The sequence below is a fragment of the Bacillus rossius genome, chromosome 2 (genome assembly GCF_032445375.1).
Source record: "Bacillus rossius redtenbacheri isolate Brsri chromosome 2, Brsri_v3, whole genome shotgun sequence".
NCBI classification, from domain to species: domain Eukaryota; kingdom Metazoa; phylum Arthropoda; class Insecta; order Phasmatodea; family Bacillidae; genus Bacillus; species Bacillus rossius.
Window position 1 is genome coordinate 76,046,293 of NC_086331.1, and position 144,179 is coordinate 76,190,471.

Consider the following 144,179-nt stretch of genomic DNA (forward strand, 5'->3'; position numbering starts at 1 on the left):
TAATACTTATTTTAATTGTTTAACATTATATCCATTATTATAAATTTCTAATATAACTTTTATGCTAGCTAATGTATATATTGTACATATATTAGAAATAGTGTTTGTAATAATATGCATGTATTTCATAACTTTTGTAACCATGTTGACAAGCCCTATATTCAGAGAGCCACTGCTCATCAACTGAGTCCATTGGGTATTAAGAAAATAAATATAAATAAATAAAGACAGTAGGCCACTGATTCCACGTCAACCTGCTGCACAGCCGACATGCTGCCCCCGAAGATGCCGCCCCTGGCTGTGAAGAATTTCACCGGCGTGTTATGGTGTCACGAATCAACCACTTTTCCAAACACCTTGGTTGGTCATGAGGCTGCCGAGGTAGGGGTGGCCCACACCCACACCAACATTCTGCTCCCGATGCCACCTACCCAACTTCCAAGAAAGCCATCAATGCAATGCAATTTCGCGAACCAGCTGTTTTTCGCACAACCTGTTTAGCCAGCAAGCTGCCGGGGTAGGGATGGCCCACACCTGGAGTAACATGCCACCCTCGATAACGCTGCCCCTATGTCTGCTGGCGCGGCCCACTTGATCATCCTAACTCCGATGTCACTACTCACCTAGGCTGCCCCAAATGCTGCTGGTGTGGTCCACTCGAGCATCTCGACTCCGATGCCACCACCCACCTCGGCTGCCCCATGGCTGTCGATACAGCCTGCTTTTTCAACATCCCTGCTTGGCAAAGCAGGCACAACTCGCCGCCCAGCTGACATTTTTCCCAGGCTTGCCAAGTCAGTTATCCAGCTCAGTGTCAATGACAGGAGCATATATGACAATTAACAAGATCCAGCAAATAAAGGACAAAAGAAAACCAGTATTCTGCCTTTAACTACATTGTAGCCAGCGATGTTTTGCTCTACACAGGGGGTGTCATGGTTCTCGTTTTGACTCCATTTGTTTACAAGGGTAGGATTACACATAGACTCCTTAACTTTCTAAAGTGCCTATTCTTCAAAATACGTGCTATAATTAATGCTCTCTACAGGTGGCACTTAGTATAAATCGTAGAACGTACTTTGTTGGTCGATATGTTATCTGACTTTTCCAGTATCGATAGTTTAACAAACAATTGAAGGCAGTTATTGAAGTGTCCGCATGGTTCAGTATAAAATATTGTTTTGCTGTTAAATGTCGTTGTAAGTCGGTATGGGCCGAGATGAAAGAAAAGCAAGCAAAAACTCCTCTTAAAATTAGCTTACAAAACTTTTTGAACCACGTAGAACACTTAGAGTCACAACGTAATGAAGATACATACGAAAAAGAATTTCAGGTGATAAATCATCTTGTTTGTAAAGATAGTACTGGACTGTTTATTATAAATAATATAGTATGATGATGGAAATATGTATTATATATATTGTAAAATTTATCTTGGCCGTGAAAATTGTAATGGAAAAAATATCTTGGATATCCATATTTGTAGTATGACTGTTCAATCTTGGAATGAATCATACTTTGATAAGACCATAGTGTATATAGAAGGAAATAACGTTACGATTTAATTTTTAGATGGTTGAGATAATTGCATCTTTAGAATGTTTGTGTATAAGAGTTTGTACAATACCCCATTTTATGTGATTATGATGTAAGGATGTAGGGACCCTCGGTGCCTATGATTCCTATAGCTTCACTCTCGTAATAGCGTCGTGAATTTATTCCAATCTCATGGTACCTGTGTAGTTGACAGACACAATAATTTTGAAGATGGCATCAGCTTAAACCTCTGGCCAGTATTTCTGGTGAGGACGGGGAGGGAGTGGAATAGGATTGAGGGAAAGATACTGGATGTGAGAAGAGTTAAGGACTTGAGAAAGAGGCTTCAGAAATTGGTTTGAGTTGGGGGGGGGGGGACTCCTTGCCACCGGGTGGAAGCCCAATCTCAAGTGTGATAATCAATCAGTCTGTGCATGTTTGTACATGGGGTGGCAAACATAAAAGGAAAGGTGGGAGAAAGTGGTAAAAGCGTAGAGTAGAGCGGATAGATAGATGTAATGGTAAATATCTTAAGTCACTGCTTTTCTGCAAAGTAAAAATAAAATTACGAAAATACCATTTTGAGACATTCCTGTATTGTCCTTGAAAACAGCATTAATTCATTCCTACTGTTTTCTGAGAAATTACAGTTTTCATCTTGCATTTCAAAACCAGTGCATTGCTGCCGCTGTCGCCATTAATTGTTTACCCGTGTTGGTTTATGTTTGTTTCTATGAACTCTATTCAAATATTGTGAATGGTCAATTAGGTAGGTAATGTTAGCTACATGAAAAATACTTTTAAATGTTTTGGATAGTGGTTTTGGGTTAGTATAGCTACATTAAAAAAACTATAAAATATATCTTTTAGTTTCTTAGGAATTACCAATTTAAGATGTGGCTATCCTGACCTAACCAACCGTTCACATAATTTCACAGTATTTTCAATGTAGTTATACTAACCCAACCAACTTTCCACAATAATTTAAAGTATTTTTAATGTCGCTAACCTAAAGTAACACAATTTTACAGTATTTTTAATGTCACTATACTAACCCAACCAATCATCTTCAATATTTTTAAGTATTTTTTACATCACTAACATAACCTATGAATTGTTCGTTACTACATGATTCAGAACACTACTTTAAATGAAATTTAAAAAAAATAGGTACTTAAGTGTACTTACTAGCACGTAACCTGGCATATAAAAGGAATTGTCATTGTGTCTATCAAACATAATAACTCCTTTTATATGTCAGGTTACGTGCTATTGCACATAATAAGTTGGCGCTTTGTGCCTCCATAGTGCTAAAAATAATCTCTTGTCAAGGGATGACTGCTTGGGTTTGGATGCACAGTAGTGACTCGCGTAATTTTTTTTTAAGTAATTATTTACGTTACACTGTGTTACAGTATACAAATGTAAAATATATATGTTCTTATGTATGGAATACCACAAAATCTGCAACGCAGTTAAAGCACAACATTGCAGCAGCCGCTTCACTGCATAGGCTATCCAATGTGAACTACAAATGGTGATTTCTCAGAAACCAGTAGGAATTAAGAAATGCTGTTTATAGGGTAAATAGAGGAAGGTCCTTAGTGTTCAAAAAAGGTATTTCCCAAACATTATTTTATTTACGGAAAAGCTGCAAGCAAGAAAATTACCTAGATAAAACCGGGGCGGAGGCATATTAGATGGCAGAGTATTGTAAGTGGGTAGAGATTGATGGACTAGATGATAAATGAATGGTCCTTAGAAGCATAAGTACTGAAGCATATGGTGGAGCATTTTGTGCCTGAGAAAAGATTATAAAAAGGGAGTGATCACTCTTCTATAGAGGAGAGATAAGGGCCAGGAAGCTAAGGGGAGAGGGGCTAAAAGCATAGATGGAGTTGAGGAAGGAACTGGGGAAGAATAAATGGGAAGCGAGGGATGCTTACATGGAAAGGCGAAGGGAAATTTGGGCAGATATCTTATCACTATTGTCAGAAAAATAAAGGGGCCGGAGGGACTACCGGTACTGAGGGGGAGAGAGTGACAGGAGACCTGGAGGACCTGGAGAAGGCACGATTGCTGCAGAAGTAATATTTCAATATTTTTATTTTTCTGGAGGGAGAGGTATAGTTTTGCACGCAGAATGAGAAGACTGGGGCAGAGGGAGGGCTGGTAATAAAAATGGAGGATGTAATTAAGGAAATAAGGGGGCCAAATGGGAGGAAGGTGGCTGGGCCTGATGTTGTAGGAAACAATCACTTAAAGATAAGAGGTAAGGTGGTCTGTAGGTATTTGCAGGTGCTTTAGGTACGAACAGTCATTAGAGGAAGGGCAGCTGCCAAGGCAGTGGAATGAGGTCGTAGTCCCTATTTTCAAGGGAGGTGGAGATAAGGCACAACCTGCAAATTATAGCCCTGTCAGCTTGACGTCGAGTGCAGGGAAAGTGATGGAAAGCATGGTAGTGAGGTATATGGTAGGAAAAATTGAGGAGTTGGATTGGATGGATGAGAAACAGCATGGCTTTAGGAGGGGTTTCTCCTGTGAGAACGCAGATGACTGAGCTGCTGGAGGACATGGTTGAGGCGGTGAACGAGGTTAAGCAAGTAGATGCCATCTTTATAGATTTTGAGAAGGAATTCGATAGGGTGCTGTACAAAAGGGTGATGGAGAAGGTGATAGGTTGATAGGGGACAACAGGGTGATATATTGGACAGGATACTTCCTGAGGAATAGGAATCAGCGGCTGAGGGTGGGAAAGGAATGGTCGAAAGAGGGGGTTGTGACATCTGGAGTACCACAGGGGAGTTGTATGGGGCTCCTGCTGTTCTGAATTATGATTAATGATGTAGGAATTGAACAGTTGACTGTTATTATTTGTAGATGACTGCATGATCAATGTAACTGTGGGGAAGCTGCACACCTGCAGAATGATTTTAAGAAGTTGGAGGGATGGTCGAGGGTGAATGGAATGTGTATTAATATCAACAAAACCAAGGTAATTAGATTCACAAGGAGATGATAGGTATATTGTTGAAAGGGGCAGGAGATTCAGGAGGTAGAAGAGTACAAATACTTGGGAGTAACCCTACAGAGCGACCTGCATTGTAACAGGTGCAGCAGGTAGTAAAGAAGGGGAGGAGGGGCCTGGGGCTGAATATTAAAACACTAAAGGGGACAGCTTAGAGAGGGAAAGAAAAGGTGTACCTATTCCACGTTGGTGAGGCCGATGATGGAATATGCGGCCGCAATCTGGGACCAGTACCTTGAGAAGGAAATTAAAAATCTGGAAAGGGTACAACGTATAGCAGCTAAATGGGTGATGAGTATGTGGAGGAAAAGGGAAAGGGAATTGGGGAAGACACATAGGCTGCTTGTGATGTTGAAAGAGCTGGAGTGGGACAAACTGCAAAGGAGGAGGAAAGTAGAAAGTTTGGTGAAACATTTTAGGTGATTAATGGCGAGGGGGCTGGGGAAAGCTGGGAGATAGGTCGATCAGAGGGGCTATAGAGGAAGGAGGGATCATGAGTGGAAGATCCAGAGGAAGTGGAAACAAACAGAGAGAAGAGCAAGTATTCCTGGTGAAGACGGGGGGGGGGGGGGGGGGAGAATGGGCTTGAGGGGAAGATACTAGTTGTGAGAGGAGGGAAGGACTTAAGGAGAAGACTTCAGGAATTGGGAAAATTAGGTAATTTGGAGGGGGGGAGAACTCCATGTCACTGGGTAGAAGCCCAGTCGCAAGTGTATAAATCAATTAATAAAAATCAATCCCTCGTAGCTAGCCTTTTCTTTACCTCGAGGTGTATTGATAATTATTAAGAATGGGGGTGCATCCATTAAAAAGCAAATAAAAAATCTGATATTATTAGTTCCATCATTTTTTCAATTAATTTTTTTTCCAGTGGCTTGATGATGCTCCAAGTAGTTTACCAGTAGTTTATCATTTGAATAGTTGATGAAGTTAAGCTAGCACCATTTAAAATACTTTAAAATCATAGGAATGCTTGGTTATGTTATCTAAAGTTATCTAAATCTAAATTATGTAAAATAGTGTGTTATGTTGGTTAGGTAAGGTTTGGCTACTTTAAAATAGGTACGCCTAATTAATAACCACTAATTTAACATAGTTACATCTCATCTACATATCACAATTTCTTTTACAAATAATTACCTAATGTTAGTAATTTAAATAATGCATTTTCTGTTAAACGCATTTAAGTAGATATCAAAAATAATTAACTCGTAGTCATGAACTAAAAAAATTTAAAAAAACCTTATGTAGGTTACTCTTAGCTGAGAAGGAAATATTGTTATTAGTGTTAATACATCATTCGTAGATTTTTTTTATATGATAGCTAACTAGGGAAAAAAATTTATTCCTTTTATTAAATTGATAATACATTGAATGATTTGACAAATACTTTGGAGATTATTTAAATAAAATTGTACAGCTGTGTATAAATTATCATTATTTCATTTCAGTCATAGATGTGTGTTAGAAAACATGCATATTTGATCATTTTGTAGTGCTGATTTTGTTTGCCTATATCACACACCATACTTTGTGAAAAGTTAAATCTTGTGTAGGTTTTAATTGACAAGTGATACAATAATTTGATGCCACTATTTGGTATTTCTGTATGCAATAGACAGGGATGAAGGAGAAGACTGATTTTTGCACACTGTTTGTGTATGCCATCTTTAAATTCTACACCACTATTTGAACCACTTTAATGAAAGTAGACTAGGTTTGTTAACATACTTTTGTGTTATCACGAGTTGTATCTTACTTGGTTGAATTTACATCTTGCATAAAGAAAAGGCAGTTACGGTGTGAGCCTGCTTGAAAGGAAAGAGCATGCACATAGTTCTACATACCCTGCCCTTGTTTGACAGCAATTATTTTTTTGATCTGCTATGTTGACTTTCATACAAATTTGGTACAACAGGATTTAATGTGGTAACAGAACCACAGTTTCTTGCAGGAATCAGGTTTAGCAATGTACCTATGTACTGGTAATCAAAACATTTTGAATAAATAATTTCAGCAGTGCTAGTTAAGTTTTATTAAACTGTATGCTGTATACTGTCATATGTATCCCCAAATGTTTCCAAAAATTAAAAAAAAAATTGCTGGAATTTAAATAATTTGATATTGTGAGCAACTTTAAATTGGTCATCAACATAAAAAACAGTTGTCACATCTACCAAATATTGGGTAACTGTTTACTGGCTTCTTTTAAGTAGTGGGCTAAGATTCTAGGGATCACAACTACAGATGTTTCTTCCTAGAATTATTGAATCATACAAAAGGCTTATCCCTGCCTCTAGTAATAAACATTGAAACTGAATATAATACTAACTGCCATTTGTATTTATCATGAAAGGTTTACTTATTAAGAAAGGATCATTTCTTTACAAAAAAAAAACTATAAATTGTAATGTTACTGCAACTACACTGATGAGTTATTTATAAAATGTTTGGTTAAAAGCTCTGTAGGAGATTTGGTTAACTTCTCTTTACCGTGTCTCACATCTTGTGCCTAACCTCACTGTACGTTACTTTGCTGTAGCCTACCTTATTTTATTTTTCTAACTTTGCTGTGTGCGGTTTCAGTTTTCCTAAATTTTTATGCCCAACTTCAATGTACTTTACATTGTTTTTTATTAATGGATGCCTTTGCTGAGCATATTCATGTTTTTAGTAATTAGAAATAACTGCTGATGTTGTACATACAATGCAGAGAAATGAATATGCTAGCTTAATATACAGGTTGTATGTTATATATGAATATTTGTAATGCATTTAGACCTACAATTTGAATGTTTCACATAGGTACCTGGAAGTCCCACAGATTTGTAGTTTAGGGTAAATGCATGTTGCTATACTACAAATTTTAGTAATACAACTGTTTTAATTAGAAACTTTAATTAGTTAGTCATTTTCTTTGTTTCAGTTTTTCTACATTTTGCTAGACATGTTAGTGATTGTCAGATGAAATAAAATTCTAATTACAATACATAAAACAGTTTAAAAGAGCTTGAGCCACATTTAGTTCCATGGATACTACAAACTAAAATACATCTTAAATAACTACTAAATATTTTTGCTAAGTTGGAAAATAATTATTGGAATTTCCATATACAAGTGTAACAGGTTGGTCACTATCGTGGCAGTATTAAATTCCAGGTTTTTTCAAAGTATTTTATTCATCTCATTTAGTGGATAGACTTAACTATTTATAGTTAAATTATTATAAAGTATTTCTCCTAAAAATAATTTGGTAGAATCTACATGGTGCCTTGAACATGAAAACATCAATTAATTGACTAAAATTATTTTCATGAAAGACAATGATAATTACAGAATTATATAATTTGAATTAACTTTATCTCTGACTCAGGTTCACAGTAAAGCATTGCAGGACCCTGGCCTCCAGAGCTTTTATAAGTATTTTTTGAGAGGACTTAATATTATGTTTTTAGTTTTTCAGTTTTCATTTTATCATGAGGTCATTCCACTGGTCAACCAATGGTCAAAACATGTCATCGTCATATCTTTGTGATTTTTATATAAGATAGGTTTAGCTTAGCAGATAAATAATAAAAAGTTGGAATTTTTTTTATTATCTTTGGTTTTTGAGTTAGGCCTATAAATTTTTGACAAATTAAAAAAGGTCTGCAGGAATGTTTTGATATATTTGACATATAACTTAAGTGTATTACATCACTTTGTAAACAAATATTGGAATTTATTAATTTTGATGAAAAAAACATTATTATACCAAACTTCTTTGATAAGTTGTGTACTTTTCATAATGGTATTCAAATGGTATCATATTTAAATGATTTTTTATGTAAATTAATGTGTATGGAAACTCTGTTAATTCATTACTAGTTCGCCTAAATAAAAAGTAATCTTTTAAAAACACTGAATTTTATTTAAATTTAAATATTGTTTTACCCATTTTATTCAAATAAAAAAATTCAACTTACTTTACACTCAAGGAACAGTTTTTTTCTTTCTTTTAATATTTCAAATTAGTAAAGGTGAGTTCTCTTCTTTGCCAAAACTTGTGTTGCTTTGGCCATCTCATCTGCTGGAACTTGGTAGGTTGTACCTGTTGCTGTGTTTGCAGATAATTTGCACAAAATATAGTTTATTGCAGTGGTTAGGTATCTGCTCTCCTAGGATATGTGAATGATGGTAATGGTCCTTTTGGATGAAGAAAGGAAACACTAACTTCTTTTTCAACATCATCTTTTGAGACAACATGCGCCAACCACCACTCCTTATCGTAAGCACAAGCGATAAAACCCTCAATTTCTTCAAGTGGAATGTAATCACCGTAGCTGATCTGTTTCTGAATCATAAGAAAATGAATAAATTTTGGTTTTGACCCTACTTAGATCTAGAGGGATGAAGGCTTGGAACTCCTGGGTCCTAGGGACTGCCACAGCTTTTTCATACCTTGGTTTTAGAAGCTTTTGTTCATTTATATATTCTTCATTGATTACATAAAAAAATTGTAATGGATGAAAAAATTTTCGCACCCCACCGTAAAAGCTAAAAAGGTGTTAGAATTTGGTTTTCTAATGGATGTGATGTAGCATAAAGGTGCCACTCAGCCTCAAGTCCATCAAAGTCATCTTTGTGATAGCAAAGGTTCAGAAAAAATTTTGTACTGTGCAGCTGAACCATCTGAAAAATAGTACAGCTTTTTCAAATTTGGCAAATAATTTCTCAGAAATAGGATTAACTTTTTCTGAAAAGCATGAACAATGATAGTATTGTGTGTTTGGCAGTCTGATGTAGTGAACTAGCTCTTGTTTTCCTGTTTCGTGATTGCTTTCCTTGAAATATACTACAAAAGGGTGCACAGTAGCCATATAATTGTTCCAATGAAACCCTTGAGCCTCATCTTGTAGAACAAACAAATAATTTTAGGCAAAATCTAATGTTACTACTGCTTCACTTTCTTCCAACAAAGATTTTTATTTTTTTTGTAAGGTTACTCAATTTATTTCCAAATTCTTGAACAAACTCATCAAAAGGTTTGGTAAATGTTTCAAAATTGCATTGGTCAACAGTAGGCTAATCCATTGTTTGTAAGTGATGTTGTCGATCATTTCCTCCTCGAAAATCTCAGTTAAAGCCTGATGTTATTGAAAAAGCATACGAACATTTTCCTTAGAGAATATTTATTTCACGACTACATTGCAACACAGTCCTCTCTACATCATGGCTGCCGGAAGACTGCATAGACTACAACAATAAAACAGTGAAGTCAATACTCTTACAGTTTCCTTCTGCTACCAACCTGATGATTACAAATTTACTCTTCAACACCACCCCTTAAATTTGTAGCTCTCGCAAGAAGGCAAAGAGCTGTCTACAAGTCCAAACTTATCTGTACAAAATTTATGTTTTGCCTTTACCAACGGCTTCGTTAACACATCAGCCACCATTTCCTCAGACGACAGGTATTTGATGTTTATTACTTTTGAATCAATATACTGTCTGAGGATATGATGTCTGATGTCTATGTGCTTTGACCGGGCATTGGTCATTACATTTTTAGCAAACTGAATCGAACCCCTGTTGTCACAGAATACGTCAAGTGTCCCTTCTACACTCTTGGGTTCTATTTTTGACATCAGTTGTCTTAGCCATAACAGCTCCTGCACAGTAAATAACACAGCCATGTATTCAGCCTCACAGGTTGACAGTGCGACAGTTTTTTGTCTTTTGCTGTGTCACGATATCAGGCCGCCACTTAGTTTGAAGCATGACTCGGTGACGGAGTGTCTCTGATTGACCTTGTTCCCCCAGTCTGCATCACTGTATCTGCAACCTCCTGTTACCATCCCTGGAAAATTCTAACTTGTAACCCAGCATTCCCCTTATGTATCTGAAGATTATTTTCACACTTACCCAGTGTATCTTCTTATGTAAGTTGTTGTACCTATTCAGTAGATTCACTGCATTGCAAATATCGGGTCTGGTTACTTGCGATAGGTACAGCAAACTGCCTATCGCCTCTTGGTACGGAACATTGACCTCTTCAGAGCAGTCTGCCTCTAGGTCGATTCCAGGGTCCAGGGGCATTGCGACAGGCTTTGCATCAGCCATGCCAAAACGCTGGAGTATCTTCTCTGTATAGGCCTCTTGAGAGATCCATAGTTTTCCTGCTTCATGGTCCCTCGTGATGTTCATCCCTAAACATTGTGTTGCTGGTCCCAAGTCCTTCATGTCAAAATTCTCTTTCAGGAATCTCTTCGTGTTTTGCTTGGCATTCTTGTCATTTGAGAAAATCAATAAATCGTCAACATACACAGCTATGGCAATAAACTTGTCACCGTCATGAAAGTGATAGACACATGGGTCTGACGTAGCACCTCATCAAGTCCCTATTCCAGTTTCGACCAGCTTTTTTCAGTCCGTACACGGCCTTTTTCATCTTCCACACTTTTCTGGTTTTTGTAAACTCTTTTGGGGGTGTGACGTAAATTTATTCATCTAGGTGTCCATACAGGTATGCCGTCGTCACACTCATGTGGTCTACATCCAGGTCTTCCCTCGCTGCAACAGATAAAAGGTATCATACAGATGAATACTTCACAACAGGTGAATATGTTTCCACATAATCCACCCCTTCAACCTGACTGCAACCTTTCACAAGTCTGGCTTTGAAAACTTCTGATTCCTCGTTTATGCTGGGTTTCACTCATAACACCCACTTTGTCTTCAGGACTTTTGCGTCCTTTGGTTCATTGACCTCTTCGAAAGTATCATTTTTAACCAGTGACAAGAATTCTTTTCATGGCTTTCATCCGCTCTACAGAATGTTCACCTTTGAGCGCATCTTCGACATTTATATGTCCATCCAACAGACTTGAACTCTCAGCATAACATATTACATGATCCGGCCATTCCTTTGGTTTTCGGGGCCTGGAAGATCTTTGCGTCTCTTGCTGTTCCCTTCCGACCTGTACCCTTTGTTCTTCCTTTCTAAAATTTTGAAATGACTGTTGCTTTTTCTCCCTGTTTCTCTTGTTCCTCTTGTTCAAAACCTGGAAATGGTTCCTCTTCCCTCTCGTCCTCACTATGTTGCTGTTTTGGAAATTTTTCCGTCTCAAGTTCCTGTGTCAATACAGTCTCAAGTACTTGTGTGGATACTGTACCGAGTAATTGCATTCCCTCTTCACCTTGAGTGTGCTTCTCTTCTTGCTCCATGAACACAACGTCACGACTTATGATTAACTTTCCCGTTTCATCATTTATGAGTCTATACCCTTTCTGATTCTCGCAATAACCCACAAAAATCAATCTTTCCGACTTTGGATCCCACTTCTTTCTGCATGGCTTTGGAATGTGCGCCATAGCCTTGCAACCAAAGACTCTCAGGTGTGACAAGTTAGTTTCACTTTTGTGCCAAACCTTGTAGGGGGTATACTTCTGGAGAGCACTTGATGGAGACTGATTTGTTAAGTAGGCAGCAGTGAGAGTTGCCTCAGCCCAATACTGCTTTGGCAGGTTGGCATCTAGGAGCATTGTGCATGCCTTCTCTACTAGTGTCCTGTTGGCTCTCTCCAAAAAAAGTTTATTAAAAATATCCTAGGTATATTATGTCTTAAAAAGAAGCATCAAAAATAAATATGTACAGTTAAATTAGTTTTGTCGTAATATTTTCCATGCACCAATCGCCTTAAGACACCTTTTTCGCAAGGTAGAGTTTCCCCAGGTTTTGGATCAGGTGTCAATAGCACTCCCTTTCCTTCAAGTTTTATTTGCTTTCCTCACCAAATAGTTACTAATACCAAATTCACATTTCATTCTTGCACAAGACCAGCTGATTGGTAAAATTGTTAAAATCTGAAGTTTTTCACTCTTGTTTGCTGTTGCAAATTTTTCTTTTAGCCGATTAAGAATTTCTGTCTGCCAGTTGTTTTGTGGATTCTTGTTATCCTCTTCTATATTGTTAGCTTGAGAAAAAGTTTCATTAAATTTTAATTTAATTTTGTCAAGTTTTTCTTTGCAGTATTTCTTATTTGATTAAATTTTATTCTCCTATTGATGTCAGGGAGGCATTTAAAATCTGTATACTTGATTCTATATCCACATACTCAGGATCATCTTTGCTGCAGCCAGGTTTTGTATTTACATTTTGAGCCAATGGTTCATCATGAATGTTTGTATCATTTTCAGAACTTGAGTATGATTTTTTCTTACTTACTAACTCTAAGCGGCAAAAAGTGCAAATTTTAATTTCATCTTCAATAATATCATTTAACTTTGTCATCCATGGTGTGACATTCCTTAGGTTTTTAGTTACCCAATGCCTGTCTTTATTAAAAGGATTGCAACAATATTTACCCCATGGTTTATCCATTTGTATCTTATGAACTTGCACAGAGCACTTGTTCACTCAGAGACAACTCACAACACAATGACTGAAGGCAAGAGCCCAAGAAGGAGGAAGCTGACTAAGAGTTGCAAGTTAAGACAGGAAAGTAACATGTCACTGCTTGAGTAACTCCTGTTAGGTCCAGTTGTTATATTTACCAGAGAAACTATTATCACCCTATTTAGACCAAAATTTTCTGAAGTAAATTTTTATGGTATATGGAGAATCACTTATTTAGAAAAGTTTAAATAAAAAAGTTAGATCAATTTTTTTATGATGTAACAAGTCATGAATTAGCAGAATATTCACACACTTCAATTTTCATAAAAAATCATTTGAGTATGATACCATTGGAATACCATCATGAAACTTTGTGCACAACTTACTAAAGAGGTTTTGTATAAAATATCTTATTTTCAACAAAATTAAAAATTCCCTATTTTGTTTTTATAAAAAACTTTTATTGAATGTTTTAAAAAATATATAAATTGATGTGATGCACTCAAGTTATATGTCAAATAAAAACCCTTGTCATTCTAAAGAGAATGGTACAAATTTGAGCTTTCAAGGACCAACGGTTTTAGAGTTCCATGCCTTTAAATATTTTAAAATGTTCCTACAAACTATCATTTTTAAATTTTCAAAATATATAAAAAATGAAAAGTCAAAAAATTTGTAAACTTTGTATTTTTGGTCATACTAATGGGTAGGACACAATCACCAAACATGATACACTTTGAAAACCTCAAGGTTTAAAATAATTATTTAATTAGTTGATTTGATATGGAATGCCCCCATGTTTTTGCATCAGCAAAATCAGGAAGAACTTATTAATTGTATTTTTATTCCCGGCAAAAATGCCTCTATGCAAGTACAATTATTTTGTGTCTTGTTGTGTCCTTGTATGGGAGAGGTGCATTGTGATTGGTCGGTGAGGTCACACAGATCCTACCGATGTAGCTGAAAGCAGTTGCGTCATCTCACTAGTTCTCTGCTCGATGTGGACTTAATGGGTCGCATTGGCAGTGGGTCGTGCCGAAAAATAATTATGTACTAAACCGTTCTGGGTCCATGCTGGAGCTCAGCTTGAGAATAGTATTTTAATACAATGAACAGCACTCGAGCCTTAATTGAGCAGACGTTTTCATGGACTGATGTGCTTGGCCAAGCAGAAAACGAACTTCAATTATCACGCATTCCTTTCATAGTCATCGTAGTTCTATCGGTTACCGGTAAGTGCCACTTTTTTACATGTGAAGTGACTTCAGTTGTGCTGCATTGTGCCAGGGGAATTACCGGTTTTTTTTTGCTGCTGTGGAAATGACGAAAAGATCACGCAAGAGTGACAAATTTTATGAACAGAAAGAATTTTATGATAACTTTTATGACTAGGTTAGGCTAGGATAGGATAGGCTAGGTTAAGTTAGGTTAGGTTAGGTTTGGTTTGATTGTGGTATTTCGGCGTTAAGGTACATTTAAGAAACACACACAAATTCATTCAGTTATTTCGGCGTTGTGGTACACAGCAGTTTTCTAGCTGTCTGCGTTGTGGTCAATTTTGACATTCGGCATTGTGGTAGAGTCAGCGTTGTGGTCAATTTTGACATTCAGCGTTATGGTATTTCGGCGTTGTGGTAACGACCCGTAATCACATCTCCAAAGTCAACTGTAATTATCTAGAATTTTTCTACCTCCTAAGGTCCCAACTGGTTGCATGCTCCTTCCATACCACCACACAAAACTTTTCCTCTACTTTTAGTTTTTTCTTATGCTACTTCGACTTTAGGCTCAAATAAGAAACTTAACTGACGATGCGTACAATCTATTGTAGCTTGAATTTCCCTTAAACAATCAATGCCCAAAATGAAGTCTTGAATGGTGTTGGGAATTACCCAAAAATCACAATCCCAAAAATATGTATATTTTTTCAAATGTAAACAAACCTCCAAACGTACCTTATGGGTTTTCCTATCAGCAATTTTCGGTTTATAATCTACACTTAACTTACTTTTATTATTTAACCAACATGCTCAAAAAACTTTGACCTACAAAACTCCTGCTTGCTCTGGTATCTACCAAGGCTTTATCCTAATATACATCTCCACACCAATATAAAAATTCTTGCGCATAACCATTAACTGGTGTTTATTTCCAAACGTAGCCTTCGTAACTCACATTTTGTTCTCAACATTTATGCCCTACGTGGTCTAATTTCTCACAATGCCTGAAATTTACTTTTTCTCTATTCCTCGCCTTACATTCTAACCTTATGAGACTTGTTTTTCTACAACTATAGCAAACTTTATTTGTATTTCCAGTGTCCTTAGCAATAAGGGTGATTACAGGTGGTTCTATTGAAATTTTACAACTTACAAAAAAATGCTTGCAAATGACCTTTTTCTCACAAAAGTTATAAACGTAAGGCTCTTTACCCATTTATGTACAATTAGCATTAAAATGCCACAAAGTTCCCACATCAAAAACAATTTTTACCACTCCTAGAAGGACTTACACCTTTCCTCATTTTTATTTCACATCTTTGTACCTGTTACGTGGATTATAACTACCCAATCTCTTTTAAGTCACTGACTGCAACAGGTTTACCAACAAATAAACATTCCTTTCTAATTTCAAAGTCCATATTTTCATTATCATACACACTATCTGTCCTTCATTCAAATCCAAACCAAAAACCCTAACATAACCAAAATATCCTGAGCAAATTCCATGGTACTTTCCTCTTGTCTTTGAAACCTGGAGAATTTATTTACTGATCAACCTTTTTTTTTTACCTGGCAGGAGCATAAGTTTTACGAAATAATTTATTTTACTTTTTCACAAGTTATTTATCTGTAAACAGAGGCAGTAAAAGTACGGGCTATTCCTACACATGTTCCCAGCACACTTCAAAAATCCGTCTTCATTTTTCAATAATTTACAATCCCTTGTTCCAATCAACCTCCATACAAAATTTAATTATATTATTTGGGTCACCATCCACAAACTTAAGTATATTGCTTAAATTTTCAACCATCATTTTACTCTCCGATTGGGCAACTAAATAATTTTTATTTCTTGCCTGCTCCTGTACCAGAAATACTTTCATCATAATTTCCTTTTATGTGGGTAGTAATTTTCTTATGCAAACCATCTACATCTTCTTTATCATCAAATAACTGACACTCCTGCTGTCTTCAAGATTATTAATAGTTCATCCTTGTGTAGCTTATAAAGCCAACTCACGGACATGATTTTAAAAAAAAATTACTACTTACCCAATATTATTACTGCAAGCAGTTACTTTGTGGAAACTACTCTCTTCGCAAATCAATATCCACTACTTCAACATTCCACTGGGAGTAGCAGTTACGTGTTTCAAAACCAAATTTAACTTTACAAAATTAAATTACTCTAAACCACATACATAATATTTATCATCTTTTCCCAACAAAGGGATATTCAAAAGATAAAAATGTTAAAGCAAATATATAGTTAACAAGTCATAAATAAGGGTTAGCAGCAAATTTTTCTAAATATTTATTTATGCTTACTAAGCAAACTTTTTACAAATCTTTTTATTAATAAACTAGGCAGTGAGATAACTTTATAACCTTGGAAGCTATAATGATCTAAAAATCCTACAAACCATGCCATAAAACTAAAGCTGTACATATACCTTTAACCTGTGACCATTAACATGCACACACTAGCGCTGCACCTCTGTCAAACCAGTCTGACGTAAATATATAATTGAAACCAAAGGAACTTATCTTCTCAATGCTAATACATTTAAAGAAATAAGAAAAAATGTATGATCTTTAAAACTTGTACAAAATTAAGAACCAGTATGCACTGATGACCAGGGTCCTAGGTTGTACAACTTTGTTCCATTAAACATTACCCATATGTTTAGTGTTCCGTGTTAAATACTTTCTCTATTGTTTGTCACAAACTGGTTTTGTTCCACAGCTCTCATTTTATTTCTGATTCTTAAAAAGGAAAAAGCCGTGGTCAATTTTTTTTCACCTGTTTTAAAAAAACCAACTGGTTTTCATCCCCTAACAGTTCCATGGCATTTAATGGGCAGCTGACATTACAATAAGTTGACTTAGGTTTGCTGCAGGACTGATAAAGGTGCTGAGTAGAAGGAGCTTCAAAATATAGCATGGAAAGCATATTGAACTCAGCAACATTGCATTACATATTCCTCTTTTTTTTTTTTTTTTCCTGTTCTTTCCTGTGACTGGCACACTTCAATTCCTATTCAGAATTGGTGCATTTAGCATACTGTACTTATTGGCATGTTCCACCTGGTTGGGTGTTACAAGTGACCAGCTAAAGGGAAGAAAAGTGATTTCCAAAAATCCTGTTATATTTATTCACACAACATTAATAAAATATATTGGATGAAAATTTTTTCCAAATTGAGTTTTTATTGTTATACAGTAAGTCCTCGGTTTACGTCGGGGTTACGTTCCTGAAAACCGCGACGTAAATAGAAACGACGCAAAATGAGCCATGTTTCATGCCACCGGCCGACCACGGCCCAAGGTCGGCCGGAAGCGCTGGCATACAGACGTGACAACGGGCAATTTTATCAGCAAATTACAACCGACAGCGTGGGAAACAAGTCCAACTAGTACTTCTCAGCTTTATAGAATGGTTATTTAACCAGCTGCTTTATTACCTTTATTTATTGAAATATAAAAACAGATATATAGTCGTTTGGAAGACATCTTATGAAGAAAAAATCATAAATTGCAGTGAGCTGATACTGTAGGCCTACTATAAACGCATTTAATCACGATAAAGTTAACAACGGCACGTTTAAAACTCCGGCCAACTCAATGATATCATAGCGACTGAAGTGTAGAGCTGTAGCAAACCGTATGTATTCATTACTGAGTAACGGGTGCGTCATCTAGTAACGAGTAACGAAACGTTACACACGAATGCATTTTGTTACTCGCATTTTTCGTATGTTTTACGCATGCGCGCGCTTATTCGTTACAAAGAACGATGTTTGTTTATTAAGAAAAGTATAATTTGGAAATTCGTCGTCCAAGTTTTTTACTGTTTATTAAAGGTATTGTGTGTGTAGACAAAGTTTGAGATTGGAACAGAAACAACGTGAGAAAGTATTTTTTACAAATTATAAATATGTATGTTTTTGTTTTTTATTATCGTGTATTTTCACGTTTTTTGTTCTTATCTTAAAAGAGATATTATAATAAAGCTGCTCTAATGAGATTTTATTGTTTCTTGGTTAACAAAAGCTGTTAATTGTCAAATACTTTTAATTGTTTATATTCAATTTATTATTATTTACGCGACGTCATACTGTACGCGTACGAAATACGACTCGATTCGTTGCTGTTACATAACATAGCATGTTATGCGGTATCAGAAGTAACGAGTAACGATACAAAAGTAACGAGTACTAATTGTTATAGTAACGAATACATACGGGTACACTTTTTTTAGTTACTTTTACACCTCTACTGAAGTGCCAAGGAGTTGGACGAAAAGGGGTAGGAGAAAATGCTGTGTCGTTGCGGGAAGTAGATATTAAATATTATGACTTTTCCTTGCCTGTACATTTTTCATACTATACTTTATACAATGCGTAACTCCACAGTAATATCAAATAGTAATATACACAGTTATCAAACTAGAAATAGATGTGATTTACATTTAATCACACATAGAACTGAGGGCGTAAGGTGTTGTAGTGAAAATTATCGGTGAAAATTAGTGGGCAAGTGGACCCGGCTGGAGACCCTAACCCAGGGCGTTACGTGGCCCATGTGTGGCGAGATATTAGCCCTCTAGATGTTACACGCAGCTCTCGACCCTACCTAAGCCCGCTCTCAGCGTCGGGCACGCTTCTAATCCGCAGTGGGATCTCAGGGCGTCCCACACGCCGCCGGTCAGGTTGGGATCCCACGTGGCCCCCCGAACACAAAAACACGTAACACAGTTAATTGGTTTATTCTACTCACGATATACGTCCTTACACGCTCCTTCACTGATACAACTGAGAAAACGCCCGAGGCACGAATCAGATTAGGTGAGGAGGCGAACCACGCACGTGGCCGCCCCAAGTCGTTACGTATTACACTCGTGATATAAAAACTCCGAGGAGTGAATATTTAATACTTATACAGTCTCTCCGACCGAGAGAGACCCCGAGGATGAAAAGAAAGTGATTTGAATAAATTAAGCTATAGAATTACTACTCAGTGAATCAACGGTGATGTCCTCGGGGTGTCGGCAGAGACGTCCGCTCTCGGCCGGCTGTAGAAGGAGACTGGGATGAGCTCATGGTTTGCAGGTGGCAACATGGCGCCCTTCGCGCCGAACACAATTACCGTTACAGTTTAGCTGTGGCGTGCCCCGGGTTACTATTAGAAAATACATAACTAATTTTACAATAATTATTAAATTACTTCCATGTCCAAACCGTCTGTAATAATTGCTTATAACATAAAACAAGGTTCAATTGAGTTTCCTGCTAGTTCCTCCGTCGCCCGCTAGGGAGCGTCCGTGTTCGTGCTTGGACTTATAAAATACTAAAAAATCATGAGTTATTAATTAAAAACACATACATGCATAAACATTGTTACACTGTTTTGGGGCGGAAAGAAAAAGGTTACAATGTTAATTAATATATTTAGGGGTGCGGCGCACTGCAGCTAAGCGCCCTCTTGCGGTAGTTCGTGGCGCGCAGTTTGAATCGCACACGGCTACGTACGTTACCACACAAATGCCGGGTAGGAAAGGTGGTGGGAAAGGAAACGGAGGATGGTCAGGCTCGTGGGGCGAAGCCCCGGCTGACGTCAGAACAAAACTATTTTCACAAGGACCCTACTACAGTAGTATCAAACTAATTAATAAATTACCAATTGAAATTAAGGAAATTTTCCATTTAAATAGGTTTAAACAAGAACTAAAGAAATATTTGGTAAAAAAATCCTTTTTATCAATTATCAATTTAAAGCTATCCATCCCCCAAGGTTTTGGTTTTACTAGTACTTACGGGCCCACCCAACAGATAGCGCCACTTGACGCGCAAACATGTTTTCAGTTTCCAACATATCAGTCGCACTTCTATATCTCCCTCCTTGTTCTGTGGTCCGTCGGAAGCTCTCGAATGACGCCGTCGTCGGATGTTTCTATGTAGGTTTGAATTAGCTTTCGACGCAAGACAGTTTGGCGTCTTCACCAGTGCTTTGGCTGTGACGTATAGTTTGTTGTTTCAAGTAGATGAGTTAGAAGCGAATTATCTTCTCAAAGGTATGTATGTACATATATAATAATTATAATAAAACTGAAGTAACTATTATATTTATACATATTATACATATTTTTTTAAAATAAGTTACCTAACTCCTTTTTTGAAGTCAGTAAGAAGGGTCAAAAAAGAAACAAAGTACACTTTTTGATATTACCGCGAAAGTGTTTTTATTAAAATAGTAAATAATTGAAAAACTTGTCATATGATGTTTTGGATACCTAAATAATAATTTTAAAAATTCTTTATTACAGCTTCGCCACAAGCATGGCATCTACAAAAAAAAAAAGAGAAGAACTGAAGAAGAGCATCGAGAATTCAATCGGGATTGAACGGAGTCGTTCGCTTTCATGTGCAACTCAGATGGCATTCTGACCTGTCTCATTTGCCACGAAAAACTCGCACACAATAAGAAATCAAATTTAGAGAGACACTTCACTACAAAACATACTCAGTTTGCTAGTAAATACCCAGCCGGTGAAGAACGAAAGAAAGCTGTCGACGAGCTCCAAAAAATTAAACAGCAATCAAGTTCCATGTTAAGTAACTGGACGTAATCTACAAGTAATGTTAATCTGGCAAGCTTCGCGGTATCACTAGAAATCGCAAAAAGGCAAACCATTCACAGATGGTGAGTATATCAAAGATTGCTTCATACGTGCATCTGAAGAAGTTTCGTGATTTCAAAAACAAACCGGAAATCTTGAAAAAAAAGCAAAGATTTGCCACTATCCGCTAAAACAGTACAAGACAGAATAGCAAAAATGTTTTCAAATGTAACATATTTGCAGGTGGAAGACATTCGACTGGCTTCTGCATTATCACTTGCTATATATGAGTCTTGCTACATAAAAGACACGGTACAAATTGCCCTTTTCGATAGGTATATGTCTTCCCAAGGTCCAAAAGAAGAACTTCTAGGTTTGCTACCAGTCTCGGGACAAACTAGAGGGGAAGATATAGCGAATGCCGTGCAAAAATGCCTCGAATATAATAAGATCGATTTAAATAAAATCGTTTCAATAGCAACTGATGGAGCCAGAAGTATGACAGGGAAAAATAAAGGGACAACAACGATTCTTCAGAGCAAAATAAACCACGAAATTCTTACGTTTCACTGCATAATACACCAAGAAGCACTTTGTGCCCAAACATTTCCGGTCAAAATAGTTAAGGTCATGAATTTGGTAATCGATTGTTAACAGAATCTTGTCAAAAGCACTCTACCATCGTCAGTTTAAAGAATTCTTAAACAAAATGAAGACTCAGTATTCCGACCTCCTTCTTCACAATAAAGTGCGATGGCTTTCCAGAGGTAAGGTGTTGAAACGTTTTGCTTTGTGCTTGAATGAAATAAATACATTCCTCAATGAAAAAGGCATTATTAATCACCCTGAATTACACTGAGAATAAGGTTTGTTTGAATCAAACAAATATTTTTTTTATATATGGCGAAACAAATATATACTTGGTGGAACAAAATATTTTGTTAGCTTAACCAAACTCGGTAAGAAAAAAAATTATTTGTTACATCTAACCAAATATACATTGGAGTTGACAACATCTTTTTGTTGGGTCGACAGAATCTTTCCTACTACAAAATATTTGTTTGAATTAACAAAATATATTTATTTCGCCACATACAAACACATATTTTGTTGAGGCAAACAAACCTTTCTCTCAGAGTAGAGGACGGCAAATGGTTGCAAAAATTTTACTTTATGGTGGATATCACAGCGAAATTAAATGAGCTGAATCTAAAACTGCAAGGAAAGGGAAACCCAGCCTATGTTTTGGTATAAGAATTGGTTAGTTTCGAAGAAAAATTAATTTTTTTTTTGCAGAAGATATTCAGAGCGGTAAATTACTTCATTTTCAATTTCTAAAGAAATATCGTGATAAAACCAGTGCAACTGTTGACACGAAATACTTCAGCACAGTTATAAAAAAATTAAAGATGAATTTTCTGACAGATTTCAACAATTCAAAACCAACAAAATCACTCTAGCATTAATAGTAAATCCTCTCAACACAAATGGTAACGAAATCCACAATGAGTCATTTGGAATATATTCTGGATCTCTAGAAATGCAATTGATCGATTTAAAAAGTAAAGCTTTGTGGAGTGGAAAATTTACAGAGTTGAAAATCAAGTTGGAAGAGTTGGAGGTCCAGAAATGTATGTACGTAACGCAACAAAAGTGGACAGCTTTAAAAGAAATGCCGTGAGTTGAGGCACTTATATTCGACGCATGAAATAGTCTTCCTGATTGCTACAGTGAGGTGAAGAAGTTGGCATTTGGAGTGCTGACTATCTTCGGATCGACATATTCGTGCGAGCAAGCGTTCTCTTGCATGAATATAATTAAAAGTAAAGTAAGAAGCCAACTAACAAATGAAAGTTTAGAGTCGTATTTAAAACTTATAACAAGTCATAAGCCAAATTTATCCAAACTTTCTAAAACCATGCAAAGCCAATGCTCTTATTGAACGTGTTTGCGCAATTAATTGTTATTGAAGTACAAGTTAGTGCTGTAAGTAAGTGTTTAATTGTTTTAATTTTTTACTAATATAATAAGTGATTATCTAATAAGACCATATATATTATCTAATTTGTTGTGAAAAAACACTACTTATATATAATTAAATTTTTCTTATGAATAAATAGGTTAGTTTTTTTTTTATCAAAAAAACTTTATTTATGCAAGTACTATTTATTGTTGGCAAGAAAAAATTTTGTGGCTCTTTAAAAACTTTGAAATTTTGTAAATTGTAATTTTTGGCTCTTCCGACTCAAAAGGTTGCCGACCCCTGCCTTAGGGTATAAGCATATTAATATGTTGGTTTTTGTATTTCAGCAAGTATGGTGGTTAGGATGTATCAGCAACCTAAATAATATTGCCAAGACAAAGATTGTAGTATCCAGGAGTGTGGTTATGTTTTGTATTTAAGATTTGTGTTTGTCTATATGTTTTAATTTTTTGTTTGTATTTTGTATATTGACAACTGCCTTCTAGTATGTACTGGAGAAAACAGGAGGCAACCAAATAAATAAAAAAAAAAATAAATAACACTTCTACGTGCGAGATACGTGGGTGGCCAAGCGGGCGGGCTGGTAGTATTGCATCACCGCGCGGAGAGCAGGAAGCGTCCCTCATGATGTATGATAAGATAAAGCGGTGAACGTGTAGCTTACGCTACATTGCATAAATTAACTACCGAAGGTAACAAAGAATTATAAACGAATTATGTACGGTTTTTTGGTTAAAATAAAGATTTACGGTCATTGTAAACGACGTTATTGTGAATCGGCGACAACTTAAATTGAAACATGAGTACTCAAACATTAGCGACGTTAATCCGAAACGACGTAAATAGAGGACTTACTGTAATGCTAAAATTGTGAGCCGCCTTAACATGCATTTGTTTTTTTAGGAACTTAAAAACTTCAGTGAAAAATTGAAGACACTCAAAGGATATAGCTGTTCCGTAGGAGAAAATGAAGTTAACAGGAAAAAAAATCGTTACAAAGATATTCTCCCCTGTAAGTATGATTTTCATTTACATGAAATTAGTGTGGTTTTGTGTGTTGTATATGGAATGTAAATATGAGTTTTTATGTCTCTTTACCTTTTATACATATGGGTCAGGCCACAGTATTTTTTTTTTTGTCACAGAAGGACGGCATGTTAACAATTCAGTCATATAAGTATATAGTATTCTAAATATTAGTTAGGAAAATGTTTTGCAAGAACATTTAATTTGATAAAATGGTTTGACGGGAATGGTTGGCTTTTTAAAATATGTAGAATTAATTTATAAAAATAATAATATGTAACATCACTGAGACTCAGAAAAAAGACATACTGTAATCTATTCAATGTAAAATTGCAATTTTTTACCTCTAAATAGAACACTAACTTAACAAGGGTGTACACTAAATATTTCAGGTATGTACACTATTTTACATTCAACAATAAATTTTTATAGTTTTAATTACTTACACATTTCAATTATGAAAACACTTCAGGTACGGTCATGGAAGGACGTCGCTGAAAAAATTTTTGTCCCACTATTGATTAAAAATTCAAGGTCTTACTAAATTGTTAATATTACATAACAAAATGAACAAACACATGTTACAAGCAAATTCAGCTTCATTTACACCAATAGATTTAAACTGGTAAATAACCCTATCACTACAAATTTGACATTCCATTAGTGGATCAGGGAGTAAAATGAACACATCACTTCTTGAAACTGTAAACACATCACTTCTTGAAACTGTAAACATATCACTTTCATTAGCCTTAAAATATATTCCTATGTTGTCTATTGCCTTCAACCCCATTACTCGAAAATCACTTGGAGACAATAATTTTTGAATTATAAACACAAACGAAACACAGTGTCCTTCTCAGAAATTACTTTGCATGTAGCACAGCTTTTCCATGACATAGTTTAGAGCTTTCAACTTCCAAATTAATACTTTGTTGTGACTATGTCTCTGGAGAGTTTTCATTGTTTCCTGGTAGTATAGTGTTAACATTTTAAATAATTTCACAACATACACCATTACTTTACCATCCAGAAAACACTGGATTTATTAACAGCAAAGTATTGTTGCCATTTTCAGCTGGCACTACATAGTGATATTTACGGAGTCCAAGCACTGGGAGAAAACTTTGCCAACGATGCCGTAGCTTGCATGCAATATCTGGTATTTTAGTTTCAGGAACATACAATATAATAATAGATTTTACTAATTTGGCAGGAGGATTTGTAAAATCTTGAGCTCCATTTACTACATTTTTTTTTTTGAAGCTCAGATCTAATATCACTCTCTTTACTTCTCCGCCAACACCATGAAGCACTTTTCCGATGTTTCAAAGTAACTGTGGTCAGCTGGAAAGACAAAGTCTTCTTCATGGAAAAGAAGATCACATACTTTATATCTGCTTTTGAATTGGCTATCTGCACGATCAGAAAAGTAGTGAAAAGAATCAAAATGAAACAGGAGCCTTGTCTTCAAATCATTGAAAATTGTTTCATTGAATGCATACACACTGTCTTTATTATGGTTCAATTAATCTAATATTATTGCATAGCAAATATGTTGTAATTGACCTTCATATTTATAGTATACTACTGCAGTGAAAATTGTAACACTGGGTGAACTCTGGGCCTGCATGATTTCAGACTGATAATTTTCTTCAAAGTCTTCGAAAATAATTACAGTAGAACCCCTTTTTTACACTATTGAAGAGGGTGTCTGAAAATGTTGTAAAATGCTGGAAAGTGTAAAATAATGGAAATTATGAAAAATCTGTTTTTTGCTCAGAGAACTGTGATACTATATGACCTAAACATATCGTACTCTGAAATACACATAATTATTCATTATGAGTGTTTGAAGCATATCTAAAAAGAATTATACATTTAAGTCCCATATTTACATTCTGTAGAATGTATAAGTAAGCATACAGTCTATGAACATACATTCAAACTTAAATTAGCAATTCATAACAACATGAAATTTACAGGTTACAAATATTACCAAAAATTTCACAAAACATAAGGAAAGTGTACTAAAGCAAAAGTTATATTTTTCAAAAAAAAAAATAATACAGCAAGTTTTCTCAAAAAAGTTAAAAAACCATATTCAGTCTATATACTCATATATACATACTAGGTTAAGTCACTACTACATACTATGTTAAATTACCATTTTTCAATTACTACAATACAGGTTGTGAAAAAGAGGTAAAATTAATTTCATTAATAGCAAATAAGTTTAAGTACATAAAGCAACTTACAATTGACTGCATGAAAAAATCTGCAATTTTGGTTTGCTTTAATTGCTGGCTGCTCAGTTCCTTTATTTTTTTATCTATATGATTCAACTGGTCAGACAAACTGTCTGGATAGTTGAACCCATGAAAGTAATCCCTCAAAACAGAAACTGCTTCTAGAGCTTCATGCTTGTGAGGCATAGGGATTTCTTCATCTTCATAACCATCACCATCATCTCCATCAGTTTGCTTTTCCTTCATGTTCGAACTGACAATATCATCAAGAGATTGTTCTTCTGTAATTTGCACATGACTGTCAATGGTGACAAAATCGCTGAACAAACTTTCTGACTGAATTTTCTTCCAGTCTTCTTCCACTATGCTGTCACCTGGTTCACTGTCCTCATTTGTACACACTGTTCCTGAACTTGAAAAACCTGCCTTTCTGAAACAATTTGAAATTGTTGATGATGTAACTTGTTTCCATGCTTAGGCGATTTCATGCACTGCATCCAGAACATTGATTTTTTTACTTGTGGATTTTTGCCAGCATCCAAAAGATACAAAAATTTTTGGACAATCCTTTTCCTGTACTTCAACCAAAGGCATGTATGATACCTAAGTCCAAAGGCTGAAGCTCACTGGTGCAGTTGGCAGGGAAAAAAACAAGCTTTACATTCCTTAAATTTAAATCCTGAGGGTGAGCTGGGCACCGGTCAAGAAACAACAAAAATTTTTCTACTTTTAACACCCACTGTTGTATCAAGAGCACGCAGATGCTGTTAAGGATTTTTGACATCATCCAGGCCTTTTGATTTGCCAAATATTTTGTTGGCAAAGTTTTTATGTTTTTAAAACACCTTTGATTCTGTGCCTTCCCTTCACCAATAGTTGAAGTTTCTCACTGCCATCTGAATTGCTCACTAGCAAAACTGTGAGCCTTTGTTTACTAAGTTTACCACCATGATTGCTCCCCTTTTAAACACAGTGTTTTGTCTGGGAGAAGAGAATAAACAGGTCTGTTTCATCTGCATTAAAAATGTCCTTCGGGTCATATCCTTGTATGTATTTGTGCAACTGCTCTTGTTTCCACACTTCTACTGTCCTAGAGTCTACACTTCTACTTTCTCCACATACTGCTTTGTATACAAGGTTATGTCGTTGTTTGAAACTGTCAATCCAGCGACTGGATGCACAAAATTCATTCATTCCTCCATGTAGCTATAAATTGCACCTTTTCTCGCCACAAAACACAGTTTATGGGTATATTCAAGGCGCTTGCATCCACAAATCATTCCTTTAAAAGTACTTCAAGTTCTTCATATTTTGATGCACGAATGTATTTTCTCTTCTTAGAAAAACCACCATACTGAGATGCATTTTCTTCAATTATATCACGATTTTTCACAATTGTGTTCAGAGTTGAAATCTGCACGCTTAACCTCTCAGTGAGTGAAACATGAGTACCTTTGTGCTCGTCCGCACACTTTAAAAAGTTGAGTTATTCAACAATCGAAAATCTTTTCCATTTTTTAATGTTGCCATCTTGTTAAAATACATACAGATAAAAACACAGTCAGTTACAGTAAAAAAAAATTTAAAAATTTTTCTCTTATCCACGATATTATTTGTTACTGGCCACGTTATTCTTAACAGATGTTGACAAATATTTAATACCTGAAATGTATACAGTACGTAATCCTGAATGTATAAGTTAGTAATTAACAGTAGGAATTTCTATAAACTGTAGTGCCAGCTTCGCGTGCTAACATTTTCTCAAAGTCTGCCTTTACTAGGCCAGTGTTGGCAGCCTGTCAGTACCGTTTTTAATGAAAAAGCAAATCCAAAAAATTCACAAGCTACAGCGCTAGTGTTCCCTACAGCATTTTTGATTTGGTACTTCACACGATAGTGATATCTTCATAGGTAAGATGTCCATGACAAAAATTGGAATAACAAATTTATGTAAGTATAGCATATACAAACAGCATAAATTGCGGGAAGCTGATTATAGGCACATTGCATTAAATGAGGTTAAAACGGGCCTGAAATAAACTGGTGTGAATAACAGGAAAACATAAAATGCTGCGATGTAAAATCGGAGCTCAACTGTATTTTGTTTTCTGGGAATGTTTCTTTAAAAAAATCAGTGTTCAGTATGTTGTCTTTCATCATTATAACTGTTCCAGGAAAGATATTGTAACTTTTTGTAATGCTCAAATTTCACTGCTTCAATGTCTGTATGATTTATTGCTTTACAACTCTGCCATTTTCTGTTCCCCACTTATAATAGGAAATATTTCCATTGAACTCAGTGTCATTAAAATAAATGTCTAAATTTGAGGTTCCACAGTGATTGCATTCTCTGTTTAAACAACAAATATTTATGTCACATAATGTTTGTGAAAGCACTTTGCTTACAGAATTAGGGAAGTTTTGAAGGTACTTCCTCAATGAGCCTAAATGTAGTTCATAATTTCCATGACAACTACATACACATACATCATGCATGATCTGTAAGATACATAGTAACTACTTGTTCAGGGCATAATGATTTGAATTTGGAATACCCGAATGAAACATCACTGGATTCTTTCTTGATAATACTGAATGCTTCACTTAACTTCACAAGCAACAAAGGTTTCTGACACTGCAATTTGCCATTTGCAGTTAATCACAAAGTCTCTCTGTACATTGCCAGCTTATATCATCTCTTAAAAAAATTTATTTTACTGTTCTCAAAGTTTCATCTGTAAAGGCATTGTTTGTTCGTTTCCTTTGAACTATCACTTTTTTATTATTGCTAAGCCCTGCTACATCAAAAAATTTACTCAATTTGTTTGGTGACAATGTCTTTAACAAGTTTTCCAAGAACCTCAACACTTTTCCTTGGCGAATGAGGTAATGCCTTTTTCACTCTTAGTTGCTTTACCTAGAGCGCTTGGAGAAAGAAATGTGTGATATGTGGAGTTTTGTTGATTATTTTCTTTCTTGCATCTTTTTTTTCCTTTCTCATTCATATTTTCTTAGTTAAAATATACCTATATTTTTATTAGTTCTACACTCATTAATTTTTTCCTTCTTCTTTTCCTGAAAGTATCTTCTGCCTCTCTTTGCATTCCCGCATCCGTTGAGCACATGTCTTTCCCATTGTTTACCTACAAACATAATACAGCACTTGTAAAGTTATAGAAAATTAAGTTAAAGCCACTTACCCATTGTTAAAAGAATCTTGAACTGTACATTATCATACAGAATTGTAAGCATATGATGTCAAATGGGGCTTTGCCCCATGAGCCTGCTACAACTAAAATTCCTTTTCCCCCACCCACCTTCAACCTTTCCTTCCCAGCAACGCACCGCTGCCTTACAAGTGCATGAGTTGTGCGCAAGTTTCTGAACAATGCTCCACAAACCACCACAAGAGGGCGCAGTAACCTCAGTATAATGTCCCCGGGATTCCATAATAAAACGTATCGTAAATTTATTTTCTTTTGGCCCCAGAGTATATGTTTTCAGCAAACTGACAGAACATCTGATTTTTATATATTTTTAGTAATCCATATAACTTGAACAAAGAGGTTGTCGAATGCTCCCGAAGCAGACCAGAGAGTGGCCAAAGCCAGGACAATTGAATATTGAAATTTAGTTTATGGTTTTTATTTAAGTAAGTAGGGTGTGGAGAGACATACCTATTTTTTGTACAAGGGTTTTATGTTTTCCTTTCAAACAACCTGTGGCACGATTTAAAACAAATATAATGGTTTCACTTGTTCGGCGTGGAGGTGGCATGATACCTCGGAGAGCTCGCTCTTCTGGTCAGTCTCTCTCTATTACCGGCAGAGGTAAGATGTTTCTACACCCTGGAGACCATCCTATTGCATCACTGATAATTACTTCTGTTTTCTCATCTTAACTATTCCAAATCGCTTTCTACATGTCTGCAGCAGGGCTTCCCTTGGTCAGCAGACTGTTTAATTAATTATTGTTTTTTCCTTCACGGAACTTTAAACCAACCTACAACAGTCTCTCATGTAGCCATACGGGTGGACTGCTTGTCACTTATACCGGTATGTGGGTAAATATTTACTTGGGCTGTATTTCCAAAAAAAAATGTTAAAAATACGAAAATACCTTTATTTTATGCTCTTCAACTTCCTTTTTTCAATAAAATCGGCGGAGATTAGAAATTCCAAATACTTTAGGAGATATCGAATTTTTAAATTTCTTCATATGTAGTTGAGCTGTATTTGCGGAAAAAAAATGTTAAAAATCCGAAAATACCTTTATTATATGCTCTTCAAATTCCTCTTTTCATTAAAAGCGGCGGAGATTAGAAATTCCAAATACTTTAGGAGATATCGAATTTTTAAATTTCAGCACAAAACCAGCGCATTCCTGTGGCGTGCGTGCACCATTGTTTCTTGTTTACGTACGAGTATCTATTTTTTTATTGGATAATGATGTCACGTGATTGTTCGTGATAGGCCAGAATTCAAATGAACTAATACGTGATTATTTAGTTCAATTATTGTTTAAAACGGTGTTTAAATATCCGCCTCCAACTTAGGTGAGTTTTTAACGTTTCTAATTTTAAAGTCTTATTTGTTATTTTGATATTGTTGCGCAAGTAATAAGTAACAAAAAAATTTACGTGAGTTGTTACTGTACATTCTTTGTTACGGGTTTGTTTATGTAAGGTCAGTTACATTATAAATAATTTAAAACTAAAGAATAATTAAAATTAATTCACATTATTTTTAATATCACCTTAGTTTGAAAGTATTTATAATGTAACTGACCTGACCTAATCGACCATTTTAGTTTACTGTTCACCCTCTGTCCGGGTTTGTTTGGTCAGGTCAGTTACATTATAAATATTTTAAAACTAAACAGCCATTAAAATTAATTCACAAAATAATTTTTAATGTCGGCTTAGTTTGAAAGTATTAATAATGTAACTGACCTGACCTAATCAACCATTTTATTAATTACGCATTCACGTATTCACGAACACACGGCAAAATAACAAAAATGGCGCCGCTCGAATGGTTCCACAGGTCTTGTATTGCAAAATTAAAAAATTCGATATCTCCTAAAGTATTTGGAATTTCTTATCTGCGCCGCTTTTAATGAAAAGAGGAAGTTGAAGAGCATATGATAAAGGTATTTTCGGATTTTTAACATTTATTTTCGCAAATACCGCTCAACTACATATGATGAAATTTAAAAATTCGATATCTCCTAAAGTATTTGGAATTTCTTACCTCCACCACTTTTAATGAAAAGAGGAAGTTGAAGAGCATAAAATAAAGGTATTTTCGGATTTTTAACATTTTTTCTCGGAAATACCGCCCAAGTAAATATTTACCGGTATGTGCCACAGGGTGTTTTTAGCAGTTAAACTTGGTAAGTGTACGAGGGCATCTAGTAACCAACTGGAAATAAATATGTTCTTGGAAAACTGTGTTACTCTCTGACCACGTGTTGTCGATCAGTAATAGCCCAGGCATTTTAGGGGGAAAATCGAGCAAACCTAAAAAAAAAATAATGTAGTTTTGAAATTTGGCACAAACATTCCTTTGGGTGTTAAAAATTGATCCTAAAAAGTCCCCATCTCTCAGATGCCGGCTTCATACTTTTTTAAGGCAATAAGGGCGTAAGTGCCGAAATATGCATATCACGACTGTTGCGCGAAAAATATTCATTCTAATATATCAAAATTTGGTCAAAATTTTAAAGTTAAGGGTCCTTAGTCCTTAATCATTCGTTTTTATTACTTTATACACAGCAAAAATTATCTTATAACCTAATTTATACTCAACTAATGGAAGTAAAATGTATCACTGCTCTATACAATCACCAGTTACATCAAATCCACCACTGATAGGCAAAAATATACCTTTATAAAAGTTTTCCGTTATTTTATTAGCTTTAAATTGGTGGGTCAAACATGTGTATGCGATAATAATTGTGACATGTTAAGGATTACAAGGTACTACTGCACAACAATGGGTTTTTAGCAATTTAAGTTAATATTGACTATAGCATTTTACCATTAAAAAAAAACATGTAGGTTTTAAATTTGACACGGACGTTCCTTTGGGTGTTAAAAATTGATCCTAAAAAGTCCCCATCTCTCAGATGCCGGCTTCATATTTTTTTTAAGGCAATAAGGGCGTAAGTGCCGAAATATGCATATCACGACTGTTGCGTGAAAAATATTCATTCTAATATATCAAAATTTGGTCAAAAATTTTAAAATTAAGGGCCCTTAGTCCTTAATAATTCGTTTTTATTACTTTATATATGACAGAGATGTTAAAAAATTTATAGACTGGTTCAGTGCTCATCCACCTTTCCAGACATCAGAGGCTCTTCAGTCCATTTGCAGATGAGAACATTAATTGTGACCAGGCTACTGTCATCGGAACAAAAGCCATCAACCACATGGTAGGAGGTAACTTCAGTGATGTATCTACAAGGTAAAACCCATCGCCACTATGTCAAGGGCTTTGAAAGTGAGAGAAGATGTAATCCCAGTGAACCCGCAGCAACTTTTCATGCGTATCATTTGTGTAATGAAGAATGAGAGTGACTTCACGAAATATTTCAAATATGAGTTGGCTCGAAAACCACCAGCTCTATTTGACGAAATACCAATGAGGCAAACAGCAAAATCATCGCTTGCAAAGATCTTAAAATCGTGTGAGGTAACCAATGAGAGCATTAGTGTAGACTGCAAAGTAGTTATCGATGGAGGATACCTCTTGCATGTGCTTGTGTGGCCAAGACCTGCTACATTTGGTCAAATATGTGAGGCTTATGTTACATTCGTCCAAAAACATTTTTCTGTGACAGCAACTGTAGTGTTCTTGGTTATGACAAGTTGGCCACTAAAGAGGAAGAGCGAAGGCGGCGTTCTGCAGAGAGGTCTTCCACCGATATTTCAATAGCTGCTAACAATGTTGTTACATCGACGCAAATGGACTTCCTGAGGAATGGCCATAACAAAAATGGGCTCATAAAATTATTAGTAACTTATTTTCGAGCTTCAGGTCATCACGCCATTCAGTGCTCAGGAGATGCTGATATCACTATAGAAGCTATTGCTCTTCAGTATTTAACAAGCTGTTGTGTAAAAGTAATAGCTACTGATACAGACATCCTGCGATGTTGACTGCGAGGTCAGAAGAAGATGCACACATTGAAATTTTCCATCCACCCTCAAGCAAGACAACAGGAAAGATTTACAGTATATCAGCTATTCAGCTATTCAGCAGGACATTGGTAAAATGAAAAACTATATTTTGTTTTGTCATGCTATGACCAAATCAGATACAACCAGTGCTTTCTTCGGTAAGGGAAATAAGCAAGCATGGAACATCATCAAGAACGATGTTTCCATTCGGAGAACAGTACATGTTTTTACATGTCCACATGCGGACAAGAAGATCGTTATTGCAGCTGGAGAAAAGTTTGTAATTGCAATGTATCAGGGACATGATAAATATTCCACTTTGGATGAAATTAGAGTATATATGTATACCTGCAAGATAGCAAAGATGCCTGTTAGTGCTTCTTTCCAGCTAGCCTCTCTTCCACCAACCAGTGCCGCATGTGAACAGCATTCTCTTCGGGTTTACCTACAGGTGCAAGAGTGGCTGGGCCATTCATTAGATCCTGTTGAGTGGGGATGGAAAAGTGTGAGTGGCACACTTGTTCCTATAACAACATCCCTTCCTCCAGCTCCAGAACAGCTCCTGAATTTGATATCAGGTAGCTCTAAAAGTGAATGCAGCTACAAATGCGAGTGTGTGCAGGCTGGACTGCAGTGTGGTATTATGTGTGCCAAATGTCGTGGAGCAACATGCACTAATGTTGTTATCAATGATGGTTCTGATGAAGAGGACCTTTAAAAGACTGGTTAATTTTTTTATTGTGTACTTGATTTTAGATCAGGTTTAATTTTTTTGCTATGTATTATGCAACAAAAATGGATGTTAAATAACTAAGTGCCTTTTACTTCACATCTTATACAAGTTACGATACAACTGAATGAATATTTTTCGCGCAACAGTCGTGATATGCATATTTCGGCACTTACGCCTTAAAAAAGTATGCAGCCGGCATCTGAGAGATAGGGACTTTTTAGGATCAATTTTTAACACCCAAAGGAACAGCTGTGTAAAATTTAAAACCTACATTATTTTTATTTATGGTAAAATGCTATATATAGTCAATATTTACCTAAATTGCTAAAAACCCATTGTTGTGCAGTAGTTCCTTGTAATCCCTAATATGTCAGTCAATTATTATCACATACACATGTTTGACCCACCAATTTAAAGCTAATAAAATAACGGAAACCTTTTATAAAGGTATATTTTTGCCTATCGGTTGCGGATTTGCTGTAACTGGTGATTGTATAGAGCAGTTATACATTTTACTTCCATTAGTTGAGTATAAATTAGGTTATAAGATAATTTTTGCTGTGTATAAAGTAATAAAAACGAACGATTAAGGACTAAGGACCCTTAACTTTAAAATTTTGATCAAATTTTGATATATTAGAATGAATATTTTTCGCGTAACAGTCGTGATATGCATATTTCGGCACTTACGCCCTTATTGCCTTAAAAAAGTATGAAGCCGGCATCTGAGAGATGGGGACTTTCAAGGATCAATTTTTAACACCCAAAGAAACGTCTGAGCCAAATTTCAAAACTACATTATTTTTTTTCAGGTAAAACACTAAAATTCCTGGGCTATAAGTCTCACGCATGTGGAATGCCTGCAGAGCCCTCATTGCCAACCATCTGTGCAGGCGTGCCCGATGCTGAGAGCAAGCCAGATTTGTGTAATTTCTGGTTGGCAAGGAGGTTCTAATCTCGTATCCACACGGGCGACGTCACGCCCTGGGAGGAATCTCAGCCGGGTCCGTGTGGCCTTCTCATACGGTGGCTCTCTCTTAATGTCTTAACATCCTAATCGTACCCTCCGAGCTTACAACTCATATAATATAACCTCATTTTTTAAACATAGGTAAAAGGATTATAAATACAATTGTACTAATTTTTATTTTCACATGAATAGTATATTCTTTAAAATGTGTATTTCAGTGAAATAAACTTAACCACATTTAACAAATTTGCTTTACTAAAAGTATCTTCTTCGACTTAGTATTCAACCTTCAGCTTTCAATAATGAAAATGGAAGTAAAATATCACGTGCTATAAAATAGGGGGATCAGGAAACAGGGTATGTGGGGAAATTCGTTTGGACCTTTCTTTCTATGACAAAAAAATGTCCTTCCGTGACAATTTGTAAAAAAAAAAAAAATTTTTTTCCCCCAATAAAAAGTCACAAAATATGTTTTTGGTTAGTTAGATAAATTTTAATTATACTTATGAAAATGTGAGGTTACAATTTCATACCTTGATCATTATTAGTATTTTCCTTTAAAAAAATGCCTTGAAATTGTCATGGTAGGTTATTTTTATTTTTTGAGGGGGTCTACCTAATCTTGTGTCATATATTTAGACTCATGTGTTTCTTTTTCTTGTTTATTAATACAAAGCATCATAGGTCTATGATAAAATACTTGATGAATAGTAAATTGGAAGGTAATAAATTATAAAAGACTGTTTTTCTTCCGTGACCAAATATTTTATGAATTTTAAGTTTGAGCATGTGTGTGAAACTAACTTCTTCGTTAAGCCCTTAATGCAAGTGGTCTACAATAAGTTAAAGCCTTATAAATCAATTTTATATATTTTTTCTCATCTAATATTAATTAAGACATGCAACTATGTTCCTCTTTATTGTGGCCTGAACCAGATGCATTGAAAGAATATTTTGATGGCCGTGGCACTTGTTTTCAGTCGACAGCAGTCGTGTGAAGTTGACAGAATATGTGGGAGTGCCAGGCAGTAACTACATCAATGCCAATTTCATCAGAGGCGCAAGTGGCTCTCCTGCGTACATTGCCAGTCAGGGACCGCTTCCTCACACCGTCAACGATTTTTGGAGAATGGTTGTGGAGTGGGATGTGCATGTTATTGTCATGGCTTGTAGTGTTGAAGAAGCGGGAAAGGTACGTTCATAGTAGAACTTCTTATGGTCCAAATAAATGTAACTTTCTCTTATTTTAGCTTTTGTCATTGGAATGACCTATACACCACCAACAAAAGAAATATTTTTTTCATTACTAGGCACATTTTTAGTAATAAGTCATAAATACCATTTTTATAAATTCTAATTTATTTGTCACTAAAGACTGACAAAAATGGCCCCACATAGATAAGACACCCATAGATGGTGACACAATCTGAAACACAATAACTACAAATAAAACTGCTAGGTTTAACATTTTTCCTTTTTTTAGATTATATATTGATTTATTAGAAAGAGACATAATATACTTGCATATAAGCTTTAAAAATGGTACAATTTAACCTCAACAATGTATTGTATCTTGCTTATGCATCTAGTTTTTTTGAAGAGACTTAAAAGAAAAATATCTACGGAAAATGTTATATTTGTTTAGCCGGTTTTAAAAAGACATATGTTTCTAAGGAAAAAATATTTGGCTATAGTCCTGTGATGCTGATGGATCTGCCAAAGCTAATTTAAAATGTGTAATATTTTTGTGGTTTAAAAAGCAAAGTTTTGAAATGATGAGCACGTTTTATTAGCAAATTAGAGTTGATCACTCAGATGTTTTCTTGCAGTGCAACTAAATCAGCTGAACAGGTCACCAACTACTCAGCTGCATGATGGGATAACGTGCTTTTTCTTATCTGATAAGATTACAAAATGTGCTTGTTCAACCCAACAGTTATTTTTAATTCTACATAAGTGTTGCTTATTAAGGGGTGTAGAGCTTGTAAGTCATAAGAATTAATTACAACTTCGTTAGCGATCCCCACTCAAGATGACTCTCTCCTCCTTTACTTTCCAAAGATTCAAGATTTACAGATTTTTCCTGCAAATTCTATACTGTACGTATCTTCATGAAACCTGTTGCTTCAACTCAAGTGTGGCCATGCACATCTAATTTTGATGTTCAAATGTTTTGAACCTGCCCCCCCTTTTTTTTATTATAATAAATTCTTTAGTTGTTGGACTACAACACAACATTTTCTTGAAAAGTGTAATGTTGGTTTAAAAATCACATTTGTGAAAATCTTTGATGTTCATATCTTTCGTAATAGGTAGTTAAATTAGTGAGTTTGAATATTTTTGTATTGATATGAATATAAAATCAAATTTCATTTGGTTTTTCCATCATCATGGACAAATGTCACAATATTAACTAGTGGTTAACCTTCAATGGTTTTTTTTTTATAAAAGAATTGATTTGTCAGTAAGTTACTGTGTAGTTTTAGAACTCTACATTTTGCATCATTCCATAGCATGATCTCTTGGTGGATTTAAACAAGTTCTTCTGATGTTAAGATTTTGTTCTTTAGTCATTTATGGTGAAGGGGAAAGATGAAACAAATTGTTGCAAAAAGGATTAAGAAACACAGTTCATTCATTTATTTATCTATCATTCATATATGTATCTGCATGCTATATAATTTGACAAAGTGAGGAAGAAATGAAAATAAAAATATATAAATAAGAATTTTTCTCTAAATATGTAATCACCATAAAATTACCAGTTCTTACTATAAAAGCTATTTCTGTTGCTTAAAGAATCTAATAAATAAGGCATAAAATAATAATTAATTTATTGTAACATCTTATGTTAATTATTTTGCCTTCTGAGAGACTGAAGGAGGTTTTGTAATTTTTATTTTTTTTATATATAAATAAATTTACAATGTGTTTAAATATTTAATTGTATATTTATGGATGTTAAAAGTGATAAGCTATACTTTAACTCTTTAAGTAAAATTTTCACAGTAAAACATTTTTGAATAATAGTTCAAAAATCACAGGGACTGGAAGTAACGCGCTACTAGTAACGACGTTATTTGTTACAGTTACTTTTTATGGTAACGATCGTGGTAACGCAATATATTAAGTTTTCAGTAACTGTAACTGTAACTGAATTACATTTTTCTGCCTTAAAGTAACGATAATTGGCGTTACTTCTTGCGTTACATTTTTTTAATGTATTTCTTATTGAACGAACAACGATTTGTTGATTTTATCAATCCCAGAACAAAAATCCCGACAAGCATATTATTTGCGATGGTATTGCTTGTACTTGTAAAACTGCTGTTGGCTAGCCTGCGCTCGTATTTTGTTTTGATTGTCATTTATTTAATATTTGCGACATGCGGGTTTACTGCTGTGCTATTTAATTAATTAACCTACCTGTGCACATGCGCGAAAGCAATGACAGAATTTAATGAAGCGAGAAGCCGAGAAAGCAGTCCAGAATTTTCGTTGCCGTGGCCTTCATATTCTAATTTTTTCGAAGTTCGGTCGAGTGATAAAAATAACCTTATTGTTAAGTGCTTGTTGTGTGGTTCTGCGAACAATTTTGTAGTGTGAACTAATTACTCAATGTAATTTAAGAGCTATTTAAAATTTTTCAGTTTAAATAAACATATATATTTACTAAACACAATATGTTTTATTAGCATTTAATTATAACAATATTACGTATAACATTTTTAGTTTTTCACAAAGTAGGTAACTGTTAAAGTAACTTACAGTTACTTTTCTCAGAACTCTAACTGTAACAGGTTCATTTTCAGTAGCGTAACTTGTAGTTGTAACAGGGTTACATTTTCAATGGAGTATTTGTAACTGTAACTGAGTTACTTTTTAAAGGTAACTTTCCGGTCCCTGGTTCAGTATCAACACTGACCACTGAGCATGCCAGCTATCAGTATACAAAATTTACCTGCAATTTAGTACAGTTAATTGAAGAATATTTTGAATTTTACTGTTTCATTTTTTTTTTTTAACATGAATTGGCTATCAGTGAATCAGTTTAGTTAATGAAGCATGGAAAATTTTCTCTTAAAGATAGATAATGATCAAGTAGGTACTTAAGAATTAACAGTGAGAATATGTCTTGTCCTTAAAATATGATATTGTCCTTAAAATATGACTGTGTATACGATTGTTATAGCTTTTGATTGTCCTTTATAACAATCATCAACCAGTACACTTGTACAGAGTCATATTTTAAGGACAGTACTAATTCTTACTGTTAATTCTTAAGCACTCATTCATAAAATAACCTTTCTTCCATCAAAATATAGTTTATTATAATAATTTTATTAAACCTGTATGATACATTTTTGGCTTGTTGATAGGTTCCTCTGTGGAATGACATTGATTGTGAAGCTTTGGGAAAATGCTTATATAATTCTTAACATTGAAATGCCTTTTTGTGATGACACAAATAAGGTGCATTTTTTTCTTCCTGTTAATGTGTAACTGCTTAAACATTTGGTTGATATATTTTCTGGTGATTCAAACAAATTGTGTCATTAAAAATTCACCAATATTTGAACATGGCAGAGGGATGTAGGTGGTGTAAATATTAATAGAAATTCTTAAATATTCAATAATAAGGTAAAATCTATAATGAGTTTTCTTCCTTTCAGTTTATCTTAAATGTTCTAAACCTTTTCCTACCCGGATCTTGAAAGTCTAAGTTAAGCACCCAGTACAGGATGTCTGGTGAAATATTAGATTAATTGGAGTAACTTTAAAATGAATAATATTAAGTCTCAAAAAACTTAACTTTTATTTAAAACTAGCTGCCCGACCCGGCTTCGCATGGCTATACTAATGGAAAAAAATTAAGCCACATCTCCCATTTACGGTAATGGTAAATAAAAAAAATTCAGTAAAAATTTATTACACTGCTGTATAATGTATCGGAGAGAAAATGAATAGCACCGATGGTTTCCCGACTCGTGCACTCAACGTACAACTGATGTACCCGTACTTCGCTACGGCAGTCTACAGGCAGATCACTCTTGCGCCGCTCATTATACATGCCCCTCCTTGTGGGTACGCCACTGCCGCGCGATGCCCGTTGCCATGGAAACGCAGAAGGCATGAACAATTCAAAATCCTGTTCTCATGCAGACAAAGTACCCACTGTTGCCTTGTTTTAACCGCCAATGGGATCTAATTTTCGGAAAATGTCATCCTGCGTAACATAAGGAACATTACTGTGAAGTTTCAAGTCTGTAAAATATATATACTTGAAAAAAAGGGCAATAAAAAACAAATTAAACACAGAGAGAGGGAAAAAAACAATAGTTTAGGTTTACAATTTAAAGTGATAAAAAGTATTTAAATACTAATTGAACTCTTATGAGGGTACTGATTGCTTCGTTGTTAATATCGCACGGGTGTTTTTTACTTGTATGGGAAAATTAAGAATGATAAGGCATCTAGTACGTGGCAACAATGTTAATAGGCAATAAGAAATAAACTTATAGCGCCTGCGGCATTGTCAACACACTTCGTACGTGTACTGCATGTTGTATCTAACCCCCTCCAACGCATTTGATTCTAAATTGGACTTTTAGTAAGGATCCCTAATGTTATTGATAATATAATATAGCCTATAGCCTTCCTCGATAAATGTACTATCCAACACTGAAAGAATTTTTCAAATCGGACCAGTGGTTCCTGAGATTAGCGTGTTCAAACAAACAAACAAACTCTTCAGCTTTATAATATTAGTATAGATAACAAAAACGTTTATAAGATTCTACACGTCAGTCTTTTTGTTATATTTACATTGAGTAGCTGAAAGTATGGGACCATGTATTGCGTACTTGTGAAACGACATATCTTTGTGACCAACTTAAAAAAAGAGGGTATCAAAATCTTTCTAATACTTAATTGTAACTACAGTAGAGCACCCCTCAACTGTAATTCCAACAAACGGAACTCCCAATATCCGGAACTAATTTTCCAAAAAATATTAAAACATTACAAAACATCTCCAAAACATTTCCGCACTGGAACGAGGCTTTTTTGCTTTTGCCTGACTGTACATGTATTGTAGGCGCGCGTGCGCGCGCACGTCTGTCAGAGAGCTAATTATAGCCAGTCTTTCCCGCGCATTGCGTAAATACACCGCTGGTTTTCGCTTCGGACGTGAATTACTATAAATATGTTTATGCTATAAGTAGTTTTATTGTTTCACTACGTCAAGTAAACGGAAAATTCCGGCCGGCCCGAGAGTATGTACACCGACTCCACTACACACGCTGACACACGTGATAGCGAGTAACATTTATTTCCAACGTGTGTTGCTTTCAGTTTGTAGACAATAATTTAGTGTACAAATATGTATTATTTACATATTTATACGTTAATATATGGTTAAACAGTCTACATTTACCTGTATTTCTCTATCTCTGTGTTTTTTTACGAGATGCTTGAAGTGTTATTCTTGTGTATGTGAAATGTAAACTGTGCGTGGCAGTGACTATACACTCTCCGGAAGTGTGACTCACTAGCACGTCAACACAGAAGTAACACAACACTGCAGCTGTAGTCCTACTACCTCCCCCGAACCCTCTTCTTGTCCTCTTCGCTCACGCACGCACCCACCCACAGAGATAAGAAACACCTGCCAGCTTGCTTGAATGAAGGTCATTCAACCGGCCCGGAGGCCGGCCCTACCGCAACTCCCCTTACCCGGAATTTTCCCATAACCAAAATAGACCTCCCCCCAATGATTCCGGTTGAGGGGTGCTCTACTGTAGTTAAATTATGTCATAACCTCAGCATAGAAGGGCTTACTTAAAATCTAGTGATCCATGGCATCTCTGACTCCTGGCCACTCCTGCTGAACGAACCGACTTCTAACATTGCCAAAAGTTGCGAACTCGTTGCCCTGGGCCAGAACCAGAGAGTGCCTAAATGAAGTTGCATCTAATTTTGGACTAACATCTGAAATCGTGAATGCGTTACCATGGGTCTCGATGACCCAAGTGAGCCTCGAGCTCACACTAACTCTCGTTTAAAAACTCTGCAATTCACCCTTTCAGAAGGCTTCGGCCCACTCCCCGAGGGAGCTGTACAGCCATGTTTCATCACGGAGTGGTCTGGAAATGTGAGCGCATGATCACACCGGGTGTGCGGGTGGGCTCCCGCCACACATCGGAATGTGCAGTGTTTGCACAACAATCACCCGAGCCTACCACATGCCCTTGTCACCAAGTTGCGCTATCGTGCAGCTGTGGCAACCCACACACAGCCCGCACAAAGAAAGACAGAAATTTAAAGTCGTCTACACCGAAAAATTCTGGATCGTGACCATATAATTTTTTATCATAGCAGTCGTAATCTTTTACAGTCAAACATGTTAATATTTATGTTTGCATTATTCATATTAGTTTAGCATAAGGCTACTTTGTGACTATTATTAATTGGTGTTATTCATCTTAACTGATTTCCATCATAGGGGTTTGTGTAAAACTGTACACACCATATTAATGCAAATTTTCAAGATTTATGGTGTATTTGTGTTTCCTTCTTTGTGTAAAAATTAGAAACTTGCTCAAATTTTCTGTACAGTACTCTTTTTTAATTGTATGGCATAGGTTTTTTTTGTATGCTAAGATTACAGTTTGATGAGACGTTTGGTTTTGGATTTTTTTTGTACTAATGAAATTGGTTTGTCTGTAGAGTTTATTACAAGAATTAACCTAGTCAGTTGATGGTGCATTATAATTATTTGTGACTGATTCTGCATTTTTCAGCACAAGTGTGAAAAGTATTGGGTTGAAAATGAAGAAGAAAAACAGTTTGGCAATGTCTCAGTCCAGCTGGTTAATGCATGTATTGTATGTCCTGATTATTTAGTGAGGACATTGCTAATCAAGTATCCAACTTCTGATAGTGATCCATCAATAGGTAGGTTGTACAAATGTTTGCATATGTTCATTACTTTGTGATTTAATCTTCGCTTGAAGACAGTATGCATAAAAATAATAATTTTAGGTATTCTTGATTTGCTTATTATTGATATAATTATCTATATAACCAGTTCTAGGTATTGGTTTTTTCAGTTGAACGGAAAGTATGCCAATATCACTATGTGGCATGGCCCGATCATGGCGTTCCTTCAAAAGTACGACCACTGGTGGATATGGTTCGGAAAGTTCGAGAAACCCAGGTTTCTGAAACATTGCCTGTTTTAGTTCATTGTTCGGCTGGTTGTGGAAGGACCGGGACAATCTGTGCAATTGATTACGTGTGGGGACTTCTTCGATCTGGGGTAAGAAAAATTCAGATCTCAAGTTGTGCAGTTTCATGTTCAATTGATTTTATGCTGTGTTTATTTTAAAAAATTTGTGTTTGTTTTAGAGATTAACAAAAGACTTTAGCTTGTTCAATCTTGTGCGAAGAATGCGCAAACAGCGAATTGCTATGGTACAGACGAAAGAACAATACATTTTAGTACATCAAGCAGTTCGTGAGTTGTTTTGTGATCAGCTTCGTGTAATAGATTCTCATCCATATGAAAATATTGATGTAAATGGACTGCCATTGGTGAAAGATGAAGAAGAGCCTACCTATGATGCTGTGGGTGGTGAAAACACTGATGAAGGTTTGTTATTATGCATACTTTAAAAACTTTAATGTTGTTTATATTCATAAAGTTAATTTCCATATTATTATTGATTAAGTGTGAGAAGACCAACAAATTAAATGCTGGGAAAGAAGTGTTGAAAATTATTTAAATAAATTAAAGGAATTTTATTGTTTTCTAAAGGAAAATGTATGTAACACAATATTCAAGATGGTGTATCCTCCTAGAGGCAAAGTAAGTGGCCACTCAAGAAGGCATGGGTACATGCATGGTCCCAAGAAAAATCCCAAGGTTGGTCCCACTATTCCTCTTAATGAGCTTAACTTGCCTAATTCTTTATTTTAACTGTTGTGTCGAAGCTACACTTTTCTATTTCAGGTGTGAACATATTTGGCACACTCATTTGCTGCTCTTTATGTAGCAACATGTTAACATTACAAATTTTCCAAATATGCTTCCACTGTCCATTATCCATCATTGGCCCGTTTAGATTTCCATACTCATTCTGAGACAGTTGGTCAACAACATGGCTAGTATTGGCAAAACGGACAATTGTTTTAAAGCATATTTGATGAGGTTTAAAAATAAATTGTCGATGGCATAATTTCCTATTGTGAATATATCCTCTCTTGGGACCCAGGGGAGACAACTTTCTGCATAACCTTATGATTAATTTGCCTTTATAATTTTTAGTTACTAAATTAATCAAAAATATCACTATGGTATATCACCTCAAAATTTCAATATATTTATGAATTATTTAACTTAGGTTCTAAATAATTCCACTGGTATATTATTTGCAGATGATTTAATAATCAATTGAAAAATTAATTCTTTACGTGATTGATACGTACTCCAATCTGACATTGTTGGAATTTCTAAATGGTGTAATCAAATTTTAATTGTCATTAACAAAGAAAAAACATCAATTATAACTGTTATAAGAAAGCTCTATCCTGTTAGGTTCATTTATAATTTAGGTAACTTATAGATTTCCAAGACTGTTTCATTAAATATCTGTGTATAATATTAGACCCTAAATTGTGTTATCATCTACACGTTAACTATTTAATACCCTGTTCCGTCATAACACTAGCTCTAATTAAATATATCATCTTCAGTGCTTCGAATATTGATTCCATCTTTACTCTTTACATACCTAGCTTTAGTTCTATCAAAATTAAAATTTTGATCACTGATTTGAAATAACATTAATAAATATGATTATGATAAAATATAAAACTTTCAAAGCAAATTTATAAAAATTACTACCATAAAATACCTTCCTCAATGGATTTTTAGTTTTTCTCTCTGAACATATAGTCCATTTAGATTATCTCTTTGTTTGTAATTGCTATAGTTCTAAGCCTAACTGTAAGTACTTACTTGAAAATGCTGGGCTCGCAAGGGGAGAGCACGACTTGGGATATTCACTTCCGAATGAGACTTTGTATATTAGTAGTGTGTGTACCTTTAGGGTGTTCACCCCTTAAAATAATTTTATGCACTGACCAGCGAATTCCGATAAAAATCCTGAAACCTGCCATGGGCTACCACAAAACCTAACAACCTTCAAACCACACTTTACGATCGCTTATCCAAGCGATGACCGCAGGCAGCAAGCTGTGTGGGTGTACGAGTGACAACTGAAATAAGTTACCTTAATGAAAACAATTATTCTTTAGTTTAAAGCATTGCAACTTTATCATGACTTCAAAATAAATTGATTAGCAACAAACATGAAATCATAACACAATAATTTTTAACACCAGTTCCTTTAAAAAAATATAAATAGTTGAGGGATTTATCCCTTTAACATGTGTACAGCTTGTGAAAGACCTAAACCAAATAAGTGAACACATAATATAAATGTCTGTTCCCTTCTACAATGTGGTAATAAATACACAAAAATTACATTAAGGCTAGATAACAATTTAAGAGCTTTGTAAATTAAATTTTGCATACATGTAAAGGAATATTATGTCACTCAAAACATATGGTCTTGTGACGAAAGATGAAACACGTGAATATGTCAAAATATGGATTAACATTACTTATAATTAAGCATAAATATGCCCACAACTAAGTGGATCAGGGAAAAACTGTGTCGAAAATTCTGTTAAAGCACTATGCAAGTGCTTGCAATCAAACGCCAGAATAAAATCGTAAAGCCAAGTTACACTGGGTGAACACTCCAGTCGCACAATTCATTAGCTCAGGCAAGGCTATCAAACAATAAATTGCTTATGTGGAATAAAAAATCCTATATGAAATAGGAATATTAATTGAAAAGAAAAATTAACATGACACATCTGACGCTGACGCAGGCTACACGACGGAATGCAAGTACAGAGAGTAAAATCTCTACAGCCATCAAATTATAATCCAAACATAATTTCAATAATTTCGACTTAGCAGATTGAAAACGAATTTAACAAATTCGACTTCAACAAAGTTACATAATGGGCACTGCCACAACGTACCAAACCCTATACTCTCGCTGTACTTTCATTGCTGCCGTGCCGATGTCCGGGCATGTGCGCTGCAGAGAAATTTACGATGGCAGCCCGGAGGACATGTAAAAGCTGAATTTAAGTAACATGACATAAGTAAGAAATGAAGTCTAAGCCAACTCAAAGTGAAGTAGAAGGGCTTATGGCCAGATACAAGCTCTTGTAAACCTTGTGGAGGTGCCAGTGTGCCTGTAAATGAAGTGCACAACATGTTACCACAAAGAGAAAAGGGGGGGAGCAAGAGATAAGAGAAGAATTGTCGCATATTTAAAATCTTCGGACTAGCGCTTTACCACAACTTGACCACTAGAAATTCCCTCACTCTATAATATCTCTGCGGGGGGGGTGGGAGGGGGGGGGGGGCGTAGTGTATGACAAAAGCGTTGATCATTTAAACCAGAAAGTTAGTCTATTTACGTAGAGTAGTTCTTTTAAATATCTTTGTCGCTGAAGAGGAAAAAAAAACATTATTACATTACAATGTTAAAACCAGAAGCGTAGCAGTTAGACCTCAGGAACACCAGTACAGCACGGACAGGTCAGCCAGAGTTCAAGAGATGCTGAATTACGAGCTGGTAGTGTTCCAAACAGTGTGACAGCGGGCTCTCTGAAGTGATCAGCCGCCCAGGAGTGGGTGTGGCAAGAGACATGTAAGTTTGCCTGCAGCATATGCAGCCCGCACAGCAGCCTTACTCTGCAGAGGGCATAAAATGTGAAAGTCGGGCCGCCAATCCATTCAGGTGGTGTTCAGATGACACACTAAACGGCGCTCAGCGGGTGAGTTGCATTAGGGTGGGCCCATGGTCTCTATGTAGTATTATGGTCAGCGAGCAGGCAAACGGTGATGAATTCACTCAGGTCCTTGAGAGTTTGGTCACACAGGAATGTCACGATCATGACAACCGCTGGAAAACTCCAGGGTGTCACTTGCCCCAGAGTTGGCAGCAACCAACGCAGAGCGCGGTTAAGCAAGACAGCTGTTTTCAAGGCTGGAACAGGCCTTCACAACGCACTTACCCACGGCAGCTGATCCGCAGGATAGGTTTTGTAGTTGTCACGTCATCAGTCTCTTGTACGATGATGGACTTGTTCTTGAAGCTCTCGGCCGCAGAGCTTCTTTGCTTCTATGTGCCATGCTACATGGAGAGGAGTGGGGGCAGGGGGGAACCCCAACTGCAACAAAGAGGGGAAAAACACAGCAGCCGAACAACAACAAAAACATGCAAGTTACCAAATTATTTGGTAACAACATTTTTCAAGTGTGTCATGTGGGTACTTGCCTTTGTTTTTTTTAAATTCTGTAACAAAGCCATATTATTCCCGAGGAAACATACTAAGCGGAAGTTTGCTTGATAGGGTGGTAAAAGCTGGATGTTGAGTTTATTGGCCTACGACAGCAAAAAAAAAAATCGCACTTACAAAGTCACCCACATGAAAATCATGATCACTTTGAGACTTATTATAAGCCTGTGCCATGGCCTCCCACGCATGTTTCAGGTTGCATGCGACATTACTTATAACCATTTCCAGATAATCCTGATCCAAAGCGAGTCCAGCAACGGCATTCCCCACTGATTTAACAAAGGGAGTGAATGTTTCCTGCTAAGGAATAGGACAGACGGGAGTATATCCATTGGCGAAGTGTATAGTGGAATTTAATCCCACATTAATGAAATCTAGATCACTGTCCCACAAGGTCTGATCTTCACGGTAAAAGGAGTTAAGGACCCCTCCAATGACCTTATTGACTTGTTCAAACTTATTTCCCTGGTTAGTAGCTCACTTAAAGAACATACTCCTATATGAAGTGGATTGAAAATACCGGGCATTGTCCATGACCAAGATGGATGGGGTTATGAAAAAATTCCAAACGCAGTCCCTCAGGGCCTTAACAATTGATTCAGATTTCATATTGTGTAACAGTAATAAGGTGACAAATTTGGAAACAATATCCTACACCACCAATATACAATTATTCCTTTTTCGTGACTGTGTAAGCAGGCAGAATATGTCCATATGCAATACATGCCATGGGGCAACCGGTGGATCGTTGACATAAAGCCCTACTTTGGCATTGTGTGGGGGCTTGAAAATCTGGCAGTCCATACAAGAATGTATGACACTACGTACGTCAGTACGCAGCTCTGGCCAAGCCAAATGCACTGAAATTCGGCAGAAATTTTTCTCCACTCTCAATTGTCTTCCGATCATAGGACGAAGGGAGGCGGGAACTTACACTTTATGAGCGTAACCAGATTTTCCCATAAGAAAATAAGGTCGTTCTCTTCAACATACAGCACAGCTTTCTTTGCCTGTAAATTCTTCCTAATGTTGACACACAAGGCATCCTCACGTAGCGCATCATGAATGTTTACATAACTCTCTGGGAATATTCTCCTCACACGAACTCTCGGGTATTTCAAACTCCTCGGGCGTAAACATACACAATATTGCATTAGCAACTAAGTACTCCCTTCCTTTCAAATGATGCAATTTAAATCTAAACCTGTGACGCCGTCCCCGCTGCCTGTCCTGAAATTATGCTAATTAAAATGTTAGAAAGGAAATTTAGTCTCAAGGGCGGGGTTCTTTGCCTCGTGGCTGCAGGCAGGGACGCATCGACAAAGGGCCTCCCGGGCTGTTATGGCCTCCCAGGATGCCGTATTAGTAAAATACACACGTGAACTTGATTATTTTATTACGGAAACACACGTTACAGACTTCTAGTCATACACTGCACTTTCACGCGACTGGCCGTATCGTCTTCAACCTTCACTCCGCCCACGGCCCTCATATGGCGGCACTGATTAACGTCTCACGGTGTTCCGAAGACTACCCCAGCGAGGGGTGCAGGCTAACCTGAGTTACGGTGACGGCGGGTCGTGAGCGGCAAGACTGGTGCCTGACACATAATAGTCCGTAATACACTTGAGATGTGGATCCGCTAATGTTTACGCGGGTTTACAAATAACACTAAATTATGCACGGATGACTGATGACGGTACACACTAATCTTAACATGGCAATTAACACTAAATAATTATGAGCGCATCCCGGGCTCGGAATGGATTCAGCTCCTAGACTTCTGATGGTCACGTGACGCGAGACTGGTTCTCGCAGTGGCGTGTGCCACGTTTAAACTGGGAACGGGCGCGACGGGACCCGGCGTGGTCTCTCGTTCACGTCCGTTGCACGTCCCAGGGATTGAGGCGTTCGTAAATTCAGTTACGCGTTTGGCGCAATGCCGCCCTGCGTGAGCTAAGTCCTAACTCCCCGTGGGGAGATCTTAAGGCGTGAGGCGCAGGCACCACGGCGGGCTGCCTTGAAACACAATAATTACGTAGTACGTTAAAAGACCCGTATTCGGGTCGCACACTTTAACTAAGGACCGCACGACAATTCGTACGGCCGGTTAGGGCCGACCGGGGAGCTGTAGAAAGATGATTCGGAGATAATTACCTATTGATGCTAAACGTGGATATTGGCGCGAAAGTTGGATGCTCCCCGTGCGCGGGGCTGCCGGCCCTGGCGAGTGCTGGATGGCGACTGACGATTCTCCCTGGCAACCGGGCCAGGGAGGGAAGGAAAACCCGCGGGAAAACGACGGAGCGCGGGAAGGCGATGCCAGCCAGTTTTGTGAGCGGAAATATTTGACACAACCATTAATTAATTAAAGACAAATTTTATACTTATTAAAAGTTTTAGTTTCTTTTCAATAATTGATTTACATGTTCACTAGATACCTGATTCGCTTTTAGAGGGAGTACCGATGGCGGCGTCACCTGGAAAGGCAGAATCGAAAGTTCCAGTTTCCCTAGTTGGTGAGGATGGTTAAATAACCAGCTAAGAGCCTGGTTGTAGGTGTAAAATTAAAATTCACGACAGTCAAAATAAGATTCAAATTTTTTTGACACCAAACAGACAAGCCAAGGCTATTTATCAGTAAAAGAAATAAACTTTGCATGTTTGCTTTTTGAGATTTAAGTTAATAAACACTTGTAGTTTGAGCGCAAAAATATTTTTTTATTTAATAAACCATAAGCAGTTAAGATGAGAATCTTCCCTAGCATCTAAATAATAATGGTTTCCTCCTCAAAAAATTTTAAAATATGTTAATTTAGATGCTGTCATGTTATATATTTATGGTTTCACCAAACAATTATAACTACAAATCATGAGATTTTAAATATTTTTATCTTTTTTGAAATGACCTTAAAGGTATGAAATGAATATCATAAAATGAGTTTTACTAAAATCACTCCAGGCAAATGCTGGCATGGTCCTTACTGTTGGGAGTGGCTGATTTCTTCCTCAATATTCCTGGCCGTTTTGCGTGTGGTGGACCAAGTGATAGACATGAGTCTAAATTTCACTAAATATTTATGCTGTCAGGAGATAATGTCTGCTACACAAAAATTATTTGGTTACCTTATCATTTTCTTCATTTAAAGCCAATACATTTTAGTTCTCTGTTGAGGGACTTCCTTGCCCATGGAAATTTAATGTTACTTTAGTTTTGTGGTTACAGGTACCTTTTTCTTCCTTACGTAATATTCACGGACATTGATATGGATGGCACATTGATCAAAGTTATGTATTGAAACTACAGTATGATTTGGCCTTTTAATGCATTATATCCTGGAGTAGATAACAATTCTTGGTGCCTGAGTTAGTTTTCCTTGTGAGTTTTTTTTTTATATATAAAACTATAGTACAGAATGCTGCATACAGCATGTTTGACAAAAATAATTTGCTGCTTCATCAATATTTTGGTTCTGTAACATGACTGATAATATCAAAAATACTATTTTTCGACCACTCCCTCCGAAATCTTCGGAACCTTTCGGTCCAGAAGCCAAAGCCTCCCCCCTTTCTTTTGTTTGACGTCGTCTTTTAATTACGAATCGCTGCCGCCCCATACTGACTTCGCGCTGCGACAGCAGACTGACCACACCGCATCGCCGGCAAGCAGCACATCAAGACTTCACTCCGGTCGTCGTCTATAGATGTAATCAGCTAGACAAGGGAGGTAATCCCTACTACTTGAGTAATTAGTAATTATTCAGTCTGCGTACCTTGTAGAAGTAGTCATGCTTCAGTAATAATACTTTATAATATTCTCTTTTTTTTAATTATGGAAACATCCGCGACCACCGCGTGTTTTCGAGCTCCGCACCCTGGCTGACGATGGAAGCCTTCTCCCTGTATGGTGAGTTTCAACAAACCTTATTTCCCCCAATCATCTTTGTTAGTAGGCATTTACTGCCTATTTTGCTAACTGTCTGTGAACCAGTTCTGAACATGTTTGTTTCGGACTTTTTCACAGACACGGTCCAAGGGCCGGATGAGGTACCAAGGGCCGGATGCCGACCTAAGAACACCGCCCTTGAGTCCTTCCTCCAGCAATCAGGACTACTAAAACATCCTGATGCCTCGTTAGCAGCTCAACTTCGGCCAGCAATCGTCAAACCTACAGTCCTTCAGTTTTTTTTATATCTACAGAATAACATTAAATCACGACGTTGAAAGGATCGGAACTTTAATCACTCTAAGTGTGCTGGGATTGTTAATAATTAACCTGTTTAATGTTGCTGATTTTATTTTAATTGTATCTAATGATTAAGGGTAATTTTCTAATTAGGGCCGGCCCATTCTTTAGATAATGTAATTTTAAATCCATGTTAATACATTTGTCAATCAATTTATCAAATATTATTTTAATGTGAAAGTAATTAAAAGTAAAATAAACATAGAGGTACTTACATCGAGACAGAATCATTATTTTGCCTTTTTGAAACTAAAAGATCCACCAGTTACACAAGCCATCAAGAGAGAGTGAAGTGTGACAAAATGATAACAGAGCTTAGGTTTACTCTGTTATTACTGATGTGTAACAGTTTCTATAAAATAAAATTACTTCATACATGAGTGAACAACTGTTTTCACCATAAATACTACACAATGTCTGGTTTTCAACAACAATTTGAGAGTCTAACGTATCCTCCCATTCTTTAACCCTTCTTTCTCATTCCTTCCCAGCATCATCCCAGTTTCACACCCACTACCATGGGCTAAAGCATTAGTCCCTCACAGTAATGTTAATACAGTAGAGTCTCGCTAATCCGGACCCCGCTAGTCCGGACATCCGGTTAATCCGGGCGGATCTAAAAAAAATAAATGATGAAAAAGAATGTTTTGACAAAGGAAAATAAGAAAATACATTTCTAAGAGAGGGTCCTCTTGCCCTCGGTTGTCGGGAGTCTTACCGCTAGTTTTCCGCTCATTGTTTGTTTTCCAAGAAGTGACTCTCTCTATACCTGCGAGTTGTTTTGTTTTGTTCCCTTCAGTCGATGGTTACTCGTGCTGGTGATAAGTGCTCGTGACAGTTATTTTTATTCAGTTTGAGTGTTGTATTGTGTGCACTTATTAAGAGCAACGTAATGGCTACTAAACGTAAGAAAGTGACTGTAACAATGGAGCAAAAACACCAAGCCTTATTTCGTATTGATGCGGGTGAATCATTAACTAGAATCGCGCAAGATTTAGGAGTGGCAAAACAAACTGTTTCTGATTGGGAAAAAAATCGGAAAGAAATTGAAGATTTTTGTGCCAAAATGGTAAGGACAATCTGGGTAAAAGAATCACTTTTAAAAAAATGAAACTTTAGACGAGGCTTTGTACATTTGGTTTTGCCAACAATGTGAACAAGGCGTTCCACTGTCGGGCGTAACATTACAAGCGTTCGCGCTCAAACTCAACGAAAAATTAAATGATAATTAATTGTAAATGGAATGTATTGTTTTATTTATAAGTTACCAATACATACATGTACATAGTTTCTTAAGTACTTTTTAAAAAAACAGTTGATTTTTAAGAATAAAGATTTTTCTTTAGCCTATAAAACTTGTTTTTGATACATTTTAAAGTTGATTACGGTTAATCGGACTTTCGGTGATTCGGACAGGGTCCGGTCCGGACAAGTCCGAATTAGCGAGACTCTACTGTACATGTAATCTGTAATGTGTATATTTTTTTTTGTTTATTAATAATAAATGTTGGCTGTAAATTTTAATGATAAAGTTTAGGTTTTCATCAATTTATTTTATTTATTTTTAATTTTTTGTTTTGCTTTCAGAAAAACAGGATGAGAAAGAAAAAGACACTGCCAGTGAACCGAGTAACCAGTTACCATCTTCTGTGACCAAGAAGCGGGGATCTGCAGCATTTTCAAAGCAAGAGAAGGAGGTTGAGAATCTTACAGAAAAACAACGTTCTGCTGTGGAGCATTCATTTGAAAGTGATGGTTCAACCCTTAGTGTTAGTTTGTGCAATAAGCCAAAAGTGGAAAGACTAAAAGCTTTATTTGAACTGAATTCAGCTACCAAAGAACATAGGAGTTCTCAATGTAAACATAAAAATCATCAGCAAGTTACAAGAAGTCATTCTTTAGGTGCCATATGTAAATTTGAAAAGTTGAAATGTACCGAATCAATACCAGTTTGTGATGGTGAAAAGTCGAGACCAATACCAAGCCAAGGAACTTTGCACATTCCTAAATTGCGTACATTTCATGCCAAACATGCATTTTTGAATGCAAAACAATCTTCACCAGTGAAACGTAGTAAATCTCTCAAAGTTCTGAACAGTGACTCATGTAATTTGTCTGTGGTTCCTGTACCTAATGACGCTTCACATTCTAGATGTTTTTCTGGGGTTGGTAGCCAGGAAAATACTTCTAACACTCGAAAAATTAGTAGTAGTAGTAGTAGTAGCTCAACTCACTCAAAAGTAATTCACTCTGCAAGACCTCTGTCTTTGCAAGTTGTGTGTTCAGGGCAAATAGAGGAAAATTCCAATCTTGGCTTAGAAAGTTCTCCAAATAAATCATTACTGCTGCAAAGTGTTAATGATGGAGTTCTTGTTGATACAGCAAGCTGCAGCTATGTTGAAAACATTTTTTCTCCAAATAGAAGGCGAAGTCTAGATTCTATTACCAATGCATTTACTAGTTCTTCTTCAGAGACAACATTCACAGTGTCACGTGACCATAAGTGTGAAAAGTCTGAGCCTGAAGAAACTATGGCAGTTTTAAGTAAAAAGGAAGTGTCTGTAGTTAATCCTGTTTACGTATCTGCATCAACGTTCGGTGTATCTCTTAAACCGTTAAAAGTTGCAGAGGTTAAAACTAAAGATACCAAAAGAGGAATCGAGGCAACTAAGAAAATTCTGTCCTCTATGAAAAGTGATGCATGTAGACATCCGGTTGTTGATTCACAAAATAATGTTAGTAGCATAGCAGCAGGGCTGGCTGTACGTGAACGGAGAAACAGTTTTCACCAAGCAGTGAATACAAGCTATGAAACTACTGCAAAAATGAAAGACTATGAACCTGTATGGCTTCTTAGTACTAGGCAAAACATTGCACCTAAAAGTGAAATGCCTTGCAGAGCTGATTTTGTTGGAGTAACTCAACATTTGAAAGAGAAGCAAGTTGTTAATAGTGGTGAATTAAAAGCTAGGATTCATAAAGATCAAAGACATTTTCCATCAGGCAGTGTTAAGGTACATGAAACTAAAGAAATAGTACCATTAGATCATTGTAAAACATTTTCAACGTCTACAAATGCTTCAATAGATAAATCATCAGAGTGGAAACACATGCAGTATTATGTTCATAATCCAGGAGGAACTAATTCAAATAGAGGGCATAGAAACATACCATTAGGAATGTCAGAACCAGTAGTCAATTACAACCGTGTTGATATACGTTCTAGGGAGGCTGGAGTGTCACAAAATTATCAAGCACCACAGCATAAAGTTCCATTGAACCATGTAAGGGGCAGAGTTGGTACTCAAGACTCAGTAGTGTTACAGAATAAAATTGATTCTTTAAAAGATGGTGCATTTTGTCAGGACTTGAAAAATAGCCATAATGCTGCCAAAATGGATATAAAACAAGATGTGTTTAAGAAAGAGAGTGGTGCAAGAAGATATCATTTTCCAAATGAAAAAAGTGTTCAAAGAAAAGAATGTGTTCAGGTACATAATTCAGTTCAGTTTCCTTCACAGCTAACTAGAGTCGGTGACCATCAAATAAAGAAAGAAAGTCATCTTAGAACTGATGGTCCAGAGGACTACCGGAAGGATGGTTTGAAGAGTGCGTCTGTGGAGTGTAAATCAACCAGTGATAACATCTCTGTAAACATGTGCAAGGACCCATTGCGTCAGCAAAAATCAGAGTTAGAATATACTGCAAATGTTAGACATAGGCATCCATGTAAATGTTGCTCTGTTGGGAAAACAGCAGCAGCACTTTCTCAAGGACACCATACAGCTGATCCTGATGTGGTGAGCTATGGTATGTATATTTTCTGAAAACATAGTTTTTTTAAATACTTTATATATAAATGAGCATATGTTTGCCTCATTATCACATCATTAAACCAGTACTGTATTAATTATTGTCTTTGAACTCAAAATATTTTTCATCGACCTTGGTCACTATCCACAAGCACATTATTATTTGTAATGACATGACACTACTCATTCCTTATTCATTAAACAAATTTTACACATTATCTTAGATCATATTTAATAGTAAATGTATTCAGCAACTGACTTACTTTCCTTTGACAAACAAAAAATCATTATATATTTTGCTGGTAATGACTGTGTAAAACCATCATTGTGATGATATGAAATGTCTGGGAAATCAGATTAAAAAGAAGAAAACTTCCAGAATAGTTGCCATTCTATTCTAAGATTTTATTTTAGTTAATTAAATTTATTAATAATGATCTCTCTTGAAACACTCTTAGAGCTTCTCTGTATTGCTATAAGATAATTTAAGTTAAATGGCTTTATGGAGTGTTGCAGCACAATTTTTCAAGTACGTAGTTATTTATTTACTTACTTCATTTTATGCCAGTGTTCCACTTTTTTTTTTGTGGTAAGCTACCAAAATTAAGGGTTACTCAACTTAGTACATCAGAAAGTTTATTTAAATAAATAATTATATAGCAATATAGAATAAATTTTTTTGCAGCTGACTTTCAAAACCAAGCAGTTGTTGGACTACCGTAAACTGGGGATACTTTGAACACTTTTTGACTTTTTTATTAAATAGAATTTATATTTACAATGTATTAATTAATATTTTTTCACCAAAACAGGGGGACCATGAAGCCAATATTATACCATAGTTTAGTTGGTCAGATAAAAAAAAATTACTATTAAAATTAAATAAAAATGCAGTGTTCAATGTTTCCCTGCAATTGGGGTAACATTGAACAACCATTATTTTATACTGGCATTCAAACTAATATTGCTAACAATCAACTTTGAACACCTGCTAGGTTTCACAAACTAAATAAATTAATAAATTATGTTTTTATAATGTCATAACATTAAATTTAAAGCACAACAACACACAAATTTTGTTTGTAAATTTTTAGAAACTACTTATTTTTATATCAATTATCTTAGTCCAGAAATTTCAACTTTGCAGAGCTTTTGAAACCACATAACTGCATCTACTGAAGTGTTTTTAGATACAAATCTAGCTCATTCTTACTGAAAATTAGAAATCCTCGTCTATCAACCCTTGGAGCACTCAGTGACCTCACTATGTCTTCCTTGCAAACTGTTCCCTCATCAACTACATTGGGCCAATAAAACTTCAGTGCCATTTTATGACTGTGCCGAAGAAACTTTACATTACATGTTGATCCAACATTATCTTGAGGCACATTTATAATCTTACCAACATAATGTTTTACGGATTTCCTCACTTGAAACTTGACCAAACAAAAAGCCTCTTCTACTGAACCATTCAAAATTTCCATCCCATACTCATGCTCATCATCTTCATGTTCACTATGATTGTTTTCACTATTTTCTTGTAATGCACACACATCTTGATCGCTGCTTGTACCATTGTCATCTTCCTCTACAATACTCTTCTGGCTTTGTTGCTGTTGGGTAGAACTATTGATAATAATAGGTTATATTTAGAGATACTTTTTCCTGGCACAACATTAATTCTTCTTTTCCTCTGTCTTCTCACTGGCTCATCAACTCCTCTCATTTCCTTGAGCATGCTGACGACTGCTATAGTTTCTCATACAGTTTGGTAAGTAATCGTGGAAACTGATTTTTACTGAGTGTTTGGGATTTCTTTTTTGATGATGACTTCCAAAAGTCCAGCACATTTCTCCAGTACCGCTTCAATGGGCCATAAAATGAAACATCGAGAGGTTGCAGCAGGTGAGTACCATTTGCTGGTAGACAGGTGAAGGCGATGTCATTTTCTTGTGCCAGCTTCAGAACACGTTCGCTGAAATGGCTGCTCAGGTTGTCACCTATTAAGACTTTTTTCCCTGGAATGTTCTTCACATGTGGAACGAACACTGTCTCAAACCAGTCACTGAAAGTAACAATATCGAACCAGCCACTCTTGCTGCGATTATATCGAGTGTTTGGTGGACCACCTTCTGTCCAAGTGCACCATATGTGCTCTGCCTTATAGACAACATATGCAGGCAACATAGAACCACATGCTGAACCACAGAACATAATGGATATTGAGCTTTTGGTACTGCTTCGAACTCGATCTGTATATTTGACCCCTCTCTTAAAAATGCATTTCTTTTGGCCAGGGTCATCAGACAAATTAGTCTCGTCATAATTGAATATGTTTGTTGGCGAGACTTCAGTACCATCATCATTTAATAGTGTAGCAGTTAGATTGTCAAAGTACTGCTTTACTGTTTCAGCAGACAAGGAAGCCCTACTTATGCTGATGTTTCGACCCATACGTCTGGATATTTTGGCTCTGTGCCTGTTCAGAAAGGCTAAGGCCCAATCAGTACTCGGAATGTTATTCTTAAAACAGGGTACTGTGCGGCCTTTAATGTTTAAATATACACTAGCCATCATTCTTAGGTATAATGTGTTAAACGGAAATCCCCATTCAGCAACCTTTATCAAGTGGTCAACAAAACTATTTTCTTCATCGGCAGAAAATACTAATGGTCGTCCTATGCTATTCGTGTGTTTATTTCTTAACTTAGGCTTAGGGTTCCCAATGGAATAGAAAATCGCTTACTAGCTTTTCTTAATGTCATTTTCCCTTGCAACACATTCTTCAGAGCTTGATCCAGATTTTGTGTGGAATAATTCTGGTATGCACGTGCATCTATCCTACGAAAATGTTTTCTTGGCATTATCTGTCAAACAAAACAAATACAGACTCATATAACACAACACAAATAACATTTTAACAACAAAGTACCATAGCTGAATAGTAAAAAGCATAAACAGCGAAGAGGGAATAAATGAAATAATTTATTCGGCTTGGGGGAACTTTGAACAATGTTCAAAGTTACCCCATTTTAGGTTAGAAAATTTCAAATTTGTAGTTATTGAACATAACCTGCAAATATTCCAAATCAATGCACTGCTCATGAGTAAAATATATTACAAACATCTTTTTAAACTAGAAAACCAATAAATAATGTGGTTAACTTATAAACTAACCTTTTTAGAGATTAAAGTTGTCCCAGATATTAATTTTAGTGAAAATAAGCAACCATTTTGAATATCCACCAAAGAGATGAGTACAAAACTCTGTACGCCAGTTGCATCAAAACACATAAATATAGTTCAAAAACATACCCACATAACATTTATCTGTGAATTAGACAGGAAAACTTTTTATATATGTCAATATCAATTTCTGAAAAAGTGTTCAAAGTTTCCCCCCATGTTCAAAGTATCCCCAGTTTACGGTACATAACTTACACCAACATTATTGGTAATTTGTGATACATCTGGTGTTAGCAAATGAATTCAAGCTATAATTAGTCACATTTAAAAGAAGTATAAATTATGTAGATATCAAAACTGCCCTCAAAATTTTTTCAGATAATTATGTTAGTAAATTATTTCAATACTTAGATTAAATTTGAATTATACTTTAGTTACCGTGGATAAGTCGCAAAGTGGATAATTTTCTCCCTTAGGACTTAGAGGTGCCTTTTTAGCTATGGCTAAATGTCCGGCTATAAACAGGGTGCACAACTTTAGAAACTTTACATTTTGTAACCGTACAATAAGAAATATGTGAATTCAATTAAACAAAAAAGATACAAGTTCATAAATTAATGTAATCTAAAAAATTTCGATTAAAAAATGTATGTGTATGAGCTTGTAGACTTGGTATGGTTCTCTGGTTTCAGGCTTAGTGGCTGGTGTCAAGTTCCGACAAGGCTCCCAGGATGACATGGTGCTGTGTGCATGCATGCCTGCAACTTCTCCCAGAGTCCGCAGGCATGCAAGTATAGTACTGCTGCGACACAGTCTCATCGAGACCAGTGAGGGTGCAGTAGCCCCTTTGTCAGTCTGGAAAAACCATAAAGGTTTTCTTATTTTGATACTTAGATGTACTTTTGTGAATTGCTAATAACTTGCCAGTGAACTCTTGGTATATTATGCATTAAATCAGGTGCCCAAACTTTGGTAGAAAAAATTTGTTCCTATTTCTTTATTGCAAATGAACATGTTATTCTGCATACAAATTAATTTAATGTAAACTTCTTTGGCTTCTACCTCATGGGTCAATATCATTTGTTTGTAAATGGCACAGCTGTCAATCCTTAATCCACAGGGGACAGTATCAGCATGTCCATTAGGAGTGTCAGCTTAGCTTGCACTAGTAAGTGGATATTGTCAGATTTTGCTGTTTTCTTGGAAATTATTTATAGTAAATTCTCTACTTAAGGTAGCCTACCTAACCTTTGTGTATTAGTGCTTCTTATGTGTTTGTGTTTAACCTCATCAGTGGTATCAACCATTTTTAGATGAAAACTAATTATTTTAGTATATCTATAATTATGAAAAAAAAAAAAAAGTTTTATTTTGAGTTAGTAGTCGTTATGCGTGATTTTGGCACTTGCATATTGCAATCAGGGATTTGGAATTATAATTTAGTGCCTTTTAGGTTTTAACACTTTTTTAATGAAACTCAAACTTTTAAGGGGAATTACATTAATGTATTTTTTTGTAAATATAAAAAACATAAACAATTAATTAAAATTATATTACACATGCACAACTTACCTATACATCTGTACAGTTACAATAAATAAAGCTGAAACAAAGATATTTTGTGCAACACTTGGATATACCATTGGAAAATATAAGCATGGCAATAATTAGCAAATTTGTATGTAACACATGAGAATCACTTGAAAAACATTAAAACTTAAATTGTGACCTTAATGACTGAAAAATTCACAATAGTAAATAAAATCTAAACTGTTATCAACTCTTTGCTTAATGAAAATTCAATAATACATGTAAATTGATTAAAACTAAACTTATTATTCCTAACAACCCTTTGCTAACTACCCTTTTTCCACTTATAAATGTGACGACTACAAAAGCTCCAAGTCGCAAATTCTCATCAGTCATCTCTTCCAACTCTACACATTCTTCTTCTTCATGTTCCCCACTCCATTCAACGAAAGATTCCATAGGAACAATTTATTCTTCCTCCGATGAAGCTGATGAATTTTCAACCACTTTCCTCTGTTTGGCTTTCTGTTTTTCTTTCTCCACCTTCGTTCTCAATCTTTCAGCCACCCATTTTTCCTTTTGCTTTTGCAAATCCATTTTTGCCTTCTCTTTCTTGGAAAAGTAATCTTGCCAAGCATTCTGAAATAGCAACAGAAGAAATTTTCTTTGTCAGTGCTTTTTTTTTTTTTTTTTTTTTTTTTTTTTTTTTTCTTTTTTTTTTTTTTTTTTTACTTGGACTTCTGAGAAGACCAAAAAACAATGCTTGCTTGAAAGGATAGGGAATTAACTATTCTGTGGAAACAACAGTAAGACCTTTTGATGTTGATGTAATGTGCTCCAGAAGCAATTGATGAAAACAAGGTCCTCAATGACTGTGTGTACTTCTTCAACAGCAGTTGGAAGCGTAGATGATTTTTCAGGTATTGTTTTTTGAATTTGGAAGTGAAGTTCTTCACATTGGCCAATTGAGCTGATTTTGACCTTTTCCTAAAATTTAATATGTCTCCAATATTCAAACATTGTCATGTCCCCAAAAATCTCAGAACTACCAACATTACTTTCTGTAGTCTAGGGTGTAGGTGAGGGAAGTGCTAGAGCTGGTGTGCATAGGTCACTGGTGGACCTAGACATAAACTTGTCCTCATCTACTGCCCAAGAATTCTATTGGAAAATTTAACTTTTTTTAAATGATTGCTGCAAAATTCTGGGGTTACAACTTTGTCGATTGCAGTATCCAGCAGTTTGGCAAAATCTTTCTTCTTTAGTGTGGGCTCTTCATTGTTTGCCACATTCTGCAGTCGCCACTCATGAATTGCATTTTTTCATCCACTTCTAAGTGACTTGAAAACCCCGCCATCGGTTGCAGTATATGGGCAGTATTTGGTTATAATGCCACTAAAACTATCCCATGTTCTGTGCTGAATGTGCTGCTGTTCAATGTGAGGTGTGACGAATGGTCAACTATGATGAGAATTCTCCTTCACCAACCTGGGTGAAATATGTTGGTCAAAAATTCATAAAAGCTTCACTGGTCATCCAACCATTTGGTGACCTTCCAGTTCCCACCTCGAAAGGTATTCCTGCTACAATATCTTGTGGAAGTATTTCATATTTTAAGCACAGCAATGATGGGCAAAGTTCACCAGCTGCATTCCCAGTCAATAAGACTGTTGCACATTCTTTCTCATCAGATTTAACTTGTTGGAAAATTTCTTTTTGTTTATTTTTTTTTTTGGCCGGAACGTTGTTCCCCTAAGGGTTGAGGAAAAAAAGCAGACTCATCTTCATTAAAAATTCTTCTTGGATCAGATAGGACTTCTCCAGCTGGTTTCCATCCTAATACTTTCTTTGTACACTTCCCCAAACCATGCTGAGATCTGTCCCTGCGATACAGCTGCCCGACTGGAAGTCAAATCCTGTGCATTTCTCAAGGTTAAAGCTGGATTCCTTTTAAGGAAAGATGTGCACTATTTCGTACCTGGCCACCCATCTTTAAAAGGAAAAGGCCCCTCTTCAACTGTTTAGTTAGCTGCTGCACATGATTCTGCAAATCTTCCATAGTAATCGGGAATCCTGCTTTGCAGAGAGAAAGGGCCCACTTCACTAGCATGCTCTCCTCCTTCTTGAGCCATGATTCAGGTCCCATTTTTCTTCCTACAGGCATTTTTCCTTTTACTTTTTTGGAAAAAAGGGTTTCTTGGAACACCGTGTCTTTCCGAGGCCTGTTTGATGAACACCCCATCCTTCACTGCCTGCAAAACCTCTTCCATCTGGTGGGACTCACATTTCAATATGCCTCCTCTTAGCATGCCACTGCAACACCAAGTTTTATGTGTTAATATACAGAATTTATATCCAATACATAATTACTTTAAAACAATACTTAAATCATTTTTAAACAAATTGGTTGTCGGTAAAGTCGGTTTACGGACGATAGTTTAACGTGACAACGTCATAACAAAACATTGATGAAATGATTGCATACCTTTTATGAATAAAATAAAATTATTTTTATTGAATTATCACTATTTTGTATGGATACAAAGAAGGAGTGAAATGAAATCCACCATCTAATTGATAAATTTACTTTTATTTGCACTCATTAATTTAAATATGTTTATTACTTTAACGAAAAGATTATTTTAACTATAACCTTTATACATGTTTGCTATTTAACTTCTTCCAATCTGTGTTATTCTGTTAAGGATGGGACGATGATAGGAAAAGTAGGAAACGAATGGGAGTGTTTCAAGGATGATGTGAAGGAAAATGGCTTACCCAACACCAAGATGCAGTCAAAAATAATATATTTGCGCCACGGACTCTGCATCAATGCTAGGAGGAACGGGTTAGCAAAGAGCAATGAAAATGTTACATTGTAATGTATAAAAACAGAACTATGCCACTGACTCTGTCGCAATGCTAGGAGGTTCAGGTTAGCAAGGAGCAATATAAAATGAGCGTAACGGCACACATCGAAACGGGACAATGTGCGTAACGGGACACTTTTTCGTGCGTGCAGCCGGCGTTCATCGATTTATTAGACATTGTCACGTCAAAAAAATTGTAATTCTTCTTGTGAAATGAAAATAATTCAACACTATTACTGAACCAAAATTATATAATATAACATTGGGGAGGCAAAATTAACTCATGAGGTTAAGTTTCCAAATAATTCTAATTTCAGTAATTTAATGATTTATAGTAAAATACGTGTTTCATCTAATGTTCTAATATTCGTCATGGCTCTGTACCAGTGGTAGTCACCTATGATGACTACTGGTCCTGATTACTGGTTGGAAGTTTTACAGACACAGGTAACTCATCATAATGTAATACACCTATCCCTCACGTAGCACGTCTTCAAATTGCGCGGATTCATTTAGCGCGATGTGAGTTTTACTGCCCCAGTCTTGAATAGCACATCTGTAAATTTCAACTGGCACGACGCCACAAAGTCTGTTTCAACTTCTGTAAACAACAGATGTGCCATGGGATACAGTTAGCCAAACAAGGAGGGAAGAGATGCACGAGCAGGTCTGTCTGCGGTATCGGCTTTTGTACAAACATCAGCTATGGCAAGTTAAATATGCGGCTATGGAGTGTAAATAAGGACCAAATGTTTTTACCACCACGCGTATGCCGCCGTGCCGTACCGTTGTCGCCTGGCCACAAACCAAGCCGTGAACTCAGTCTAGCCAGTGGCAGGGAATTCACTCAAACAAAAGCAACGTCTGCCCATTCAGCTGCCGGTAACTGTATGTGCTTGATCACTCATAATGCATCCTGTTCAAGTATTTGAGACAAAACTAGAATTATTACGGCGCACAAATTGTCATGAAGGCCACAATTATGTTTGTCGCACTTTAGTTTTAAGCAAGTCAACTGTGCGCACAATCGTACGAAATAAGGACTCTTACCAAAAGTTTATATAAGACTGATGCTGTTGGTTGTACTACCGGGAATATATTTGACATTAGATACTGGAACAGAAATGATTAGATGATTCATGTGGAAAAGGTTGTTAAATGAATGTTGCAATGAAAATAATAATCATTGGCCTGACAGGATTGGTGTGAACCAGGTGGTGATACGCGAATAAGCACTTTAATTTTTTAAAAAATTAAAATGTAATTATCCGGACAGTAATATCGGTTTCACTGTCAGTAAAGGATGGTTTGGAAAGGTACGCGACGTGATTTGAAGGTCATGCCCGGGCGGGCAAGTCAGCCAGCTGACATAACCACGTATCTCCCGTTACGCAGTGACATATTTATAGTTAAGTGTTATTCAACACATTTATATTACGTAAAGTATATTTTCCTACACAATTTTGAAACACTGTAAATAAATTAGCCTTGCTATTTATAGAAACTTATGCTTCAGAATACGCGATTTTGAATAACACAACCATTTTAAGGAACAAATTAGTTTTGCTAATTGAGGGATATGTGTATAAATTTTAGCAATTGCTGATTTTCCATTTATAAAATAACTGACATGTCCCAGTGTTCGTCAGGCATGACAAAAACTGGTGATTTATGGTATTAAGTGACCAAGTGCTTGTCACATCCCTCCCCCTATTTTTTTTGTATTTTGCATATTATCGTTAGACTTCATGGGCTAGATATCATGCTTAACACCTCTCAGAAGCATACAAACATAATCATTGCCGTAAAAGAAACTTGAATACAATTAATAAAAACATTAATTACTAACCTTCTTAACACAAACCAGCAGCAGTATAATTCACATCTTAGAATATGGTACACTACATTCTTAGATGTGGGAATCCCCTTCTGTAATCATGTACGTTCCAAAGATCTTTATGTTGATAAACCAAACAACTTTTGCTCTGAATTATAATAGGTTTCACTCACGAGAATTTGCATTTTTGCACTTAATATACATTTTTTCCATAAGTGACGACTTCTGATGCGATGACGACTAACGATACACTTACCTCAAATAGAGGTTAATTTTTTCAAAATTGTAAACTATTTAGAACCTCAAACATATAAAATGCATTAAAGATGCTTATTTTATGGATAAGGTTATGAGGAGTCATATTTATATCTGCAGTAAAAATGAGCCATTTAATTAATGAACATGTTCCAAACAAAATGATACTCATTTATTGAAACATAACGATTCATAAGCCCAAATTCTCTTAACTTTGAGCTGTAATATTTTGCTGTTTTTTCACTGCTAACATAAAACTGAAATGATGGTTTGTAATGAAACAGTTATATTAAACTATTGTTGGTACTGATATGATGATTATTGAAGAACTGCAGAAATAAGACATAAACCTGAATATTCAAAAAAATTTGCTTCAGCTTTACGTTTCATCAATGAGGTCATTAGAAAACTAACGCGCAGTAAAAAATCAGGTTTATTGAGAATGGCATATACTATGGCCTGTAGTAAGAAATGATCATATGTTTTTTCTGGAGTGAGTTTAGGAAACCATGGAAAACTGAAATCAGGATGGCCAGATTGAGAATTGAACATAGAACTTCCAGAATACGAGTTTAAATATGTTGCCGCTGCACCACCTAGCTCCATGTGAATCAGAATAACATGTATCATCATGTGACAAGATATTGTTTTCCAGTTTTCTAGAAAATGTGATATTTATTAATACAGTAAAACCTTCTTAAGAATATATCCTGCGTAAAAAGTTTAACAAAAATAGCACTAGACCTATAAATCTATACAGTTTTACTGTTAAAATAAAATTTCCCTGTTAATAAGTCTAAATTTCTATGGACCTTGAGAATTTTCTTAACAAGGATTTACTGTATTCAACAGGCAGGCATGTTAATAACAAGATCCAAGATCGCCAGTAAAATTAATGATCATCAAAATAATTTTAAAACCAAACTGTTGTACACCCACTTATACATAGTTGGCCTATGTTAATGGTATTTCTCTGATTAAAATGTTATCCAAGAATTCACATATTAATATTTATGAATGTAAACATCGTTAAAAAACAAAACCATTCCTGGTAAATTATATTTTCTTTGTTGATTTTTCAGTAGAACTACTACTTTCATATTTTTTAATTTAATGATAATATTTAAAGAATTAGATATCATTTTTCAATTGTACACCATACACTCACAAATTATGCAAAATATTTTGAATAATCAAAGCAATCTCACATTAATTAGGTCTGTTTTGAAACACCTGTAACTAATAAATTAGTCAGTACCTCATGGATACATTAATTTAATTATTTTAATTCAACCCAAATGCATGTTGTGACTAAAATGTGATATTTCCTCAAACTCCCACTGGCCCTTAACTCCATTTCTGGGTAGGCAATGCATCTTTAGCTTTCTAAATTCTTACAGAAGGGCATTCATAAATTTCAGTGCATTTTAGTCAGTTTTGTCGCTGAAGGACAGTGATTTGTATAATCCAGGCACCGGGAAACCTTATTAAGACATTTATTTTTGTTTCTCTGGAAATTTACTTTTAAATAAAAGTAACTAAGCAAATAGACACAATAATAACCAGACCGCTGATAGGCTAGGTGCAGACAATTGCTTCAGCATAGCAGTAAATTGGTTATGTAACTGCAGTTAAATGTTTGTTACATAGTCTGGTGTTTCTTTTTCTGCTAAGTGCAGTGTCAAACGACTTTCTGAGCTAACAATAAATGACCTTAAGAAGGTTTAAGAAGGGGAAGGAAAAGTTTATTGTATTAGGTTTTAAGGTCTTGTTTACAGGTAGTTCACTAGAAATGATATCACAACCAAACAAAACAGGCCTAATGGGAAGGAATTGTCCATCCCAGAATTGGCTGGGAGTGATTTTGAGAAACCATGGAAAACTGAAATGACGGTCAGATCAGGATCTAAACCAGAGTTCTTTTGAATCAAGTCCAAAATGAAGAGGACTGAAGTGTTTTGATGTTCAGAGTAACAAGACAATCGAGAGAAGGGATGTTAACAGGATTCATTTGGAGCCAAGAGTAAGGCATGGTAATGAACTACCTCCTAGCTGACCAGCGGCAATATCATGCAGTAGCCAACCTTGTTCTTCCATAGTTCAACTACATTGCCACAACTATGTATCAGTTTGTTATGTACTATGTTTTTGCTATATCGTAGAAAAATCATAGCTGAAGATAGCTTCTCCTCTCATTTATTAGTGCTGAACTAAATATTTAATATGTATGCTTTTTCAGATGATGCTGATGTAAGAAGAGCACACAACCACTATGCTGAAAGGAAAGAGGTATTAAATTATCATGTTAAAAAACAACATTTTATGTAATATAATTAACTTTATTCAAATAAACTACATACAGTGATGTGAAAACCTTTTAAGGTTTTGTGTCTTTTCAAACTGTACTAGTAGTATACTATCTAAAATGCTGGTAAACATTTGAACACTAACTGCAATTTAAATCATGTGCTGTGATCATTTGGTTGGAAATATTCATAAATGATTTTTTATTGACTTTTTAGATTTCAGGACTTTTTGCTTGCTACCTATTTCATCTCGACATTTGTTTAGACTATTTTCTGAAGAAAAATTGGCTTATGTTACTGCTTTTTTTGCTGTGTAGTCAGTATGAGTATCAGTGTGTCTGTGGTGGGTTTTTTTTAATTTTTTTTTAATTTTTTTTTATTTTAGCTTTGACTTGCTTATATTTAGTAGAGCTGGGCAGAGTAGGGAATTTTGTTTCTGGTAATTTTTGTGGGAGAAAAATATATTCCTTTGGGAAGCAGAATGGAATCTGGCAAATTTGAGGCTTACAAATTCCAAAACATTTCCATATTACAAATTAAAAAATACTTTAAATTTTATTACATCAGATCTAATTTAGTGATGGCATGAGGAGTAAGTAAAATTACACTTCTTAGCCTAGTTATACATTAAAACAAGTTTAAGACAACACAGCTTAAGACGTTTTCCAGCCTAAAACATCTGAATAATACAGCACCAAAAGTTTCCTACGCTGTTTACCTTAGCATCCTTTTTTTTATTACATTTTGGGTTTACTTTATTTTCCCATTTAATGAGCACCAAATAAACACAAAATCACACAAAAAAATTAATTTTCTGTCACAAATCCTTGCCTAATACTTGAGCGAATGTATCCTAACCATTGTAACAACACTTGTGTTGTAGTGAAAGAACCATAACACAGCAGCACCATCTTTTATTTCCCGAACTGTGGTCTTAAATACAGCACAATGGCTTAAAAGCATTCATAAGCACTATCAAAAATTAACTATTCTCAGCATTTGAACACACAGAATTAAGTGTGAAAACAAAGACATATTTTAACAATGGTTAATGCACTAAACAACGTAGGTAAGGTTCATTGAGAGGTCAGATTATGTATTTTTATTGCAATTTATCTTAGGTAATGTTTTTAGTTTAGTTGGCTTAAACAGTTAACCAAAATCTACTTTAAATAAACCTTTAAACTATGGTTTTATTATTAATTGACTTTCAAAACTATGACAGTATTACAAATTTTTTTGTAGAATTCAGATGCAAGTTCACTGTAAACTGAAATATTAGTATTCATCTTTAACATATTTCATTTAGCCTCTTAATGTATCTAATATTGCAATATGAATTAATATAGATGTTTACTTGTATTATTTGGTGATCTGACATCAACTTTGGAATAATTTTAAACATATTCCAGTATTTTAGGTGGAAACAAAAAACAAATATTTGCAGTTAATTTAATGATTTGTTACAATAGTATTTTGACAGCATTACCAAAAATTGGCCAAACTTAAATTCTTATGGGTTTATATTCATGCTTCAGAATAGGTTCGGCTTTGCTGTTTGGTTAGTTATTTTAGTAATTTATATAGTAGGTGCTCTTCTGAAAAAATAAAAATAAAATACATTTAATAGTATTTTCCAGTTCTTCACAATGTATTTGCTGATTCTTTAAACCTGCACTATGATATTTATATTAGTTTACTAGTATTTTATTGTGTAAGTGGTTGGTTAGGTTATGTTACCTACATTTAAAATACTGTTAAGTTGTGTAAATGGTTGGTTAGGTTATTTATTATTTATTACAATTGTGACATGCACACCAACATTGTAAAGAGGTTGCAAGGGTGTGCACGAGAATACAAAAACAATAACTAGGGACATGAACTTTTCGGTAAATAAAATTTTTCAAAAGTCGTAAAACAAAAACTAAAAAGTGTTAAAAAAACATGAAAAGCTGTGAAAAAATATTATGCTCTCACGTCACTAAAAGCCGACTATTTACAATAAAACACTTATCTTTCAGCACAGATCCATATTTAAGCAGTGTTTGAATTCTGTACACATTATTTTGCCACTAATAAGTCACTTAAACACTAATATTTTACACCCTTAACAAACTGACACAACACAACATGCATGTACACATCAAACTGATATGAATCTTAATCAATGATGAGCTTGAATAAAAAATTTTTGTTGAATCTTTTTTTTTGCTTGCAAAAAGTTTGGAAATGTCACTAAGACTGGTCAAAAGAAAACATAGTCATTATCTCTGTTTTTTCCTCCTGTAAGTTGTCCCGCCTATCTGTCACAACTGTACCATAGGAAGAAAAACACCTCTCGCTGTCAACGTTCGAACATGGCAGCCAAACAGCTCTCAGTGCAGCACAAACAAAAGCAGGAAACTCATGCTTCGTGGAAAGAAGCACTTCTACAACATCAGGCTGTTTCTTTTCTGCCTCTACTTTGATTTCCTTAAATCGTGTGTAACCACAAGCAATGTCGGATGGTGTCAAGACAGTAAATTTAATGCCAGGAAGGTTTTGAAATGATATGACCAAGCTGCTGTTCACGTCATTGAGGACAACACTAGAAGGGTTGAACAGCTTTCCCACCACTTCAAATGTCTTCCTGCAAGGATCTCTTGACATTTGCTCTTGTAGCTTATCCATGGAATCTGATGCAGTACGCTGGAGGGTCTGCTTTACTTCGGCCTGTAGAACTTTGCTTCCTAAATCTTCTAGTAAAGTAGCAGTTTCTGATTCAAAAATCCCATTTGCTGCTACTGAAAAACCATCTTTCAGTTTCGAAAGTTTACCACAAAGAATATGGCTGGTTAGATATGAAGACCCCTCCAGACAGTCTATAAGTTCCATCAACTGTGCAGCATGTTCTCGAACAAACACGGCTTGGATGTGTACTTTCTGAATATCTGACTTCGGAATAGCATTGAAAAACTCTACTCCCGCATTTGGTGATTTTTGCATTTCGTTTGACTGAAAAACTCAACTATGTCAGTCAGATACTCAGAAACATACAACACTGACGTGAACCAGCTGTTCCAGCGAGTGAGGACTGGAACAGGAAACTGACAAATTTTCTTGTCAGTGCCTGAATATTTCTCGGTCAGAAACTGTGTGTAAAGATGTTTGCGTTTCCTAGTATTCTGAAACGCTGCCTTTCACTTAACAACTGCATTGTTGAGTTCAGTACAAACTTTAGGCCAGATATTGCCTACAATGCAGGGCTTATGAGCTCAGCACTGCACATGCAATACTTCGTCACCCAGAATGACTTTGAGACAGTCACTACACTTGGACATGTAATGAGCCTCATCACTGACGAAAGCAACTACTGAATCGTAGCTAACATCATACTTTTTCAAAGAATCTAGCACAGCTCTGGAACAATGGGTAGAATTGGCAGCTTCTAGGAAATTAACACCAGCAAGAAAAACTTTCTGAGACGCATTTGGTTCCATGAGGCAGAAAAGTACTTCAAAGATGCACTTCCCTCTCTTGTCTGTGGTCTCATCAGCCAAAACCGCTAGATATTTTCCAGCAATTTCAGCTTTAATGGTGGCAAATCTTTCCTCAGCTACTATTGGTACATACTTTTCTCTCAATGTTCTGACTGTTGGCAAATCTCCAGCCCCTGAAAAATAATCCCTAATAAATGTAGATATTTTAATACTATTATTACTGAAAGAGATAAAAAATGATGCTAGTATTTGTTGGCTTGTAACAATTTGTAAATGTCAAACCCAATTTGCAATAATTAGTAAATACATACGGCCTGATCTGTAGAGGCTGTAGAAGAATTTTCGACAAAAAACATATTTACAACTAACCTTCAACAAATTCATGCATCCAGTCTCTGATACTAGGTTCCTGTAGTTTCTCAAGAGGAATATTTGCCTTCATAAATGCTATTGTAGTCTTGAGTTCAAAATTATCCGCTGCATTTTTTCTTTTGTTAACAACCTGCAAACTGCTACCAATCGTTTGCTGAAGGATGGCCTTTTTTGCACTTGAAATTCTTTTATTATTGATATGCTTTTCACTTTTTATATGTTTTACTATAGTGTCTCTTCTTTCCCAACTCACACATGCGTTACAGAACTTACAAAACAAAATCTTTCTGTCACTGGAATGAAAGCCTTCAGCAGGGAACTCATTTGCTCGAGTCAAGGCAGACTACAACTTTCGGCATTTCTGCAAATTTCTACCATACACAAAATCGCAATCACAACTTGTAACAAAAAAAGTAATTATATGTGACTCGCCTAGTAACACCAACCTTTCACACAAACGTTAAGGGAATTCAAAAAATTAAAAAGGCGAAAACATGTTTGTAAACATTGCATGCAGCCCTAAAAATACAGCATCCATAGGGATCAGTAAACGGTAACTACCTACCGCTGATTAGTTAACAGGTTATTCACGAAAGCACCAGGCTTTCAGAGATAATGGGAACTGAAATGGTACCATATAATAGATTAGATGAAACATGGTAAGTTTTGGTTGGGGACACATAGACACTTAGAAAGTACTTGGCAAATACATTTGAAAGATTGACTGGATTACTAGATACACTTCTGTTCACCTCTAAAGAGAGTGGTTCATGATAACCATTTTTCATTATGTTTACATAGCATCAGAACTTGCTGGGATTGATTTTGATATTATTTTTAATCATTCTAGTCCAACTGATTTTATTTCTTTTGGTAAGAAATCTGACCCGTTTCCGGAAATATAAAAATTTACAGTAGCAGTATGTATTTTTGTTTTGTCTGAAAAGTTTATGAAAATGATTTTTGATTTTAAAGCTTGAATTAGATCTTTTGAAAACCAAGAAGGCTAACTAGAAACTTTTTTTAAAATCCGGGATGAAATAATGAATATTATTACAAAAACCAGTATTTAATTCATCAATGAGGTAATTGACATCATGATATTTGTAAAAAAATAGCCCAATCGTGATTTCTAATACCTATGTAAAGACCAAGAAACTCACCATTTTTATAGGACTTATAAAACAGAAGAATTTTATCAATTTAGGGAGACTATTGAAAGTTAACAGGATATTTAAGGCAGGATGATACATATCTTCTTTGACTAGTGCTGCATCGGCCTTGGTCATAAGACATTGAGAAATATTGGTAAAAAAGGAGTCTAAATAATTCTAGAAGATAAAAATTAGATTGTACTGTAATAAACCAAGACTGGAGATAAAAATTAATGAAATGTTGTGCTTTAGATGTAAATTTGTAGATTTGTAAATTGTTGATGGCTTGATGGTCAGTCCATTCAACACCAGGAACATTAAAGTCACAGAGGATTATTGTATCATCGTGCTGAGAGGCGAGTTTTTCTTCTAACACCTTGAAGTCGGAAATAAAGATATTAGAAGATGATTGAGGAGATAAACAATATTGCCGAGAATAAAAAATTTATTTAGGGACAGATTAAATTTTTAAACAAACACCTTCAATACCAGGATAATCAAGAGAGTATATAGGTTGAACAGACAAAAATTAGATATTTTTTTTGACAGGTGGTAGAACACCGCCACTTTTTTCTTTCAAAATAAGTAGAGGTGAATTGCAGAGTATCAACCTGCTACTTTGTAACTGATACACGCCTGTATCAAGTACTGCAAATGAGTACACTATTAAAGTATCAAGTACTTTAGTATCAGTTTAGAATTCGCCTGGAACAACACCACGGCCAATGTGCGCAGAACCTGATCGCAGATGACGGTCACTTGGGTGGAGCTTGTGAAAGGGGAGGGAGCGGCACGACGAATAAGGGATAAAAAAGGGAAAGAATGTAGGGGTGGAAGCGAGGGGAGGCATTGAAGGAGGGGAAACCTAAGATGTACATCAAGTTCTGTCCCTGCCCGAACACGCCCGAATATTCTCCTTTGGCCAACCTCGGGTTTATTTATATTTATATTTCTCTGTTTATTTTAATGTAGCTATACTAACCTAACTAACCATCCATAGTGTTTTAAAGTGCTTAAATGTAGCTAACCTAACCGACCACTTTTAATATTTGAATTCATTTTTCCTGCACAAAAATAAAACAAATCCCGAGGTTGGCCGAAGGTGAATATTTGGGCGTGTTCGGGCGTGTTCGGGCAGGGACAGAACTTGATGTGCATCTTAGGCTTCTCATCACAGTACACTCAGTGCTCAGTGCGTGCTCCTTGGAAAGATTGAAGACTCCGATTATGAAAGGCGTGGAAAGAGAACACCGATACCTTTTTCGACTACGAAGAATGTAGAATGAGAAAACTGATACCTTTTTATGACTACGAAGAATGTAGAATGAGAAAACTGATACCTTTTTACGAAGAACGTGGAAACAGAAAACTGATACCTTTTTACGCTGGTGATGACGGCACGGAGGATGTGTAACATGTAACGAGAATGCTGATACCTTGTTGCTTCCTGGGACCGCTACTGCTTTGCTGATACAGATGTATCAGCTACTTGTAACCAGTACATTACTGTATCAGTAACAGGTTGGAACAGATACCGAAAATTGCTGTAACAACCCACCTCTAAGTAATGCATTTCTAACGTTTCTAAAAATGCTATATTGATGAGTAAAGTAGTGCGAATTTATGCTAAATTCATTGAACCAGGTTTCAGTAAGGCAAATTATATCATGATGGGAATTGACAATATTTTCAAAGAACTCGATAGATTTTGTTCTAAGGCCTCTTGACATTTTGATGAAATAATTCCCACTCGGGATCAGCAATCACAGAGGTAAATACAATGCTCCTCCAGGCACCTGGAAAGAATTCGAAACAGATTTACAGGCTGGTACTGGCTGTACCCGAATCACCAAGACTACCAGACGTTAAGTCATTACCAGCAATTTGTTAGGGTTGTAATTTCCTGTAAATCGGGCTAATTAAGCTCCCGCTAGGCCAAAATATTAAATGTGAAAGGAAGCATAGGAATTGAATTTTGTTCGTATTTTGGCTACTTTTAACATGGGATAAGTTTAGCTCACTAGAAATTTAATCAATAAAATCATAATCCTTGACTGACGGATTGAAACGAGTAACTAGTAACCTGTAACGAGAATGCTGATACCTTGTCGCTTCCTGAGACCGCTACTGATCTGATACAAAAGTATCAGATACTTGTAACTAGGTACATTACTGTATCAGTATCAAGTTGGAACAGATACCGATAATTGCTGTAACAACCAACCTCTAGTAAATGGTCTACAGTCAAACCTCTATCTATCGAACTCGCATGTATCGATTGTCCGTGTTTATCATATACTTTCTACGGTCCCGGCAAAATTGCCATACAACTAAGGTTAAAAAAGTCCGCTTGTACCGATGTTCGAATTATCGTTTTGTCCGCATTGATCGTACAAAATATGTGGTCCCATCACTATAAATTATAATAGATGATCGTTTAACCATAAAGATTTTGCAGAAATAACCATTTCTTAGAAAGAAACCATCATAAAAACAGTAACGATACAGCAACGATAGTACAGTAGTAAAAATCAACTTAAATCTGCAGCCAAGTAATGGAACACGTAAATATGAAGAAAAGACAAATGAACAACAACTTACGAAGAAATTGGATGATGTACCATAACTACAGTACAAACCCAATTGTTATCCTAAGATATTTACCATAAAAAGAACTAAAGATTCTTTGTCGATACCATAATTACTACAGAAGCACGATAGCTACCACATTTGCACTACAGTTACCGTAACAACCGAGATGTATATTTACTGTGACGGTAATGTATTTGTTTATGACATATTAAAAATAAAGAACATTATTGAAAAATAGGATGTTAAATTTTTATATGTACGTTTGGCACATGTTGTGAAGAAATAATGCGATCTGAAAAAATGCAGTACTATTACGAAAAGCGAAAAGGGTAATCGTGGATTTTTAGGTTATGGCAGTCTCTCTCGTTTTTCAGTAATATCGACCGAAAATTAACAAGCGTATCGGAAGTCGGCAGAAATGCCGATTCAACTAAATATTGGCAAAATCTGCTTCTTCAGTACAGCTCTACATTTGATGACATGAGTAAACATATTTCAGACTTCAGGATATTGAAAAAGACTTTAATTTCCATGTAGATTTATTGTGCGTATGTTTTTTTTTTGCAAGTATAAATTGAATTAAGTAAAACACTTCCATTTTTATTTATTTTTCAACTGATTTAACTTTAATGACAAGTAACTGATATATTTCTGACACTAATTTTGAGGTTGAAATATTTTTTAAAAATTCTTAGAGTAAAGTCCACTTCAGCATTAATTGTCTTGGAAAATGTTCTGGCTGCTAGTGATGTAGACACTGATGTCTTGTCTTCCTTCGACAAACTATGCAGTGCAGTAAAGGACATTTATGCAACTAAAAAAGTGCAGAAAAAAATCAATGAATTTTTCAAGCCTCTTTAATTCTCTATTTGACTAATTTTTGAGTAAAAAATCAATACTTGATTTTGTCGATTATTATTAATGTGAGCACATGCACCTGTTAATACAAACCTCGTTAATACAAACTGCAAAATTTTAGGTCCCTTCAGGTTTGTATTAAAGAGGTTTCACTGTATTTATGTGGGAAAATCAACTAAAAGAAAAACACCAAAACTTTGATTTATTCGTTTCCTTATACTTACACTGAATTTTTACACATTATTTATGTTCATTGGTTTGTTGTAAGATAGTGATATGCCTGTGATAGTGTCATTTTTGATTATGGTGTGTCCTCTAGTAGAGTAAGATGGGGCAAAGCTCCGCACTTAAGGTTTAAATTGATATTCTGACTGTCCAAATAGCAGGATGATGTTTTTCTCTTCATTTCCGGAATACGCACACATTAATGTTATTCAGTTATATTCACAACTGTAGGAAAACAAGTGCATTATTTCATAAGTTACAAGTATCGATAGATGTGCAAATCCGGATATTTACCCCACTAGTGGGGCAAAGATCCGAATTGAGTGGGGCAAATACCCGCACCTTTCAACATCTAAACCCACAGCGATCAACACTTATTATCTACAGGAAAACATTATATTTATGCTTATTGTAAAATATCACCACATTGGAAGTTGTAAACAGGAAATTACAAAATCACACAGAGTCCAAAAATCTAAACAGACAAAATAATTCATAAATTTGAAAATATTGCTTATATATATATATATAAATAATGTCAATTTTAAAAATAAAATTCTAACTTTCTTAAAATATATATTTAAATAGAAAATTAAAAATATTCTAGCTCTACAAAATTTGAAATTAAATAAACCAATGAAAAGTTAAAGAAACCCAATGGTAATAGACTAACGATAGTAGACATAGTAGAAAGTAGATAACTTCAACTTACACAATGTATACAAAATATCATTTTTTCTCATTTATGCCTTGGCATAAAATAAAATAAAAAATTGAACAGATGCAGTAACAGCATTGACATAATGAAGGGACAAATACAACATTTATGTAGTAGTTTACAGACAGGTTCAATGCTGGAGCTTCTTTGACACAAATCACACACAAAGTTTAGTGTGTCCTCATATGCACTACAGTTTTCGTGCCACCATGCCTCACATGAAGTACACTGGATCCAGTCCTCGTTAGGTGGGTCTTCATACAATGCCTCACAGCCTGGGCACTGTATTTTGTCTAACTGAATGGCTGATTTTACTTGTTTAACACCTCCTTTCTTCACTCCAAATCGTTTTTTTTCCTTCACTCGCCTTTTATCAGCCATTTTTTTCTCCTTTTCTTTCAGATGTTCAAGCAATTTCTTGTATGGTGAACTGGATATTATTTCAGAATGTTTGCTTCTTTTATTCCGTTTTGTTTGCTCAGACCTTTTTGGCATTGGAAGGATTTCTTTTAGTGAAACTGGAGTTCTAGCTTTAGCTCCTGAGCAACCTGGCTTGTTTATGTTTAAGACTATTGATGGTTCACATGTGTAGGGAGGAGTCACAGGATTAGGATCGTCCACATTAGGAACTGACCTACGAATATCTTGAGTTTGACACGTTGACTGTTCTGAGTCAACTTCTTTGTCCACTTGAGAATATTCTGCTCTGTTATCTCCACGTTCTTCACTACAATGTTCACTATTTTGTGCGAAATCAGTGACACTAGAAGGAAGAAAGTCTTCGTCCGTGAATACATCAGAATTGATAGGCCAGATCCCACATGCTCTAAAAGCATTTCCTGCTTTCTCTAATGTTGTACACATTTCATAAGCTTTACCGAACAATTCACAAAACTGGTAGGGAGTTATGTTTCTTCCAGGATGTGTCACTAACAATTTGTTGCATTCATCAGCATAGAAAGCTTTCAGTGGTCCGAAAAAGCTTCTGTCAAGTGGTTGCATTTTTTGGCTACTGTGGGGTGGAAGTGTCAGCAAATGTATGCTATGGTCACGGCAGAAGTTAATTGCTTCTAGCGACAAATGTCACGAATGATTATCCAGCAGAAGCAATACAGAATGATCAATGTCAGATCGCACCTTTTCCTGAAAGTGACGAAGCCATTGCATAAAAAGGCTACAATTTACAAAACCCGAGTCAGAAATCATTGCAATAGTTAGTAAAGTTAAATATGTGGATATTGCAATGAAAAAGAAAGGAATGCAATGACCATTTACATTGCCAAAACATTTTCCTCCAAGAGCCTAAACCCACAGCAAAATATTGAGCATTAGAGAGGCTGAGACTTCAAATTAAAACATTATTTTAAACAGTTTAACTCATGTAGGCCTATGTTAAGCATACACGGGCGAGGGGCAAAGATCCGCATGAAACATGTAGTGCGGATCTTTACCCCGTCATTAGTTGCGGATGTTTGCCCCAGAGCGCAGTCTGGCCTGTGCGCGACTCCTGCTGCTACCTGTGTTTGACAATCTCTACTAATACCAATGCACAGTAACCACAAAGAAGCACACTTTCTAACTGTGGTTTCATAAATCCTTCCCGATCGTTGTTCCCGGCGACATACATTGTTTTGTATTGCTGCAAAATTACATCAGATTATAGTAAATTAGTTCTTACCTCATTATGTTCGCTAGGTTTTATACACTGGCACGACACACATGGCAATAAACGACCACAATGGCGACACTTTTCTTGACTGTGTTAATGTTTCCAACAGTTTTCATTTATACGAAATATTCCAAGATAGGACCTTTGCCCCATCTGACTCTATGTAGTGCAGGAGATGTTTGTGGCAGTATTATGTAACGCCCCTCCCTCGTGTCTTGTTAAAGTTATTTAAGTTCCTTATCAAAATTAGGAAACACTTTGAAATAGAAATCTGAATTACATGAAATTGCTGGAAACGTACTGGTCAAAAATAATACCAGAGGTGCATGAGAGAGAGAGAGTATACAAGAAATTTCATGCAGCCCCTGAATGGCTTACAAGGAGCTGGAGGATCGTTTGGTTATGAGCTTAAATAAAAAGTCAAGATTTGGGTTACTAGGATTCTTTTTGATTTATTAAATTAAATCATTCAAATTCTTTTCTTTTCTTTTAGTTTGCTGGTTGAATAGTAATAAACAACATTATTTCTTAAACAACAACAACAAAAGTTAAGTTGGCCCGGGCCCTACACAGAATTATACCAGTTATACATTAAAGTTAAATCCTTTCTTTAAAAAAATATAAAATACATTTGTAAAGACAAAAACAAACTTAAATTTAAACTGTCTCCCAGCTGGCACTAGTTTATTTTATTTGGGGCATGTTGCCAGCGGAAGGTGGGAAATTCTCTCCCCAGTTGCCCGGGATGAAGTTAAGACCAGAATGGTGGTATTCCAGTTGATGACCGGCTAATGGGGCTGAATAATGGAGGCTTGGCCTGCACTCCTGGAGTCGTCAGGTTGGTGGAATCTTGGCGGTACTGTTGAACCCGCCTACAGACCAAACCAATCGAAGAAATTGGGCCTGATCTGTAGGTGATCAAGGGAGGGGCGTAATTCGTCCTCGTGAAGGGGTGGAATCAAAAAGGAGCAGTGGTGAACACTTATCGAAGCAGCGAGAACTCAGCCGTCTCGGTACCGGGTTGATGCCCGTCGCGCAAGGCACAGCCGTTCGCAGAAGCCATGTTCTTGAAGCTTAATGAAATACAAAAGAATTGGCAAATTTTTCTAACTGCCCTGGGCAGACTACCGAAGATAAATGTAAGACTAAAGTAATTAGGCCAGGGTGCCTTTAATGTAGGTAACTACATTCCGCAGGCGGATGACGGAATTCGGCGAAATGCTTGTGAGGTGCGGATCAGCGGAGAAACCAGCCCGTCTGCTCTGTTGAAAAGCTGCCCAGAGAATCCTCCTTGATCAAGAGGACTTCCTAATTAAAAGCAGGGGCTCTGCCCTTTGGGTCCAGGTGGAGGGGGACTCTTCAATCTCTCGAACCCTCAAGCGCATGGTCGACTCCTGCGAGTTGCCTTGCAAAAGGGGGTTTGACAGTGCAGCGCTCTGGCGGCGGTCCGGGGGAAGGACACATGGTTAGTTGGTGTAGCTCTCTGTAGATGGGGCAAGCTGTCACTTCTGGCGCACCCAGAAGTTTTTTTGAAAGGCCTCCCCAAGATGGCGGCCCTGTGGGGGGGGGGGGAGCCTTGAGCAAGAACTGTGACTGAATATGACCGCCCGGGGTCACCTCAGGCAGGGTTCTTGGCGCGGGGAGAGGGGAAATTTCCGCTTGGGCAATGGAAATTCGTGGCGAACGAACACCGCTACGTGTCTGCTCTGGCTTTAAGACTGCTGATGGCCATACTTCCACGAAGTCCGTTGGGAGCGACGCCAGTGCTCACCACAGCTCGCCACAGCTTTTCTAGTCACGAAATCGTGTAGGGTTTTGAGACGCCTGGCCTGACTGGAGCCGGTAATAATAGGAGATGACTGCTTAACGCAGCTTCGGCGAGCATGAGAGCTGAAGGTGTAAAGGGGGGAGGGGTGGAGAGGAAAGAAAACGCTACAAAAAGAATTGACCCGGCCGTACACTGGGCTGAAAAAGGCCGTAGGCCAATAAATTTAAGTTTAATTTTTTTTTTAAATTAAAAAAGCTAAATTATTATTAAATTAAAAAAGGTGCCTATAATGCACATGATTGGCACAATTATAGTGGTGGGTTGTATATAGCTATTGCATTTGCTTTTGAAAAGTAGATGTTCGTATAATTTGTCTACTTTCTGGTCGCTTATTTTTCCTTTATCAGTATCCATACACATCACTGCTAATACAGCTTTTCACCCGTGTGTATGTATGTAAACATAGGTCATCTACAGTTTGTTGACTTTTTAAGATATGTAAAACTTTGCTTTACAAACAGATTTAAAATCTAATAATTCATTCCCATCATTAACAGAATTTAACATTGTAAATATCTTTAAATATATATGTAACAGTTCTATTTTACTTTTTGTACGTAGCATGTGCAAGCTGAGCATTGAAAAACGTACAGGTAAACCCTAAGAACTTTCTCAAAGTACTTAAAAATGTAAACTTATAATCAGGCAAAAACTTTAAAATTGTATGTAGTTAATGGTCAAGTGCTAAATTTTTTAATTTTACTCTACAGGATACTTTTTAGGTGGGATTTTCTCAAGAGGAATTTACTGTAGTGCAAAGTTACTTTAATACTTATTTTTTTGCTGACACCATTTGATATTTGGCTATTAAAGTATAAAACATGGAATGTGTGTGTGTTTATAATATGTTATGATAAAAATTAAACAAAAATTGTGTAAATAGTTTGGTTATACATTTTACAGGATGACATGGTGTATACCAAAGTGTCCTCGAGATGCAATGGAAAATCACATTCAGCAGGAAATGCACAGCAAAGAGGTATTTTTTTTCTTTAAGCAAAGTGTATTATTTTCATTTTGTATTATTTTATGTGAAATAAATTTGAAGCATCTTCAAAATAATTGTCTATAAAACTATAATATTTGCTTATTTTATGTTTTTTTTTTAATTTCACGTGATTTTGAATTAGGTTTTGTTAGTCAAACATTTTGTTATTTTATTTTCTGTTAACATACAGTACACTCTTTTTGCTTAGGTCTCTTTTTTTTCCCCCCAATTCCATACTCTGTAGTATGTAGTTTATTTCCACCAAGATCATTTATCACTAATTGAAAATATTCTGTATTTCTGTAATGTGGCAACACTGAATGGCATTTCTGTACTACTCAAACCAGGCCACACTGTTGCTCATAATAAATTCAAATACTGGTAGTGCCAGCCAATAATTTTACAAGCTGTAGTAAAGGTTGATGTTGGCACAGGCCACGGGAGAGAAGGGAATCATTGTTACTGCTCATGCAGTTGTTCCATCCCACCATATCATCACTTCTACCACCATGAACTTCTCACATTTTTTTGTTTTTGATATATACAGCTTAGACAAGTGGCTAGTAAACATACACTTCATTATGCATTAAAGAAAGAAAAAATTTAAAAATCAGGTTTAGAAGGAAAAGTAGGTTTATGACCAGAACTCATGTGACAAATGCTATCAGTATTTCTGACAATACAGTAGAGCATCCTGTATCCGTAATTCTACTTACCGGAATTTCTACTATCCGGATGTTTTCCGAGAGTTAAAAAAAATTTACAAAATTTAAAAAAATGTATATATTTTTAAATGAATTATAATATATATTATTCCCGCGGAAGTAAATACCGATTGTTTGCGCAGTTCACGCCCCGTCTAGTCAGTCAGGGTGCACTTGATTTTATAAACACTCAGCGAGTTATGATGGAAGCCAAGGCTTCCGGTCTCGCGACTGCAGTGCACGGGCGTCGAGCGCATATCAGGAATTGGCGGCAGCGGCCCCGCCTACACGTGAGCGCGCCGTGATAACGCGTTGTGGGGAGTGGTGTATTGTGTGCGTTCAATGTCAGTCTTGCTTGTGGTGCGCGATCGCTAGTATGTACGTTCCTGCAGACACGTGATGTTTTCAAAACATAAACTTCCTGGTGATGAGGAAAAGAGTAGTAAACGAAGGAAAAAAGTTCTTACCATTAAAGAAAAGGTTGAGATTCTCAAGAAACTAGATGCTGGGACTTCTGTTAAAAATCTCAGCCAATCGTATGATGTCGGCATTTCGACGATTTACGACATAAAGAAACAAAAGAATGAACTGTGTAAATTTTATTCGGACAGTGATACGAAGAGAGGAATTGAAAACAGAAAAACAATGCAGGGTAGTAAATGTAGCGACCTTGATAATGCTCTTTATCAATGGTTTCGTTTGCGGCGAAGTGAAGGTGTTAGCATTTCTGGACAGATGCTGATAGAACAGGCAAAAATGTTTCATGCCGAACTGAATCTAACATACGATTGTGACTATTCGTTAGGGTGGCTTCATAAATTCAAAAAACGCCATGGAATTTCTTTTTTCAAAGTTAGCGGTGAAAAGCTTTCTGCAGATACAGCGGCGGCGGAAAAGTTTGTTGTTGAGTTCGCAGAATATGTGTTGGACAACAACTTAACAGCAGACCAAGTTTACAATGCGGACGAGACTGCTTTGTACTGGCGTTGTATGCCTCGAAGCACGCTGTGCACTGCAGATAATCCTCACAGCGGGATGAAAGATTCTAAAGACAGATTGACCGTGCTTGGTTGTTCAAATGCTGCCGGTACCCACAAGCTGAAGCTACTCGTAATTGGCAAAAGCTTGCGCCCAAGGGCGCTAAAAGGTGTTAAAGTGTTACCCGTTGAATACCGAGCTACAAAAACCGCGTGGATAACATCTGCAATAACCACAGAATGGTTTGACAGTTTTGTGCGCCAGAGCCGGCAACACTGTAACAAGATAGGCTTAGACCCGCACTGCAAGATTGTCCTTGTGCTAGACAACTGCTCCGCGCATCCTGCAGCTGAAACACTAGACAGGGATAATGTTTCTGTCATGTATCTGCCCCCTAACTGCACTGCACTAATCCAACCGCAAGATCAGGGAATATTACGCTCCCTAAAATGTCGTTATCGCACGGAGTTCATGAAGCACTTTTTATCTTATCTGAATGGCGGCAAAACTATCTCAGAAATTAAAAAGGAATACACCATAAAGGATGTCATATGGTCACTAGCTCGTGCATGGGAAGGTATGCCTGTGTCAACATTTCACAAGGCATGGTTTAAATTGTGGCCGACTTTGGTTTATCGTGACGAGGTTCATGACAAGGGAAATGAAGCCGACTTCAAAGGTTTTGAACAAAAAAACGTGAACGAACTGCTGGAGTATGCCAAGAACATAACAAATCCAGAACTAGAAGACTTACAATTGCAAGAACAAAACATTGTGGAATGGTTTTGTGTTGATGATAATGTTCCCGTTGTGCATCACTTTTCGGATAAGGAGATATTAGACTCTGTTAAGTGTAACAAAGACGACGGAAACAATGAAAGCAGTAGCGATGAAGATGAACCACAGGAGAAAATCTCGCAAGATGAGTGCCTTCACCACATTGAACGATTAATAGCTGGCCTAGAGCAACGAAGTTATATCAACGACCAGCAAATTATGCATTTGTATATGCTTCAAAAACAGCTGACTGAAGAGAAGCACAAACGTGTGCGGCAACAACGCATTAGTGACATGTTCAAAAAAGCTCCTGTTTCCACACCTGCTTCAACTACGAGTGAGAACATTGACGATCCAACACCTGGCACCAGTGGCACAAACGTAAACAGTTACGTTCAGAGTGACAGTGACAGTGATTAACTTTAACTTCTCCTGTCTTTCACAATGTGTGACGATTTAGGTAATTTGTTGTTTAGCTTTTTAAATTTAAATTAATGCGACTGTTAAACAATGTTTCTTACACACAGACAAGTGGGGCCGTATACAGTGATTATTTCAATGCAGTTTATCTAAGTTCTAGGACATTATTTTTTATTCGCGGGACATGTGTAGCCTACAGTGAGTCATGGTAAGTGTTTTTTTATTTGTAATGTACCGTACCTAACTGTACCATGTGTTATTATTTTATATTTTATTTATGCAACATGTGGATACACCAAATCACTGTACAAACTGTGTAAATTACGTAATTGTAACACAATTCATTGAATGTCAAACGTCTCGCCTACGTCTGCTTTCTTCGCGCGGACATCATGGTACAGTCACGTAGCTGTAGCGTGCTTCTAGGCAAGGTCTGATAAGCGTGCCCGTGGCAAGGTCACACCACCGGATGTAGCTGTCATCACCCTACCCCCACCCCCCTTGCCGTCCTCATCTACAGCTACAGTATGTTCACAAACTTCGGGAGCAATTTTTTTTTTTCAATTAGGGGGCCTTATAGTCAATTTCTACTTTCCGGAATTTTCTACTATCCGGAATAGTCTAAGTCCCGACCATTCCGGATACAGGGTGCTCTACTGTACTTTCAAAGTAATTCAGATATTATAATCACAAAGGAAATTAGCTGGCTAGGTTTAGTTATTAGTATGTAGATTTTTTCTATTGGCAGAACTTAAAAATTAATTCTGTCCTCTTACACAGCCAGCAGCCTCTGTTTCAGGAGGGGTTGGGGAGTCTGGTATTATCTTATCCCATGAACAAGTGCACTTTTTGAAATTCTGTGTATCATTTAAGCTTTCCTATGCAATTCTATTAAATGTAAAAATTTTTTTTTTTAAAGAACTAGGCTAGCCAATAATTTATCAGTATGTTTCCTAGAAATAATAAAATAGTGTTCAGCTGTCAAACTAAAACCATTGATAACATTACCTGTGGGTGCATTGGTTTGAGGGATACATATTATACCTCATGTCCAGTATCTGGATAATCATCTCTGATGTTTTTACAATGGCTGGCTGTGAAAATTGAACCATGCTATGTAAAAATATCTAGCAATACTTGAGTGTCACTATTTCTAATTTTATTGTGTCTAAACATAGCTTTTAAAGGGCCAGTTTTATTTATGAAGATGGCTGACAAAATTCCTTGACTTGTTAAACATGTCAGGCTCAATTCATTAATCAATTTTAAATCAATTTATGAGTTCTTCTAGCAGAAATGCTGCTAACTGCCTCTTCTTTTTTTCTTACCATAGCGCATAGTTCCCAAAATTTCAGGTTTGAAGTCCTGAAAATATCCTCAGCTTTTAACTTCAATCTTAATGCCTCGCTGCCAAACATTATGATTGTACGGATTGTTAATACATCACACACTCACTATTATTTCACAGTTTAATTACTACAGGCATTTGTTTGTTTCACAGTTGACTGCAACGAGATGCTAGTTCAAAATGATTGCATAAGTAAACTGCATCTGTTTTGTCTTAGGAAGCCTACTGTGTTAGTCTGTGCTGTTGTCCAGATTATCGTTTTAGTATCATCATTGGGGTCATCTGTTTATCGCTGTTTTGTACAAGGTTTTTGTTTGTATTTAATGCTCTTGTTGCAACTCTCTCATCATCTCACTGTGTTTGTCTCTGTGCTGTGATATTTTTCTGACTTATTCCATTCACTGACTTCTCTGTGCTGTCTATGCATTTAACATTTGACATCAGCAGATTTAGGCTTCTTTTCTCTGTGTGTGTGTGTGTGTGTGTCATTCCGTCCGTCCGTCCGTCCGTCCGTCCGTCCGTCCGTCCGTCCGTCCCCGTCCGTCCCCGTCCGTCCGTCCCCGTCCGTCCGTCCGTCCCCGTCCGTCCGTCTCTCTCTCTCTCTGTCCGTCTCTCTCTCTCTGTCCGTCTCTCTCTCTCTCTGTCCGTCTCTCTCTCTCTGTCCGTCTCTCTCTCTCTCTGTCCGTCTCTGTGTCTCTCTGTCTCTCTCTGTCTCTCTCTCTCTCTATATATATATATATATATATATATATATATATATATATATATATATATATATATATATAAAGCTATTTTTAGTCCATTTTTGAGTTTTCTCTGTAATATAATTTGTATTTAAAAAATTGGGGGGAAATTTTAAACCTTAGGGTTAAAAAAGAGTAATTCATATATTTGTTTAAATAGCCACTTAAGGAATTTTCACTTTTTCTTCTTTTGTAATGGTTCAGCATACATAGACAGGTGGTGACCCAACTGGTAATATCAGGAAACCTGTAGTAAACTGTGCATTTTTTTCTGCCTGGAAAGTGGGAAGAAATCTAAGAATTTTTGAATGTGAAAAATGTCTGAGTCTCAATTTTAAACAGGACCTTACAGTATCTTGAACTTATTCATAGAATCTTGTGACATATATTTTGACCTAAAGGCATCCATCTGCTATAGCTTCCCACATAACCTCAATGTGTGGCATTGGAAGTTACCCAAGGACACTATAACATGAAAGTTTCAGATATGTCGGATCATTTACATTTACTGTACTATTTTATTATGTATTAACCAAAGGATTAGTATAAATTACTATAGAGACATGAGAACGTATTGCCCTTTATAACCAAACATAATATGTTAAAAGGAATTAAGACATATTGAAATAAACCACTGGAAACAAATACACAAATATCAGATTGGTGCTGGTTGTAATTATAGGCCTTTGTAAAAACAACAATGTAAAACAAACATTGACAAAACAATTAACATATTAACAAATGTTATTAAGTATTATATATTAAGTAACGAGCTCGTGAACAACTAGGTACGTACCAAGTATTTATATTAGATTTAAGTAAAAACAGGTTAAGTTAATCAACAAATATTATTAACAAAATTAATTCATCAAACAAATATTAAATTATTGAAGTCTTCTTATAATTCTTTCTTCAGAATAAAAATTAATTGCCGGAAATGTTCCAAAGTGTAGAAATCAATATGATTTCGTTGATTCAAGTTCAATAGTAGAAACTTGCATGATGATCACGTAGAAATTTAAAACAGTTACATAACCTTAAAATAATAATAATGAAATTTCTGGCCTTTGTTTTGAAGAGGTCAATTCCCAAAAATGAATTTAGATTCCTGGAACACCAAAGCCAGGATGAGGCCAATGACTCGAACCGCTATGGAATGAAACCACAAAAATATTAACCTCCAAACATAAAAATAATTATCATGGGATACACTTTTCCCACAGACGAAACATTTACTCACCCAAAACGGCGGTAACAGATAGGTTATTACATTTTGTGGTTGTTTTTACATCCGCACCAAAAAATTACATGCCAAATGGCCGAAAAGAAATTGAAAAAGGCAAGGTAAGTCTTTTTCGTTTGGCACGACAGAAATCATAGAATTTACAATAAGTAGAGGGTATACAAACAAAACAAAAATATTCATAGAACCAGTATTGTAGTAGTGTTTCCCTTACACTTTTGATTATAATAGAAACAAACACATTTAAGACATTATTAATTAAATAACCACACAAAACTTTAACATTAAAATAATGAAAATATGTAAAGATAAATAAATATTAAATACAATCTTTGCATAAAATATATTTTAAAATTTATTTGACATGAAAGATAAAAAAAAAGAAATGTGAATAAATTAATTACTCTTAAAATCACGAGTGCCATACTTAGAAACGGCACTATCTTTAAAGTCTATTATTATTGGATGTTTTTATGCTGGTAAATGGTAACATTTGGTACAGAATATTCAGGCAGGTTTGATATGCTGACAATTGACATAATTGGTGACTCTTATTTCCAGATGATCACTTGGTCCAGACAAGGGATGATGTCCAGTTTGCGAGGTCGCAGTGGCTCCCTCCTGGTGATGCAGAGAGATCTGCGAGAAATGTACACAATGTGAAACAAGGCATTCACTTAAAAAGACAGCAATATATATGACAAGCAAGAACTTGTTTCAAGTACATAACCTATTCTTCGAATCAAATAATGACATTTGCACTTAAAGAATCTCATTTGTAGAAAATTTGTGCCCAACATTTATATGTAACTTAAACTGATATTTTGCTCACGTGATGTGAACTAGCTGTTTTATGACACTCATTTGTGTTAATGTTGATGTAACTTAACTGATATTGTGTTTTGTATGCTTAAGACTTAAAGTTACTTAATTTGTATATTTTGGTTCTTCTGAATCTTCCTTGTTCAGCATTTTCAACTATATTGTTAAGCCTTAAGTCATTTAAGGAGCAGTGCACTCAAAAATCACATTTTTTTTTAGTGCTTTGTGAATTAAAATAGAAAATGAAAACAATTGTAGTGTTGGTCGTACGGTGATCAGATAACTTATACTCAAGATATAGCAGCAGGAAGAAAATCTAGTGACTTCTTAGTAGTAAACTCATCTGCCAGCATTACTCTGTAGGTGTCTGATGCTGTATAACTATCATGTACTGCGAAATTAAGGAAAAGGTCAAATTATAAATTGCGCTGAAAATTTTTACCTGAAGGGACCTCTTTTTATCACTTGTAATAACAAGTTTTGTATTAACCTAACTATTGGTAATTCTTACGACAAAAAAATTTATTACCTTCTAATTCCTATGATTACAACCATAGGGAATATTCTGTACACTGAATTATATAAATTATTGTAGCCAACCACTGTTGAACTGTAATTCCGAAATCCCTAACCTCAGTGCTGAGTAATCAGCCTTCTTTTGCATCATAGGTGCAGAAATTGACAAATATGCTGCATACATTTTTTGATACATCTGCAACAATGTAGCTTCCATTTCTTCATGTTTTGGACCTCACATTATTTTTTACTAGTTGATGACCCACAAGAAGTTGCAAAATCAGATTAAATCTCTTCTCCCCCCCCCTCCCCCACCCCTTTTTTTTTTAATGGGGACAGTTGTGAGATGTTAAATTATCTAGCGGTTTCAGTTTTTGTTTTTCCTCCAGTCAACTTTTTTGATAATCTTAGTTTTAACCTGCAATGTAAGATTATTACTTATACATTTTGCAGTCATTTTACACCATAACACAGACTCAGAATTTAGTTTATGGCACACGTGCTACCAAAAGAAAATACCCAAACTTATTACCATAGATTATCTAAACTTCTATGTACACTTCCAGCAACTAATATAAATACGGTATAGATAGGGACACCTGTATTTCGCAAATACATTTTGTGTCAAGGTATTTCACAAAATACTGTAGCTTTTCTCCTGTTGTTATTGGCTGAGGTCGGGGAGAGGTGTCGTCCCGCTCTTGACGGGGCCAATGAGAATGTGGTCACCGTACTGCTGCACCCTCACAATTTGCCATGACTCTTAGAAAAATCTACAGTGTTTTGTGAAATACCTTGACACGAAATGTATTGGCGAAATACAGGTGTCCCTAGGTATAGAGTACCTTTCTTTTAGATTGAGTTTACAAAATGGCATCTTACTATTTTAGTTACTAACGTCGCCACTAGCTACAATTTTTATTTTATTTTTCACCCATTTTGCACTGTAGGATACAGACATCTTTGGAGAAACGTTTGTTTACTTATGGTTATGTTAACGTGATTATTTATATTAAACTTCGGCAGTGAAATTTGTATTAACCGTTTACATATGCATGTAAACACAAACTTGAGAGTTCAAAACAACTTTGTAATTCATATTATCCGTATTTTGTATTAAAAGTATTGAATAACGTAGAAAATCATTCTTCATTTTCTGGGACTATGAAAGTACTTTCCATAAACAGGAGTTTCGTACTAAGTGGATTTGTACTAATGAGGTTTGACAGTATTGAGTATTAATTATTATTTTCATTATAACTGGAATATATAACAGTGACAATAAAGTTATAAAAGTACGACAGCTGCAAAACTGGTGACGTGTTGTACATAATTCCGAGCATAACCTAGCTCCTGTTGCTTTAGAGTATGGATTAAAAGTTGACTGCACCCTTTGTGAAGTTATTCTATTCCTCTAGCAAGCTATTTCCAATCCCGTGTCTGGTTGCCTTTTGAAACCAGTCTAGTTGCGGTCAGGTTCCGGAAAATAATTTTTAATCTTGAAAACTATGTAGAATGAGAACTCTACTTGGTTCTTTGTCCATTAGTTGTTCAAGCATGTACCAATTGCATAAACTGTTACAAATATAACATTCTGCCATGTCTTGGAACAAGTTTTTTTTAAATTTATTTATTTATTTATGTTTTTCTCCTATCATTCATTTCATTGCTGTTGAATGGCTAAGGATTTGCAACACTTTCAGATTCAGTACTAAACTAGCAAAATAATTGTGTAATGTTAGGTACGTGTTTTGGCCTGTTTAATATTACATGTCCAGACTTGCCAACTTGTACGATTTTCCCGTACAATGTACGGAAAACGACTTACTTGTACGGTGTACGGGGACGTCTGGAAATCTTCCGGATTTTTTGCATTTTGTAGTGTAGGTATGTTGGTGAAAAGTGAAACGTTAGTTGCTCGCGCTCATGTGTCATGTTTAGGCTTACTGGCAATTATTTTTTATTGTGATTTACTGTTAGTCACGCCATACCCTTTTCGCCGCCAACCAATACAAATATTTTCACAAATAGAAAATATACTGGTAAGTTTTGGATAATTAACGTACTTCGAATACGTTTGTGTGGCCTTCTTTTGTTTAGATAGCTGTATTCAGCTTGCAGCGACAGTTGCGCGCGCACAGGTCAGTGTAAACAACATGGCGTCTCGCAGCGCGTGCCTTTGTTGATCGTTAAGGTTTTATATGCATATATTCTTTGCCAACTCACGTAGAAAGTTATTTTGTGCAGTGGATCTAAATCTGGTTTACATTTTTGTGCTCACACTTTCGCTCTCCGCCCGCGAGTATTTAATTTCCTTCATGTAATAATAATATTATTGATAGTTGACGACGCTTCAGGTGGAAAATGCCTCCAAAGTTGATAAAACAGTATATGCAAGTTTTCCTTGACGTTTACGCGAAAGATTTTCCGTGTATGATTAAATCTGGAAAAGGAATAAACTTCGCGTTTTGTTCGATTTGTAGGTGTGACATAAATATCGGACATGGTGGCAGAAGTGATATAAATGCTCACTTAAAATGTGCAAAACATGTTTCGAATATTATGAGTAAGGAGACGAGTTGAAAATTTCTTGACTACTTTGCTAGGAATGAAAAATCTGACAGTGCTGTGATAAATGCTGAATGTCTTTTCACAAGTTTTCTTGTGGAACATAACATTTCGTTAAGTGTTTCTGACCATGCCGGCCCACTCTTTAGGAAAATGTTCCCAAATTCTGAGACCGCCAAGAGATACGGTTGTGGTAGAACTAAGTCAACAGCTATTATGCAAGAAATGGCTGCATCTGCCACCGAGGATATTATTTCTTTGTTGCAGTCTGTACCATTTTCGATAGCAACAGACGGCAGTAATGATTCAAATTCTAAATTATATCCTTTGGTAATTACATTTTACGATGAACATTTGAAGTCTGTAGTGTCCAAATTGCTTTCGTTGCCAGTTTTAAAGGGGGATGCCACTGGCCGAAATATTGGCAACCTAGTAATTTCAGAATTGGAACATTTGAATGTCCCTTTAACACACTTGCATTTTCTGCAGATAATGCTCCAGTTATGCTGGGAAGCAAAAATGGTGCAGCTTCTGTGTTAAGGGAAAAACAAGAAGCGCTTATTGTAGTTGGGTGTCCCTGTCATCTGATTAATTTGGCAGCGGAGAAGGCAGCTGCTGGCCTTCCTTGTAATGTCCATGACATTTTGATAGATGTCTACTACTATCTTGAAAAAAGTTCAAAAAGAAAAAAAACTGCAGAAAAGTTTTGATAACATCTCTATAAGGACATCAGTTTTTACAGATACTTGTTCCAAAACTCCCGCGAGCATTTTACGCACTTTTTAAACATTTTTGCTTATTGTACTATTTGAGAATTTTAAAATTTGGCAAGTCTGCATGTCATGTTGGCCCAGCCAGATACTACTGAACCGTGTAATAATTTTTAACGAATACTGCTGATAGGAGACACTGGTTTAAAATTTTTAGGTTAGTTTTTTTGCATTCAAAAGTTAATTTAAGATGTTGATTAAATAGAAAATTCTCAACTGTGTTTTGATTAATTCTACGTTGAAATTATATACAAAATTCAGTTCCAGATTTTCTTCTATAAGCTTCATCGCTAAATCAAACCAGATAATAAAATTTGGTAAATATGTAGTGTACGGATTAGCGCCAAAAAAAATCGTACAAATCTTAAATAACTTTCATTATATGCTCTTTTACGTCCTCTTTTCATAACCGTCTGCGGAGATAAGAAATTCCAATTACTTTTGGAGATATTGCCGTTCTTATTTTGCAATACAAGACCTATGTAATCATTCGGCCGATGCCATTTTATATTTTGCCGTGCGCGCGTGAATGCCTAAATAACAAAAATTTTCCATTAGGTAAGGTTAGTTACATTATAAATACTTTAAATTAAACGGAAATTAAAAATAATATCAATTAATTTTACTTGTTGTATAGTTTTAAGTATTTATAATGTAACTGACCTGAACTAACAAAACGGGACAAAGGTAGGTTAGGTCAGGTCAGCTACATTATAAATACTTTGAAACTGAACGGACATTAAAAATAATAAAATTAATTTTAATGATTGTTTAGTTTTAAAGTATTTATAATGTAGCTGACCTAACCTAACAAACGGGAACAAAGGATTAACAGTAGGAACGAACGTAATTTTTTAAGCATAAAAATTTGAAACGTTAAAAACTCACCTGAGTTGGAGGCGGCCTATTGGTTCATTTGAATATTGGCCTATCACGAACTATCACGTGACAACATTATCCAATAAAAAAAACAATTGATACTCGTAAACAAAAAACAATGATGGAAGCCGTGTGAATGTGCAGGTATAGTGATTAAAATTTAAAAATTCGATATCTCCTAAAGTAATTGGAATTTCTTATCTCCGCAGGCTGTAATGAAAAGAGGACGTAAAAGAGCATATAATGAAAGTTATTTCAAATTTGTACGATTTTTTTTGGCGCTAATCCGTACACTACATATTTACCTAAAATTTCACAGTTAAATCTTTTATCTTAAATACACTAAACTAAGACACTTTTGTCTTGTGGCGACTGCTGTCGCACCAGGCCTTTGCTTATTTATGCCTGGGGTAGAATTTCTAGTTGTAAAGAGCCAAGAAAAATAAAGAGAGATTCAAATAACCATTATGGTATGATGATCAAGCAACATCTTAATGAAAAACATGATGACTTCTGCTTACAAAAGGTGGTCACGTAGCCCAACTGACCAATCACAACACAACAGGCATTGTTCATCCTGATGGCTACAAAAATAACTTCCCGGCGAGCATTTTACTAATTCCTACGCAGTCAAACATATACTTGCGGGTTTTCCTAATTCGACTGCAGTGCCAGAAATATATTCCAAATTGTTTGTTCCAGAAGCAAAGTGAGGAACTAATACTGACAAGCAAAGAATTAGAGAAGAATAAAATGCCTTAATGTACATTAAAACTTATTTTTACTTATCCAACACTTAAATGAATAATTATCAACTTTTTTTTAGTAAACTACCTACTTTAAATGATATATTAAATGAAAAAAGATTTTCAAAATTAATTATACCATTCAATAGGATACCTGCTCTAGCAGCCTAATATACATGCCCAGCTAAAGTAGGTCATCTTGGGGGTAGATGTTATACAACATTACAAGATGTGCTTCATTTAATTATTCCCAGCAACTTCACTCCACTTCTTAATTCATATCAAAACAACAGGGACAGATACATAATAGATAATTCTGCAATCTTCCATTACAAATCTCATCATTATTGATAAAATTTCTATTGTCATTGATTTCAGTGTCATTGTGGTTACTAATTTGGAGCTCAAAATGGTAACACTTGTCTCATAAATATCCATGATTAAGAAACCTTTATACTGTGGTATTTAAATGTTCAGGAAAACAATATTATTGCCAGCTAGGACAGAGTTAATTCTCCGAAGCCGCTTGCGATGGCTTTGGAACGGGTGTGATATTTCTTGAAACATTTGGTTCTAAAAATCAGATACATGATGACCACACTTGCTTTTTAAGAATATATGCTTAAGGACCTACCTTCCTGGGCACTTATACATTGTGCAGAGCTTCAGAAAAATCCACATGATTTAAAAACTGCTCAAAATATCCAAGTGGGGTCTGTTAACAAAAAGCATTTATGAATATGCGAAGGGCGGATAGTTTTGTTTCTATAACTTGTTTTTGAACTGTAAATATAGAAAGTGAAATTGGCTAAAACGTTTTTTTTCAGAATCATTTTTAGGCATGAAATATCCAGTACAGATTCTTAAAAGTACTCAAGGGACTTGCATTACACCTTTATTTTATTTTCTCTACCATTTAATGTTCTGTTTACTTCTCAAATCTCACAGTTGCCCTATGCAGGAGAAGAATGAATGCCAGTTCAGAGCCTTGCCTTAAAAACAATACCACACTAGAAGAGCATCACACCTATCATCCCGCCTCACTAATACCACAAGTTCACGCATGACTAGGCAGGCCCCCTAAAGTTCAAATCTCCAATAATGATTTTTTTTTTTATCTTTTGCTTTGTGATTTTTGAGTTTTGGAATCTCAAACCCAAGGTAGCCCTATTAACATTTGCATTTTGATCCTAATAACTGAAAGGTTTTTTCTCTGGTAAAAATAACGTATCATCGAAGAAGTATTCTAGTTTGCTCATCTTTAGGTTGGCAATAAACTGTTTATCATTGCATTGTATTCTTATTTTTCACATTTCATGAAGTTTCTACAGTCCCATGGTTTGTTAAAAATATTATTAACTAAAGTAAATCTTTCATCAATTTTCTCAATATGGCCTCTGCATGTTTCTGCATAGCACTTAAAATATTTACTACCCTATTTTTCCATTGTAATAGTCAACTTTAGCCATTAGAGAAGGTTTCATTTACTTTTTGATTAACTTTCAGCTAGTGCCGAAGTCAGACTGATGGATAATTTTTTGTGTAATTTGTTTTGATAAGTTTACTTATTCATTTGTGATCGCATAGGAGCAATTGTTTGTGCAATTTTTTTAGAACCATTTCACAAGCTGATTTTTATAATTTACCATTGATATCCTCTATAGTACAGCAGTACAGTGAAATATATGGTTTTATCAATGGAAGGGTCTATATTGCTGTAGGTAACAAACTTAGCTGTTTCTAATTACTTCAAAAAGGTTTTTACACAATTCATAAAGTGTGAACTCTATAGTTGGCTATACAAACGAATGCACTAAATTATAGAAAGTAATTTTTCTTAAAGTAGCACTAGTGTACCTGAAACAGCAGTAATTATTTCATAGTTAGTACCACATAAATATATATATTTTATGTAAGGACTGTAATTCAACTGTTTGAGGTGCTGTCCTTTCCGACATCATTAGTAACGTTCTCTGTGCTCGTACTTTTTCTTTGAAAGTTTTGTGATTGAAGATTTACATATGTTGCAGAATTTGAACAGTTATTTTAATCTCTCTCAAACATTAAAAAAATATTAGCATAATTGCTCTGGAATTTGATATCTATATCACTCTCAGGAAATTTTTCCTGAAACTTAAAGACGTGCTGTACATGTATGTATGATACTTTTTCATTAGTTTTGGTTATTTTTAGTCTTAGGATTTTTAGTGTCTCATTAAAATTTATTTTTTTAGTCACAAAATCTTGCCTGTCCTGTTTTCCTTTGAATCTCATAAATGGGCGTGGATTCTCACCAAACAAAGAACACGTTAGCTTAAGCTTTACTTCCGTGTGAAAGAATGTTAATTTTTGTGTGTTTTGCTCCTTTAACGTTAGTACACTTTAGTGTTGCTTAGCTTAAATCTCTTCAGTATACTTTGTTTTGTAAGTTTTGTATATTTTTTGTGGATACCTTCTTCTTTAAAGCATTTTTTATGAAAAATGTAACCATAAGAAATTGTTCAAAATGTGAAGTGAGTTATATTTTCTTAGCTATTAGAAAAAGAGAAATACAGTAGAACCCCGATTATCCGCGACTCGATCATCCGATTCGCTGATTAACCGCGATTTATGTCCATCAAGTCCAATTTTTTAGTTACATATAACCAATGATTCAAAATGTATGTAAATGTTAAAATACTTTGCAAAATGTATGTAAATGTTAAAATACTTTGCAAAATGTATGTTGGTCAAAGTACTTTGACTCAGTTATGTTTATATACACAGAAAGTTTTAAAAAGATACTAGTACATAAATACGTATGTACATAATATTTTTGTGTTCCATGTTACGTGAATAGATTATACACTGGTGCGCGATTCCACGTCCGCATGACCGGACTGTACACTCCCGCGCGCAGCATGGCGCCGTGCCTCAGAGATTACCTGGCGCATGGAGACAGTCCATTCCATTAGTGTACGTTGTTGAAGCGTGAAGGTGGTGATAATTTTATGTATTGTAACAGTGATCTGCATTCCGACGGATTATACCGTTGTGTTGTGTGGAAGTGTTGAGCGCAACATTTCATCATGTCATCAAATGAACAGAAAAGAAAGCGAGTGGTACTGTCCATCGACAGCAAAACAAAAATTATAGAAAGATTTCAGAGTGGAGAAACGATTGCAAATTTGCGACTGAGTTAAATGTCGGTAACACAACAGTGTGCGACATCATAAAAAATCACGAAAAAATCCTTCAGTTTGCTTCACAGGCTGACACTTCAAGTGGATTAAATAAACGCAAGACGATGAAAGAATCCACATTTAGCAGCTTGGACACTTGTTTGTTTGAATGGTTTCAACAGAAAAGGTCGGAGGGTGTACCATTAAGTGGCGTAATTTTATCACAGCAGATGTAAATTTTTTAAAAAAAACTAGGCATGACAAAAGAACCATTTTCCTGTTATATTACTTCTCCGTTATTTTATGAGCACCGACTGTACGGAAGTGTGTGTGTGGCAACTAGTGCTTGGCACGCAAGATAAATTCAGCCTATCACTTGCTGACGCGGCGCAGTGATACGACGGTGTTTGTTTATTTAAAAACTCAGCTAAGAGTGAACGGAGAATAGATATAACGACCCCTCACGGTTCCCGAGATTAGGGTCGTTATAGAGAGGTGGACGTTATAAGATTTCCGACTAATCTGCAACACTAAGTCATAATAGGCCGTTTTTGCACTACTTCCACGTTCAGCATGCTAAAAATAAAAAATCTAATATTTAAAATTCATATAAATAAAGGGGGATAGAAACACCGTGAATTATACGAGACAGAGACACCGTTTCAAAACCATCAAATCAAGTCTCAATGCACTGGTATGAAAAATCTTTATCTCGAAAAGAATTTTGAAGGCAGTCGTTCTGTAAAACAATAACCAGCCCGATGGTGTTACGGACAACAGAGCAATGAGCTAAGTGTGGCAGCGTCGCTTACGGGCGATGAAAAGAATGCGTGACCTTGGCAGCTATCAGCTGTCTTGGGCCCTCGGACTGGCGGGTGGCTAGTCACACACCTCGGTGCAACAACGACTCGCGTGCCCACGTCTCCGCACACGAAAGACTTAAAAACCACTGCTGCCCAGCACTAAGCAGTCCGCTTCTATGTCAACAACGCACACGAACACAAAGCATGTGTATATATATGTAATCTCAGAATGTCCACATATGGCTGTCTGTGGGCTAATGACCTTTGAGGCAAGCATGACTCGGCTAACCGCGATTTTCGATTATCCGACTCACTCGTCCCCTTCATTAACACGGATAATCGGGGTTCTACTGTAAAACAGAAAGTTGTCTATTATCTATTGCTTAAAATAGTAACCATATATCAGTTACCAAGTGTAATTCAGTAATGTAATCTGTTAATAATTTTTATGTATGCCTTTCTTTATATCTTCATAGTAAAACTCTGTTAAGAAGTTTCACAAGGAACTTAAATTTTAAGCAAATTAACTATGAAAATTTCTTAAAAGGATTTAGTTACAGTGTGTACGTGATAACCAAAAAAGTATATTAGGCAGGAAAACTTAATAAGTTGGAACTTCTTAAAAGTGTTTCACTATTTAATGTTTATGTACTTAACAGTTGTACAATATACATTCAAACTTCTTTAATTTGAATCTGAAGAGTCATAATGTTGATACTTTTTAATGAGGTTTTTACTATCCTAGAGCCAAGCAGCTCAAATATTTTGTTATTGTCAATGCCAATCTGGTCAATTTTGTGGGTTAATTATAACCTCTTTTTAATTTGTACAGTGATGGTATTATTTTGTGTGGTTATTATTTGACTTTATGTTTTTTACTTTTTGACATAATCTGTTTCACTCACATTCAAGAAGTTATTTATGATTTAAAAATGGTCTTAAAATTTAGATGATAGAAACACACTTAATGCACATTTTGCTGCATGTGTATTTATTTAAACTATTTCATTTATTTTCACCAATGAAAAGATTTAGGACAGCAATGGTGAGTCATTAACACATAGTTACGGACATGTGTATCACAGCGATACTGGCATCTTTGCTTCATATCTCTTATCAATTACGTTACATGATTTTGAAGCAGCTTGGTAGATAAGGCTAGTTTCCACTATCCCAGTTTACTTCAAACCATCACCATATGACAAATACTACCATAATGCCTGCAAGATACAGTGTAGAAATAAGAAAAATATGCCCTTTTTTATTTAATCCTGGCTGTCATACTGCAAAATTATTAGCTGGTGAAATACTCCAGTCTTTAAAGAAAATATGGATATATTAAGAAAAACTGTTGATAGGTTCATATTTTACATATAAAATCATATTGCTTGTATGGTAGTATTCCATCCATAGGTGTTACTGTATTAAAGGCTTTGTAATATTCAACCACATTGTAACCGATGGGTTTAAAATTTTCAATTCTGATTCTTAATTGAAGAATAAGTGTAATGGAAGAATCTCAATCCATTGCCTGTTCTGACATTTAGTTTTGGCAAAATAAATTAGGTGTTTACTTTTTAAAAATAAGGTTAAAGTACTGACGTGATGCAATATATAATAGTGATACCCATACTTTATTACACTTCACTTAATGAAATAAAAAGATTTTCTTTCTTTTCATTTGAGAGTTTTTTTATAGTCCGAAAGACAAAACAACAGAATCCAATCACTTTCAATATTTTTCTCACGCGTTCAGCTCATCCATCCAATTGTCGATAATTGCTTTTTGCTCGGCCGATGAAAATTAAGCAGAAAAAAAAACAAGAGTAGATAAAGTCCTTCAGTAAAAAGTTACTTGAAGTACACAACTAGTGAGGCCCCAAACCTGGCCACACCTGGCGAAACACAGTAGCCACTAGCCAAAATGCCAACGAAGATGGTCACAATTTCTAATTAAATGGCCGAATGAAAATAATAATGTTAGGTTAACTTAAAACTCGGCATGGCTCTGGCCACCAACGTTAAATTTAATATTCCACAATTCTCCTACATATTTGGCGAGAAGCCACCAAACGCGCCCTCGTTGTGCAGCGATCGACAGACGACTGACGAGATCATGGCACTGGTTCCTCCACGCAGGAAGGGCAGTCACATGACCGCACCGACCAATCACATACACTCTTCATTCACACTAACAATTACAAGCCAATCAGAACCCAGAAAATATACACTGAAAACCATTTTCACACATAGAAACAGGGGATTCACTTTCTCCTTCGCTCTCCAACACCGTGGGAGAGTAGTTCTCATCCAGTTCCCACGCAGTGACGAGATATCGTTACAGTCTCTCTCTCTTACTGGGGAATCACCGTTTCGTTCTCACTCGCACTTACAGGCCTCTTATGCCTCTCTCTTTCTACACATCACCCCAGACACAGTCCCTTGCTCTAGAACCATTATGCAACATCTGCATTCTTATAAAAACGTAATATATAATTATAATACAATATTCAAATTTAAATAAATAATAGAAAAAAACTCATTACACATGATATTAGGTAAATATAACTATCAAAAGAAAGTTGAAAGGATGACAGAAGAAACATGATTATTAAATAATTATAAATTCAGAATAAAATATACTGGCAACCTAACCCGTTCTTAGTAACAATTTTATTAGTAGAAAAGGCATGTATACTGCAATGCTACAACTTTTGATAAAAAGTAGGGTGTGTGAAGCTTCAGAAAGTCATATCAAATACTAATATTTTTCAACTTGGTCATCAGGAAAACTAAAAAAAACTTTAAAATATCCAAAGATTTTTACTAAGAGAGAATACATTAAAATTATGATTTAACCCCTTTGTTAACATCTGCAGTGTCAGCTAGCAATTTTTACTTGGAGAGAACCAGTCAATCAGTTCAAAATGGCAGCATGTTTTTTCAGGTGGATAACATCAGCAGACGGACCACGATCACTGGATGCACGGCCCCCTCAAACACATTCTTCACAGTAGGGTACTAACTGCCACCTCCGGCCCTGTTTATGTGATATTTTGAAGGGAAATGGTGAGGGTAGCCAGTTCACAGACATTTTACAATGTTTGAAGATGGGTGGATAAATATGAACACCGCTGGAGATGAGGTTTGATTTAATTGCTGTCTCTTTTGCTCCCTAGGAGTTTTAAGAGTTAGGAGCATATGATCCTATGTCAGAGAAAGTTTTGAAAAATTCAATTTCGAATTAAGATTCGTCTGAAGGTGAAACAGCCTTGGTTCGTATGTTAGGTTGTACCTGTGTGTTTAAATTTAAGAGTGTAAATATAGATAAACTTCACATAACCTGTAGTAATTAAATAAATATTTTTGAGCAAAAAACTTAATTCAAAAAAATTATATTTCAGTATACAAATATATGCTTATCATTGTTATGTGATAAATAAGTTATTCATTGTCCTAAAAATTGCAATACATTGAATATTATGAACAACATAAAGTAGATGATGGCACCAAAACACACAGCAGACAATTTGCCCTCAACTCTTCCTCAAGAGGAGGAGCATCAAGGGCATGACCTGGCCCACCTGAAAGCATCTTGCCCTTACGAGTAGAACGACCACCCATCATACTGTTTCTGGCAAGTAAAACGCGCAAGGGCGCACTGAGAGTTAAAAGGTCAAAAACAGACTGTGAGTAAAACAAACCTAACATCACAAATACACACAAAAATTCTTGCGTGTTCATTTTATATTTTCCTGGTTTCTCCTCCAGCTGAACTTCAGTACAACAGTCAGCCAGTCGCGCTGGCGAAGAGGCAGACATAACATAATTGTACTTAATACACTGTGCTGAGATATTTGAATAAAACAATTTATATTTACTAGTGAAGTCAAATTTACTACCAATACAAGCTAGTTTTTAATGCACATATTCAAGCCTATAGTGCAATATTAAAATTTTAATAGTATTTTTTACTCTGGTACTAGTCGGGGCTCACAAATTTGGCTTAGACTGTGAGTATAAGGTGCCCCTTTCAACGTCCTAAAATGTCTAACCTGAGGGGTCCTAAGGAAGCAAGAAACATATCTTTAAAGTTTTTTAGTAAGGTTTGAGGGATATTTTTTGTGAATCGTCGAATTAGCGGTATTGTATAATGGTCAAACGCATTGTCTGGCAATCCGCCTGCTTGAGATTGATACCCACTATTACCGTTTTTTATTTTTTTTATTTCTGCCAGCTTTTGCACTTCTCCTTTGTTGAATAAGGATAGAGTTCTAGTACAAGACAGAATATTTTACAATTTGTTTCAATTTTTGTAATTTTTTTATTTTTTTAATTTCTATGATTTGCTCATATGGATTAAGGAAACGTGCGTTAGTTTTTTCAGTGTGCTCCTGATTATTTCTGCCAATATATTGTCGGTTTTCTCCATGTGATCCTGAATATTCCTGGCTAGACATATGTTGATGTTCTCTAAGTGCTTCTGGTTATTTGTGAGAATTTGATCTCTGCATGAAATATTTTTTTACTTAATGAGACATGCAATTTTATTCAGATTTACATTTAATTAATGAATTTCTGCTACTAAATCAGCACTTAAAATATTTTAATCAGGAGTAATTCAAACAAAAATACCATTACTCAGTTCAATAATATGTGATACGATGGCTGAGAAACACAACAATGCAAGACAAACTTCCTTCTCCTCGATGTCGAGGGAAGCCCTCCTCTTGCGATCGAGAGAGAGCATCCCGCATCTCACATAAAAAAGAATGTTTGCCACTACGGAACGCGTGGCACCATCTGTTGTAAAGCAGAACTACTTGCGCCAACTTTCACTTTTACCGCCGCCGCCACTACCACCCCCCCCCCCCCCCCCCCCCTCCGGTCTTTCTGCAAGCATGCCTGTTCGCGCACCACCCCCACCCCCTCCCCAGCAACCAAACCACCTCTCCCCTCACATTCACGCACATCTAGCCGCGCGCCAGCTTCCCCCCCCCCCCCCCCCCCCTCCTCCGGCCAACACCCTTACCGGGAATGGAGGTCGTCAACAGAGCCACGTGCGCGCGCAGTGTAAACATTGGCACCAAAGCCCCGCACAACGCGATGGCGGACAGGCTCAAAACAAACACCTGTGGAGTCTGCTACTGGCCACGGGGCAAAGACCTGCTGACGGGAAAGGCGAATCCATTGCAGATGTGCAAATGTGCACCGGACAGCAACTCACCAGGGATCAAGACTGAGGTGCTCCTGGAACCGTGGCACAACAGCACAGAGTCGCAGGCACAGGCGAGAACACCACCAGTGCACAACACCCCCTTGCTGGTCCCCACCACACCGGCGATCACCGCCCCTCCCACCACCCACGCCAGCGACTGGAGCTCGCACTCCGACCATGCGGCGCATGCACCGGGGACGACAAGGCCAAATGCATGTGGCCCGCCCTGGAGTACCTGGCACAAGCTCTGCCACCCATCAGAGTGACTCTGCCGGAGTTCGCTGGAGCCCCACATGAGGACCCGAGGGAGTTCCTGAGGCTGTGCGAGGTGCGCCTCATCGGGTGCAGGACGCACCAGGCCGAATGGACGGAGCAGTTGAGCGAACAGCTGCGGGGGACCGCGCGGAGCTGGTGGAGCATGTGGGACAGATTCGCGATGCCGTGGAGCGAATTCGCCGCAATGTTCAACCACCGATTCGACACCGGGATGCCCCTGGTCGAGTGTTCCGCCCACTATGGGACCCGGCAGAAAGAGGCCGAAGCAATCGAGGCTTTCATAGCCAGGAAACTTCAGCTGTTCCGCCGCATCTCACCCGGCACTGACCTGTCCGGGGCGCTGCCCGTCATCACGGTCTTAGTGAGGGACGAGCTGCAGCCCTTCCTGTGCCGCTGCCATGCCAGTTGTGTTGCGGATTACGTGCAAGAGGCGCGCGAAACAGCGCAATTTTCAGCGGGCCTGCAGGTGCGGCCCAGCCGCGAATGCCCGGGGGAATGACAGCCCACCGTAAGCCCGGTGGAACATGGCACAACGGGACACGCCCCCATACCAACCAAGGGGACCACAAGCCATTGAGGCGCCGCCATCTTGGTGGGTGGAGCGACCGCCGTGGGATGCCGGGGCACGGGAACAATTGTCGCTTGGGGTGCCCGCACGGCGAACGCCACTGGCACAGCGAGTGCCCGCGGGGATTCCGGACAGCGCTACCAGCCACGCCATCGCACCAGGAAGCGCAACGAGACCACCTCCGCCGCAATGCACCAACTCACCGGCGCCGGGAAACGGCTCCCGGGGGACCGTGATTAGGGCGCCCCCCGCACAGGCCCACAGCCCCGCGCCCGGAGAGGAACATGCCTTCCCGACCTTGGGACAGCTGGACAACTTGTTCCGCATCCCCGTGGAGGTCAATGGATGGCCAGCCTCCGCGCTCGTCGACACCGGAGCGAGCGACGTATTAGTGCGCCCCTCGTTCGTGCCCGCTGTTCGAGCAGCGGCGAGCTACGCCTGGCCACCACCACACATGCCGGGCGGATCCTGGGACACGCCGGGCGGATGCTGGGACACGCCGAGATCGTGGTGAGTACCCAGGAACTGAACGGTTGTGTGTCAGCAGTAGTAGTGCAGCATTTGTGGGAGGAGGTGGTGCTGGGACTCCCCTGGCTAGTCCAGCAAGACGCGGTCTTGGAGCTGGGACCTCCCCGCTTCAACCTGGGATGGGTGGAGAGATATGTGGTGTACCCCCTAGGACAGACGCCCCTCCAACAGGACACAAACCCTAGCGGACATGCACCACGATGTCCCACCCCCCGCATACCAGGCTGAGGTAAACTAGGTCCTCGCCGCCCGACCCGAAGTGTTTGCTGTAAACGGCCCCTTAAGGCGGACCACCGTCGCCGAACACCGTATCCCCACTCTGACATATGGCCCAGTGTTTGACCCACCTCGCAGCTACAGTTTCCGCGAGCAGCGTACCATCCGAGAGCAGGTGGACGAGAAGCTGCACAGCGGAGTCATCGAGCCGTCCCACAGCCGGTACAACGCGTGCATTGTACTGGCCACCAAAAAAGGTGGGACCAACCAGTTCTGTGTGGACTTCCGTCCGTTAAATGCAGTGACTGTCAGCGCCCTGCCCCAAAAATTAGCGTCGAGGCAGCCGTAGCCAACTTAGGAAGGGCCCAGGTCTTCAGCAATCTGGACCTGAAGTCCGGCTACTGGCATGTGCCCATACGGCGCGGGGACCGAGAGAAGACGGCGTTCACGGTGCCAAACAGGCGGCGGTTAGAGTTCCGCGCCATGCCGTTCAGCCTGAAGTGCGCCCCTTCCACTTTCTAGTGCATGATGACACGAGTGCTAGAGGGCTACATCGGGCAGTTTACCCTAGCATACCTGGACGACGTCATTGTGTACTCGGAGAGTTGGGAGGACCACTGCCACCATCTGGCCTTGAAATGGAGCGGTTGGCCATGAACCATCTGACGGCCAACCCGGCCAAATGCCACCTCGGAGCCACTGAGGTCGACTTCCTGGGCCACATGGTCAATGCGGAGGGGAACCGACCCCACAGGGGCGTAGCCAGGGGGGGGTTTTAGGGGTTCAAACCCCCCCCCTTAGCACCAAATCTTTAATTAATTTCTTATTCGTCACTGAAACAAATTTCATATTAAAATTAATAAAATTTTTACCATTACAATATTTTAATTTAAGTACCGAAAACTGCTAAAATAGCACTATTTTACACCTTAAAATCCAAATTTTCCCGGGGGAGGACCCCCGGACCCCCCGCTTTAATACGGGGGGGGGGCCATGCTTCTTAACACCCCCCATACACAAATCCTGGCTACGCCACTGCGACCCCAACTAGGTCATCTCCAACAGATCGTGATGGCAGAAGTCCCACGCACCTGGAAGCAGCTGCAGCGCTTCATCGGGTTGCTTAATATGGCTCCAAAACTACATCCCAAACTTTTCCCAGGTCATCGCACCCCTAACAGACCTGCTGTCACCCCTAGTCCGCTACTGCTGGGGAACGGCCGCTGAGGCGGCGTTTGAGGCTGTCAAGGACGCATTCGCGCAGTGCCACACTCTGGCCCGCATTGACCCTTAGCGCCCTGGGCACCGGAGCCCTGCTGTACCAGGTGGACGAACGCGGTGAGCGGTAGGTGGTGGACTACGCCAGCGCGAAGTTCGGCACGGCGGAGAAGCGGTACAACAGCAACAAACAGGAGTGCTTAGCGGTGGTGTGGGCCGTGAATAAATACCGTCCACACCTGGAGGACAGGCATTTCACCCTTTGCACCGACAACCGCTGCCTCACCTGGTTCCACACCATGCAGGGGAGGAAGGGGAAGCTGATCCGTTGGGCGCTGCTCCTGCAGTCATTTGACTTCGCAGTAGAGCACGTGCCAGGCGCGGAAAACCAGCTCCTTGACCTGCTCTCGCGCAAACCAGACGGCAGTCGGGAGGTGCTGGACGAGGAAGAGTGGGACGAGATCCTGCCCCCCACCCATGCCAGCACAACTGCCTAAGGGCTCCATACCTGTACCCACCTCATGATCGACGTGGAGAGAGCCGAAAAACTGCCTAACACCGAGCCCGACCTAGAGCGGTGTGTTCTCGCAGCCCAGCGCCGATCGCCGGACACCGACAGACGCCACGAGCTAGCGCTCGGAGAAGGCCACCCCTCCTGGCAGCTGCAGGACGACCGGGTCCTGAACTGGTTACCGGGGGAGACGGACGGGTGGAAGATCTACGTCCCGCCAGAGGCACGCGAGGCAGCACTACGTTTCTACCACGACCATGACTAAAGCTGGATACCCGGGCTCGGACCAGACCCGGAGAGCCATCTGCCAGTACTACCACTGGCCGGGGGTGTACCGGGATGTCCGGGTCCACGTCCGTGAGTGCGAGACCTGCCAGAGCCGCAAGGCCCATCGAGGCGACGGCACCCAGCAGCAGCCTCGCCTACCGTCCGCGCCATTCCAGACACTCGCGCTGTACGTAATGGGACCGTACCCCACTCGCCGTGGGGTAAGCGCATCCTGGTGGTGGTGATTGACATGTTCACCCGCTGGTCCAAAGCCTACCCCTGCGGCAATGTACGAGCAGCCACCATCATCGACGTCCTGACGCGCGAGTTCCTGACTCGGTTCGGCTACCCGGAGTCCGTCCTGACAGACAATGGAAGCCAGTTCCTGGGGTCCGGTGGAGAGGGTGGTGTCAAGAGGCACACATCATCCACCACACCACACCCTCCTACCACCCCAGGGCCAACCCGACCGAGCACAGGAACCAAGCCCTGAAGGACCAACTGCGGCTGTGCCTGGGGGAGGACCACTCACAGTGGGACCGCCACGTCGCCGACGCACTGTTCTGCGTCCGGCGGCGCGTGAATGTGGCCACTGGGATGACTCCCGCGGAAATGACCCAGGGGCGCAACCTCTGCTACCCGGCGAGTTGCAACCCACAGCATTCCGCACCCAGGAGAGCACCAGGAGGAGCGCGACCAATGACGCACCCACGAACACGATGCGGCCCGAGCGCGACAAACACACTACAGCCAAGACATAACACCACATACTGCACGACCACCAGCACAACTGCAGGCTGGCAACTGTGTGTATGCCCGGGCGTACCCCCTGTCGGCAGCACCGCGCAACTACTGTGCCGGACTCGCCCCCCACTATGAGGTCCCCTACACCGTGACACGGCGCCTAGGGACATCGTCATACATGGTGAACTTAGGCGACCGCAGTGTACAGAAGATCCACCGGGACCACCTGCAAGTGGCGGCGACTCCCGGGAACCACTCCCGACCGAACCCGACCAAGGGGACCCGGATGACAGGCCAGGCACTCCCCCCGACACACGCCCACCCAGAGGACTCGCAACCGCAAGACACAGTCGAGGACCCCACTCCGGAAGAGCAGGAACACCTCGCCGACGGAGGACCGGAAACGGAAACCCCACATGACCCAAGCGAGGCCCCCTGCTCCACAGCAGCCACGACACGGAGGGCCCGAGAGCGAGCCCCCCAAGGCAAGAGTTGGCCCGCGGGGACATACACCATGCCACGCCGGCAGTGACGTAACCGGCCCCGCCCTGCCCGGTGCCGGGTAATGGAGGTCACGGGAGAGGACTCCGAGGACCCTGCTGGAGTGCTCCCTAGTCCGGAGCCCATCATCTCCGACCCGGATGAGGCCGAGGCGGAGCCGCCCCCAAGCCCGACGAGAGGCGGTTGGGGACACGCAGCCTCCCTCGCAAAGGCCACTTTCCGCATCACCGTCACGCACCAGCGCAAGGAACGGACAGGCCGTCCGCGACAGACGCGGCGCAGACCAGTGAGGTTGCGGGAGTTCGTACTTGACACCACCCCGGGGTGGAGCTCGCCCAGCCTAGCGCTGATGCCCAAGCGAGAACGCCAGCCCAAGTTTTCGACCTCGGCAGACGACTGAGTGATTATCAAAAATTTTAATAACCTCGAAATTTTCTATCTTTTTTCCGGTTTTGTCAATTTTCACCCAGAAGGACTAGGTTTTGGGCAATGGCAGTTCTATTAATGTTTGAAGAAGATTAAATTTTCAACAATATTAGACTAAAACAGTTATTGAAGGACCAATAGTTTTAAAGATACAGCTTTGAAATATATGGTTAATTTTTCATTTGACATGATTTTTAGCAAAATTTCATAGTTTTTAGTAACATTTGACATCGTACCGACCATGGCCTCTAAGCCCGTGCTCCGCACCATTAGTACCCGATCCCATTTTCGGAGGGCACCCCCAGGCCAGCGGGAATGAGTCAGGCGAGCGCCTCAGGCGTGACCCCAATATACGTAATGAAACTTAAGGGCACGGAACCCCGGGGGCTCGAACCCATAATTCAATTAAGGGAAAAGACATTAGTACGAAATTACTAATTACCCGACATGTAATAAGTGCGTCGTAGCCACTCTGGGCGAGTACCGCATACACGGAGCAGACAACAAACCTTATTAAGAGGATGCGGATTTGTGTCGAAAAGAATAGTGACTATTCCGTCTAAACAATGGCAAAAAACGGATTTGTGTCGAATCGGAATAGTCACTATTCCATACAAGATTTAAATCTCACATGTTGGCACGGACTTGTGCCGACCCGGTATAGTCACTATTCTGGTTCGACACATTTCCGTGTAGTGAAGATTCCGGGTATGGTTGAAGTCGGTTTAGTTGTATGCGGAAAAGTGTCGAATTTTTTTCGATGGAATTCATATAGTTTGGTCAAACATGGTCCGATCCGGATTTTATTCGAATATGAATTTTTCAAGTAGTACCTACATAACGACGTTAGAGTGCAGTGTTCGCGTGGTTTAGCAACGCCATCTGTTATGTTACTCATAACTAATTATTGAAGCTCATTGCGAATTATCACTGAGCAGGGTGCGCCAGTATACCTTTTTCCATTTATAATTTTATAATTTATTTTGTATCTCTGTTTCTATTTGCACACATGATTTATTTTATGCCTGTACTTTTTAAGTGCATAAGTTGTCAATTCATACACTGACTATGTTGGTTTCTTTATTTTCTGTGCAATACAGAATAAATTTTAACTTTTAAATATAAAAAATAAATGTCTCTGAAACATCAAAACTGCCAATCTCCTGTTCCACAATACCAGACCAAAAATTTGAATCATAATCGGTTGACACAGCTCGACAGGAGTTCTAGATCACGTACGGCATGTATTATGTTGTATAATAATATGTTGCACTGACGTCGTCTGGCCGACGACCACCCCAGAGCCCGACCTGCACCCGCCAGTATACGCTCCCGCTAACGGAACACACCCCTGGCCATGGCCCACCCGAGTCAGGCGAGCCGAACAGCAATTAAAGGCAAAACCGCGGAAACCTGAGTAGACAAGAGAAGAACCGTACCCATTCCTCCTGAAACATTAAATTAGGATTTTAGCGACAATAAAATCTCTTCCAGACACACCCGTTTGGAGTCTAGCGTAATGAGGTCACGCCTGGCGCGAGAGAGGCCGAGCCTCCCTCGGACGCCATGCCAGTTCGGCAGTTCAGCGCAGCTCATGGACCGGGGCGGACCTACGTCCTACGGAGAGGCAACATCCTTTGTCTACATTGAAAGTAACGTCCGGTAAATATAGTCACTAATTAACCAAACCCCTTTTATTACTTAACCTCTCCGTGAGTACCCGGTCCCTTTTTTCGGTCCAGGACCTAATCCGGCCGCATCAACTTAAGGACACCCCGCACCACACTTGGTCAGCGGGGCTGCTCTTCAGCATACGGCACGGGCCGTCTCCCGCAACGTACAGAACTTTATTTAAGGTCACGCGCACGGCGCTGACCACAAACCCGCAAGGGAACTTGGACAAACTTAATTGCGGTGCGTGTTTCACCACAGTGGGCACAACACCCGCGCCGAGACATTTGCATACGGGATTGGCCGTCTCCAATCGCCCGCCCCCTTAATTCAGTGTATTTTTGTATCCCGTATTTTGTACTGCCAACTTACGTTACCCGAGTAACGAGTGCCACGTAACTTGTGCGCGCCCCCTTAATCCAGTGTATTTTTGTATCCCGTGTTTTGTATTGCTAACTTACGTTACCCGAGTAACGAGTGCCACGTAACTTGTGCGCACCCCCTTAATTCAGTGTATTTTTGTATCCCGTATTTTGTATTGCTAACTTACGTTACCCGAGTAACGAGTGCCACGTAACCTGTACGCGCCCCCTTAATTCAGTGTATTTTGTGTCCCGCCTTTGTGTTACGAAATTACGTTACCTGCGTACCCAGTGAGACGTCTGAGACATAACAGCATCTGAGGCCACGTAACGCGGAACACAAACAATACGGCGCCACGGAATAACAAGTAAAAACCCCCCGGGGACCTCTGTAGAGTGTTGTATTGTGTACGACTCGCTCCTCTGAATAAAAGGTACGACACCACCACCTCAACTCCACGTCTCTTATTTAAAATCATCTCACGCAACACCGCCGCCGGCCCTAGTGGGCCACGCAGGGGCACATACATCCACGACCCCAAATTCACGACTAGAAACGAGCTAGTCTGGCGCCCACCCAGACAACACAGATCAAGAACCGCCTTTTCCCACTAGGAGCCACACCGGGACTCGAGCCCGAGACCCCGGACGACGGCATTTGGCGCCTGCTGCGTGGGGCAGAAAATAACGTGAAAAATTTTTTTTTTCACTTCTGGACATTTTCGAAATAAATTCACCAACAGGCGACAGCGGAGACACGAAACGGCCATTTTGGACACAGGAAGGGTCGAAGGCCAGACAGACCGGCGCGACGAGGCGAGCGGACAAAGGACACTCCAACCACCCCCACCCCCGCACGTCATCACGGCGAGGCGAGCAACGGAGCGACGTCACCACCCCCACTCCGCACGGGCCGTTTTCGCCTCCTCTTTGTGCGGCTGTCCGGGCACCCACCCCCACCTCGTCACCCCGCTTCACGCTCTCCGCTTCGGGCAACCATCCTGATACCCCCACTCCGCGCGGACCGTTTTCGCCTCCTCTTTGTGCGGCTGTCCGGGCACCTGCCCGCCGCCGATCTCAAACCCGCGCGCTACAACACGCGCCCAGACTACAAACAGCCCGTCACAGACAGCGAACTTGAACGTACAACATACAGCTCAACATGCAGGCACCACCTACAGACCTCGTGTGCACGCGTTGCCTATTACCAAGGGAAATAGACCTATTGACGGGATCACTGCCGTGGTACAGGACATGCCAATGCGCGAACACCAGGGACAACGTCACCGAACAGACCTGGGGCAAGCCCTGGAGCGAGACGTTACTCGGCGAGCCGCACACCCAATTACCGTGGTCATGGGCACCGCTTAAGATGGAGGCACAAGCTAACGTCACACTGGGAGGCATACTACCGACTATGGGCCTCACGAGTGCGCGGACCAATCCGGCACCCAAATACATCCCACCACCAAGCGCAATCACCGGACCAAACACGGGGATGCATACACGCAACCCGTGCTACACAGGGAAGTTAGCACTACCCGAGTTCAGCGGAATAGGGCACGAAGTACCCAGAGACTTCCTAACACACTGCGAGGTCAGACTGGCACGGTCCGGAATACCGACCGATGAGTGGTCGGGGCGAGCGAGCGAACAGCTGAAGGGGACCACTTGCCAATGGTGGAACATCTGGGTATGCTTCGGCATGCCCTGGGAGGAGTTTGCCATGTCGTTCAACCGCCGATTTGACACGGAACACGCACTGGTCCAATGCACGACACAGTTCTATGGCGAACGCCAACGCGACAGCGAACCCGTCGAGCAGTTTCTGGCCAAGAAAATGCAACTGTTCAATCGAGTAGCACCCGGCGCCACGCCAGCCACCGCGCTCGCAACCATTACCACCCTCCTACACAATGAACTGCAACCGTTCATGCGGTGTTACCGCGCAGAGGAAGTCGAGGATTACGTCCGACAAGCCATAGACACGGAACGGAACATCCGGGGACTGCGACACTACGACCCCCCGAACACCGACCGGGACCTGGCCTGACGCCCAATGGGTCAGAGAATCGCCAGCGTCCAGAACCGGGAAGCAGGGGGCTACCCACCCGACCGCCCGCGACGAGCCATCGAGGACGCACCACCACCTGGTAGGCCCGATGGGTCATCGACACAGCAGGAACCCCCACTACCGCGATGCCAGTTGGGCTGCCCCGCAGGTACCCGCCACTGGCATGTCGACTGCCCACGCCGGCAAACACCACCCGTCACCAACACGTCGGGAAACGCCCACCCGGGGGCACGGCGGTAAAACCCGCGCCTCCGAGCAAACCGAGCCAACCCACACCCGCAGCGGAAATAGCCACACCGCAGCTAAACCAGCTAGTCCGTCCCCGCGACGGCCTACTCCGCATCCCCGTGGAAGTCAACGGGCGACCCACGGCGGCCCTGGTAGACACGGGCGCGAGCCACGTGTTCGTGGCCCCCCACCTGGTACCCCCGGCGCGCTGCAACCCCACCAAGCCGAGTTACGGTTAGCAACCAGCACGCAACCGGGAAGGACAGTGGGGCAAGCCGAACTCGAGGTACGCATTCGGGACGACGTCACCACGGTAACCGCCCTAGTGGTAGAGGACTTACACGAAGGGATAGTACTAGGCCAACCATGGTTAGCGAGACAAGATGCGGTGATCGAAATGAAACCCAGACGAGTTTACATTGGCACCCGCGAGCGGCTCACGGTGTACGCCATAGGCACTACCCCCGAGAGTCAGGGGGAGAAAGTAACCTTAGACCAGTTCCGCCACAACGTCCCCCACGAGTACCGAGCAGCAGTGGAACGCGTGTTGGCAGAAAGGCAGGACGTCTTCGCGGTAGCCGACCCATTGAAGCGCACCACCATCACCGAACACCACATCCCGACCACCCACAACAACCCAGTACACGAGGCCCCGAGAGGCTACGGGTTCCGGGAGCAGAGGGCCATCCGAGAGCAAGTGGCGGACATGCTTCGCGACGGGGTAGTCGAACCGTCCAACAGTCATTACAATGCTTGCGTCGTATTAGCCCCAAAGAAAGACGGTTCGCTACGCTTCTGCGTCGATTTTCGGCCGCTAAACGCGATCACGATTAGCTCACCCCCACCTCAAATCAGCGTCGACGCCGCTGTAGCCGGACTCGGCCGCGCGAAAGTCTTCAGTACGCTTGACCTGAAGGCTGGGTATTGGCAAGTGCCCATACGGGCGGAAGACAGGGGGAAAACCGCGTTCACGATACCAGACGGGCGGAAGTTTCAATTTCGCGCCATGCCTTTTGGGCTAAAGTGCGCACCGGCCACGTTCCAGGGAATGATGACCCGAGTGTTGGAGGGGTACCTGGGCCGGTTTGCGATCGCGTACCTCGACGACGTGATCGTCTTCTCCGAGACGTGGGAGGACCACGCCAGACACCTGGCGCTGGTCCTAGAACGCTTGGCCACACACCATCTCACGGCCGCACACCACAAGTGTCATATCGGGACCCAGGAGGTCGAATTCCTGGGCCACCTAGTAAGCGCGGCTGGCAACCGACCCCAACCCGTTCACTTGCGCAAGATCGCTGAAGCGGCACCACCGCGGACGAGGAAGCAACTCCAACGGTTTATCGGCCTGGTGAACTGGCTCAGGGGGTACATCCCCGACTTCTCCCGTACCATCGCACCACTGACCGACCTCCTGTCACCACGGGCACGGTACCATTGGGGCGAACCCGCGCAACGCGCCTTCGAAGAAATAAAAGCCGCCTTCACTCGCTGTCACACCCTCACACGAGTAGACCCCGGACGCCGCCTCTACCTTCAGACCGACGCCAGCGCACTCGGTGTGGGCGCGGTGCTTTTCCACACGGACCCGAACGGGGTCCGCGAGGTCATCGACTACGCTAGCGCGAAGCTCGGACCGGCCGAACGCCGGTATCACAACAACGAGCAAGAGTGCCTAGCCGTAGTCTGGGCCATGAAAAAGTACCGGCCCCACCTGGAGGGGAAGTGCTTTACACTGAGGACGGACAACAGCTGCCTCACCTGGCTGCGTACGATGCAGGGGCGGAAAGGCAAACTCATATGATGGGCGCTATTCCTCCAGTCGTTCGACTTCGACGTCGAGCACGTTCCCGGCACGGAGAACCAGCTCCCCGACTTACTGTCGCGGGAACCCGACGACCGAACAGAGCTGACGGACGAGGACGACTGGGAGGAGATTCTACCCCCGGACACACCACACGGACACGCATCGCACGACTCGGCATGCGCGCGCATCACGGCCGACGCGGACGGGGACAAAGACCCACCCAACACCGTGGCCGACGTCCAGGACCGGGTACGTCGAGCACAGGAAACGTCAATAGACGCGGCAAGACGCCGCCAGCAAGCGACCGCCGTACACGAGGTGTGGCGCGTGCAAGACGGCCTGATTCAGACTCACACACCCGGACACCAGGAAGACTGGAGGACCTACGTCCCTACGGAAGCCCGAGAAGCGGTCCTTCGGTTCTTCCACGACCACGACCTCGCTGGACACCCGGGGACCGATCAGACACGACGAGAAGTCACCCGGCACTACCACTGGCCCCGCGTCATGTACGACGTACGTACGTACGTGCGCGAATGCGAGGTCTGTCAGGCGAGGAAAGCGAGGCGGCGTGACGGCGAGGAGCAACAACGACCCAGGGAACCCACCACCGCCTTCCAAACGATAGCCTTAGACGTAATGGGCCCCTACCCCCGCACGCCGCGAGGCAAACGCTTCCTCCTCGTCGTGACGGACCTCTTTACGCGGTGGACGGAGGCGTATCCATGCGGGAACGTGCGCACACCTACCGTCATCAGCCTGCTGACCAGGGAGTTCCTGTCACGTTGGGGATACCCCCAGTCGGTGTTAACGGACAACGCCAGTCAGTTCCTGGGGCGACATTGGAAGGGCTGGTGCGACGAACACCAGATCGAGCACCACACGACGCCCGCCTACCACCCGAGAGCGAACCCGACAGAGCGCCGGAACCAGGAACTGAAGGCACAGCTCCGGATCCGGCTGGGGGCGGACCACACGCAGTAGGACCTGCACGTGGCTGACGCCCTCTTCTGTGTACGACGCCGCACCAACGCCGCAACCGGCCGCACACCGGCCGAAATGATACAGGGCCACAACCTGCCCTTACCGGGAGAATGGGCCACACACGGCACTCCACACCCCGACGAGACAACGGAGGAACGTGACCAACGACGGGTGACTCTGCACGACGAGGCAAGACGTAGGCAGGAGAGGTACGCCAACCGGATCACCCCAACCACAGATCATCCTCCACCCGCCATGCAGGTCGGCGATCAGGTGTTCGCGCGACTACACCCACTTTCAGCCGCACCCCGCAACTATTGCGCGGGACTGGCCCCGCGCTGGGGCGGGCCATACACGGTACGGCGACGACTAGGCAGGACGACGTACTTAGTCCGCACGGAGGGACGGCGCCTGAAGAAGGTGCACAGGGACGACATCCGGCTCACCGCCCTACCTGGGGAGAGGAACCCAGACGGAGACGCAGGACCCCCCAACCTGGACGAAAACGGACGCCGTACGCCGGAGAGCGACGCCGTCCAAGAAGAGGACGACTCGCCAGAAGCGACCCCCGCTAGGAGCCGACCCGAACCGCGCCCATACCGCACCCTGGTGTTCACGAACACCACGTCCAACAGGCCCCGCGACGAACCCGCGGACACGCCCGGGACATCACCCGGAGAGGCCGTGTCAGACGACGAGGCGAGGCCACAACCACGGCGGTGGCGGCGCCCGCCCACGTACCTCGACGATTACGCACTTAGCACGGCCACGGGGGACACCGGGGGCGACCCAGCCCACGACGTGCCAGACGAGCCGGAAGAGGTCCACGAGGACGCACCGGAGACGGCAGTGGTACCCTGGGAGGGGAGCGGGGTGTACGAGAGCCCCCCACCGCAATACTACCCACGGGGCGATGACGAAGAGGCCGTGGAGATCGCCGAGCTGTCGCACAGCATAGGTCAATCCGATGCATGCAACGACGACGGGCCAACGCCGATCGTCACGCAACCCAGAGAGACCGACCCGGAGATCGCCGCCTCAGCATCAGCCGCCATACCCAAACAGGAACAGACCCCGTACCAGTCCACGAACTGTCAACCGCCGCCGAAGGAGGACCTCCGCGGACCGGGACATCGACTGGGGACAAGCGAACCCGCCAGCGAGCCCGCGGAACGACCCCGATGGGCCCACAGACCTCCAGTTCGCCTGGCCGACTACGACCTGGGAACAGGGCGCAAAGCCTGTCAGCCGCAAGGCCACCTCGACGAGTCGACCCCCGGATGTTCGGCGTGGGACGACCCGGGACAGGTGCTCGGGCCCTACCAACTGCGGCCACCGCGAGCACCACCCGGGTGGAGCTGTTGCCGGAGCTAGGAGGCGCCACGACGCCGCCCCCGGCACGCCTGCCACGACGGCAACCGGGGCGGCGCGCACGTTGGCCCAGTCGGCCACGTTCACCAGGTCCAGTGCGCTGGCCCTACCAGCCGCTGACCCCGCACAGGCGCCACGACGCCGCCCCCGGCACGCCTACCACGACGGCAACCGGGGCGGCGCGCACGCTGGCCCAGTCGGCCATGATCACCAGGTCCAGTGCGCTGGCCCTACCAGCCGCTGACCCCGCACCGGCACCACGACGCCGCCCCCGGCACGCCTGCGATGACGGCAACCGGGGCGGCGCGCACGTTGGCCCAGTCGGCCACGATCACCAGGTCCAGTGCGCTGACCCTATCAGCCGCTGACCCCGCCCAGGCGCCACGACGCCGCCCCCGGCACACCTGCCACGACGGCAACCGGGGTGGCGCGCACGTTGGCCCAGTCGGCCACGATCACCAGGTCCAGTGCGCTGACCCTATCAGCCGCTGACCCCGCCCAGGCGCCACGACGCCGCCCCCGGCACGCCTGCCACGACGGCAACCGAGGCGGCACACACGTTGGCCCAGTCGACCACGATCACCAGGTCCAGTGCGCTGACCCTATCAGCCGCTGACCCCGCCCAGGCGCCACGACGCCGCCCCCGGCACGCCTGCCACGACGGCAACAGGGGCGGCGCGCACGTTGGCCCAGTCGGCCACGTTCACCAGGTCCAGTGCGCTGACCCTATCAGCCGCTGACCCCGCACAGGCGCCGCGACGCCGCCCCCGGCACGCCTGCCACGACGGCAACCGGGGCGGCGCGCACGCTGGCCCAGTCGGCCACGATCACCAGGTCCAGTGCGCTGACCCTATCAGCCGCTGACCCCGCCCAGGCGCCACGACGCCGCCCCCGGCACGCCTGCCACGACGGCAACCGGGGCGGCGCGCACGTTGGCCCAGTTGGCCACGTTCACCAGGTCCAGTGCGCTGACCCTATCAGCCGCTGACCCCGCACAGGCGCCGCGACGCCGCCCCCGGCACGCCTGCCACGACGGCAACCGGGGCGGCGCGCACGCTGGCCCAGTCGGCCACGATCACCAGGTCCAGTGCGCTGACCCTATCAGCCGCTGACCCCGCCCAGGCGCCACGACGCCGCCCCCGGCACGCCTGCCACGACGGCAACCGGGGCGGCGCTCACGTTGGCCCAGTCGGCCACGTTCACCAGGTCCAGTGCGCTGACCCTATCAGCCGCGGACCCCGCACAGGCGCCGCGACGCCGCCCCCGGCATGCCTGCCACGACGGCAACCGGGGCGGCGCGCACGCTAGCCCAGTCGGCTACGATCACCAGGTCCAGTACGCGGAGCCAACCAGCTGCTGAGCCGCGAACCACGCCGGGATGGAGCGGCCGGAGCTAGGGGTGGCCCCATGTTAGCGGGACCATAAGCGGCGCAAGGTCGGGCTTCACAGGGGGGGGGGGGGGGCGTTTGACGTCGTCTGGCCGACGACCACTTCAGAGCCCGACCTGCACCCGCCAGTATACGCTCCCGCTAACGGAACACACCCCTGGCCATGGCCCACCCGAGTCAGGCGAGCCGAACAGCAATTAAAGGCAAAACCGCGGAAACCTGAGTAGACAAGAGAAGAACCGTACCCATTCCTCCTGAAACATTAAATTAGGATTTTAGCGACAATAAAATCTCTTCCAGACACACCCGTTTGGAGTCTAGCGTAATGAGGTCACGCCTGGCGCGAGAGAGGCCGAGCCTCCCTCGGACGCCATGCCAGTTCGGCAGTTCAGCGCAGCTCATGGACCGGGGCGGACCTACGTCCCACGGAGAGGCAACATCCTTTGTCTACATTGAAAGTAACGTCCGGTAAATATAGTCACTAATTAACCAAACCCCTTTTATTACTTAACCTCTCCGTGAGTACCCGGTCCCTTTTTTCGGTCCAGGACCTAATCCGGCCGCATCAACTTAAGGACACCCCGCACCACACTTGGTCAGCGGGGCTGCTCTTCAGCATACGGCACGGGTCGTCTCCCGCAACGTACAGAACTTTATTTAAGGTCACGCGCACGGCGCTGACCACAAACCCGCAAGGGAACTTGGACAAACTTAATTGCGGTGCGTGTTTCACCACAGTGGGCACAACACCCGCGCCGAGACATTTGCATACGGGATTGGCCGTCTCCAATCGCCCGCCCCCTTAATTCAGTGTATTTTTGTATCCCGTATTTTGTACTGCCAACTTACGTTACCCGAGTAACGAGTGCCACGTAACTTGTGCGCGCCCCCTTAATCCAGTGTATTTTTGTATCCCGTGTTTTGTATTGCTAACTTACGTTACCCGAGTAACGAGTGCCACGTAACTTGTGCGCACCCCCTTAATTCAGTGTATTTTTGTATCCCGTATTTTGTATTGCTAACTTACGTTACCCGAGTAACGAGTGCCACGTAACCTGTACGCGCCCCCTTAATTCAGTGTATTTTGTGTCCCGCCTTTGTGTTACGAAATTACGTTACCTGCGTACCCAGTGAGACGTTTGAGACATAACAGCATCGGAGGCCATGTAACGCGGAACACAAACAATACGGCGCCACGGAATAACAAGTAAAAACCCCCCGGGGACCTCTGTAGAGTGTTGTATTGTGTACGACTCGCTCCTCTGAATAAAAGGTACGACACCACCACCTCAACTCCACGTCTCTTATTTAAAATCATCTCACGCAACACCGCCGCCGGCCCTAGTGGGCCACGCAGGGGCACATACATCCACGACCCCAAATTCACGACTAGAAACGAGCTAGTCTGGCGCCCACCCGGACAACACAGATCAAGAACCGCCTTTTCCCACTAGGAGCCACACCGGGACTCGAGCCCGAGACCCCGGACGACGGCAGCACATATTTGTAGTGTCCCGCACATGGTGATGTGATAATTATAAAACTGACTTAGTGGTAGACGCGCGAGCCCTGTTTCATTTAAGATATTGTATTATATTTACTAACAAGATGAGTAGAATTCATACGGTAACGCTATTATTGTAACATTAATCCGATTGCAGGTTCAGCTTTTTTGAATTCTGCAAAAAAAATTATAAAACGTGTTATCACATCATTACCTACTGATATTTTAATGAATTCAAAAGTTAGCTAACTTATGTGAAATTTATGTTGATAGATTTACATTTAAAATTTAAATTAATTTGCCGATTCTCTTGCATCTTACATAGCATAAATATTTTATAATTCAACTTCTTTTTAAACAATTTTAAGAAAGATATTTAAATGTATGCAATTTTGATGTTGCCACACATTTATTTAATTAATTTTTTAAGTACGATTTTAAAATAATTGTGTAATTTTGAAGTTGCCAAGATATACTTTTTGGTTGAAAAATGCAGATTTTAAAACTAATTTGGAAGAGTAGGCAGCAAGTTTTGTTCATCTTTTTCGTTCGTTTCTTGGTGTTTTAATGAGTTGAAAATAAGGCGGAAAGTCGGCTTTTTAGGAGAAATTTTTATTGTTATTTGTTTGATGCTTACTTAATTACTATAAATTCAAAACATTTTTGCGATACGATAAAATTATAGTTAGGTATAAGCAGGGACGCAACAACAAGGGGGGGGGGGCAAGGGTATTTTGCCCCCCCCCCCCCCTTTTCTGAAACCTTGAAGTGGGGGCAAACGGGGGCAAAGAAAGTGCTGTGTAATCAATTTTTAGATAATAAAAGTGCTTAAATAGCACCATTTTCCACCTTGAAATACAAATTTTCCCGGGGAAGGACCCCCGGACCACCCGCTTCAATAGGGGGGATCGATGATTCTTTATAAAAAGGTATATTGCCCCCCCCCCCCCTTGGAAATTTAGTTGTTGCGCCCCTGGGTATATGTGTGTTTATACTTATTTATTTTCTGTCTAATATATAAAGCGAGTTTTTTTTTTTTTTTACAAAGACCATCGTTGGAAAAATAGATTTTCTCAATTTTGGGAAACTCGAAAATAGTACAAACAAATAGCCTACTATGTTAATATGATGTAAACATTTGTTTCAGTTGCAGTGTTTAACATTCAGGTTTCTCCTGATGTATAGGCCTATTTGATGGTTTTGTGTGGGGTAGGCTCAATGTGTGTTAACTGCCTTTATCTAAAGTTATTTGCAAAAAAAAAATTCTTAAAAAACTCTAATAATTTCGTAAATTCTTAAGCTACAACAAATACAAATACACCATCTCAGAAAAAAAATTGGTTGTCTGTAAAGTCGGTTTACGGACGATAGTTTAACGTCACAACGTCATAACAAAACATTGATGAAATGATTGCATACTTTTATTAATAAAATTGAATCATTTTTATTGAATTATCGCTATTTTGTATGGATACAAAGAAGGATTGAAATTATATCTACAATTTAATTGATAAATTTACTTGTATTTGCACTCATTAATTCAAATATGTTTATTACTTTAGCGAAGAGATTATTTTAACTATAACTTTTATACATGTTTGCTATTTAACTTCTTCCAATCTGTGTTATTCTGTTAAGGATAGGACTGTGATAGGAAAAGTAGGAAACGAATGGGAGTGTTTCAAGTTTAATGTGCCTCGAAAAAGTCAAATCGATGGTTGTTCCAATCGAGTGGAAGCGTATAATGAGCGTAACGGGACACAGCGTAACGGGACAACGTGCGTTACGGGACACTTTTGACGTGACAACGTCTAATAAATCGATGAACGCCGGCTGCACGCACAGATTGGAAGAAGTTAAATAGCAAACGTGTATAAAAGTTATAGTTAAAATAATCTCTTCGTTAAAGTAATAAATATATTTGAATTAATGAGTGCAAATAAAAGTAAATTTATCAATTAAATTGTAGATTTCATTTCACTTCTTCTTTTTATCCATACAAAATAGCGATAATTCAATAAAAATTATTCAATTTTATTCATAAAAGTATGCAATCCTTTCATCAATGTTTTGTTATGACGTCACGTTAAACTATCGTCCGTAAACCGACTTTACAGACAACCAATTTTTTGGAAAAATATTTTGTTTTAAATTTTGGATATTGATTATTTTTATGTGTTTCTGATTAAGTTCGCTTGTCTTTCATGCTTTCATAAATATAATTATATACAATTTTAACTGTAAAGCCATTTTATGATGGCCTGGATTATATGATATTATTTCAAAACAAGTTTATCTTTTTTATTTAAGTTAAATATCTTCGTTTCTGATTTGAGTACGAACTATAGGTTACAGTTCCTTAAGTGCTTTCAAGAATCTGTACTGGTTGTTTTACACCTAAAAATTACTCTGAAAACATGCGTTTTAGCCATTTTAACTCTTCTAAAAATACAGTTTAAAAACGTAATCCAAAATCAAAAGTACTTTTCCGCCCTCAGCGAACTCTTAAATGCTTTTCGTAAGCAGACCCCACTCGGATATCTTGGGTAGTTTTGAAATCGCGTTGTTTTTCCTGAAGCTCTGCACACCGTATGTGTGCCCGGGCAGGACTTATCCCAAACGTCTGGTATCTCAAATACGTGCATATATATTTCACCAAGAATAAAAATTTTTATTTCAAATTATCTGTCTACAGCGATTCCAATTCGAAATGCACTTCAAACTGCAGATGATGCTTACGAATTCAAAAATTCAGCTTAAACCTCTGCTAAAGCTAGGCTATGGCTTCCGGGACGAAGCGCAACACCCCGTGGCCCTTCCATAAATAAAAATAAATCAGTTCACATTCGTAAAAAAAACCTACTTAAGAGTTTGTTTCTTAATATTATATTGTTCTTGTAAATATTGATTAGTTGGGGTCACACTTCCAGTGCGCTGCCTCTATTAATGTGGCAGAGTTCTAGCTGACTTTTTCTTGTGAAGCAGTGCGCAATAACGTGGTTTGAAAATAGCGATGGCCGTGGTCTGCCAAAGGTTATTTCATGTAAGCAATAAGAAAATGGTTGTAGTACTTAATTAAATTATATTTATGGCTCCACATGCGAACGTAAGTAAATTTTGGGCAAATGTCTCAGAAAAATAAGATGACAATAACTTGTTAATTTAATAAATGAGTTTTCTGTTTTCTGTGAGACATTTTATTGCACTACATTTAAAATAGAACTTTTAAGATCGATTGAAAGCTGTTTGAAAATTCTGGTCTTTAGTTACATAATTATATAGTTATTTTGATTTTTAATAACTATAAAATATTATATTACCCTTGAGGCTGATATGAGTAAGCAAATTCAGACAGCAGAATTTTTTAAATAACATAATTTAAGTCGTTATGATTTTGAATATAAATATATAGGTAGCTGAAATGCTGTATATTTTTATTGATATAACTTTATACATAATAATCCCGTGTCACGATGTTCGTCCACGCTAATCTCCGAAACTACTTAACCGATTTTAATGAAATTTTGCACATATACGTAACTTAGTCCAACTTGAGGGGTAGGATAGTTTTTATCACAATAAATGACCTAAATATTTGTTTTTTCAAATGAAAAGGTTTTTTTATAGGACAAAGGCTCATAGACATACAAACAGCAATTGTGTGTTATTTCAATATGTCCACCACACTCTCATATAGTGCTATACATTTCGTTTTAAGGGCAAGCTTCAAGGTCGCGGTTGTGAATCATGGTCACCAGGTAGTGCTGGGGTGGAGATGAGAGCGAGAGATCGCAGACAGAGAATTGACCGTGGCAGCTTTGAATATATATACTGTATAGAAGTCGCCAGCCCAGGTTAAAATTTCTAATACGGTTTGAGGTAGTTGGTTAATTCACCGCCGCAATCGCCACCATCTCTAGGGCATCGACTTGTGGTGGTCCCTAGCGGACAAGTGTCGAACTCTTCAAACACCCCTACCCCACCCTCCCTCAAACACGCGTTGTCTTCCACCCACCCTCTACCCCTCCTCTCAACCCTACAGTTTTGTGACGCACAAACTCCCGTTGAACGACCTTGAGCTGCAGTGAATGTTTCGCCAGGGCGAGCATTTCACAGTTCCTTCCTCAGATTTTGGTTTCGGGTGCGATGCGGTTGAGTGTAATCGTTCTTAGTTTTCGAGGAACGATGGCAAATTTCAGAATGGGCAAGAAAAGTGATTATACTCGTTGTTTTAATACGAGAAACAGTACCACGGGTATATCTATGTTCAGTTTCCCAATGAAAGACAAGGACGTAAATTTTTTTAATTACTAGGCTATTTCAGAAGTGTAGTTCAAGGACCAAGAGGTTGTGATTATGAAAGTAAAATAGGTTCGCTCAACGATTAAAATGGTTTGTTTTTACTACGACACACGTGCTTCCGTGAGGTTATAGTCTAAGCATATGCAAAAATTTCTTTGGTTTTAGTTTCATCGTCAAGTAGGAAAGGAAAAAAAAGAAAAATGGGGGGGGGGGGGGGAGTTTGGCTATTATTATTATTATATCTTTAGATTTATGGTAACCAAACAGAGAAAATAACCCGCGGATTAATTGTAGTTCTGAGGTTAAGTTTACATAAACATTGTTTCAATTTAAAATAAGAGTCGTAAGTGTTTTGAAACTCTAATTATCACTGAGATGTGATTGTTGTTGAACAGTTTATATTTTCCCCCTCATTAACTGGGTTTGTGATTCGTAGCCCTATATTATTCTTAAAAGTTAATAGCTATGACGTCCGTTATTGAAATATGTAGTTGTCAGTATAATGAGTGCCTGGTTCAGACTTTATCCTTTATTATTGATTTTATATTTTATTCATTCACATTTCATTTCCCGGTCCTTTTAACAGAGCTAACTGAGGTGATCGCCTATTTGTCTCATGCATGATATTTTTGCCGGTGCAGTGTGTATTTTGCATAACTTTCTTACACATCGAAATATTGTGTGTATATGACAAACAACAGGGTGGTTATTAAATCGATGCGTTTATAAGCTAATAACAATACCTACTATATGGTTAGTTACTGTTAACTTTAAATAGAATAATGCCCTAAAAGTTTAAAGACTATTTTTTTCGAAAGTACCTAGATTACTATATTCCTTTCCTATCATTCGAAATAATTTCACATGATTAAAAAAAAAATCTAAATATTAGTTTCATTGCTTAGCGTAAAACACTAGCTTGAAAAGTTGGTAATAAATAACTTTAACGGTTTATTAAAATTCCGAAGAATAACAATGGAGGTTGCTTTTAGCTTATAATTCACTGCCAAGATTATGATAGGTGAAAATATCAATCCCTGCATGCTGACGCTACAGTTAAATGCTTAAATTGGTAGATAGAATTTTTTTTTTCTCTTTGAAAAAGGAAAGCCCTCAAGAAATTTAGCCTTTGAAACCGTTAAAACTTTATGGTTTACTAAACTTCATAGGGATATAATGTGAAAACGGATTTACTCGAGCAATAATTTATTAGAGAAAAGTTATACTTTCTGTGATTTCACAAGACAATTATTAACATATTTTATTCTCGTTCACCTCCACGTGAAGTGTGTTATTATATTGAGGAAATTAAATTCTTGCAAAACAAAACAAAACGACTCTTGTAGACACAACTGTTATGAGTTGCGCATGATGACCCTGCCGTATGGTGTATGTAAATTTTTACAATGTAATTTACGTCAAATAGCGCATATTAAATAATTTGTGACGCTGAAATTCACGATTAGGTATAAAGTTGAAACAATAAATTTCTACCTTCAACCGTACACATGTAAGAAACACAAAGGTTTATGCGACACTCAAGTTTAACGAACACTTAAGTGTGTGCCCTATCCAACATGAAAATATAAAATATTGTTCGGCGTTTTTCCCATTACGTTGACATACCTTCAAATTTACCAATACACAAAAACACTTAACAGTCATGATAATTACGTTAGGACCGTAGTAAAAATGGAAAATGATTGTGCTAATGTTGCATTTTAGGATTTTTATAATAATAAATTGTTAGTGTAAATGAAATGAGAACAATGGCGTGGTTCAAATATCAACACAAATAGGTTTTTTCTCCCCTTATTTCGTTTGGCGCATCAATATATGTGTTTTTCAACGCCAAAATCTTGCAAACGTGTAAATGTGTAATTATTTTCGTTTTAATAATATGTGGTTATTTTTGTTTTAATAATATGTGATTATTTTCATAACCTACTGAAAGAATTTCATCACAACCTAGTAATACACTACGCATAAGTAATATTTAATCTTGAATGTTGAGACAGAATAATATTTTTAGCAGTAATTTACTTCAATGTACGCATATTTTAATGTACGTATTACTTGATAAGGTTATTTTAATAATGACATAGTAGGTACACTGTGGTTACTGATATTGATTGATAAAAACAGGTTCTAATGACATTTTTTTTAAGATGTCTTGAATGGATTTTGAAAAGTGGTAACGACAAACTTCTGGAACTATCAGACAACAAACTTAGAAACCGTGTGATATGCGCTGTTCATTTTGAAGTGAACCAATTAAAAAATGAACTTAAGAAGTCATGAAATTATTTTGTCGTTCCTCGAATGTTCACACCATGCAAATCCCCTCTACTAACTGAACAAAGCTTCAACACAGAGGAGACTGCTTCCAGTCCTTGTTCTTTGACACTCCATTATGAACATATTTCAGAAGCTGACCCACAAATAAATCAGACACATGATAAATCTCAGACAAATGTGAAAGAAAATAGTAAACTGAAAAAACTTAAACACCAATAATATATATGATGACGCTACATGAGTGAACCATTGTTTTTCAACTAAATATATTTGTATAAGTAGTAAGTGTGCGTGGGGGTTTGCAATATGTTCTACGCTTGCGTTGACATTTAATATCTTAATTTTTCTGATAGTGGTTTACTTCAAATATGACAAACTACAGCTGCTAAATCACTCATTCGCAGTATTATTAGTTGTTACTGTAATTATTGGACATAGTAATAGGGATGACCCATTTGTTTATAACAACGAAAATAATAACGTAAGATGTTTGAAGATTCACGTGTCATAAAAAATAATTCGTACGAAACTTTAGAGTTCACGTGATTCGTGGCGATTTTGTTTTGATATTCACCGTGTGTTTTTGCTATAAACACCACAAAATCCCAACTAGTAGATATTTTATTTACCATGCACTATTTATTGTGTCAATAACACCCACAAACGTTTTCATGTATCAACGAAATACCAAAAATAAATAAACACCAGTTTCCCATCATACCATAGACAGGCATGCTAATGTATATTGTTTACACCGGATCAGGCGAGAAAATCAAATAACAATTAAATAACACAAATTCGCCGCAGGCGAATCACGTCAGTAACTAAGTCATATTCTCGGCCAGCACTAAACGGGAAGCGACAACCGAAGTCACACGCCAAAGGTTGTATAACTGTTATCGCGAACTGCCATATACACCTTACACTAAAGGGGGGAAAAAAATAACTTCCTACTTCACATCTATGCTAGCATATTTAATAGTTCCAAAATCTGCTACATGGGCTGAAAGAGTAAAAATGTACAAATGTACAATGAAAAAATGTAAACAAACAGTCAGTCAGCTTGCTGACTTCCGCTATTGTGACCGAATTGTGACGTTACATATTGTTCCCTAGCACCCTAGAATTTTATCTCGATGGTCAAAGCTTGGCGCGTGGAGCGACCGTCCCGTCGGTGTGTTTTCAAATACTTTATAATGGTATGTTATTTCCGTACAGCGTGCGGGGTAGAAACCTGCAGATGTTTATAAGGGCGCGATTACACGGGAACTTGAACTACTTCAGGTGAACATGTTTAAGTAAACACGTTTACAAACGCGAAAGTGTACGGTTACACGGTAGTTGCTGAAAAGTGTGTTCAGCTCTAAAACCGATTGTCTACTGTCAACGAATGACTGTGTTGTTGATCTTCTCTATTTTGTATCCAGAAAACGCGGGATTTTCTCACTTGTTTATACAGCATTATCAGCAGAAATGGAATGAGTTTTCATATTGCTCAATATTTTTTTACAAATCGGGAATTCAAACAACATGCACAGTAAAATTTCTTAAACTTATTTTTTATTATTTTTTGAGCGAGAGTACCTATCTCAGTTTTAAGAAAATTAAGGCCAGGATAAATTTAAAAATATATAAATATAATTACCTGTTGATATTTTTTGTTGCATTCGGTAAAATATTAAGACTCCCGTGTAACCTCGCCCTAAGGCAGCCGGAAAGGTGGGAATCAGGGGAATGAACAAACCGGTTTTGTCGCTGACGCTTGTTAAAAAAGGGGGGAGGGGGGGGGGGGAATGACAGCGGGCGACAGTGCTGCGCTCTAACGTGCAAATAACAAACTAAGACGATACAAGGCGTTACGGCAGCGCACTGCAGCGGCGAAGTTCCCAAGCTGCTCATTTTACGCTCTTGAAAAACGTAGAGTAAATCCTGTCCGCTCGCGACTTCTATACAGTATATATATTCAAAGGTGGCAGCGAGTGGTCTGAAGGGTGGAAGGGGTGCGCCGGCGGGATCACGTGTTCATCCGGTGTTGCCAGCTCTGTGTCCCACTGAGAACAGCCGCGTGCCTAGCAAGGGGCGGACCGTTAGGCGAGGCACACCCACTCAGCAGAGTTTCAGCACTAGAAGCCCGGGACAGCAGGAATCTACATTGGGCATCGTATAGAGCAGGGTTTTTTGGAGATGAATTCAGATACTAAATTGATAACGTATTTTTTTATATATTTTTTTAGTTATAATTCTACAACCAATGGTCAGTTAAACTGGACTCTATCGCATGTCATATTCAAGGATTACGTGCACTTACACGTCCCGTAACACCGTAACATAAGCCCCGACACTCTGGTGGGTTTTCCTACAAACACACATTTAATTTTATGAGCAAACCTATTTTTTTTTTAATTTTGAATTTTTTAACTTCTCCACATAATGTATGCGAATATTACGCTTGTGACCAAATGTTTGAATTATGTTTATATATATATATATATATATATATATATATATATATATATATATATATATATATATATATAGATTCGAGTTATAGGGCAGGACTATTTTTGAAATATTAAACAATTTGTAAAATACTGAATAATTTAACAGTAGTCGAGATGAGTCAAGACACAAATATTTCGTAAGAAATAAAACACGTTGTACATACATATACTTGCTACACATTGACAATTTAACGAAATGTAAAAAATGAGGACCTAATACATTGACGTATTAAAACTTAAGTTTATAAAACAATTGCCAAGTGCAAGTACAATAGGCAAACCAAGAGCCCCGTATCGTTCATGGATATTTGTTCTTAACTTGCAAACTTATAAACTGAAGTAATATATGTGTTTATATAGCCTATATATATTTCCTTTTTGTTTCCCATTACCAAGGAAATAATGATATATCAGCATTTATTTATACATACAGAGATTTTCAATAGAGTAAAAATTGTGCTTAATGCATGAAAAATAATTATGTGTGTATATATATATATATATATATAGACAAGCTGCAGTACCCGGCGTTGCCCGGGCGGTGAATGGGACCTTTTTCGAAATCAGATGTAGATAGTAATTGTCTTCTTAATTTGAATGTCAAGTGTGCAAAATAATTTATATCACTTTCAGATCCCGACAGACGTTTTGCCAGTGCATAGTTATTTACCTGTATATATCTCAAAATTGGTGGTCTGTATGTAATCTAGACTCTATAAAGCACTATAGAAAAAAAGCTGAAAAATAAGAAATTACTAATATTGAGAAAAAAAAAACCATATCACTGATAGTAGAAACGCAGTTTACATCAACATAGAGACCAAAAGTCATGTATATTACTAGAACATCCATTTCAATAAATAAATCTATTTTCGTTTTTTTTACATCATAGTAGTATACACAAAATAAACAACTACATATAAACAGTTCTTCGAAATTCATTGTAAACAATATTTTAAAAGGTATGTCTCCACAGAACATAAAATATAAACTTCAGATAAAATTAGAACCTTATATAAAACTCATGAACAGTTACTTCCAAAAATAATTTTTTCTCTCGTTTAACTTAATGTTTTCGATGTTAGAACAAATTTGAACACAACAGAACATTTTATGGCTAATCGTCCAGAGTTTCAAAGAACAAAAATATCTTACTTTAATTATATTTACATTCATTTATCCCTTGCTGTTTCCAGCTCAGTTTTTAACGTCTTGATTGCTGTTTCTCTTGGTATACCAAGCTTCTTTCAGCTTCCAAAATGTAGTCTGGTTCTCTAATGGCTCTGCCTATGGTTTGATTTGGCACCACTACCTCAGGCAGTAAACACCTACGATAAAATCTAGTCAGTTTCGGCAACATTTCTGTTTTCCACATGAGCTTATCTCTTTCTGCTCTTTCTACGTGTAAATTCTGACGAACGCCCGACATTACTATGAAGTAACAATATTCGCGCTTTGTTAAAGTCCTTTGCAGCTGATAAAAATAAAGGTGTGAACGTTTAAGAATTAAACTTCCATCGTCATTCACACGTAGAAAAAACTTTCTTTTTCTTATTGCAGATTCTTGGAGCCCTTGGTCAACTACAGAAGGCACACACTTGATTTCAACAATCGCATTTTCTTCGACCACAAGTCCGTCGGGGCTAGCACTCAAATATCCGTATTATAGATCCAAAAATAAACCAAATTTCTGTACAACTAATCCGGTTTGTGCTTGAAACCTCTGAATGGCAATATGCTCATTGCGACGACCGTATTACATTGCCAGTGTCGAAAACGGGGGCTTGTAGAGTAACTGTTTAACAAGATTTGAACATGACGTAGATTCTTTCCGGTGACAAACAACGACGAAATGACTGGCTTTTAACCGCACACGTCTCATTTTGTGCCATAGCTCACATCAGCTTGCATTTTTGTTCGTTCTACGATATTATTTCTTTCTTCCAAAGTGACTTGCAGCGATGGGATGCAATCAACATTAATTACACAAGTTGTTTTGTCACAGAAATTATACTCCTAAATATGCACCTGTTAGATGTTAGACATGCAATTATAACATGACATTAATAATATACATTTTGATACTATTCATTACTGTTAAATAAAACTATATAAACGTTAATTATATAACGTTTTTCAGTCACATTGTAGCAAATATAAGACGTGTGTATAATCACAATGGCAGTCCATCGGTGAGTGGGCAAAGGCGTCACCAAAACTCAGAAAATCTAATTTAGTACTACTTTTAACGTAAATAGATTCTTACATTACGTGAAATTTTAATAAAAAGTTTGTTTTACGTATACGTCTAAAAAAATATACACATGGTAAAATTTTAAAATGGAATAACATAAAGAATATTTTACAGAAATATTTCTGGATTGTTTTCTCAGTTTCTGTTTTATAATCTATTGTCGCTGGCAATAAGTGCCAGCACGTGAAATTGACAGTAAAGATTACAAAATATTTTATAGACATAAAATTGCAACCTAATAAAAATGGTATTTATAGCTGCATGTAAAAATCAAAATTGTCCCGTATGCATCCGCACATTTACGGTTAACATTGTCACTAGCACACAAGTGTAATGTATCATTAATAAATTTTCAATCTATAGGCATATAGAAATTATTTTTAAGCATAAAAGGAAACCTTAAATCCGTTTGAAATGTGTTTAGAGCAAATATATATTTTTTCAACTGTTAATAATGTTAAAAATTAATTTCCAGGACAGTCAGTTTTCAACCTTATTTTAAAAGTTTTACAGTAGGTCACATATAAATGTCTCATATCCGTGTATGCATAATAATAAATATAACACTCAATGTACATAGGTACCTATGTGCCAGAAGCATTTTCTTTTTTGCGGATTTCTTTCGCTTTGACAATTTATTGTGGCCGTTTTTTGAGGAATTTTGTGCTGCCCATAATCGCACACTGCGTACCAAGACTTGATAAAACTTCGTTGAATAAGTCACACGTAGTCGAGCGTTCCGAACACTAATACTACACAAGAGAGAATGAGTGACCTCGGTGAGACGCTGGCGTCACACACCTTTCCCCATCCCTTCCCATCATGATCGGTAGCCTAGGGCGCAGCTAGCCACGGACCTCGACGCCATCAAATTTTTTTCTTAAAAAAATGTCTAATTGACAGAATGTGAGTGTCGCTAGATATTTTTATCTACACGGCTCTACCAAAAATATCAAAGTTTGAAACAAATGTGATCGTTTGTGCGCCTTCAGAAACATTTGAATTTTCAGGAGCAGCCTAAATCTAAAGATAGCAAAAACTATTCTGTGTTATTTTTAAAACTCGCTATTAAAATAAAATTTTATCAAGTGTGTGTAGATATTCAGATAGGAATTTGAGATCTCTTGTCACAATAAATGTGAAGTTAAAAAAATTAATAAGCATTTGGTTTAGACAGGATTGTTTCGAATAAGCCTCGGTGTGCATAACAGTGTGACATAAAATCCTCCTAAATTATATATGAATAAACGACCACAGAAAAAAACTATTTAAAGTAATGTACAAATTTAATTTGTGAAGACGAACTGCGCGAGCACAATGTTTACTATTTTTAATACATGACCATCATGCTATCAGTTTTTGTTTTTGTTTGCCGTCCTGTAAATAGTTGAACGCTAACCACTGAAGTTGTAAACGCAGAACTGTCATTACCTCGCGCGCAAGGCGTGACAGATGACTAGTCTGTGTCCGTCTCCCTGGCTCACAGTCGCGAGGGGTGGTTGACCTTCCAGGAAGGAGCTGGCAACAGGCAGCCTGTCTCCGTCACCCCGCGCGTCATCCTCTCCCCCCTGCCTATACTCACCCACAACCATGTGCTGGAGCCTCGCGGCCTCAATGTTTCCATTACAAATAACCATGCTGTCAAGGGCGCAATAACAGGGGGGGAAGGGTATTTTGCCCCCCAACCCCCCTTCTGAAACCTTGAAGTGGGGGCAAATGGGGGCAAAGAAAGTGCTGTGTAATCAATTTTTAGATAATAAAACTGCTTAAACAGCACCATTTTCCACCTTGAAATAAAAATTTTCCCGGGGAAGGACCAATTTGGTTGAAGCCCGGCCTTACTCGCGGACAATATATCACCCTGGGTTCAGCCTGGCAAATGTTGGGTACTGCAGCTAGTATTATATATAAACCATATGGACATTAATTATATTCTGTTTAAAAAAAATTAAATATAGTTACAGGTAAAGGTGTATGTGACTTCGTACAGTGAAGTTTGCGTAAGAATTGGTGTGTAGTTAATTTTTAAAAGTTGTAATATGTTCACATTTCCCGTAATAGACTCTTGGGCACGAGTTTTAGGCCCTTGACAACGTTAATTTGACCGCTGGGCGGAAGGATACCAAACAAGATAAATAATATGATAGCACAGTGGTAGAGTCGACTATGCTTAATAACATACAGAAATTTTGCCGCTGTAGACCTTGTGCGTATCACCGAAAGTTTGCAGTTAAGCCCTAGATGACAGCGACTGACAGCAGTTCATTAAAATGCTTTCCATTTACGCACTCTTTACCGTAGACTATCGATAGCTTTATGAAAATAATCTTAAAGCACTACTACACACATTTATGATGAATAAAGTTCTATGTGTTAATATAAAAGGTAAGAAAAAAATTGTTTCATTAATGAAATAAGTTTTTTTACATCAGTCAAGGAAATAAAAATATTATTCAATTAAAAATAAAGGGTTTTACGAAAATATTTCTTAAACAAAAGTTGTTGTATGATTCTTAGGCTTTACAGCGACATATCTCTTAAAGGTCTATCTTAACTTATTGGATCACTAGAGCCTTCCGAGCGTATCAATGTCGTCTACGCACTGCGGCAGAGCCACAGCCGCAAGCGCTGGGGCCACTTCCACTCCCACGAAATCGAAGAGTTTTAATCTTTGTAAAATTTGCTCCAAACTGAAATTTGAAACAGTAGTAACATACACGTTTTCTAGCAACATGTGAAATGTTTACCACCGCAAACCTTGCGCGTAACACCGAAAACATGTAGTTAAGTATAAATAATATTTTATTGGCAATTTAACAATATGGCACTCCTTAAACGTAATTACTATAGTAGACCTTCATAATAGAAAACCAAAACTAACTCAAAACATTAATCTCTATGATTAAATTTAAAAACCTTTCACTACGTTTGACTAAGGGCCGATATTATGACCTCCGGCTAAATCTTCAGGTTAGCTAGCCTCCAGGTAGGGCTAGCCTCCGGTTAACGAACGAGGGGTATATTATGACCCATACTTAGCCTGCGGTTGGCTAACCGGAACCTGACGAAGCGTGTGGTGTAATAATGGGTGTGTTGGTAATGAAATAAAACAGAATTTGGTAACTTTTGTTGCAAGACAGTTTTTTTTCTGGTAGAATGTTAGTCAGCTGTTTGTTTGTATTGTGATTCGGAATGTTTACAGCTGCAGTAAAGAAATATGCCGCGAACTTTATCTTGCAACAGATATAATTAAATTAACCAAAAACTACTTTGACGTCAAACCTGCTTTGTATTAAACTATAAAATTACAATTTACGATTCAAAACCGTGTGTTTTCAACTTTACTCTTGTATTGAAACTCATGATTTTGTTAGGTTATATATTAAGCCAGAACTAACGAAGTAATTCTATACCAACAAATAAATAGGGATGACATTTTTGCTAGAGAACACTTATTTCTTTCATAAATTTATTTCATAATCAAATAATATAGACCCCGTTTCGGGAAAATACTTGTCGATTTTCATTTCTCTGGTGTAGGTTTCATTTTTGTACTAATAGTTTCGCATCACGTATCCAAATTAATCCGATCCTGATGGAATTAGTTTGTGGTATAGGATGCTTGCTGTTTTAATTTAGTAGGTCGAGAGATCCTAGATAATTATATTCACTGGGGAAATAATTATGATTGTAAAATGTATACGAAAGAAATATATTTTTACAAGACCTGACATAATTTGTTTGCATCGTGATATGTTAGGTATTTTGTGTTGTGTACAGGATTTTTCAACATTCTAAATAAAAAAAAAGCAAGTATAATGTAAAACAAAACCAACATATAAAGGGTCATGCCGATAGGATCAAGGGATAAACTTGGAAACAGTATGGTAAACAGAATAATTCCAGTGCTGTTTTTGTTTTGCACTTGCGTGGCAGGTAGATAATAAGTACCTAATGGTTTGTAAGATAGGGAAGGGATAATTGGGTAACATTTATTTTCACATTCAATTGTATTCATTGAATTATAACCACGTCTGAAGTCGTATGAAGTGCATTTCATTCCCGGCATATGTCCACTGTATTACGAATAAAAATTCACAGATACAACTTCCACGAAAACACGCATTTTATAGGTACCTACCGGTAATAATAACCCTCGTTTTGCAATTTTAAAATTCACTTATTTACACATATTCTTAAGCAGGAACATTTAAGTTTATATACATAGCATACGTTTATGTACTTCGTGATCAATTAAAGTCAAATAATAATACACGACTCGACGAGAATATAAAAGCGTGACTACACTTTCATGCCATGTAATTTTTAATAAAACTTTGAAGAATGCGAAGCATTTTACATTTAGTAATAAATTATTCCATCGCATCCTGCAAATATTCAATAGAATTCCTCAAATAGTCATCATCACTAACAACAACTAACCTCGCCTGATACATCGCCATTTTATTTTCTGTTGCTTAGCCTCCGGTTAAGCAGCTAGCGGCCGGTTCATCCACCCGCTAGGTTAGCCGGAACTTTAACTGCTAGGTAGACGTTAACAGGGAGTCATAAAACCGAAATAAGAGCTAGCCTGCGGTTAAATTTTAGCCGGAACTTTAGCCAGAGGTCATAAAACCGGCCCTAAATATGCTATGTATTCAATAAATTAGGAGAGAGGTGTTATGAAAAAAAAATGGCACAAATGGAAATACGCATGAAAAGCCCGATGTGAAAACATAAAATAAAAGTAGTTGCAAAGTTCTTAAGCTTTGCATTAGTTTATTTGTTGAGAGTCTAGTACAATTTTTCTGACCGCCGAAGCGATCCGAGCCGCGTAGTGTGCACTACTGCGAGGTTGCCGAAGTTGGCTCGGGTCAAGACGAATTTCGCTGTTAAGAAAGAAAGGTTTTTAATACATGGAAAATTATCCCAAAGAAGAAACTTTGTACAGTTGTAGAATGAACGTTTCTTAGTAACATGTCAAAAGTTTACCGATGTAACCCTTGTGATCACACCAATAACGAGCATCTAAGTCCTAAATGATAATTTCCCAAACGATCCACAAAATTGTGTTTCGTAAATAATTTAATAACTCCATAAATACTTTTTTTAAGTAGGCTCTCAGTATATAGCAAACTTGGTTTTTCTTCAAACGCCATACTGCTACGGTAATAGGAATATGAAATCACTACAGACAAGATTTTGTTCCGTTTACTATGGTGAAACCAGAGCTAACCGAGAAATGACCGAGCGTCCCGGAAAGTTGTGATATTTGACGATATTGCGCGAGTAGCACACCCGTAAGTGACTACAGAGAATGGCTAGTTTCCTTAACCGTTAGGATTTCTGGGACGAACACCCTCTCACAGCTATGGTCATAAAATACGGTCAAACTCTTGCAAAAACATCCACCACCGCTCTTTGCCACTAGCAATCCAACGACGTCAGCTAGGCGCAGCACTCAAATACATTAACTTATAAAAAAAAAAGTAAATATGTAATGCTACCTATACATTTTACAACACAACTCGTGTTTTATTTATTTTCTGAAAAAAAAAGTAATACCTATTATTATAGGAATTATGTTACAAAAGTGAAAAAAAAAAAAACTCAGAGTACATTTACGATGTATCGTTTTATTCAATTTTTATGTAGTAAACTGATTTTAAAGAAGTAAATATATAATTTTTAATATTTTCGAATACAGGCTACATTAAAATTTTGCATTGTTCTGATCGAAAATAAAACGATGTATCAGAAATAAAAAAAAAATTTAGTTGCTACAAAAATAATTTTTAATAATAAAATTGTTGTAACGGAATAAATCCATGCATATATAAAACCAGAGGTCCTCTAGAGTTTTTAATTACAAGTTCCAAGCAGAAATCGTTTATTGTTAATTTTATTGTATCAAAAAACATTCATATAAGAAAACATGCATAATCTCAATACATGTAACATAAATACACCGTATCATATGAATTAGCTATGTTTTAAGTAATCCCTAAATAAGACCAAGTTTGATGAGTGTCGCAGTACGCAGTGTGTCGCAATGCCGCGCCGGCGCGGCGGTGGCCGTGAGAGATCAGTACGGCCGCAGTACACTGCAACGCTCGGGCCGCTTTAATGAGCCAACTAATTACGTTAGACTCTTTATAAATATACTGTCTTAAAACTGAAGTTATAAGAAAAAACATTTATTTGGACATTTTTCACATTGGACTCTTCAAATTGGTGTAAATCGTATTTTTATCTGGGTGGCAAAGATAAAAAAAAGTCATGAATTAATCGCTTAATATAATATCTTTAATATCAACAATTTATGCGTTTTACAACATTAATGGATGTATTAGAGTCTCAAGATTATTTTGGTAATTTTATGGACAGTCTAAATTAAAAACTGTACAAATGGGTAGCATTTTAATGGACTGATGTAAGTCACTGTCATCTAGGACTTAAATGCAAATTTTCGGTGATACGCACAAGGTCTACAGCGGTAAACTTTCGGTATGTTATTAAGCATAGTCAACTCTACCACTGTGCAAAAATTCAGCTTTGGACAAATTTTTTACAGGTTTGTGCCTTTTTAAGTCTTGGTTTCCTGGACTATCAAGTTGAAGTATTTTCCTTTGCAAGCATTTTTATTTTATTTATCTGTACTGTGTGTAGTACCTACACTAAGAAATCAGATCACATCATAATACTGATACTTGCTTTTCAATTTTTCAATACGTCACAAATGCGTTTAAATAGATTTTTACAAAATATATTAGGTTCTGATAGAACTATTACTATTTATGTTGCTGATAGAATGAAACTTAAAATTTTATTAAATCTGATTAAATAGCATTCGATTTTTAAACGTTTTGAATTTTGAAGGTATGTAACTAAATTGGTATTTTTTTAATTAACGAAGTAATTTTAAGCAGATATCTGTGGTTGAAAAAAAATACTGGCTAATCTAATCTAAACTCATTACACAATTAAAATTATACGAGTAGTGTTTCAGTTGTAGTCCAACAGGCTATAAGAGTTTGAAGAACTTACAACATCAGTTTCTAGGGATCAATCCAAGACATCATTCTAGACCTTCATGAACGTTCGTATACAGCTGCCGAGGTTGGTTAATGACATCCCTGTTTCAATGATTTTAACCCTGTTTTAAACAACAACCAACATCTGGAACTTAATTATAAAAGTTAATTTTCTTAAATCATCACACACTTTAAATGTTTGTATAAGGACTGTAAATTCTTATCTTGTTTTCAACAGTTAACTCTAACTGTTAAATTACGTTATTGGAATATTAATCCCTGTAAAATTTAGTAGTTACTACAGGTGGAATTGTTTTAGTAACACAATAGTAAAATCAGATCATTATTTAATAACCTTCATTAGTATTTTATCTGTGTATTTCTTGTTTCACAAACTCAGAGGTCCAAACTTTCCGACCATGAGCTTAGCTGGCAATTAAGTATTTTCCTGAACCCATAAATATTGTAACTTATTTGTCATTAATTGATAAATAATATTTCTTATTAAATAGAATATTGAGAAAAATTATATCAATCTTAAATATCAAACTAAACGTAAAAAATAACTGAATGGTTAAGTGACAGAAAACTAAACGAATTCCATCTGTTTTAGTTATTAAGTAATGATTTAAACTAGTTAAAGCAAGTTAACAATCTTGTTTAACAAAATATATTGTTCAATTGTACTTGATCAACGTACACACAAAACTAAACCTGAAAATACACGAACTATTACTTGGAAATTTAAGTCATTTCAGGGTATAATTATCACTATAAAGCATGAACATTCTAGTTTAACTTAAGACTAAATCTGTCAACACTATTAAATCACAAACACTGTGAGATTAAAACTAGTGTGTAGAAAGTTATTAAACTCAAATTAATAACGTTTATTGGATACACTAGTTAGCTCGACAGTGTAAGTAAGGGAGATAACTAAGCATTTAATTCGAAAAAAAAAAAAATCTTAAAAAAGGAATTTCTTTTGTAAAACTTTACCAATTGATACTCTTTCATATACAATATCAACAAAAGTAAAATTTCAAAAAATGTGGAGAGCTATACTATCATTTGAATTTTTCAAAACTATATATTTATGAAACCATTATTGATTAAATTGTACTTTTGGTTGATCAAACTTAAACAAATTATACTCTTTCAGATTAAATATTAAAAAAGTTTAGATTTTGAAATGTGTGGGGCGGGTGGCGGATGGGGCTAACATCTTGTTTTGATTTTTTTTTTAAATTTGATATATTTATGAATCTATGATTGATCAAATGGTACTTTTCGTTGATCAAACTTGAAAAAATTATCCTCTTTCAGATTCAATAATAAAAGTTGCGATTTTTAAATGTGGGGGGGGGGGGGATCACATTCGCGTTTTCTTTTTTTAAATTAGATATATTTATTAAAAAATGATTGATCAAATGGTAATTATGGTTAAACAAACTGTACAAATGATCCTCTTTCAGATTCAATAATATAAGTTGCGATTTTTAAATGTGAGGATGGCCTTACTTCGAGTTTTATTTTTCGATATATTTATGAAACTATGATTGATCAAATTGTATTTTTGGTTGATCAAAATTGATCAAATGATCCTCTTTCAGATTCAATAATAAAAGTTGTGGTTTTGGCTAACTTTGCACTTTTTTTGACAGGCTGTATCCGTTTAAATTAATTTGATCAAATGATAATTTTATGTGATCAAATGATGATAAAACGATTCTATTTAGGCAATAAAGTATGTCATTTTCATACTTGGGGGCTAACTACGCACACAGGTTGACGACCTGTAGCGCCGACGTTGTACAGAGCTGCTGTAATTAATTATGTCGCTGTTGAACAAAGTAATATAATAATTTTTTTTTTACTTTTTAGTTCATACAGTTAAAGCGTGTGTTTTAAGTTTTTAAAAATATAATTTTAATCTTGATTACCTTTTGATGTATAACATCTTAGCTCTTGGTATACGGGCATTTGATAAGAGTAGGTACTAACTTTTTAGTGTATTATAACAAGATGGGCAGTATTTTATTTAATTCCTTGTCGAAAACAGTTCCAAAACCGGGTTTACTATTTTTCCAGGTCTTTTTTGCTTTAATCGGAGCATTCATCTGCAAATAGATTTATTCGATAGTTGATGTTCTTTTTTTTTTTGACAGTAGAAAGAGAGTTAATGCAGCTTTTCGTCCTACATCGACAATTTATAATTGTTTAACTTGCATCTGGCTTTTTGTAGAATGATGTACAATAATGATTATTGATAGAACAATACAAGCATTATGTGTTCTTACGCATGTATCAGCAGCAGTGTTGCACTAATTGTACAAAATTTATTTTACTCTTCAGACAACTAATGGCAGTCTTGAAATTTTCTGCAAATTCTAGCAAAACCAATTTTATAGCATAATAATTTGAGTCAGACTTACTACAAGCATATGAAAGCACACTTGTTATAAGCTTGTTTCAAGCACATCACTACTAGCTTGCTGCATAGCAAGCATCTCATGACATCTAGTGGCAAGCCACTGACAGCTTGTAATGGCAAGTTTGCTGCAAGCTGCTCATGGCAAACCAGCTGCAAGCTTGTCAAGGCAAGTCTGATGCAAGCTTGCGTTGGCAAACCAACTACGAGCTTGTCAAGGCAATAAGCCTGCTGCAAGCTTGTCATGGCAAACCAGCTGCAAGCTTGTCAAGGCAAGCTTGTCACGGCAAACCAGCTGCAAGCTTGTCATGGCAAACCAGCAGCAAACATGTCATGGCAAACCAGCTGCAAGCTTGTCGCGGCAAGCTTGCTGCAAGCTTGTCACGATAAGCCAGCTGCAATTTTGTCAAGGCAAGCCTGCTGCAAGCTTGTCATGGCAACCAGCTGCAAGCTTGTCGCGGCAAGCCTGCTGAAAGCTTGATTAAATCACATTATGGCAAGCTTGCTGCAAGCTTGCCATGGCAGGCTTGCTGCTGCAAGCTTGTCAAGTGTAAACTAGTTAGCTTGAATCAAGCTTGATTCAAGCTAACACACTTGCCATGACAAACTTGATTCAAGCTTGTAGGCTTGTCATGGCAAGCTTGATTCAAGTCTATTTTACTATCTAGGTAGTTAGTGGCTTGACCTAATCATCACCTCTAAATCTAACAAAGTTGTGTGCCATGGGCATCTCCCTGCACCAGGTCTATCGCGCCACAATCTTATTTACCATGCTGTTCCATTCGCGCACCTAAGTTTATAGCTACAGAAATATCAAAATTTTTGATAAAACTGATTTGCTTAACAAAGTGGTCTAGTTATTCATATAAACCCGGCGTGTGGCGCGTCCTCCGTCTGCACAGATTACACTGTCATCTTGTTAGTGATGGCTCGAGGGGATACTTGCTTTCAGAAAATATAAGGGAGCTATTAAACGCGACGATGAAGTGTCAAATACAGTTTTTGAATCCTAGTGTGTTCTAAGAAACTGTTGTATCCAAGATGTACGCAAGGCTAAATTGCTTACACCAGCCGGCTCACGGCTCAAATAAGGCGTGATTTAAGAAATAGTGTTATTGCAAACAAAGCTCTAGCTGCGAAAAATGTATTAACTCTAACGATTTCAATTCTCATATCCTAATAAATTTCATTCCTGTGGCTCCTGACATCCAAAATAAGGCAACAAAATTCATGTTCATAATAAATTCAGAAATTCAGTTGTAAAAAAAACATAATGATACGGTTATTTTTAAGGCCCGTTCTACAATGGCACAGAAACGGAGACGGATCACGTAAACAGAGACGGATCTCACGGAACAGAACTTCTATAGTAGCACGCAGACGTAGACGGACCCGTACGGATTAGCTCGGCAATGCTGAGCTCTTTCGTCTACGTTGCTCCGTGTGACCAATAGACGCCGAGTATTTGGAGTATTTGGATGTGGTGGTAGCCATGTTTGTTTATGTTCTAAATGCGTTAACATTTATTTGAATAACTAACATTTTTAGTGTTCTTTATTAATTTGTCGTTAATTTTATATATTTGCAAATTCTGCCCGTACTTAGATTTTAAAAAAATAATAATAATTTTTTTAGTTAAATAAATATTTATTAATCTTGAAATGCACTCTCAGGCCCGTTCTACAATGGCACGGAAACGGAGACACCGAAAAAGTAAACGGAGAAGGATCTCCCTGACATTTCACTGTCGCATCTGCTGCTTCCACAATGCACGGAAACGTTACAAATGGCAACCAATGAGAGTGCATTTCAAAAGTAAAAAATATGAATTTAACTAAAAAAAAAAAAAAAAAAAAAAAAAGTACTTATATGATTTTTGTATACATGTACAGAACAATAATTTAAATAAACTACAGTCAATATTTAAGCCCAATTTCGTTGCTGCATGTGTACTTTTTGGATTTAATAATAGTTCAAATTTATATCCAGATTTGCTGATGTATAGTATTTCAACTTCAAGTCAAACTCATAGCTTTTAGCTTCGCTGCCAGTGGCCTATTTCATAAAACTACAAGTCTACAAGTTACTAGTTACAAGTTACAAGGGAATTTCTTACAAGTGTGAATCTGAAGTGTTTCACAAAGAAAGTTGCTTGACTTGTAGAAGTTGGTGCACTTGTAACACATACCTACAAGTTTACGAGTCAGCTGTTTATTGTTCGTGTTTTGATTATGTAACGAATTTGTAGGTTATAGTTGCGAAGTGTATGCTGATAAAAATGATTTCATTGACAGCATTTACAAATGTTTTGATACATCTGTGTACTGTTGCTTTGGAAATGCCATGCATATCTCCAACTGCATGGTACTGTCCGCCATTTCCCAACAAATGTAGAGAGACAAATATTTGTTCCCTTGCAGATAACGATTTATTTCTTCGTGTAGGGTGATACAATATATGACCTATATCTTGTACTAGCTCCTCCAGTTTAACAGCACTCATACGGAACATTTCGTTATACTCAAATACCATGCCAAGTCCCATGTTCAACCTCTCTCTAAAATTAAGTGGTCGCCTCATAACCTCAATATCTATATCATCTTCATCAGAATCGGTAAATATAATAATATCCATTGTATTCTAAGATGTTATAATATCATTCTATACACAAGCATAGACTTATTAATGATTTACAACTAATATAATTGGACTTACACAATATTCTACCTATGTATTGACACTGGTAGCAATTTATTACAAGTTATAAATGCTTGCTAGCTACAAGTTTGTTTATGAAACAAAAACATTTATTTACTTGTAAAATTAACTTGTAACTTGTAGCATTTCACTTGTAACTACAAGTATTTACTTGTAGCTTTATGAAACAACATTATCAAAGTTTTTACAAGTTACTAGCAAAGTTACTTGTAACTTGTAAACTTGTAGTTTTATGAAATAGGCCACAGGTGGCAGCATTGCTCAAACAGGATAAGCCTGCACTCTACCGTCATTTTATATGAACTAGTTTTAAAATATCAGATTCGGCAGAATTCCGGATCGGTATGGTTCTGGCTTACAGGTTAGTCACTGGAATTTAACCTAAAATTTTTCGACACTTTTCCGTGTGCTATTTGTAGATGCTAACAACAAACAGAATAGTCACTACGCCGTTTCGACACAATTCCGTCATTCCTACGATTGTGCGGAATATACACTATTCCGTGTCGGTACAAATCCGGGCCACCTTTCAGAATTTATTTCGTAGACGGAATAGTCACTATTCCGTTCGATGGAAATCCGTTCTTGAATCCGGAATAGTCACTACGCCGGGTCGAAACAATTCAGTCGCCCCCCTTATTAACATTCACCGCGGCCACTGGCCTTAATTAAAGTGCCTGTGACTATGATCAAGTCAGACTAGGAGAAATCCCTCTAAAACAATTCGCAGTGGGACAATATGTTAGTAAATTTACTGTCGCCAACTTGATGTCACAATTTGAATAATTAAACACATTAAAACCATTGCTAAGCATAAAGCACCCAATTACCAGGTGCTACATTTTAATTGGACACCTGGAACGTGTTTTAACTGATAATAGAGTAAATTCAATTAATATAAGTTTTTTGGCGCCGACTCACAAAGAAGAGAAAGTTTCTCTTCCTTGCGAGGCGGCCATGTTCGGCAGTCTCCAACCAGTCCGCGCCGGGTCAAG

The 144,179-nt window shown here is 38.5% G+C and overlaps 1 protein-coding gene across 1 annotated transcript; it reads left to right on the forward strand.

Moving 5' to 3' along the window:
* Positions 1 to 1,145: 1,145 nt before the first annotated feature.
* On the forward strand, positions 1,146 to 99,464 carry LOC134529381 (tyrosine-protein phosphatase non-receptor type 12-like). Its single transcript, XM_063363380.1, has 10 exons — positions 1,146 to 1,333; positions 23,671 to 23,779; positions 35,912 to 36,123; positions 42,734 to 42,887; positions 43,043 to 43,251; positions 43,341 to 43,584; positions 59,318 to 59,497; positions 67,357 to 67,406; positions 81,222 to 81,297; positions 88,081 to 99,464. Exons 1-10 carry the CDS (start codon positions 1,220 to 1,222, stop codon positions 88,218 to 88,220), a joined length of 1,488 nt encoding a protein of 495 aa, XP_063219450.1. The 5' UTR covers positions 1,146 to 1,219; the 3' UTR covers positions 88,221 to 99,464.
* The last annotated feature ends 44,715 nt before the right edge of the window (positions 99,465 to 144,179 follow it).

Coding starts and splice junctions, on each gene's coding strand:
- LOC134529381 (XM_063363380.1), top strand. CDS start 1,220: ATGAAAGAAAAGCAAGCAAAAACTCCTCTTAAAATTAGCTTACAAAAC. Junction 59,498..67,356: donor AGTCTGGAAAAACCATAAAG/GTTTTCTTATTT, acceptor ATGCTTTTTCAG/ATGATGCTGATGTAAGAAGA. Junction 81,298..88,080: donor AGGAAATGCACAGCAAAGAG/GTATTTTTTTTC, acceptor TCTTATTTCCAG/ATGATCACTTGGTCCAGACA.